Source organism: Elgaria multicarinata, chromosome 1 (assembly GCF_023053635.1).
Source record: "Elgaria multicarinata webbii isolate HBS135686 ecotype San Diego chromosome 1, rElgMul1.1.pri, whole genome shotgun sequence".
Classification (NCBI taxonomy): Eukaryota; Metazoa; Chordata; class Lepidosauria; order Squamata; family Anguidae; genus Elgaria; species Elgaria multicarinata.
In genome coordinates this window covers 212,100,107-212,216,333 of record NC_086171.1, presented here as the reverse complement: position 1 = coordinate 212,216,333, position 116,227 = coordinate 212,100,107, and the positions used below count along the sequence as shown (strand labels likewise).

General features: G+C 47.4%; 1 protein-coding gene across 1 annotated transcript; it reads right to left on the bottom strand.

Moving 5' to 3' along the window:
• Positions 1–25,284: 25,284 nt before the first annotated feature.
• Positions 25,285–86,260, bottom strand: ZNF512B (zinc finger protein 512B). Its single transcript, XM_063147324.1, has 17 exons — positions 86,195–86,260; positions 64,450–64,575; positions 63,052–63,131; positions 60,651–60,779; positions 56,680–56,858; positions 56,282–56,529; positions 54,194–54,265; positions 47,689–47,844; positions 44,271–44,395; positions 42,619–42,711; positions 41,592–41,693; positions 40,188–40,358; positions 37,644–37,835; positions 35,225–35,326; positions 32,228–32,290; positions 29,299–29,397; positions 25,285–26,820 (listed from the first exon to the last, which is right to left on the bottom strand). The coding sequence occupies exons 2-17, from the start codon at positions 64,571–64,573 to the stop codon at positions 26,527–26,529; spliced, it is 2,229 nt and encodes a 742-aa protein (XP_063003394.1). The 5' UTR covers positions 64,574–64,575; positions 86,195–86,260; the 3' UTR covers positions 25,285–26,526.
• Between the last annotated feature and the right edge of the window lie 29,967 nt (positions 86,261–116,227).

Here is a 116,227-nt window from a genome sequence, read left to right as displayed (position 1 = left end):
AGGATTATGTAAGGGTCCCCATGAGGTTATCTTGACCAATGGTTTTCAACTGTACTCGGGAATGAATGATTCCTTGGAGGTTTCATCAGGGGTTCCTCGATGAATCCAGCAATGTATGACATTGCTTGTTGGTATCCATCTTTCCCTGCAGAGGGTAGTCACAAGGAAGTGGTGCCTGCCCAACTCTTCTGTGATGTCATAGCAGCTTAGCCAATCACAGCCGGAGGCCAGCAATATGTCCCTTCCAGGGCACAGAAGGGTCGGGCTGCAGGGCTGTTCCTGGCTCCCTATCAGACGAGTGGACAGTGAGATAAAGGGCCTTTGCACCCTGCCAGAGCTACTGGAGATATTTATGTTACACAGCTGTGCCATGCGGCTCACATAGGGGCTTGAGGCCTGCAAGGGGGAGCACCATTGCAGAGATTTCTGGTTCTCGGACCCTCCCATAAATTCTCCCATAAAGTTGTCAATGGAGGCAATAGCCAGCTTCTCAAGTTTCTAAAACGCAACGGGTTAAATCCGCCTCTTTTACTGCACACACACACGCACAGCCACAGGAATGCCTTGCGTTCAGCCCAGTTCTTGAAGCATGAAAAGCCGCTCCTATAAAAAGCCTGATGCCGGAGAACAAGAGAGGCCTCGGTTTCCCTCGCCACCAAGCGCCACTGAAATAGCAAACTGTGATAGAATATCTGCCATTGCAGAAAACACAAATGCTCGAGCAGAAGGAGGCCAAGAAGCGAAGTGGACAAGAGGGCCGTCTGCTCGCTGGCATCTCGCTGGCATTCGGCAGCTGTCCGGGGAGCGAGCCATTAATAGTGTCAGGGTCGGAAGGGGTTAAAAGTTCTACGTGCAGATTAAGGGGGCGCAGGGAAGATCTATGCGAACGACAGAGATCTGCTTCTTGGTGAGAGGGACTGGTAGGGAGGAGAGCTTCCTTTTTATCCGGGTTGTTCCCGTGATCTTCCTAGCCTCTGTGTCCCTCTTATAGTTTAGAAAGAACCACAGTGCAGAGGAAGGCATTGGATCAGAAGGTTCTCTTCAACATAAGTTAGATTACTGCAATGTGTTGTACTTGGGCCTGCCCGTGAAGACGGTTTGGAAACTGCAGTTAGTTGGTACGAAAAAGCAACTGCTATCAGGCACTAAGAGAGAATTTAGCTTGCCTAAGTAGAAAGAACTCCAGCGGCTACTGGTCTGTTTCCATGTGCAATTCAGATTGTTAGCAATCACCTTTAAAGCCCCGCATGGCTTGGGACGCTGATACTTTAGGAACACCTGGTTCTACAAGGAGCTGCTTTATACAGAGTCAGACCACTGGTCCATCTCTCTCAGTATTGAGAACACTGATGGGCAGCTGCTCTCCAAGATTAGGGTGACCCTATGGAAAGGGGGGCAGGGCTCCTGTTTCTTCAACAGTGGCATAGAAAAGGGAATTTCAGCAGGTGCCCTTTGTATGCATGCAGCACCTGGTGAAATGCCCTCTTCTTCACAACTGTTAAAACTGCAGGAGCCCTACCCTCTTTTGTATCTGGTCACTGCAGCTTTAACTGTTGTGATGAAGAGGGCATTTCACCAGGTGCTGCATGTATCCAAATGACACCTGCTGAAATTCCCTTTTCTGTAGAAGTGTAAAAGATACAGGAGCCCCATCCTCCTTTTCATATGGTCACCCTATCCAAGATGTCAGACAGGGATCTCTCCCAACCCTACCTACAGATGCTGGGGATTGCATGATAAGCAGATACTTTACCACTGCGTTATGACTCTTCCACATTAACCTGGTCATGTACTGCAATAATCTTTGAAGGCCTTTCTCTGGGTATCCCCACCACCTGAGGTGAGACAGATGCCTACTGTGGAGAAGACCTTATTTGGGACACACCACTTATGGACCTTTTCACCAGGGCCTACATTAATCACCTATCTTTCCAGGTATTAGTCAAAGACCTTTTTTATTTTCCTGGGTGTTCACTATCTGAGTAGCTCACTATCTGAGTAGACTCTCCAGTATGGGGTTCCGCAAGGGTCAGTCTTGTCCCCCATGCTGTTTAACATGTACATGAAACCGTTGGGTGCAGTCATCCGGAGTTTTGGAGCGCTCTGTCATCAGTACGCTGACGACACGCAGCTCTACTGCTCCTTTTCATCCTCATCAGGTGTGGCTGTGGATATGCTGAACTGGTGCTTGGCTGCGACAATGGACTGGATGAGGGCTAATAAACTGAAACTCAATCCAGACAAGACTGAGATGCTGCTGGTGGGTGGTTCCTCTGATCGGATGGGGGGCGTTCAACCGGTTCTGGATGGGGTTGCACTCGCCCTGAAGGAGCAGGTTTGTAGCTTGGGGGTTCTCCTAGAACCATCTTTGTCACTTGAGTGCTTTCTACCAACTTCGGTTGGTGGCCCAGCTATGCCCCTATCTGGACAGGGATAACCTAGCTTCAGTTGTCCATACTTTGGTAACTTCCAAATTAGATTACTGCAATGCCCTCTACATGGGGCAGCCTTTGAAGACGGTCCGGAAGCTGCAGCTTGTGCAAAATGCGGCGGCCAGATTGATAGCTGGAGCAGGGAGTTTTGAGCATATAACACCGATTCTGGCCTGCTTGCATTGGCTGCCTATATGTTTCCAAGCCCAATTCAAGGTGCTGGTTTTAACCTATAAAGCCCTACATGGCTTGGGACCACAATACCTGATGGAACGCCTCTCCCGACATGAACCTACCCGTACACTGCGCTCAACATCTAAGGTCCTCCTCCGAGTGCCTACTCCGAGGGAAGCTCGGAGGATGGCAACAAGGGAGAGGGCCTTCTCAGTGGTGGCCCCCCGACTGTGGAATGATCTTCCTGAAGAGGCTCGCCTGGCGCCAACATTGTTATCTTTTCGGCGCCAGGTCAAGACTTATCTCTTTTCCCAGGCATTTTAACAGCATTTAACAATGTTAAGTTTGTTTTTAATGGCCCCCAGAATTGTTGTTTTTAAATGGATACTGTTGTTTTTATACTGTTTTTATGTTTTTTAAATTTTTGTATACTTTTAATGTTTACTATTTTTAATTGTTGTAAACCGCCCAGAGAGCTTCGGCTGTGGGGCGGTATATAAATGTAATAAAATCAATCAATCAATCAATCAATCATCTGCTTTTATTGTTGCTTTTATTCTGCTGGTTTATTTGTTATTTGAGAATGATATGTGTGATGGGATTGCTACTTTTATGATTTTACATTTTTACTGTAAACCGTCCTGATTATCCTTGTACAGTTGGGTGGCATAGACACAAATCAAAGTACCAAATAATCAACAGTTTCACAGAACGTAGCAGGAGGAACGGCTGGTAGATTAATTAGAATGAGGCAGGAGCCATAAGCCAAAATGAGGTGGTAGCTTGCACTAACTCCCTTAAAGTCAGCTGTCATGTGCACTGTTGCCTTCCAAGGCATGATGGGTCTCAAAGCGCGAGAGACCTTTCTCGGTGGCTGCACCTGTATGTGGAACTCCCTGCCCCAAGAGGTTAGTTCATCTTTCTCTAGAGCTGTGCTCTGCCAGCAAGTGACTATCTTAAACAAGCATTTCACTCTGCTGTAGCTGAATTTCATTTATTGACCGTTGTTTTCATGGTTGCTGCTCCTTTTAGCTTGGTAATATATTTTAATTGTTGTTATTGCTTTATTGAAGTGCATCCAGTGGTGTCACTCTGCCAGTGGATGGGAATCGCTGGCATGCAAGGGCACTGAAGGGGAGAGGAGAGAACAGAGGAGTCCCATTGCATGAGTGGACTTCCACTTGTGTGAGGTTCCTGAGCCATGTAAGGCTTTATAGATCAAAACTAGTGCCTTGAATTAGGCTCGGAAACCTATAGCCAGCTATGCAAGTGCACCAGAATCAGTATTATACATGAAAACCTCCTGGTCCCTGCTATCAATTTGGCTGCTATGTTGTACATGTGCACGATCTAAAAACAAAGAAAGTATCCCTTTTTCTGCAGAACTATTACTTTATTCATAAGCAGATTAAATGGATTAATTAGAAGTGCAATCAATCAATTTAACTGGATGACAGTCCTATACAGGGACAGTGATGGGGTTCTTTCACACAGGAAGGAGGGTGAAATTTGCATATACTGGCTCTGTCCATATGATGGTTCCTTCACTCAGCTTCTATTAAACATAAATTTCCCTAAGTAACACTTTCTCCCATTTCATGCTGCACTCTGATTGCATCTGCAGTCCTGAGTTCAAATCCTCCATGTGTACATCCTCCATGTTTTCGTCATCTGGGAACTACAGACCAGTCAGTCTGACATCCATCCCTGGGAAAATTCTGGAGCAGATTATAAAGAAGTCAGTCTGTAAACACCTTGAAATCAATGCGGTGATCACTAGAAGCCAACATGGATTTGTCAAGAACAAGTCCTGTCAGACAAATTTGATCTCATTTTTTGATAAGGTAACCTCCCTTGTGGAACGTGGGAATGCTGTGGACGTCATATATCTTGACTTCAGCAAAACTTTTGACAAAGTACCACATGGCATTCTGATTAACAAGCTAGCTAAAAGTGGGCTAGATGGAACAACTATTAGGTGGATTCACAGTTGGCTACAGAATCGGACTCAAAGAGTACTTCTCAATGGAACCTTCTAAAACTGGGGAGAGGCAACGAGTGGGGTACCGCAGGGCTCAGTCCTGGGCCCAGTGCTCTTCAACATTTTTATTAATGATTTGGATGAGGAGGTGCAGGGAACGCTTATCAAATTTGCAGATGACACAAAATTGGGTGGGATAGCTAATACCCTGGAAGACAGAAACAAACTTCAAAGTGATCTTGATAGGCTGGAGTGCTGGGCTGAAAACAACAGGATGAAATTTAATAGGGATAAATGCCAAGTTCTACATTTAGGAAATAGAAACCAAAGGCACAGTTACAAGATGGGGGATACTTGGCTCAGCAATACTACAAACGAGAAGGATCTTGGAATTGTTGTAGATTGCAAGCTGAATATGAGCCAACAGTGTGATATGGCTGCAAGAAAGGCAAATGTTATTTTGGGCTGCATTAATAGAAGTATAGCTTCCAAATCACGGGAGGTACTGGTTCCTCTCTATTCGGCCATGGTTAGGCCTCATCTAGAGTATTGCGTCCAGTTCTGGGCTCCACAATTCAAGAAAGACGCAGACAAGCTGGAGCGTGTTCAAAGGAGGGCAACCAGGATGATCAGGGGTCTGGAAACAAAGCCCTATGAAGAGAGACTGAAAGAACTGGGCCTGTTTAGCCTGGAGAAGAGAAGATTGAGGGGAGACACGATAGCACTCTTCAAATACTTAAAAGGTTGTCACACAGAGGAGGGCAAGGATCTCTTCTCGATCCTCCCAGAGTGCAGGACACGGAATAACAGGCTCAAGTTAAAGGAAGCCGGATTCCAGCTGGACATCAGGAAAAACTTCCTGACTGTTAGAGCGGTACAACAATGGAATCAGTTACCTAGGGAGGTTGTGGGCTCTCCCACACTAGAGGCCTTCAAGAGGCAGCTGGACAAGCATCTGTCAGGGATGCTTTAGGGTGGATTCCTGCATTGAGCAGGGGGTTGGACCCGATGGCCTTGTAGGCCCCTTCCAACTCTGCTATTCTATGATTCTATGATTCATCACAACAGTTAAAGCTGCAGGAGCGTTTCCCTCTTTTATATCTCCCATGTTCTGTGAGTTGCTCAGAAACGTATGTTGATGGGCAGCTGAACAAATTGTGCGTGAGTGTGTGCGCGTGCGCGTGCAAATAAATCCAGTAAATAAATATAAATAACGAAGTGGGGTGAGTGGGAGGTAGTATCTGGTCTTAGCTTTGGTCCCATTTCTGATCAGAATGACCGTAAGATCTATATTACTCTGATGTTGAACTAGATCTATCTCGTCCAGTGGTTCCCAATTAGCTAAGTACTGCGGACCCCTTGTTTTTCAAATGCCAAGCCATGGCCCCCCTACTTTTGAAAAAAAATGTTATCTCTATGGTAGTTACTTGTGCGAAGCAATTTTTTGGAGAAAATAAGGGGTAGTCCCTAATAAGCAAAGAATTTTAGGTATACTAAAAAACAGACCATAACATTTGTGCTATTATCACGCAAAAATGACAATGATTTAGTTAGGAATATAAAGACGAATTTAATTTTACTAATGTCTACTTTACAATTGAACAAATTATGACATGTCTAGCAGCTACTAAACCTAAATGTGATGGGAGAAATCATGCCTCTTTTTGTTCCGAACAATCCTTTCCACATCCGGTTAAATATTTCCTACTTTTAATCTCAAATCTGGATCAGCATCGAGCCAATTTCTATGCTTGTTCTTCATATAACAAAATGTCTAAAATGTTTGTTCACAAAGATATGTGGAACAAAAGGGAACTAGAAGTTTCAAAGCTTTTTCACCTAACTTCTTATAATCAAGAAAAACCTTCACCCAGAATTGGTCCAGTCTATATTCTTTGAAAAATGATTTCAATGAACCATCACAAGTCATGTCAACAAGTGCATCTTGCTTCTGCAGATAGAGTTGTTAGTTGTACATCGCCACATTCAAAAGGATTCCTTATCCATGAGTTTTCAGGATTAGGTGCAGGGAAGTAATCTCTGAAGCTAGTCGCAGGTGCTAAGTGATGTTATATTTTACTTCTGGGAGGAATTCGTCATCAGTGGACTCCAGAAATGAATGGTGAATATGTGAATGGTGCCACAAACCCCCTGGGTAGGTTACGTGGACTCCCTGGGGTCCGAAGACCACTGATCTAGTCCAACATCCAACTCCTTGTTGACACAGCTAATATTTGCAGAAAGCTTCTTCACTTGACATTTCTAATGATCAGTGACTATGATCGTGTAAACATTTGTGCGTAGTTAGTGTCCCTGCTAGGAAATGCTGTGTAACAATAGCTCCACCCAGTGGCTCGAAAGGAATCATATAAAAGAGATCTTGAGTGCTGTGTAATATCCCATGCAACAGACTGTTGTTTGCAAAATCTCTCCCCACAATTACAACCAGGGCTGGCACTACTGTTAGGCCCACTAGGCAGCCGCCTAGGGCGCAGACCTCAGAGGGGTACAGTACTGACCTTTAAGGCTCACAGTTTTATACAAATTAGCTGTTTTAAGAATAATAAAAGGGAAGTATAATAGTTCAGAAACTCTTCTTGAACAGCTGAATCGAAGTTGGCAATTTTGGTTGTGTGTGTGTGTGTGCAAGTAGACGCAAAATGGTCTGACACTGGCACTGATTACAACACGATCCTATACAGGGCTACTCCTAAGCGAGTCGCATTGATTTCAAAACAGACTAACTCCCAGATAAGTGGCTGTTAGGGTCGCACCCTAAATTGTGGACGACAGGAGCTTTTGTAGGAACCAAATGACCGTAGGAACCAAAGTTCTGTAGCAGCAGTGGTTTCATAGAGGGAGGAAGTGTTCAGGAAAGGCACCGGAGAGCTGAAACGAATTCTGAAATCTGTTGTTGCACAAGTTCACAGCACTAAGGAATTTTAGAGCCTGGACTTAAGGTGCAATCCTATGCATGTTTAGACAGCGAAAAAGGCCTACAGCTCCCAAGGCCTACAAATCCTGGGAGCTGTAGGCCTTTTCTCTGTCTAAACATGCATAGGATTGCATGCTTAATGGCCGTGTGTGTGTGCGTCCTTAGACGGCCAGCTGTATTACTTCAGTTGTGAAGCACACAGCTCACGTTTCTCTTCCCCCTTTCCGTTACCAGTCCATGTTTTGAAACTGCTTCTACATTCCTGATATGTGAGATAACAAAACTTTGCTCACCCTGATTTCAAAAAAAGCAACAACACCCCTCTGAGCGTTTGCAGTTCTGCATTTTAAACTCTTAAACAGCCACGGCTAGCAGTCAGGATTATTTATTTATTTTAAAAACGTCTTTCCCCCCAAAATAAAAGTATTATTTTTATTTATTGCATTTCTGTACCGCCTTTCTGAGATCACCCAAGGCGGTTTACAAAAAGATCAAGACATAAAAAAGCATAATCAAATAAAAACATAGTAAAACACCGAAAGCGACATTAAAAGTCACAACAATGATTTTTTTTTTAAAAAAAATCAAGTTAAGGGTGCAATGTTCTGCACGTTTAGACAGAAATCAGCTCCAGGGCATGCTAGGAGTGGAAGGATTTCTTTCTGTCTAAACAGTCATAAGGTTTCACCCTGAAAAAGATGTGACTCCTGACCCCTTTCCTCAGGGCAGAAGGAGTTAGGAACCAGTAATAACTCCACAGGGAATGCCTTTGCTGGTTTTGGGAACAACACAAGAGAAAGCGCTTTTCTGTGGGCATGAAAATGGGTCCCTGGTGTCTCCTATTGATCTAAATAACTGAGCACTTTCATACCAAGATAGGCAGTCCCTCGGATAACTAGGCCCAAAACAGTTTAGGGCACAAGCCTATGCATGTTTAAATAGAAGAAATGTCCTACAACTACTAGGCCCTTTCTACACCTAGAGGGACGCAGGGGAGACGATCCCGAGACGTCCGGCTTCCGGGATTGTCGCCCTGTGTTCAGACGGCCGCATGACATCCCGGAGGTGAAGAGCTTGCGCTCCAGCAAAATGTAATGAAAAAAGAAGCCCTGCCCCTGCTTCCCACCCCCATGCCCCCAATGTTCCTGGACTGTCCCCAGCCTGGCTCCTTCCCTCTGCTGACCCCCATGGTGAAGAGTGAAGAAGCCTGGACCGGGACCCGCACCACCCGCGTTTGGGACCACTGGAAGAACCGGGTTTTCCCAGGGTTTCTTTATCCCGGAGAAAATGTGTGCCTGGCCCCCAGGAGGCCCTGTTGGATGCACAGGGAGCATCCAGGGTCAACCCTGGGAAAAAAGGCTGGTGTAGAAGTGTCCCCGGCTGTTTTTTCTTCTTAAAGATGCATAGGACTGTGTCAGTTTTTATTTATTGCATTTATATCCTGCCTTCTTTCCTCCAAGAAACCCAAAGTGGCCCACGTAATCCTCTTCCTCTCTGTTTTATCCTCACAGTAACCCTGTGCGGTAGGTTGGGCTGAGAGTTTGTGACTGGCCCAAAGTCATCTGGTGAGCTTCCAACAGCCAAGTGGGGACTAGAACCTGGATCTCCTGTGTCCCAGTCCAACACTCTAACCATGACACCAAACTGGCCATCATTTTGAACTGAGCCCAGAAGACAAATCAGGAACCAGTGCAGATCTTTCAGTACTGGAGTGATATGATCGTCATGATATACTCTCCACCCAGTAAAGTGGGTCTCAGGGTGGTATACAGAACATAAAATTACACATGTTGTTGTTGTTTATTCGTTCAGTCGCTTCCGACTCCTTGTGACTTCATGGACCAGCCCACGCCAGAGCTTTCTGTCGGCCGTCCCCACCCCTAGCTCCCCCAAGGTCAAGTCTGTCACCTCCAGAATATCATCCCTCCATCTTGCCCTTGGTCGGCCCCTCTTCCTTTTGCCTTCCACTTTCCCTAGCATCAGCCTCTTCTCCAGGGTATCCTGTCTTCTCATTATGTGGCCAAAGTACTTCAGTTTTGCCTTTAATACCATTCCCTCAAGGGAGCAGTCTGGCTTTATTTCCTGGCGTATGGACTGGTTTGATCTTCTTGCAGTCCAAGGCACTCTCAGAATTTTCCTCCAACACCACAGTTCAAAAGCATCTGTCTTCCTTCGCTCAGCTTTCCTTATGGTCCAGCTCTCGCAACCATAGGTTACTACGGGGAATACCATTGCTTTAACTATGCGGACCTTTGTTGTCAGTGTGGTGTCTCTGCTCTTAACTATTTTATCGAGATTTGTCATTGCTCTCCTCCCAAGAAGTCAACGTCTTCTGATTTCCTGGCTGCAGTCAGCGTCTGCAGTAATCTTTGCGCCCAGAAATACAAAGTCTGTCACTGCCTCCACGTTTTCTCCCTCTATTTGCCAGTTACCAATCAAGCTGGTTGCCATAATCTTGGTTTTTTTGAGGTTTAACTGCAACCCAGCTTTTGCACTTTCTTCTTTCACTTTTGTCATAAGGCTCCTCAGCTCCTCCTCGCTTTCAGTCATCAGTGTGGTGATGGCTGAATTCACCACATACAATATAGCAAAACCCCAATAATCTATCAATCCTTAAAATGGTGCGGAATTAAATCCTTCTGCGTTATTCTCACATCTATATCTAAAGCGCAAGGAAATCAGTAACTAACACAACACAACCCATCCTCGTGGGAAACAAAGCAGACTACTTAAGGGGAAACCGATCACGAATTCCCTGGCCACCTCAAGCAGGAAGCAATACAAAAGGGCCAAACCTACAACCAGGAAGCTTTCAATTAATGTTGCAGGGCACCTTTGCTGAGTGGGACTTACTTATGAGTAATTATAGAAGGAATTTGGCCAAGGGGAGTATTGCTGGATCATACAGCACTATATTGACTGCTATGTGGCATTACTGCTTTAATTCTGCTTCCAGCTAATGGCGGAAAAACAATGACCCTGCAGCAGTGGCCTTAGACAAGCTGCTATTTTTAATGTGGGAGGCAATGATAATAGAAAACTTCATGTCCCAAGTAAAAATAGCAAAGGAGGTCCCGGAGACTGCATGTGAGCATGGGACTGTATCCAATATTAGTCTAACTTTAGCCTCACTCATTTCAGTGGGTCTCGTCTATGATACGATAAATAACCAGTCTATGCAGTGGTTATTTCACGGTTGGACTACTGCAACCTTCTTCTCTCTGGCCTTCCTTCTTCTCACATCAGTCCGTTGGTTTCTGTTCACCACTCTGCTGCTAAGATCATCTTCTTGGCTCGCCGCTCTGACCATGTTACTCCGCTTCTGAAATCTCTTCATTGGCTTCCAATTCACTTCAGAATCCAATATAAACTTCTCCTGTTAACCTTCAAAGCTTTTCATGGTCTAGCTCCTTCCTATCTCTCCTCTCTCATCTCACACTATTGCCCCGCTCGTGCTCTTCGCTCCTCTGATGCCATGTTTCTCGCCTGCCCAAGGGTCTCTACTTCCCTTGCTCGGCTTCGTCCATTTTCGTCTGCTGCCCCTTACGCCTGGAATGCTCTTCCAGAACATTTGAGAACTACAAGTTCAACCGCAGCTTTTAAAGCTCAACTAAAAACTTTTCTTTTTCCTAAAGCTTTTAACACTTGATGTTGTGCAGACTTCTACTGTTACTTTCTACTGTTAGTTTTACCCTACCCTGTGCCTGCTTACCCTACCCTGTACCTGTTTGCATTCTCTTCCCCTCCTTATTGTTTTACTATGATTTTATTAGATTGTAAGCCTATGCGGCAGGGTCTTGCTATTTACTGTTTTACTCTGTACAGCACCATGTACATTGATGGTGCTATATAAATAAATAATAATAATAATAATAATAATAATAATAATAATAATAATAATACAACCCAATGGGCACTGTTGATAAACATTGCAGAAATTAACACATACGTTGCAAGCAAGCCATATTAATCACCCACGTTTAGTTTTTTTAAACAGTTTTTAATGCTTTATGTGTATGTGTTCTGTGTTTTAGAATTTTAAATTTTGTATACTCGTTTTTATCTTAATTTTAGAATTTCTGTAAACCGCCCAGAGAGCCCTGGCTATGGGGGCGGTATATAAGTGTAATAACTAACTAACTAACTAACTATTAGTAGAAACCTCTTGATTTATCCCCGTGTTTAAAAAAGTTAGTTCCTTGGTAATACCAGGAACCAGAAATGTTGTTTATTGGATTGCCATTCAAGGGCGTCATTGGGGAATTCGTTTTCCTTTCCTTTGATATTTGCGTGTTAAGTCTTCTATATTCTTTCATGCAGACTTAAGGACTTGGTGTGAGTTGATAGAACCTGTGTGAGTGTTTCCCAACCTAGCGACTGCCAGATGTGTTGGACTACAACTCCCATCATGCCTAGCCAGGCATGATGACAGTTGTAGTCCAACACGTCCGGTGCGCACCAGGTTGGGGAAGTATATGTGAGTGATGATGAATACAATACATCCTTCTGTTTTTTTTTGTTTTCGACTCCTGTTTTTCTATCAGTCCTCTGGACAGACGATCTCTCAATGGGTTAAGCCATTGCGGCGCTGTTATCGGCGTTTTCTTTAGCTGCGCCTGAAGGAACCTTACAGCTTTTGCCAGGTTGGCAAACATCCCAGGGTGTATCCAGCAAACAAACAAGTTCTCACTGTTCTTGAGAACAGTGTACTGCAAGCTACAGGAACAACATCTCCCAGGAGACCCCCTTGTGTTCCTTTGAGAGCGTCCTCAGAGCTGTGTGGCATGCCAGCCTCTCTTGGCTCCCACCTGATGCTTTCACTTCATCACCGACATATCAGGTCTTGCCGTTCAAGCCCCGCCCCCCTGCAAAGCCGTTCCCCGATGCGCCATGCTCATTCAATGGAACAGCTTTGGTTTTACGACGGCAGGCTTTCAGGACAGCTGTCAGCCTTTGGCAGCGGGAAGCAGATGGAAAAGGCTTGTCAATTTGTCTCTCAAGTGCTTCTTGTCCTCCTACCAACAGTGTCAACACAGAGGGATTAAAAGAGGGAGACAGTGGAAGTCTTACACACGGAGTTTGCAGCCAGAAAGCCATGCCAGCAATTTTGTCTGCCCTCTACGTCTAGTTTTTAAAAAAATAAAAATGTGAAAAGCAGAGAACTGAAAGGACGTCAGTGGGAATTCAATTCCTTCCAACAGCAAGAATCCCGGTCACTTTAATTGTTGAATTCAAATGATAAAAGGCGCCTAGTTTAAATGACAAGATGTATGTCATTTTGAATGGTGCACACACACACGGTTTCCCCAAATATACACATCATGTGCATTCTTCCCTCTAATAGGCTCCTAGCTGATTTAACAGCTCCAGACATGCAAATTGGGAAAATTTCTCTTTCTCTTTCTGTATATTAAAAAACCTGGACTGATCAGGATGAAAGGAGCACGTCGTTATTTCTTTTTCCTTTCCCCCTGCTGTTTTATCAATAAAGACACTCATGCCGAAGTAAAAAAAAAAGGCAATAAACATTTATTTGATACAGCTGTGGATTTCTCTTTAATACATACAGTACATAGATTTGTCTCTTCAAGGGTTTCAGTGGCGCTGATAATTAATATTTATTTATTACAGTACTCAAGCTGAGGAATTATTTTGTCAATGATTACCAAAAGGACAGATCGTCACAAATCAGGAGTCTATAAGATAGTTTACAGTTAAAACATTTTAATTTTTTGTGTTTTTTCATACTTTTTTTTTGCAAATAAACACTTTTTAATATATATTTATATATATATATTTATATATGGTTACAAGTGATAGATTGAAAATCTTTTTTTTTTAAATTTTTCAAAATACACATATGCATTAATGTCTGGTATCAGGAGGAGGGGGAAATAAACCAAGAAACAACATTCGGAAATGCCCTGGAATGGATATCGCAAAGAAAGAGAAGGGAAAAAAATATTAAAATAATTTCGCATATATGTGTGCGAATCTATAGTGAGGGCTGCTGTCATTGGTTGGGCACACTGAGAAGAATGGGACCATGTCACACTAATGGACAGGTGTGGACTCTCCATCCATCACACACGGAATTGCCCCCACGCGCATGCAAGAGCCTTCCCATTCATGTCAATGGACTGGCTGGTTCCCTGTGCACAGAGACTTGATCAGGGCAGCTGACACTGATTCCGAATGCATTGTTCTGAGAAGTGAAGTTTGGTCTCCATGGAGAACTACAGTAGCAAGATGATTAAATTCCCTGTACTGAATCATACTAATGGGTAGCATCCAATGGTGTCCCAGTGCTGGAGCTAATGACGCTGCGCAAGCACAAACCAACGTTTAAGCAATGTAAGCAGCTCAACACGGAAAAGTGACGATTTCCCGGTGTAATTTGCCAGTAGGGATGTTGGAGGAATCCGTCCAGGAGGTGAAGCTTGTTGGTTTAAATCAGCTTGCCCCCCAGCACCCTGGATTCAGCTCTCCTGCAAATTGGCCCAACTCAATCTTACTTAATTAGCAAAATTTGCGCAAATTGCAGCCGAAATGTGCGCGAATTGCAGCCGAAATGTGCGCGAATTGCAGCCGAAATGTGCGCGAATTGCAGCCGAAATGTGCGCAAATTGCAGCCGAAATGTGCGCGAATTATCCTCGAAATTCACACAAATTGCTTTTCAGGGAGGAAAAAAGTCTGAAAAAAATCCTGGATTTTAGGAACGATGTGCCGAAATGTGCATGAATTGCAGCCGAAATGTGCGCGAATTGCAGCCAAAATGTGTTAAATTGCAGCCGAAATGTGCACAAATTGCAGCCAAAATGTGTTAAATTGCAGCCGAAATGTGCACGAATTGCAACCAAAATGTGCGCAAATTGCAGCCGAAATGTGCGCAAATTGCAGCCGAAATGTGCATGAATTGCAGCCGAAATGTGCACGAATTATCCTCGAAATTCACACAAATTGCTTTTCAGGGAGGAAAAAAGTCTGAAAAAATCCTGGATTTTAGGAACAAGATGTGCCAAAATGTGCACGAATTGCAGCCGAATTTTAAATTGCAGCTGAAATGTGCACGAATTGCAGCCGAAATGTGTTAAATTGCAGCTGAAATGTGCACGAATTGCAGCCGAAATGTGCGCAAATTGCAGCCGAAATGTGCACGAATTGCAGCCGAAATGTGCGCAAATTATCTTTGAAATTCGCACAAATTGCTTTTCAGGGAGGAAAAAAGTCTGAAAAAAATCCTGGATTTTAGGAACAAACCCCCCAGCTCACCTCAAAAATACTAGCTGAGTCAGAGTGTCGCCAGATTTCTTGGCGACGTACATCCTGATTTGCCACCACCACTGAATTCCGGCAACGAATTGCTGCGGTTTCCTGCTGCGCTGGTTAAATTGTGCAAGCGTTGATTTATGCTGGTGCGCGGTCAATAGCGCTCGTGTGAGTTCACCATTGGATATTTCCCAATATGCTAGGTTTGTATACAGATTTCACAGCAGCCTTGTCTTCAACTTGACCTGCTGCTAAAAGAAGGCGAGGTTAGTAGATGTTAGCTTGGCTATTTTGTTTCCAAAGAGTGCATGACTGTAGTGGGACTCATTCAAGAACATCCTGCTACATCTTCATTGATGGCCATGACCACCACTTCTGTTTCTTCCACAGTAGGCGCACCAAGCATATATACATAGCACTGCCAGATTTTTAATGCAACCGACAATCCAATCCTTTGCAGAGCTGCGTGCACCAAAATTTATTGATCTTGATGGATTTAGGCTCAGCCTAACAGCACAAGATCAGGATGTGAGGTACGCAATTAGGCACATTGTTTTTCTGTGGTACGCAAATATGATCTGGCCACATTTACCCCTTTTGTGTGGAGAAACTGATTGTCAAAATACCTGAAAACCTCCACATGGATTCAAAGAACTGTTTTCTCCATTGATTTCAAGGTGTTTCTGTGGAAATGGAACGTCCTCATGGAAATGAGTCATGGACTGTGTCAAGTTGTGTCACTTGGGTTGAGTGACACGGCTACCCTGATGGAGCTACTTGGGTTTTGACACATATGCTTGTGTTTTTTTCAAGATCCACATAGGACTTAAGCCATGGGAAGGCATCAATGCAATCAATTTTGGACAGCATTTTGGGAAAATCTATGTGAAATTGGGTTGTTCAAATGGTTCAGCAGGTATTGCACAACCCTAATTTTTTTAAAAAAGAATTTGCCCTGGAGCAGTATCACGATACGAATCGGTCAACGGGACACATCACGACTCGATTGGGAAACATCACCGCTTGGAGGGAAAACAGTGCCGTGAATGTCCTCGTCTTTAGTAAGCCAACAAATCGTAAGCTGGGACAGCTTCTCCAAACCTGGTGCCCTCCAAATGTGTGGGGCTACAGCCAACATGGCTGGCTGGGACATGCTGGGAGTTGTCATATCCTCTGGAGGGCACCCCGTTGCGGACGGTTGAATCGGGGTGTGTTCACAACTAACTTTTCGAGGGCAGGAGAGTATTCTCGCACTAACTTCAGCAATGAATCGCTCCTCTCCTTTTGATGCCTGCCATTCCTGCTAGGATTAAACCATAGCTGCCGTCTTGGCTTTGCCTCTATGCAGAGAAGAAAACACTGTGACTATTCCCTATTCCTTGGCACTGAGTCCAGGATGATAGTGTCTGGTGCCTTTGAAAAGGACACTACAAAACTCCTTACGTCCCGGAAGACTGACGTAGGTGGGCAGCTGAACTAGTCACGCCATCATTTACAAGCGTTCCAGGGGAAAACGGTAGTAAATGATCACCACGGTAGTTTACTGCAGTCATTTATTACAACAATAAAACTACTACTAATTTAACACAAATTACTGCTGGTCAAGTAGGAATCTTACGGCAGTAAGATTATGTCCAGCGGTAAATTGCCACAGCACAACAGTGTTAATCTGGGAATGCACTCTTCTCCGGAGTGGACAGTAAACTTTTAGATGCTGTATTTGTATCATGTATTTTATTTATATCCACCTTTCCTTCAGGTAGCCCTAAGGCCCTCCTGTCTCCAAGGTATCCACACAACGAACCTGCGAGGTAGGTTAGGCTGAGAGACAGTAACTGAGAGACAGTAATCTGAACCGGCAGTAACATTTTACACAAAGGGTGCAGAACCATCCTATTCTACCACGTACGTCCACGCCCTTTCCCCGGCCTCATGTCCTCTACCTATATTGGACTTCAACCCCCATCATCCCCAGCCATCACACATTTGCCGGGGTGATGGGAGTTGTAGTCTGACATAAGTGGAGGGCCCCAGTTTGAGGAAAGGCTGTTTTAGGAAGACAGATGTTATAACTTCACATTCTGAAAACCTTATCACAAGTCCCCTTACATGACATTTCCCCTGGACTGCTCAGGACTACAGCTGGAGCCCTTGGCAGGACCAAACCCAGCTTCACGACCAACAGCCGCTGGTGGCATCCAAAGCTTATCGCAACAGGGGGGTATTTCCAACAGATGCTGAAGTGTGGCCTCTCTTCAAGGCTGAAAAGAGCTTTTACAACACCTGAACATCGCAACGTACTAGGGAATGAGTCCTGAGATGTTACAACGGTCTTTTATCATTTCAGACTGCAGCTGCAGGAATCAAATTCTGAATGTTCTCCTATGTTGGGGGGAAAAAACAAAAAAGATGCCCTGCAAGGAGAAATATAGCACAACAGGGAAATGGCTGGGCTCGGGTCACTTCTAATGTGTTCTTCCTATAATTTTGGTTGTTGTAAAAAAAATTTTTTTTTTTAATTAAGGAAAGCAAGATTTATTTAGAAATTAATTTCTAAATAAATAAAAATTATTTCTTAAAAAACCCTTTCCCTTGATGTGCTGCTTTTTTTTTATTTGCAGGGAGGCTTTTTTATTTTTTTTAAACAGGGTAGGGGGGTTAGAATTGAAAGTTGGTATCTCGCCTATAGCCTGAATGCAGAAAGCTGCCTCTTCCTGTGCAGTCCAGCATTGCTTACTTTGACAGGCAGTGATTCTACCTTGACAGCATCATCGGCTACAAACTGGAGACGGCAGAGATTGGACCGGGGACTTTCTGAACATGGTGCCGTCCGTCCTGCCTCCTTGGGCTGCTGCTGCAGCATGTGGAGACCAATCCTGAATCTGGAAGCCTCCGTCCATGGGAGGAAAGAGGCCAAATGACGCTGATCTGCGTTTTGTCATCCTAAAAATGTGGGGGTATCATCTGCACCGATGCTCGTGCAGAAAGGGCTTCTCCAGTTCTAACAGCACTATCCTATGCATGCCTGAGGAAAGGAAAGGAACCTCTCGTGCAAGCACTGAGTCATTACTGACTCTTAGAGGGACGCCAGCTTTCGCTGACGTTTTCTTGGCAGACCTTATAGTGGGGTGGTTTGCCGTTGCCTTCCCCGGCCGTTATTACCTTTCCCCCAGCTAACTGGGTACTCATTTTACCGACCTCGGGAGGATGGAAGGCTGAGTCGACCCGAGCCGGCTGCCTGAAACCAGCTTCCACTGGGATCGAACTCAGGCCGTGGGGAGAGTTTCAGCTGCAGAAACTACTGCTATACCGCTCTGCACCACACGAGGCTCTATGCATGCCTACTCAGAAGTAAATTCCAGTGCATTCAATAGGATTTCTTTCCAGGGAAGTGCGCACTGGAATGCATGCTAAGAGAAACATGTTTCTGCTTAGTTCATTCTTCACCATGATGGTTATGCTGCAAAGAGCACCTTTAGGTGCAAAGAAGGAGTCATCCGTGGGCATTCAGGGGCCCACTTCTGACTCTGCCCCCTAAACCTTGGAGGGAGTGGGATGGACTACTTCCAAAAAATTGTCAAGGGAGTCGGACTTAAAAAGTGTGTATATGACAATATTCAGGATTTGATGCCCTCCCACCCCACCCCCAGGGTACGAAGGAGCAATTCTGGCATCAAAATCGCCATGAACACAATGAATGTTGCAAAGTCAATGCAATGAGTGCAAACTTCCTGGAAAAGCCGTGTGTGAACTTCTATGAGGTCCAATGTAAGAACAGTATCTCATAGGAATAGAGGATACTGGTCACAATGAATCCTGAGCGTCACTATTTTCTTTTATTTAAGTTTCTAGCCCTCATCAAGGTAGGGGAAAAAAACCCCGAAGACATGCAAAGGCTTAGAAGCTAGAGGAATCCTGGGTTGCCCTGAGTGGACATGAGGTAGGAGGTCTTTATTCAGAACTGCTCCCCAAAATGGTCCCCAGTTTCTGCATCGCCCCCCCCACTAGCCACTTCTCAATAACTCTTAGCCCTCCTTTTTAAATTCTCTGTTCTAAGGAACACTAGGGTGACCCTATGAAAAGGAAGACAGGGCTCCTGTATCTTTAACAGTAGTGCAGAAAAGGGAATTTCAGCAGGTGTCATTTGTATGCATGCAGCACCTGGTGAAATCCCCTCTTCATCACAACAGTTAAAGCTGCAGGAGCTATACTCAAGTGACCAGATACATAAGAGAGCAGGGCTCCTGCAGCTTTAACTGTTGTGATGAAGAGGGGATTTCACCAGGTGCTGCATGCATACAAATGACACTTGCTGAAATTCCCTTTTCTATACAACTGTTAAAGAGACAGGAGCCCTGTCCTCCTTTCCATAGGGTCACCCTAGCATCTCCCTGAAGGAATTCGCAAGTGGAGAGTCTGCTAACCACCGCTATGCAACTTCTTTTCTTCCCCCCCTCAGACTTCTCGGCTGCTTTCACAGACAATTCATACCAATCCATAAGCAGCATCACGCAGAACTGAAGTCCTGATTTAATATCCGAGACAATCTGAAGAAAGACGAATCCCCAAGAAAGGACCTGTAATATGTAGGTCTCTGGCACATATCTTGTACCCAGCCGGTAAAAAGATGTCGTTTGCTCCTCTAGAGACTTAACAGTTGCCATGGTATCTCTGTGCATCAGTAGAAGAGATGTACGCTAGGGAGAGTACCATGCACGCCACAGGGCAGCAACGGAGTGGATCTTGGCTTCAAGCAAATAAGCTGCAAGTCCCCAGTTCAAATCTCAACACAGCTATAATTCCCACCGGCTGGCCTTATTCTACAAGACGTTGTGTCTGAGCCTTAAGTGCCAGTGAAACTGTTGCATAAGAACAGGGTAGTGGATTTCTTGAGACAACGCAAGTGCTTAAGGAAAAGTGCTATAAAAAAGGGCAAGTGCTGATATTTAGGCCTCAGCTAGACCAGGGGGTTGTTCCGCCACGATCTCGTTGCACTGGTCTACATGTGGTGCACAACAATGCGGCCGCCTTTTTTTTTTTTTTTTTTTAGGGTTAGGGTTTTTTTTAAAGAAGAAGGAGCTCACGAACGCTTGTGCGCAAAAGGGAAGGTTTTTTTTAAATTGTAAATTAATTTCCCCACTCCCCCCCCGATGGACGCAGCGCTCCCTGCGCCCCGCGTGCAGGTCCCAGCTCCTCGCGAGTAACTGGGACAAACTGCAAAGCCCGCACACACATTCCGTGGTCTCGGGATCAGCCTGAGACTGTGGAAAAAGCGGGCTCAAAGGGTAGGGCGAGATCCCGGGGCAAGAGATCCCTGATCCTGGGATCCCCTGTGCTTCATGTGAACACAAAGGGATGATCCCGGGGATCGCCCCACCTAACTATGGCCTTAAACATTACACAGCCCTGGAGCAGTGAAAAGGGGAAACAGTTTTGCAAATGCATCCCCCAAAAGTTGTGAGCACCGAAATTTCTACTAGCTCTTGTGACAAGACCTATCCTAATCATTTGTGGAATGTGGCATGAAAGGAGAAAAGAGCCAGCTCCTCTCCCTGTTTATGAAAGGTTCCTTGCCTGGTCGCCTGGAGGCTATTGCTGCTCACCACGGGGGACTGTGGGAGACATAAATATTTCAGACCAACATTTCTCCATGCAATGAAACAGCTCTTGTAAAACAGTGCTGGAACTGCTCATCGTTGGGGGAAGCCTAGAGCCAGCAGTCTGTGAGGCGGATGGGAGGCGTGGTGTCGATTCTTTTGGGACTCAGGCAAGGGCAATTCCCCCAAACATGCAACCTTATCTTAGAACGTGAGATGCCAGGGATTGAAACCAGATTTCTGGCATGCAAAGCAAAAACTCTACCCATGAGCTATAGCTAGGTTGACCCTACGAAAAGGAGGACGGGATCCTGTATCTTTAACAGCTGTATAGAAAAAGGGAATTTCAGCAGGTGTCCTTTGTATGCATGTCACACCTGGTGAAATTCCTTCTTCATCACAACAGTGAAAAGCTGCAGGAGCCCTGTCCTTTTGACCAGATACAAAAGAGAGCAAGGCTCCTGCAGCTTTAACTGTGGTGCTATAGAGGGACTTTTGCCTGGATTTTACTGTTCCAGTGGCATTTGATGTGTGTTCCATCGAAGAAGATACCACAGAATACCATTGTACATTGTACCTGAGTTCTGCTGACGCTAAAATATTAATGTTCGGTGATATATTATAACATTTGCGTGCTTTAATGAGAAAACAAAAATCTGGGGAAAATATGACTCAGAAATGTGTCCCCTTCTCATTCTTTCTTTCCATTTTTGTCATGTGCCAACTCCATAAAGCTCTAAGACAGACGTTCTAAAACTGTGGTCCGCAGACCATGCGTGGTTCCAAGCATGCTTTCATACTGTCCCCAGGACCGTAAGGAAAATTGTCAAGATTCCCTTGGTGTTTCTACCACAGGCCAAAGAGGCAAGCCACTTTTCAGTATAAATTGCAAAATGGAAATGGGAAAAGCAGCTTGCCTCTTCGGCAGGGCAAACTCCAAATACAAACAAGACTAAAACACAACCGTGCGCTCAGTTCTCCGCCACGCCAATGTCTGACTTGTTGGGTTCCAGCTATAGAGGAGGAGTGATGATTGAATTTAGAAGCTTTACGAGTGGCGTGACTCGTGATGGCTATTAAGGGAAGAAAATGTGGTGGCCCACAAAGGACCACCAAACCAGAGTAACAGTCCTTAGTATAACAACATCTAAGGAGAATGGCTTTCAGAAACACGTACGAACTATTTGCAACTGCCCAGCGTTCAGTTTAAAACAAACAACAAAGGGGAGAATGTCCCATAGCAACCTCCCGTATGTAGCCAAGCTCTTGTGCAATGCCACATGAACAGGGCTTGTATTGCACAGATGCTGCTGGTGGTTTGTGCACAACAACAACATTATCTTTTTCATAAGAACATCAGAAGTCCCCTGATGCTGGATCAGACCAAAGGTCCATCTAGTCCAGCACTCTGTTCACACAGTGGCCAACCAGCCATCGGCCAGGGATGAACAAGCAGGACATGGTGCAACAGCACCCTCACACCCATGTTCCCAGCAACTGGTGCACACAGGCTTACTGCCTCAAATACTGGAGATAGCACACAGCTATTAGGGCTAGTAGCCACTGATAGCCTTCTTCTCCTCCTCCAGGAATTTATCCAACCCCCTTTTAAAGCCATCCAAATTGATGGCCATCGCTACATCTTGTGGTAGTGAGTTCCATAATTTATCTATGCGCTGCGTGAAGAAGGACTTCCTTTTATTTGTCCTGGTTCTCCCACCACTCAGCTTCATGGGATGACCCCTTTGGGTTCTAGTATTTTGAGAGAGGGAGAAAAATGTCTCCCTATCCACATTCTCCATACCATGCATACTTTTATCCTTATATATCAATCCCTATACCCCCAAACAAGTAAAATGTGCTTAATATTTCTAGATCAACCAGAGGGGAAAACTTTGCTTCCATGGGGCTGGGAACTCCAACCCGCCTCATATTACTTCCATTTGTACTTATCACAGAGACAGTAGGTAATTTTCTATAGTGCTGAGTAGTATTTTCTGCATGAAAAAAGCAAAACAAAACAAAAGAAACCGAAACCAGGTAACTTTCACTCTCTCCTAGAATCATAGAATAGCAGAGTAGGAAGGGGCCTACAAGGCCATCGAGTCCAACCCCCTGCTCAATGCAGGAATCCACCCTAAAGCATTCCTGACAGATGGTTGTCCAGCTGCCTCTTGAAGGACTCTAGTGTGGGAGAGCCCACAACCTCACCAGGCAACTGATTCCATTGTCGTACTGCTCTGACAGTCAGGAAGTTTTTCCTGATGTCCAGCTGGAATGTGGCTTCCTTTAACTTGAGCCTGTTATTCCGTGTCCTGTACTCTGGGAGGATTGAGAAGAGATCCTGGCTCTCCTCAGTGTGACAACCTTGTGCTTTGGCACATCATCAAAAGTCAAACTCTTCCAACTGGTATGGGTTGCTCCGATCTTGCACGTAAGTCTGCAACATTTAGTAGCCCACAAAAGATCTGTCTGCCCATGAACACAATCGCTGTTATAGTCCTCCTTTCTGACCATCGGTAACCAGGAGACTGGCTCTCCCAGACTTCCCCTACCCGGTTTCATCCAGATAGTTGTGACAGCAACCCCGAACATCCCTGACAATTGGCCATGCTGGCTGGGGCTGATGGGAATTGTAGCCCAAAATTTCTGGAGGGTACCAGGTTGGGGTAGGCTGCGGTTGAGGTTGATGGCTCCGATGTCAATAGGGCAGGGGTCTGGAAACAAAGCCCCTATGAGGAGAGACTGAAAGAACGGGGCATGTTTAGCCTGGAGAAGAGAAGATGGAGGGGAGACATGATAGTACTCTTCAAATACTTGAAAGGTTGTCACACAGAGGAGGGCCGGGATCTCTTCTCGATCCTCCCAGAGTGCAGGACACGGAATAACGGGCTCAAGTTAAAGGAAGCCAGATTCCAGCTGGACATCAGGAAAAACTTCCTGTTAGAGCAGTACGACAATGGAACCCATGACCTAGGGAGGTGGTGGGCTCTCCCACACTAGAGTTATTCAAGAGCCAGCTGGGAGCCATCTGGAAGCCATCAGTCAGGGATGCTTTAAGGTAGATTCCTGCAATGAGCAGGGGGTTGGACTCGATGGCCTTTTAGGACCCTTCCAACTCTACTATGATTTCAGTCAGAACTCTAATAGAGCTATCCAGTATTCTGATTAGTTCAGACTAAAACCCGGAGTGGATTCACTGCACCATTGAAGTCGGATCCACAAGCCTCCCCCGGAAGGCTAGGCTACATACAATCCCAGATTGCTCCCATCTATTCTGAGAATGGAATTAATATTATTAATTACCACGCCAACCATGGAGCATAAAACAATGTGAACTGTATGGTCAACTTGGATATTCTGTCTACTCAGCACCTCTCTCAATGCACTTCAGCAGAGGTCCTACCATGATCCATCAACACCACAATGAGGCATTCTGATCTCTCTAATACGATTTCATGAATATTTTAGTTACCTCAGGATGGAACCAGATGAACATGTATGTGTATGCGTGTGTGCGTGTTGAATGTGAAAATGTCTCAAGCCAAACAAACAAAAACAAAAAAACCCTGCTTGTTTCTCTCTTAGATTCTGGCCCCTCAAATTTTATTCCTTCCTTTGGAGACTCTCAGAATTAGGCCCAAAGTCTAAAACTTCAGTTTCAAGCCCTCAGACCTGACAACCCTATATCATAGTTGACTTGCCCAAAGTCCCAACAGACATATATTTTTAAGACACAGATGCCCCTAGCTGGCTTCTTGTTCCAGATGCCTAGAGGTGTGAAGGACCGGGGGGGAAACACAGAGAGAGAGAGAAAAAATGGGCGATAAACCCAGAAACATTAAGAATTCCCACCCACCCCCTAGGGATTTTTGTGTGTGGAAAATTTGAGGAAAAATCACTCACTCCCAAATCCCCACTTTCCCCCATGTCTTAGAATTTAAGGGTAGCCATAACTACACAAACATGATTCATAAAAGCTAAATGGGACTGATATCTGGGGAGTTGCTGAACTTTCCCCACTCTTCCACCCCGAAGTGGAATTCCCTCCAAGCAGCAGGGGACCTCTCACATCTCTCCCTCCTTATCGTATCATTTAACACCACAAGCGCCTTCTTGCCCTGCATAGTGGGAAACAAACCTGAACCCACAAGACCAAAGCCTCGCTAAATATCTACCCGCAAGCTGTTTGTGTGAATCTGTCTGTGTAGCTCTGCGTAGGGTGACCCTATGAAAAGGAGGACAGGGCTCCCGTAACTTTAACAGTTGCATACAAAAGGAAATTTCAGCAGGTGTCATTTGTATATATGGGGAACCTGGTGAAATTCCCTCTTCATCACAACAGTTAAAGCTGCAGGAGCTATAGAGTGACCAGATTTAAAAGAGGGCAGGGCACCTGCAGCTTTAACTGTTGTGATGAAGAGGGACTTTCACCAGGTTCTTCATATATACAAATGACACCTGCTGAAATTCCCTTTTGTATGCAACTGTTAAAGTTACGGGAGCCCTGTCCTCCTTTTCATAGGGTCAGCCTAGGCCCTCTACGAGAATCAGATTTGATCATTTGGGTTTGGTTGCCACCTTTTAAATAAAACAAATCCCAACAGCAAACTACGGTCCTGCACCTCTACTAGCTGTACGATGGTTAGAAATGGAAGAGGTGAAGCTGTTTCTCACTGCTGTGGAAATACTGTGACATCATCAGCTCAATTTATGAAATGAGGCTGTTAAAGCTTCAGAGCGTCTCCCCGTGCCAAAAAAAGGTAGCCATCCTTAATCCCAGAAACTGCCCCTAACACAGGACCAGTTCAGACAACATAGAATCATATAATAGTAGAGTTGGAAGGGGCCTATAAGGCCATCAAGTCCAACCCCCTGCTCAATGCCAGCCTTAATCCACACCACGGTTGATTATAATCATGTCATGTGGGGAAGACCCCCTTGATAATCAACCGTGGAGTTGACTATTAACCCACCATTGACTACTGTGTTGTCCGAATGCAGCCATTGAGTCGAGGTAATATACGTGCCAGGACAAACCCAACTATTCTGCACAAATGCACTTTTCACATTCTATAAGAATCAGCTAATTGACCGGTGAACTGATTAATTGATTAGGCCTGCTTAGTATTGTGTTTTTGTATGTTCTTCGAAGTGTCCCACCCGCGCAACGAATGGGTTCCTTTCAAATCTTCCTTCACATAAAAGCTTTCACAAAATTCTATTGCCATTTACATACTAAAACTACCCAGGCAATTTACTCTGGGAGAAAAGTTACCAAAACTTCCCCCACCCACCCAATTTTAGTTTTCTATGAACGTTTCATTTCCTTAAACCTTGACATCCAAATTATGATTTCCCAAATGGTTGCTGTCTTCTTGCTAATCTACTGGCACTCTGAAAGTAAACCTAAGATCCAAATTCAGGGTAAATAATCATAATAAAACCAACCAAAAGAAAGAAAGATTTTTTAAAAAAAAATTCTGAAATGTTCATTGTCAAACAATCTCATCGGGTTTTTCTTTTCTTTTTTTTAAAAAAGCATTTCCTATGAAAAGGATAAAAGAAAGCTGGTTTTCCACCACAATCACAACAATAAATTCATTCGTAGAATTCCCACCAGCTCTATTTCCTAACACATGACTGCTACCTGAAAAGCAACCCACAAATAAAGAACGGTGACCAGCTCACACCTGGGTACCTATTGCACGTTGCTCTCCTTTTGCCCAGCAACACCTGTTTGCTCTTCGCCAGTCGAGCGGAGCCGGCTTCGAAGACGGACGGAGGAGGAAAAGCTGAACGCAAGACCCCGCCAGCAACCGTGTCGTTGCATGGCCTGTCCGCGGACACGGCATACAACCCACGTAAGCGCACGAGTGTATGTACAATCCGTGGAGGTTCCCGGTGGAAGATTCGTACCGGCCATCCCGTTGGTTTTCTTCTTTCCAGCGCGAAGACAAATGTCCATGATTATGCTTTAAAGTGGCTTTTTGATTTAAAAAAAAGGGATGAGCAGAAGATGGAGGGGCCGGGCGGGGGTTCGGCAATCACGCAGTAACGCCAACGCCACCCCCCCCCACCCCGTGACCCTGGGCTGTAAACTAATCATTGAAGAGTTTTTCTTTCTTCTCAGCTGCTTATTTCTCCGGCATTTTACTAGCTCCCCCTTTCTTGTTCTGGGGGGGCTTGCTACCTCTCTCTCGCCCATCGGGGTTGGAGTCCGCGACCTGCCACAACCCTGTCATTTTCTTATGGTTAGTCTTTCCCGCCGTGCTGTCTTTGCTTTTCACGGAAGCCTCCGGCGGCCTTTCCTTGGGTTTTCGGCCTCTTTTTTTCCCGTCTGTGCTTTTCTTTTTCTCTTCGTGGCTAGGAGTGGTCTGTTCCCTGCTCTTCTTCTTCCGGATGGCGTCCGCAGAGGTTCGGAACCAGTTCTGTGTTTGAGAAGTAAAGGGGAGGGGGGCAGGGAGGGGATCTCTATTAGTGCAATTGGAGCATCCGTGTACATCAGTTGTGAGGCAAGGGGCAAAGCCCCCCCCCCCCAGCGGCCTGATCAGCATATCTGGGCTGAGAAAATCATTTAACCCCATCGGAGACTGCCTCGTAGCGTAAGAGCCATGCAGAATCAGACCATGGGCCTCTCAAATCCAGCATTTTGGTTCTACAGTGGCTGACCAGATGTTCCCATTGGAAGCCCACAAGCAGGACAAGGGCATCATATTGCATAGGGTTGCCTTATGAAAAGGAGGACAGGGCTCCTGCATCTTTTACACTTCTACAGAAAAGGGAATTTCAGCCAGTGTCATTGGTATGCATGCAGCACCTGGTGAAATTCCCTCTTCATCGCAACCGTTAAAGCTGCAGGAGCCCTACCCGCTTGACTACATACAAAAGGGGACAGGCCTCCTGAAGCTTTAACTCCTGTGATGAAGAGGGAATTTCTCCAGGTGCTGCATGCATACCAATGACACCTGCTGAAATTCCCTTTTCTCTGCAACTGTTAAAGATACAGGAGCCCTGTCCTCCTTTTCATAGGGTCACCCTAATATTTCAACTCTCGTTGTTGCTCCCTGTGACTGGTATTCGGTTTGGGACCAAGTTACTTGAAAAACCGCCTTCACCCATATCAGCCTGCCCTCACTTTTAAGATCAGAAAGAGAGGCCGTTCTCATCTGCCCACCTGTGAGAGCCATCAGGTGGGTGATCACAAGGGACAGGGCCTTCTCTGCAGTGGCCTCACACCTCTGGAACAAGCTCCCATCGGAGGTCCGCCATGCTCCATCCTTGCAGGCTTTTAAGAAGCCTTGAAATTGAAAACGTATTATTTCACCGTTCTTTTCATGATGTGAGTGCTGCTGTTGCTGCTATTGCCATTGTCGTTTCTGGTTTTATTGTTGGCTTTTATTGTTTTTAATTGCCATTTTATTGTGTTTATGTTTTTATTGCTTTTAGTATTTTAACTGTTTTTATGTATTTTATTGTTGCAGGCCGCCTTGTGAGGGCTCCTGCCCTGAAAGGCAGCCAAGAAATGTTTTAAATAATAATAAATAAATATTCAGAGATATACTGCCTCCAATATTGGAGATAACCTATAACCATCAGGTCTGGTAGCCACTGATAGCCTTATCCTCTGTGAATTTGTCCACACAGCTTTTAAAGCCATCCAAGTTGGTCTCTATCAGCAAAGTCTGAGATGTTTTTTTAAATCTTGTCATATATTCATTTATTTATTTACAATATTTATATACCACTCCCCATTCAAAATTTCGGAGCGGTGTACAAGATAAAATAACATAAAAACAGAAACACTCCAAAAAACAAAACAAAAAAACAAATAAACACTAGTAACACATCCAGTTTATAATTCATTTTCATAGATTTAAATTTTTTAAAAACTTCTAAAAAAAATTGAAATTTTTATAGCTTTAATTTTTTATATATATAAAAGAGAGAGAGAGAGAGAAAGGCATAAAGACAGATCTCTTCTGGCAGGCCTACCCAGTCGAAATTTAAAAGGTCTTAAAAGATTTTAGGATTTTAGAATCATAGAATAGCAGAGTTGGAAGGGGCCTACAAGGCCATCGAGTCCAACCCCCTGCTCAATGCAGGAATCCACCCTAAAGCTTCCCTGACAGATGGTTGTCCAGCTGCCTCTTGAAGGCCTCTAGTGTGGGAGAGCCCACAACCTCTCTAGGTAACTGATTCCATTGTCGTACTGCTCTAACAGTCAGGAAGTTTTTCCTGATGTCCAGACGGAATCTAGCTTCCTGTCACTTCAGCCCATTATTCCATGTCCTGCACTCTGGGAGGATCGAGAAGAGATCCTGGCCCTCCTCTGTGTGACAACCTTTTAAGTATTTGAAGAGTGCTCTCATGTCTCCCCTCAATCTTCTCTTCTCCAGGCTAAACATGCCCAGTTCTTTCAGTCTCTCTTCATAGAACTTTGTTTCCAGACCCCTGATCATCCTGGTTGCCCTCCTCTGAACACGCTCCAGCTTGTCTGCGTCCTTCTTGAATTGTGGAGCCCAGAACTGGACGCAATACTCTCGATGAGGCCTAACCAGGGCCGAATAGAGAGGAACCAGTACCTCACGCGATTTGGAAGCTATGCTTCTATTAATGCAGCCCAAAATAGCATTGGCCTTTCTTGCAGCCATATCGCACTGTTGGCTCATAATAATAATGCATTGGTTTTATGTTTTTAATCAGTTTTATGTATTTTATTTTTTGGTATTCAATGTTGTTCCCCGCCTCGATCCAGATATTATTATTGTTGTTGTTGTTTTATTTGTCTAGTCAGCCCCATTGCGACCACTGCCCTCTAAGCCCCAAGCGGCTTTTCAGTGGTTGCCACTTGATATTTGGAGTGGAAAGTTCCCCCCAGTCCTCCGTCAACCAGACTGGGCACTTACCTCCGAGTGCGTCTTAATGATGTGGTATTTGACTCCGCTTTCTGAGCTAAACTCCTTCTGACACAGAAGACAACGGTACTTGCCCACGGAATGGTCTCCCTGCAAAGCAAACGGCGGCCGTGTGAATCCCACCTCTTACCTCCCTCTTTGTCCGGGAAGCGGAGACCTCACCTGCATCATTCCGTTCTAGGACTGTGCCGCTTGCAGGTGGGGGGGGGGATGATCTCGTGATTTCCTGCTCTTTCGTATACACAGGGGGTAAAAAAAAACACCTCCTTGCATATAAAAAAAACCGGAAGGAGGGGTCAAAAGTTCTCGCCTAGCCTTCTCCCTGCCACACTAGTTTTCTACCTGAAGAGAGGATTCAAAGACATGTTCGCACAGGCGTGAAGCGGTTCAGTTCAGGGGAAAAAAAATCATCACTTCCCAAAAAATACAAGAGGTGAGTAGGATTGTGCCCACCTCAAGTCTGTTTTCTGTGAGTTGAGCCAGGATGCTGGAATAGCTAAGAACCTTAGGCTACAGCTAGACCTACCCGGTCTAGCGCGGCAGAGGGGGCATGACCTCACGATATGTTTATCACGAGATCTCCCCCTCTGTCTACACGCAGCGAGCGATGTCCTAGGAGGAAGAAGATGTCGCGCCTGCTATTTTGGTTTTCAATTAAATGAATTTCCCCACTCCCCCCACCCCCGATTGGCACAGAGCTCTGTGCCCCGTGCCCGGCTCCTTGCGGTTACTCGCGAGGAGCCGGGACAACCTGGGACACCCCTCCACATGTTCCGCAGTCTCAGGAAAAAGCGAGATTAAAGGGTAGGGCGATATCCCGGGGAAATGGAAAGCTCATCCCTCCCTGCTCCCGGGATGCCCTGCACGTCGTGCGGATGCACAGTGACATCCCCGGGATATCGCCCCGTCTAGCTATGCCCTTAGCTTCACCTTCTCACCTCACCCCTCTTTCAAACATTTCTGGGGCTCTGGCAAAATACCTGATTCGAGTGAGAGTCTACTGCTAGGGCTATTTTACATTCAACATTGCTAGACACGCAACTCTCACAGGACTCTGCAATTCCATTCTGCATTACAGGTCGCTCCTCTTCAATTTATGACCAAATGTGATCAATAAAGCTCTCGTAATTTCTCTTTTATGTTGCTGAGCGGCTAATTAAAACCCTGGATTACTGTTAGACCGGAGCTTGTGAAAAATGAGCTTTCCCCTTTGCTTCAATCTACTACTGGAGCATGTGTAATATGTTCTTTATTGACAAGGATGTACTGTACGAGTTCCCAACGGGAGTGCGGGGTGAAGGAGACACTGTGAAATTTATTTCCAATTGAATTACACGCATCTTCACACAGTTTGAATCACTGAAGTCAGCAGGGCCGGCCCTACCATGAGGTAGGGGTGAATTCCTTGCCTCAGGTAGAAGACTGGGGGAAGGAGTGGCAGAAGCAGCACCTCCCCACAACTCACTGTTACTACCTGCTTCCTCAGCGGTGCTGCCAGCCATTTTGCACCTGAAGAGAATACTGGGTGTCTTCCAGTAGCTGTGCAGAAGTGCTTGGCCTGGCTGGGTTTTTCTAGATTGGATGGGAATGTAGCAGGCTTCAATTCCAGAGAAGCCCAGCCGAGTTCCATCTGCCACCGCCATAGCAAGTCCACATGTGGGTGATGGGCGGGGGGCTCAGGAGAACATCAGGGGAGGGCCCAGTGGCCCAGCCCATGCCTTCCGTCTCCTTTTACAATGGGGGAGAAAGAGCATAAGGAGTACAACTGGACACTGATGGAGTAATGTGTGCTGAACGAGCTACATTCGGAACCAAACCAACTATGTTCAGAACCTCAGCCTGGTGTAAAACAGCTCAGTTTGTCGGCTGTGGATGAACAATTTACAATGTAAATATGGATGCCTTAGATTCTTAGGCAGGAGCTGGTCAGCCCAAACCAAAGCATCCCTGCCCCGTTCCTTTCATTGGTTCCGTCGTTTGTCCTGGGCAGGATCCACATTACTGCTTTTTAACAGTTTATAATAGTTTTGACAACTGTTCAGGCCCAGGACACATTCCATACACCACTTTCAAAATGTTTTCAAAGTGTTATATTTGGCTTGGTGTAGACCTGGCCCAAGGCTTGCTTCAGCACTCACACAGCCTAACTCCACTTCAATCCCTGCCTTGCCAGAGGTTTCTCTTTTTGCATTTGGGGTGGGGTTTTTAAAATGCGCATCGGGGCATTTCCCCCTTCTCCCCAATTCTTCGTAACTGACCTTCTCATACACCCTTAGGCAAAGCTTTCGAGGCGTTCCGTTCAAGCGAGGCTTGCATTTTGCAGGAAGGTCCGAAATGAAACATCCAAAATGGAAGAGGGGATATGTTTTGGGGAGGGCACGTTTACAAAGGCTCTCAGGGGAGCGTGTTAAGAACATCAGAAGAGCCCTGATGCTGGATCAGACCAAGGGTCCATCTAGTCCAGCACTCTGTTCACACAGCGGCCAACCAGCCATCGGTCAGGGATGAACAAGCAGGACATGGTGCAACAGCACCCTCAAACCCATGTTCCCCAGCAACTGGTGCACACAGGCTTACGGCCTCGAATACTGGCGATAGCACCCAACCATCAGGGCTAGTAGCCATGGATAGCCTTCTCCTCCGGGCATTTATCCAACCCCCTTTTAAAGCCATCCAAATGGGTGCCCATCACTGCATCTGGTGGGAGTGAGTTCACCCTTGCAGGCGGCTGGGCAGGAGTTCCCCTCGCTTTTCGTTTTGACAGTTTTGGCTTCCTTTCGTGGCATCCGTTCTGGCTCCCTTTATTGACTCCCGGAATGTGCCCCGGAGAGATGCTCTAACCAGGGCCATTGGAGTGGTGGTGGGCAGGAGGGAACATACCGCTAGCCGGCTGCTAGTATGACCCTTTGAAATACATTACCTTGTTGCAGTTTGCAAGGTGGGCTTTCAAACCAGACACGCTGGAGTAGATGGCTGCGCAGCACTGGAAGGAAAGACAGCGAGGCAGAGGTTGAAGAAGGCGTGCCGCTCTCCCCCCGCTCTCCCTCCAAGCTACCCTCGCCACCTTCTGGGGATCGCAGCCCCAGCGCTGCCACCAGCTCTTCCTTCTCCTCCTTTGCAAGCACCGTTCTAATCAGAGCGAGGTTTAATTGTCTAAGTGACCCACCGGGGTCTCGTCACACGCTTCTCATGGACGCTAATGGGAGTCGTGAGGTTCAGTCCCCGGCAGGCCAAATCTATTGTTAAATGGGCCTTTCGAATACAGGCATTTTCAAACCGTTCCGGGAAGCCCTGCTGGGGGACGGGAGATCTTAAGGCAGCAGGGGCAGCGGCTGAAAGGGAAATCGGGTTAATCACCTCTAGGCAGGGGCACAACCCGTTTTAATGCCGCCCGCTTCTCTAAAGGGGGAGTGCTAATTAGCCAGCACCTCTCACCCACTCCAGGAATAACGTCCTCCCACTCCCATAGTGAGATTCCCCCACACCCTGTGAATAGGCCTCTCCTGTCGATCAAGGATAGCCAACTTTGGCCTCAGCTCGACCTAGCGGTCTAGCGGGACAGAGGGGTGAAGTTCCCGCGATATTTTTATCGTGAGATCTCCCCTCTGTTCACACACAGCATGCGACGACCTCAGAGGGAGAGGCATTGTGGCCGCCATTTTTTAAAAAAGAGGCAGCAGCGCACGAGCGCTCGTGCGCAAAAGTTAAGTCCTTAAAAAAAAATTCTCTGCTCCCCCCACCCCACCCCCGATGGGTGCAGAGCAGCTGAGGAGCCCTACACCCCATGCGCGAGTCCCAGCTCCTTGTGAGGAACCACGAGGAGCCGGGACAAACCGCAACGCCCGGCCACACATTCCGCCATCTCAGGACACGTTCCACCCTCTCGGGCTCATCCCGAGATGGTGGAAACACCGGGCCTAAAGTGGAGGGCAAGATCTTGGGGCAAGGGAGGGTTCATGTGGATGCACAGGGACAATCCCAGGGATCGCCCCAGGATAAAGCCCCGTCTAGCTAAGGCTTTAGATAGCTCAGGGAACCGAATCCTTCCCAGCTAAGCTGCAGGGAGCTGGACGCCCTGGCCAGGTCATAATCACTCATCTCCACACCCTCTAATTTTGACTAGGAAGGATCCAGGTCAGAAAAAAAGGATGAATGGGTTCTCAGGGTGCAAATTATGTTTCTTCATGGAGCCCGACGCGTTTCGGCCTGTACTTTATTCAAAGACCTTCCTCAGGGTTTTGTTTTTTTACAAGATAGTGTCTGCCGAATTTCCTCTAGCAAGATAACTGTCTTCTGTGATAATCTATGGTGCCTGAATCTGCAGGCTGAAACGCGTCAGGCTTTGTGAAACTAAATTATTTGCATTCTGAGAACTCATTTCTCCTTTTTTTTCTGACCTGGATCGGATGCTCTCCTTCTTTCGTTTTTGGGAAGGATTTAACCACCTCCTCCGCCCCTGGCTCAAAACGCTTTTCAGCATGGAAGAAGAGGATGTGCCAGAGATAAAGTAGCATCCTCCTTCAGGACCAAAAGGTGCAGCTGCTTTCTCCCTTCTGGCCCAGCTCAACAGCATTGTGGGATGGGGAGAAGTCCCAGAAGCCTCTGCAACATCTCACAGACTCCCCAGAGTGCCTCTCTGCTCAAGCCCTAGGGAAACCCCAGCTCCGAAACAACACGTGGCTTTCAGATGATTTGGGACTGCGCATGGATTGCGCTGTTTCCCAGAGGTTTGCTCAGAAAGGACAGCAGAAATGAGAGTCATGTGCTGGCTCTAGGCTGGTCCATCCCACAGCTCTGGAAAGACGTTCCAGAAATCTGCGTCATCCTAGAGGCCCCCCAGGGGAGGCTGAAGGGCAGTTGGTCAGACAGCTAACAAGCTGTTCCTCGCCCACAGCCGTCAGCCCATGTGACGCTGCCTGGGCCAGCAGAAAGGACGCGGCTTGCCGGCCACCTGTTGGCTTTTCTCCCTGTAGGCAATTAAGCACCACCAAGGGACGTGGGCTGCACAAAAGCACCCAACACCGGCCAGCATGTTCCTGAAGGCATGGAAAGATCCGATGCAAGAGCCCTTGAGAGACCAGGATGCCAGATATGCAAATGGCGTGTCAGGATTGCCAGCGCACGCACAGGACGCTCGATTTGAACAGGTGCCTCCGCGGACTGCATCCCGCCCACACCTCTCTGCTGCCCCTTTGCACCAGGGCGACCTAGACATGGCAGGCAGCTTTTCTCCCTGCCCGTTATATTCTCTCGATGTGAATATACCCGGTCACTACATTCAACATCTAAGGTCCTCCTCCGGGTGCCTACTCCGAGAGAGGGACAGGGCATTTTCGGTGGTGGCCCCCAGACTACGGAATGATCTCCCTGACGAGGCTCGCCTGGCACCAACGCTGCTATCTTTCCGGCGCCAGGTTAAGACTTTCCTCTTTGCCCAGGCATATGGCGGCACATCTTAATCACCCCCATGTTTAGTTTTTTAATGGTTTTTAATGCTTTATGTGTGTATGTTCTGTATTTTAGAGTTTTAAATTTTGTATACTTGTTTTTATCTCAATTTTAGAATTTCTGTAAACCGCCCAGAGAGCCCTGGCTATGGGAGCGCTATATAAGTGCAATAAATAAATTAATTAAATGGTGGGAATTTCATCCAAATGTCCTAAAAAACGAATGGATGGGGGGGGGGCGGGCGGTGGGGGGGGCGAGCAAATCCAGATAGGAGGTGTGCCCCAAACATTTTAACCCCTACAGCAATTTGTGGGGCGCCTGGGACGCTTTTTCAAAATGTCAAATGTACCCCCAAAGGTTGCCGACCACAGGTTTAGGCTGATCAATGCATTCCTTGAATCTCCTTGTTGGAAAAAGGAATTGGGGAATTGTGCCTTTAGTTGTTCAAGAAACCCAACCAAACACTTACGTTATTAGGGCAGTTGATGTGGCCTTTTTCCTTCACTTCATTTTTCCACGTCTCCAGAAGCCTGGGATTCAACTTCGGAAGCCCGGGGCGGGTGTAATTTAGCTGCCAAACAAGCCATAGTTATTAATGGAAGTCAACGTGGTGGAGCACTGTGTCATAGAAGGTAATAATAATAATAATAATAATAATAATAATAATAATAATAATAATAATTTATATAGCGCTTTGTTACAAAGCGCTGTACATAAAATAAAGTAGATCAGCAGTTTTACACGAAATACAATAAATGTAATAATCCTAACTGAAGACCTAAACTGAATCAAAGAATATAACAATAAAAACAAAATAAAAACCCATACAAAATACGTACTGGGCACCACAAACGTACAATAGTCAACTCAATTGTACATGTTTTAATCTTTAAACTGCCTTGAATCTCAGTACTGGGGAAAAAGGTGGGATATAAATATAATAATAACAACAACAACTCACCTAAATACAAGTTTACAGCCAAAATATCACAAAAGTATTCAACAATATACTAAATACAAGTTTACAGCAGAACAGAGCAGGAAAAAAAATCACTTGGTTGGAACAGCATCTCTCCCCTTGAAGCAGGGCCTCCCAAGCCGTAGCTCCAGCCTTGCTTTAAACGCCTCCGGGGCAGGAGGAAGGGAGTGGGTGGAACAGCTGATCCTTGATGGGTCAGCAGCAAGGCTTCCAGACGCCTTATCCATCCTGATCTCTCAAACCGGTTAACAGTTTGGGAACATCGTCACTTTCTCCTTCCCCCGCCAACCCACTTCTATGTGAATTCTCCCCTTTAACCATGACGCAGACCCCGTTCAGAAGACACCTCAAACCATGGCTTTAACCACAGTGGTTAAGCCAGAAAGCTAGGCTGTGTTCAGAAGATACATTAAATCACGGCTTTAACCATGGTGAGTAAAGCAAAAAGCCTTATTCGCCGTGGTTAAAGCCATGGTTTAAGGTGTCTTCTGACCACGGCCTAGTTTTCTGGCTTAACCACCACTGTGGTTAAAGCCATGGTTTAAGGTGTCTTCTGAAAGGGCCCCAAGCTAACCAGGTTCCCCCTCCTCATTCCCAGGCTGTGGAATGAGCTCCCCAGAGAGGTCCGCCTGACGCCTACACTGTACTCCTTTCGTTGCCGGCTGAAGACCTTTTTATTCTCTCAGTATTTTAACACTTAATCTTAACTTAAATTTAAATTTTACTGTTCTAATTATGTATTTTAATCTTATATCAATTTCTGCTGCGTGGTTTTATCCTGGTTGTGCTTTTTATACTGTATTTTGTATTTGTGTTTTTAGACTGTTGGTTGTTTTATTATGGTTTTAATTTTTGTGAACCGCCCAGAGAGCTTCGGCTATTGGGCGATATAAAAATATAATAAATAAATAAGGTTTGGAACCAGGATTTCAAGCGCTCAGGAGACTGGGGCCATCAGGCCTGTACTTGGCCCCTATATTCCTCATTCTAAATGGTTGGGTTGCCTCTCCTAAGGCTCAGTTATCGGCAGTCAGAGCTTGAAGCCGAAACAGGCTTTTATTTGTCCCTCCCCTTTTGCTTCTGACTCCTCCCCTTTTGCTTTGGCCACGCCCACCGCTGGAATGCATTCCCGCCCAAAGAGGTTCTCCAAAATGGAATTTGGAGCTCTGGCAAAAAGAGTTTCAGCAAGCCTGATGGAGGGCATTAGGCACTCCAGCAATGGGTGTGTCTGGACAAGCTGAATATGAACGGAAAACCCACGATGGAATCGCTCGTGCTCCATTTTGGTTAGCCATGCAGGGTCTTCTCTTAAGCGCCGAGTTCAGGTGAAGCTCATTCTTCCCAGTTGCAGCCACAGAGACTGGGTACAGTGTTGACCGGCAGGTCCCTCTCCGGAGCCAGATTTCACGTGCGTTTGCTTCAACAACTTTAAAATGATGTTTCTTTTACTCACCCACCCACCCCAAGTTCAGGAAGGCCGACGGGATTGTATCTGCGTGTGCGTGTGTTTAAATACGCTGAAGAAATGTTCCACCAGATTTGGGAACGAGTACCTTGTGTCGTTTGAAGAGAGGAAGCTGAGCTCACCCAGCAGAAGGAAAAACAACACGGATCCCTTTGTAGGTATTTCTGTGTGCATCCAGTGGAGCCCAGTTGGCTTATTCACTGCACCAATATGGCAGCTTGCAATACACCCCTGCAGATGGTCTTGCTGCCACCAGCTCAGCAAGCGTCAGGTGCCAGGTGGGTTCCAGCTGGTTCTGTAACATAGACCAGCCTTCCCCAGCTTAGTGCCCTCCCGATGTGTTGGACTACAACTCCCAGAATCCCTCACCCAGCTACGCTGGGAACTGTAGTCCTTCCCTGCTCCCCATCTCTGAAAAATCCAGGTACGTTTACGAGCCCTCACCCGCTTCGTCTCGGGGACCAGGTCGTCCTTCATCCTCCGTTTGGTCCAGTCCTTGGCCAGCTCATCCTCGGCAATTTCCTGCAAGTGGAAGACAGCGACTTGGGCGGACGTGCGCCGGATCCTGCCACTCGGTGTCCTCTCGAAATCTTCGACCGGGTTGGCCTCAGGCTTGGCCTCAGGCTGTTCGGGAGGCTGAGAAGATAGAAAAGGGGTGGTTACCCAGAGAAAGGTAGACATGGTGGTGAATTATTATGAATTATTATTATTGCCCTATGAACAGAGACTGAAAGAAATGGGCAGGTTTAGCCTGGAGAAGAGTAGACTGAGGGGAGACATGATAGCACTCTTCAAAGACTTAAAAGGTTGTCACACAGACGAGGGCCAGGATGTCTTCTCGATCCTCCCAGAGTGCAGGGCACGGAATAACGGGATCAAGTTAAAGGAAGCCAGATTCCAGCTGGACATCAGGAAAAACTTCCTGACTGTTAGAGCATTACGACAACGGAACCAGTTACCTAGGGAGGTTGTGGGCTCTGCCACACTAGAGGCCTTCAAGAGGCAGCTGGACAACCATCTGTCAGGGATGCTTTAAGATGAATTCCTGCACTGAGCAAGGGGTTGGACTCGATGGCCTTGTAGGTCCCTTCCAACTCTGCTATTCTATGATTCTATGATTCTACTACATTTGTATCCCTCCCTATATCACTGGGATCTCATGGTGGCGTACAGATAAAATCATACAAACAATACATATACACAGCTAAAAGCAAAGTAAACCATTAATCAAGCTAAGGAAATTCAGGAAGTACAGGCCATCTTCTGCATCAGCCCAGAACAGCCTGGATATGACGTCAGGTGGTGTCAGTGGTATTCCCAAGGTATAATGTACAAGCATAGGATTTGTTATTTCATTTTGTAAATGTATTTATTATTACATTTATATCCCACCTCTTTTCCTCTTCCAAGGAATCCAAGGTGGCTTATGTGGTCCCCCTTCTCTCCATTTTATCCTCACAACAACCCTGTGAGGTAGGTGAGGCTGAGAGTCAGTGTCTGGCCCAAAATCACCGAATGAGCTTCCATAGCCAAGCAGGGACTAGATCCCAAATCTCCCACGTCCCAGTCCAACACTCTAACCATTACGCCACACTGGCTCTCACTTGGCTTTCATTTCAGTTTTAATTGGCATCTCACTGTGGGGTTGGTCTCTGACAAACTGCTGCCCCATGGGACGTGGCCGACCGGGAAAGCGTTTACCAACCCGGTCTGATATAAAGCCCCTTCCGTTCAGCAGGGAGTGGTGGCGGAAGAGAAATCACAGGCGCTCGGAAGCTGGGAAACCTGAAGCTGCAAGCTGGCATTCTGAGGAGCCTTTGCTCAGAACATGAGCGATTCATGGGACTTCCGAAAAACAACTGCCCCGTACAACGGGCTCCTACAAGTGATTCTGCTGACAGCCATATAATCATAGAATAGTAGAGCTGGAAGGGGCCTACAAGGCCATTGAGTCCAACCCCCTGCTCAATGCAGGAATCCACCCTAAAGCATCCCTGACAGGTGGTTGTCCAGCTGCCTCTTGAAGGCCTCTAGTGTGGGAGAGCCCACAACCTCACCAGGCAACTGATTCCATTGTCGTACTGCTCTGACAGTCAGGAAGTTTTTCCTGATGTCCAGCCGGAATCTGGCTTCCTGTAACTTCAACCACTGCATCCCTGGTTTAATTAGAATTATAATATAGCAGAGTTGGAAGGGGCCTACAAGGCCATCGAGTCCAACCCCCTGCTCAATGCAGGAATCCACCCTAAAGCATCCCTGACAGATGGTTGTCCAGCTGCCTCTTGAAGGCCTCTAGTGTGGGAGAGCCCACATGAAACACACGAAGGTCAGGCCGGATAATCTTGCAGCTGCTTAATATAAGGATGGCGGAGAAGGGACCAGGCTAGCTCTGTCGAAAAAGGGTGTTAACGTCCCTCGGCAAGCAATGGGACTGTGTTGTAAACCACAAATTTCTTTGTTTGGCAACGCCACCGCCCTGGCGATTCTTTTCTTTCTTCTCCATCCTCTTTCTGTTATGTGAGCTCAGCATTAGCAAACAGTAAAGAACCACAGAACAGTGCTTTGGCTGAGTAATTCTAGATGCACCCCCCCCATCACACCTTCCTAGTGTGACCTTATGAAAAGCACGACAGGGCTCCCATATCTTTAACAGTTGTCTAGAAAAGGGAATTTCGGCAGGTGTCATTTGTATGCATGCAGCACCTGGTGAAACGCCCTCTTCCTCACAACAGTTAAAGCTGAAGGAGCTATGCTAGGGTGACCAGATACAAAAGAGGGCAGGGGTTCCTATTTACGAGGGTGGGAAAATAACCCTGGAAAATCCACTAGCCGGCCCAACTCAATGTAAGGGGACAAGCTTATGAAATCTCGGCGAATTCTTCCCCCATCCCCAGAGAGATTCCTCTGACATCCCTAATTAACAATCAAGTGCAACAATAAATGATTGATGGGGTGGGGGGGGGATGAGAGGCCCAGAGTATGTCTCACTGTAGAGGGATGCTCTGACCGCATGTGGTAATCGTGCCCAGCTTTGGACTTGTACGTCTTCCCACAGTGCCGGCAGCTGAAGACTGGCTTCTCCACTTCAGACGGCTGCTTCCCACACCGCTTCTGGTGGTACTGGTAGCCCATCAGGCTGGAGAAGGTAGCGATGCAGCCCTGCAGAAGGAACAACAGCAGGAGGCTGAGACAGCACGGCAGGGACGCAAGTGGGCCCAAACAGCGACCGTGAATCCCTCCTCCTTCCCCCTCTGCACTATGGCCTTTGTCCCCTCACTTGTGGGGAGAAGAGCTGGGGTACACAGGCTTATGAATCATACAATCATAGAATAGTAGAGTTGGAAGGGGCCTACAAGGCCATCGAGTCCAACCTCCTGCTCAATGCAGGAATCCACACTAAAGCATCCCTGACAGATGATTGTCTAGCTGCCTCTTGAAGGCCTCTAGTGTGAGAGAGCCCACAATCTCCTTAGGTAGCAGGTTCCATTCTTATACTGCTCTAACAGTCAGGAAGTTTTTCCTGATGTCCAGCTGGAATCTGGCTTCCTTTCACTTGAGCCCGTTATTCCATGTCCTGCACTCTGGGAGGATCGAGAAGAGATCCTGGCCCTCCTCTGTGTGACAACCTTTCAAGTATTTGAAGAGTGCTCTCATGTCTCCCCTCTATCTTCTCTTCTCCTGGCTAAAACATGTCCAGTTCTTTCAGTCATAGGGCTTTGTTTCCAGACCCCTGATCATCCTGGTTGCCCTCCTCTGAACACGCTCCAGCTTGTCTGTGTTTCACCAAATCAGAAAGACAGGCGGAGATCGGACGACACACTAATCAACTGGTGTGTGTGTGTGTGTGTGTAATAGGAACAGAATGGGAAACAACCCTTGATTAGCGTGTCGTCCGAACTCAGCCCTAGAAAAGAGGAAGCATATGCTATAGCAGCGGAGGCTGGTGGCTCCGATATCAGTGGGGTGGTGGAGCTCTCCAAGGACCTTGGACAGCTCCTTTAGGGTTCTGACTGAAACCCGGAACGGATTCACCGCCCCACTGACATCGGAGCCACCAGCCTCCACCGCTGGCTGGGATGTGCGAATGAGCAAAAGTTGTGCCTGCCGACGGACCATGTTGCCCGGGAAGCAAGATAAACATACCACCCACCGGGTGCTTTTCACAGGTGTTGGACTCCAATTCCCATCTTGCCAGCCAACATGGTAGGTACCAGATTGGGGAAAGTTGGCACAGGCCTTTGCTTCTGCACCTGGCTTGAACGAGGGCTGGAGATTCAGGCTGGCCAAGCTGAAATGTCCTCTTTCTCTCTCTCTCTGGATTCCCTGAAAAGGTCGACTGTTTCGGCCCCTAACCCCGCTGCTGAAATATTTGCAGAGCGTGAAGACAAATACCTCATTGGGGCATTTTAGCTTCCCCATCTGCTTTAGCACTTTCCTCAGCCTTTCCCGCTCTTCGTGCTCATTCAGAGGGAGGGTGGCTTCCACAGGAACAGGCTTTGGAGAAGAAACCAAGACAGGCCGTCACGTTATCTACCCTCCAGCACCGTCCCCGTGCCGATTTCCGCGTCACAAACTCCTCCTCTCAAGAAACTTATACAACACGTGGCAAAACCCAACGGACTGTATATCTGGCCATTCGGACTACCGCTAGATGGAATACGCACTTCCCATGTGCTGGTGTAGAGTGCGGTTGCTTACACCCATATCAGCCTGCCCACACTTTAAGATCAGAAAGAGAGTCCTTTCGCATTTGCCCACCTGTGAAAGCAATAAGGTGGGTGTCCACACGGGACAAGGCCTTCTCTGCAGTGTCCCCAAATGTCTGGAACAAACGCCCATCGAAGGTTCACCATGCACCAACCTTGCAGGCTTTTAAGAAGGCCTTAAAAACATATTATTTTACCGTGGCCTTCTCATGATGAGTACTGTTATTGCTGGTTTTATTGCTCTTGCTGGTTTTATTGTTTTTAATTGCTATTTTATTGTGATTATGTTTTATTGCTTTTAATATCTTAACTGTTCTTATGTATTTTATTGTTGTAAGCTGCCTTGTAAAGACTCCTGCCCTGAAAGGCAGCCAATATTTTGTAGCCAAAAGAGCACCGCCCACGTGCAAGAGGGAGGTGCCATCAGGATTGAGTGTACCCCATGCTTTGCAGAAGTATGCAAAATCTTTAGGGGAGGAGACACCCCAAAACAGCCCAATGCTGACTCAGAATGCTCAGTGGCCACAAAATGATTGCTGACGGTTGAGGGCGGGGACACAAAACTGGGGAGGTGGGGCTAGAATGGCGTGGCTGGAATCTTGAAAAGCAACACTTACGCTGCAACATTTTTCTGCAGTGCCCGTTTGTACACTTTCTACTTGGCAAAACTTGATGATTCACGTCTCCGAAGTGGAGTCCTACAGAGGTCTTACCTTGTTGACATGTTCAGCCATGGTGTGATAATTCAATCCGGCTTTGGACTTGAATTGTTTCTTGCAGTGCTGGCATTTCAAGGCATCCTGAAGCTGTACAAAGCAGACAGAGAGTCAAGGCTCGCATTTCAAACCCAAACAGGAAAGACAAGATGAGTAGCTAGGGTGACCATATGAAAAGGACGACAGGGCTCCTGTATCTTTAACAGTTGTATTGAAAAGGGAATTTGAGCAGGTGTCATTCGTATATATGTAGAACCTGGTGACATCCCCTCTTCATCACAACAGTGAAAGCTGCAGGTGCCCTGCCCTCTTTTAAATCTGGTCACAGTATAGCTCCTGCAGCTTTAACTGTTGTAATGAAGAGGAAATTTCACCAGGTGCGACATGCATACAAATGACACCTGCTGAAATTCCCTTTTCTATGGAACTGTTAAAGATACAGGAGCCCTGTCCTCCTTTTCATATGGTCACCCTATAAAAGATACAGGAGCCCTGTCCTCCTTTTCATATGGTCACCCTAGGACTAACAGACAGACTTTATATTTTAAAAAATGCGTTATCAACCAGGGTTTGCGTCTTCATTCTAGCAGTCCTAGGGGGAAAGTCCCAGATGCTACCTGAAACATCACATCACCTCGTGGAGTCTAACTGGAAAATCTAGGGGACACCCCCCCCCCTTTCATCAACACTTTGAGGATGCAGCAGTGGAGGCTGGTGACTCTGATGTCAGCGGGGCTGTGAATCTGCTCCGGGTTTCAGTCAGAACTCCAAAGGAACTCTCTAAACACTTCCCTCAAAAGTAGCAAAAGGGGCCCTGTGACGGCACTGACCTCACACAGAAGGCCTTGCCTAGCACACCCTTCTCAAGCCAAGCGCCACCTCTTGAAAAGCCTGAGGAAATGGTTAAAAACCCACAACCTTTCCCCTACATGTGAGGGAACAAGGTAAAGGGTTTTTGGAAAATAGGTTCTCTTGTTGAGGTACTGAACTGCAGGTGTACTGATAGATGTTTTTACACCGTGTAAAATAGCAGGTAATAAATCCGAGCTGACACGTGGTTTGTGGTAACCAAACACAAAGTGAAGTTTATTGAAATTTAACAGATCTTTGGTATTTCAATTTAGATCAAACCTGCTAATTTTTATATTTAAAACAACAATCGCAAGTCCCTTAAAGTCCTATCTCTTCTCACTCCTCACACCGAACACTCTCACGAAGCACAAGCCAGACTAAAACTCCCAGACTAAAACCAAACCTCCCACCGAACAAACAAAACTAACTCAATCTCCTCAGCCAACCTATTTATACTCCTCCCTCCCTCCTCCCTCACCGCATCACTAGCCACACCCACTCTGTCCAATATTCCGCACTCACTAGACATACAAACCCCCAGACATACCTAAGGGACAGAAAGGTGGGTATCACCACAGACCCCCTTTCCCATGGATTCTGAGCGGGCTGGGGAATTTTTGATCAGCACCATTTGGAACTTGGGGACAGAGTTTCTAGGAGGAAGGGCGTAACATTCAGCCAGGTTGGAGGCTGAGAGAACACCCCTTTCTCCAAGCAATGCTGAAAGCCGGTGGGGAGAAGTTCGCTTGTTCGTTTCCCGTTTGCAATTCCTAATTTCGGAGCGGGCAGCTGCTTACTTTTTGGCAGACTTCCATGTGTTTTTTGAGACCGAGGATCGTCTTCCTGGTTATCATGCTGCAGGTGGGGCAGGCGACCTCTCCTTTCTCGTTGATCGTCCGCTGCCACTGCTCCTCCGGGCTCGCTGGAGAAGGGGAAAAACCGGCCCAGGAGGAAACCCGAGACCGACAGCAGGGAAGTTCAGCTTTGGTTTGGGCCCAGAGCTAAGCCTCCCTGTGACAGAGGCAACCCCATCTCTTTGCATGTGATAATTTGGGGAGGGGGGGATTGCAATTAAAAGCTCAAAAATGATCCCCTTCTCCCCAAAACAGGGTTTAGCAAGCTCTGGGGATCAGTGGGCCCACACTACCCTCCTCCAGAACCCCCTGGGGCACACACACCCCACCGCTGCCAAAATCGTCTCTATATCTGCTGCAAAAAGCAGCGATTTTGCAAGGAAATATGGTGAAGGAAAAGCAAAGCAGATGCTCTTACCACAGAGCTACAGACCTCCCTTAAGGTTTTTTTTTTAAAGGTACAGGCACCAGGTCCATGGGGATTCGAACTGGCAACCAGAGGAATAATGGGACATTTTTTGTAGCACAAGGTGGGTCAGCCTTTGTCAGGATTGCAACGGGCCTGGTGCAGCCCCAATTCAAACAGTGCCCTGCTACCCAAGCTTGCCAATAGTTTTTAAACTCTCACATGAAGCTGTAGATGACACGTTAATAGGGTGACCCTACGAAAAGGAGGACAGGGCTCCTATATCTTTAACAGTTATATTGAAAAGGGAATTTCAGCAGGTGTCCTTTGTAGGCATGCAGCACCTGGTGAAATTCCCTCTTCGTCACAACAGTGAAAGCTGCAGGAGCCCTGTCCTCTTTTGTATCTGGTCACTCCAGCATAGCTCCTGCTGCTTTAACTGTTGTGATGAAGAGGGGATTTCACCAGGTGCTGCATGCCTACAAAGGACACCTGCTGAAATTCCCCTTTCTATGCAACTGTTAAAAGATACAGGAACAGTGTCCTCCTTTTCATACGGCCACCCTTATTTGCCTCAAAATTTTGTTTTCCAGTTGCAAGCCATCTTGGACTTCTGGGATAGGGCAGGCTAAAAAGTGGGAGGGAAATAAAAATAATTTAAATTATTTTAACTAATAATCCCTGACCTTCCCATATGTAAAGCTTTTCATAGAATCATAGAATCATAGAATAGCAGAGTTGGAAGGGGCCTACAAGGCCATCGAGTCCAACCCCCTGCTCAATGCAGGAATCCACCCTAAAGCATCCCTGACAGAGGGTTGTCCAGCTGCCTCTTGAAGGCCTCTAGTGTGGAAGAGCCCACAACCTCCCTAGGTAACTGGTTCCATGGTCGTACTGCTCTAAAAGGAAGTTTTTAGAGCAGTAAATGATGTCCAGCTGGAATCTGGCTTCCTTTAACTTGAGCCCATTATTCCGTGTCCTGCACTCTGGGAGGATTGAGAAGAGATCCTGGCCCTCCTCTGTGTGACAACCTTTTAAGTATTTGAAGAGTGCTATCATGTCTCCCCTCAATCTTCTCTTCTCCAGGCTCTTCTTTCAAGCAAAGGGCTTGGGAGCGGCCTAGTAAAGAGTTCCATTCCGAATCACAACGTGCCACCTGAACTAACACGGGCAGTCAAGGGCTGACTGCCAGGGATGGGAGTTGCGTTTATTGAAATGGCGCCACATGAGGCGGCCGTAGCCCAAAGAGGCAGAGTTGTTGCTCTGTGATCTCACAGGCAAATGCGGGCCTGGCCTCGTTCCCGCCGCAGCGTGGACGACTAGGCCAAAGTGAGGCCTGCTGAGCTGTTTATTTGACCAGCCTCACATTGATCGGAGATCCAAAAGACTGGGAACGTGGATCAGCTGGAAGAGGCTGCAGCTGTGTTTACTTGGAACATCCTGCTTTCCTTCAGCCAGTAAAGACATCCCCAGAGAAGCATGATTTTGCTTGGCTCCCGTACCACTGTTCACATGCTCCAGATATCTTACTTGCCAGCGCTTGAAAAACCAAAGGAGGTGATTGGGACTGAGAGAGAACTCACACATCCCCTAAGATAGTCTTCCCTGACTTGGCAGCCTCCAGATGTTTGGGACTACAACTCCATCATCCTCAGCAATGGGAGTTGTCGTCCGACACATCTGCAGAGAGCTAGGTTGGGGAAGTTTACCGTGAGTTAACAGATGAACCGCGCAAAGTTGGAGACAGAAAGTAGCCAAGTTTCGGTCCCAAAACACACACGTATCGTGCCAAAAACAGCATGTAAGCTTGTTCTAATGGCCATGTTTCTCCCAGGTTTAAGGTTTTGGTACTACTGTACAAAGCCCTGTATAGCTTGGGAGCAGCCTTCTCCCTTACGGAGGCCTTCAGAGGGCAGGCTCCTGGTGGTTTTAAATGGACCTTTGGCCCAATTGGAGCCCACCAGGAGAAGAGCCTTTAGTGTGGTGGCCCCTTCTTTTTGGAACTCCTCTGGAGGTCAGGCAGGTGCCAACAGTGTGCTGCTTCTTGCACCTCCTGAAAACAACTCTTTTCCAGCAGGCATTCCTCAACTGACCAGCCAATGTTTTTATTGGTCTTTTGTTTTTAAATTGAACAATTTCAATTTACTGTTTTAATCTTTCTATCTTGTTACTGTTTTATTGCTACGTGTACCGCTCCGGAATCTATTTTAGATATGGAATAGTATATAAACATTGTAAATAAATAAAATAAAATAAAATAAAGTAAAATAAAATAAAATAAAATAAAATCCAGGCACTGGTTCCACGTGTGTTGCAGGGAAACTAGCTGTTTAAAAGAGCGTGCAATTCACAATTGGTGCCTTTAGTAGATTTTTTTGCGATTTAAATTTCAATAGTTATTGCAATACCTTATCAGAAAATATGAAGCAGCCGGGCTGGGATTTCCACTCAAGCCTCCTACAGGTAGGCCTCCTATTCCAACCACTCCACTACTTGGGGCTAGTTAGCCAAGATTTCACAGCAGTGCTGTGCCACACATTACGTGTGTGATGCCAGCCTGGATTTGCCCCCAGTGTGCTATCTCGTCGGGCTGCTGCAGCCATCTCCACGTCCTCCTAATGAGCGTACACGTGTGGGATTCACGCTCCTGCAAGCACCCGTTTGGAACATTTACATTTGTACACGTTCAGCTGCATGCGTTAAAAAACTAAGGAACAGTCATTTCTGGACAGATCCATCCAGCTGGGGCAGGGGCAGGCAGACTGGGCACCCTCCTGGTGTTTTGGACTACAATTCCCATCACTCCTAACCATTAGCCATGCTGGCTGGGGCTTATGGGAGCTGTAGTCCAAAACACCAGGAGGGCGCCAGGAAGCCACTATGGAAATGACGCAGCATTCCACAGGCCTCTTTTCAGAGGCCACGTCAAACACAGCCTTCAGCCGAACGGCCCACCTGTGGCTGAAGAAGCCGCTGCCGCTGCCGCCTCCTTTTTCGTTCCGGATCCCAGCAGCTTCTTTTTCTGCTCGTCATTGTTGCCACTGCTGTTTAGAGCTGCTTCCAGTTTCTTTGCTCGGTGCACCTTCGCCTTGTCCTCTGCTTTCGCCAGCCCTGCAGAAGAGCGGGAGTTTTGCTTTGACAGGGAAGAGAAGGCATCTTTGAAGCTACGACAGGGCCCTGCAGCTTTCCTCAACCTGGGCGCCTTCTGGATGTGCTGGACTACAAATCCCATCATCCCCAGCCCACACGGGCATGTTGGCTGGGGATGATGGGATTTGTAGTCCAGCACATTGGAGGGGGGGTCACCCAGATTGAGGAAAGGTGGTACACTGGCTAAGGGTGCAATCCTATGCGTCTTTATACAGAAAAAAGTCCTGGGGCCAGGCTATCTGAAGGAACGCCTCCTGCCATATGTACCTACCTGGACCCTAAGGTCATCTTCAGGGGCCCTTCTCCGTGAGCCCCTGCCAAAGGAAGTAAGGCAGGTGGCTACCAGGAGGAGGGCCTTCTCTGCTGTGGCACCCCGGCTGTGGAATGAGCTCCCTAAGGAGGTTCGCCTGGCACCCACACTATATTCTTTCAGACGCCAGGTGAAGACCTTTTTATTCTCTCAGCATTTTAACAGTCTATCAACTTAATTTTAACTCTGCTGTTTTAAATTTGTGTTTAAATTTGTATTTCTGCACTGCTGCTGACATTATCCTGGTTGTGCTTTTATATTGTATTTTATATCATGCTTTTATACTGTTTGTTTTATACTTCGAATGGTTTTAATTTTTGTGAACCTCCCAGACAGCTTCAGCTATTGGGTGGTATAAAAAGGCAATAAATAATAAAAAAATAAAGACAATTCTCAGCATTCCCCAGCTAGCCATACTGGCTGGAGAATGTTGGGAATTGTAGGACATTTTTTCCTGCATAAACATGCATAGGATTGTGCTCTAAGAGACAGAGCTACAAATCAGATTCTAATCGCCTCTCTGCCACGGACCTCAAGCAAGGCTGTCACTCTGCTACAACTCCAACTGCAAAATGGGGATATTAATCCTGACCTGCTGAACGAGATTTGTTAAAAAGGTTACAGTAAGACCATGCCTATCATAGAATCATAGAATAGCAGAGTTGGAAGGGGCCTACAAGGCCATCGAGTCCAACCCCCTGCTCAATGCAGGAATCCACCCTAAAGCATCCTTCAGAGATGGTAGTCCAGCTGCCTCTTGAAGGCCTCTAGTGTGGGAGAGCCCACCACCTCCCTAGGGAACTGGTTCCATTGTCGTACTGCTCTAACAGTCAGGAAGTTTTTCATGATGTCCAGCTGGAATCTGGCTTCCTGTAACTTGAGCCCGTTATTCCGTGTCCTGCACTCTGGGAGGATCGAGAAGAGATCCTGGCCCTCCTCTGTGTGACAACCTTTTAAGTTTTTGAAGAGTGCTATCATGTCTCCCCTCAATCTTCTCTTCTCCAGGCTCAACATGCCCAGTTCTTTCAGTCTCTCTTCATAGGGCTTTGTTTCCAGACCCCTGATCATCCTGGTTGCCCTCCTCTGAACCTGCTCCAGCTTGTCTGCGTCCTTCTTGAATTGTGGAGCCCAGAACTGGACGCAATACTCAAGATGAGGCCTAACCATGGCTGAATAGAGAGGAACCAGTACCTCACGTGATTTGGAAGCTCTACTTCTATTAATGCAGCCCAAAATAGCATTGGCCTTTCTTGCAGCCATATCGCACTGCTGGCTCATATTCAGCTTGCAATCTACAACAATTCCGAGATCCTTCTCGTTTGTAGTATTGCTGAGCCAAGTATCCCCCATCTTTGAACATGCCAACGTGCTATTCAAATGCTAGGCACTATTAGTATGACCCAGAGGTTGTCAAACTCTGCTCTGCTAAGGACTCGTGATCCGCGACTCGTGAGTTATATTCAAGCGGGCGGTGGAAAGGCGATGGTGCAGTGGGGAAGGCTGGCCCTTGGGCCTGTATTCGATTTATTTTGCCTGATAATGGAGCTCCGAAGCGTTCTGATCAGGGACGGATTATCGAAGAGTCTAAAAGGGCCTTGGGCCCGAAATTTTCATAATAGGTCACCGATGCAATCTACCGGTGCAGAGAGCTTTAGCTGTTGGGCGGCACAGACATGTAATGAATAGTAATAAATACTCCTATTTCCACCTTCCGCCCCAAAATGCAAGCATGCTGGACCTGGCTTGAGGTTAAAGCTGACAAACATGACCCCCAACTTCACAGATCAGGTGCACTGTCGGATTAGAAAGGCAGAACTTACAGCCATTAAAATACGACTTGTGCATAAGAGTTGATTTGTAGAACAAAAAAGACGTTTATTAAGTGGCAGGGCCCGGATCAATCCAGGTCGCCGCCTGAACAGGGAACCCACCGTCGCCTCCCTGTCTGCTCACTTGCTTACTTTTCTTGGTGCACGTGCAGACCACCCACTCACCCTCCAGCTGGGTTAGTTTCCTTTGCACGCGCCCACCTCGCCCAGCACGCTGCCTGTACAGTGTTTCCACCTTCAGGAGCCACGTGTGACCTGCACGTCAGGCCAGGTTTTTTTTTTTTAGTGTGCAGTCGGACACAAAATGTGCAGTTGGGGGGAAAAATGTGCAGTTGGAAATTTGATAATGTGCAGTTGAAAAAATGGTGAAAAAAAGACATGTGTTATGTGTATGTGTTTATTAAGAACTTAACAATAGACCAAGTCAGGGATGAAATGTAACACAAATTATATAAGGATGCAGGTGAAAGAGCCCGTGATGGTGTGACTGATGTTGTTGGGTCCTGTGACAGTGTTGCCTGAATAGATGTGGGGGCAGAGTTGGCCCTTGGGTCTATTGCATGGTCTGGTCCCTCTGTCCTGTGTACTACTGCTGGTTAGCATCCGCTTCAGGTTGGGCGGTTGTCTGTAGGCCAGGACCGGTCTGCCTCCCAAGGCTTGTGAGAGAGAAGTGTCTGTGCTGGTGATGGGTTGAAGTTCACCGATGATCCGTTGCAGTGGTTTCACTTGGGGGCTGTAGGTGACCACCAGTGGTGTCCTTCTCTTGGCCTGTCGTCCTTCCTGGGTGTCCGCCGTGCCCTGTCAATCTGTCTTTAAGTTTAAGGTGCTGCTAGTGTGGGTGAGAATCTGTCCAGTCGTGAAAGAGATATAATGTGTTTGGCTTGGGGTGGGGGGGTGTTTGACAGGGCATTTGTGCAGTTGGGAAATTTGGTTTAAAAAACCCCTTGCGTCGGGCAAAGTATCGCAAGAGATCCTGGAACTTCCGGGACTTCTCGCAAAACTCCGCCCGACCTCATGGAGGCGCCATGCAGCTCCTGAAGGTGGAAGCACCATATGTGCAGCGTACTGGGGAGGCACACGCCCACACAAGGAAAAGTAAGCTGGCCGGCTGGCAGCCAAGTAAGGGGGGGGGGGTATCAGCTGGGTTGGGAGATGCACGAGCGGAGCGGGAGGGAGCCGCAGCGTGCGAGGGAGCGTGCAAGAAGCTGCTTCTTGGTCATGCAGGCGGCTGGCAGGACCAAGAAACGGGAGACCCTTTGGAGGGGGAGAGCGCTGCTCTTCCCATGCTCCACCGCCTGCTGTGCCCACTTCCTCTCACTTCATGGTAGGGCCGGCCCTGTTAAGTAGTCCACTAAGACCCCGGAAATTTTCAACTGGGGCGTTGTGGAGCGGGGGAGGATGGACTGAGAACTGCTGGTATATGCAATTTTAAAAAGGACTTTATGGAGAGAGTGGATGCATTCCACAGGGGAATGTAGACATCAGAGCCCGGAGTGGCTCAACCCACACTGACGCACCAACGCCTGCAAGCTCCAGCTGTCTGATCGGATCAGAAACAGCTGCCAGGCTGCATGTAGACAAGAGCCTGCGAACGGCCAGCATAAAGCCCTGAACGGCTGGCGAACCGTAAAAGGCAGCCTAGCAAAGGGAGGGAGATAAACACCTAAGTGGCTGCATTTTCTCAGGTGTGCGCTCCCTGTGCAAACACAGGTGTTACCTTTGCATCGCCCGTTTTCCCCATCTCTCTGCGATTTTGCCCCTCCACCCCCCGCCTCTTCCTTTCTTCTCCTACCTCTGCTCTCCCCATCGCGGTGAGCATTTGCATTACAAATTCCTTGGGGAAAGGGGTTGCCTTTTTGGCTTACGTTAGTCCACGAAGCGGAATGGATCTTGATGCGGAAACGTGAAATCAAGTGCTCCCAGCCACGCTGCAGGGCGGCTGCTTCCTAATCATGGCTGTAGCTGTGGACGCGAGATCTTTTATCGAGGGATTAGTTGCCCCTTACTGCCATAGCTACCATATTGCACAGGCTTCCCCGACTCCACACACATCACAATGGCAGGAGGACCCAGTTGTTTGGAGGAAGATCAGGTGGTGGTGGAGGAATAGGACATCCTAAGAATATAAGAAGTGCCTTGCTGGATCAGACCAAGGGTCCGTCTAGTCCAGCACTCTGTTCGCACAGTGGCCAACCAGCTGACGACCAGGAACATACAAGCAGGACATGGTGCGATAGCACCCTCCCACCCATGTTCCCCAGCAACTGGTGTACAGAGGCATACGGCCTTGGATACTGGAGAAAGTACATAGCCATTAGGGCTAGTAGCCACTGATAGCCTTCTCCTCCAGGAATTTATCCAACCCCCTTTTAAAGCCATCCAGATTGGTGCTCATCCTACATCTTGTGGTAGTGAGTTCCATAGTTTAACTCTGCATTGTGTGAAGAAGTCCTTCCTTTTATTTGTCCTCAATCTCCCACCAGCCAGATTCATGGGATGACTCCTTTGAGTTGTAGTATTCTGAGAAAGGGAGAAAAAAATGTCCACAAGACTGCAGCCTCCAGAGGAGGAAACAACCAGCAGCAGTGGCAAAATATGTCAATGCATGGAGCCATTTTAGTCCCTGCTTTTGCGCCCCCCCGCCAAAAAAAAATTTCAAGCTGAAAAATGGACTTCTGGCTCAGCTCCAGGATGAAAAGGGAATAATTTGGCAGAATTTGCCCAATGCAGGGGACATTGAACCTCTTTCACCCAGAGGGCCGAATTCAATTTTCAAGAAGCTTTCGGGAGGCGCATTCCAGCAGTGGGCGGGCCTGAAGGTAAAACGGAGGGAGGGGCAAAGGGGGTGGTGCCAAAATACTCAAAAATACCAGCATACTTTAACTTAAAGCTCTTACGACCAGTAATTAAGTCTTAGGAAAGACATTCCAGCCTTTTAGAATGGGAAAAACTGCACAAAAGATGAAAAACCACCAAACAGCTGGTGGTTAGGGAAAAGGGGGCGGGGCCATCTGGGAACCCCGAGTAGGCTGGGTTTGGCCTGCAGGTCTGAGGGTTTGCACCAGGATGGGAGCTCGTCCTGGTGTCTTGTTAAAGGCGCCCAAAAGCCTTCTCATGACACAGCGTAGAGGGAAACTCACTGGGTTTTCAAATGGTGGTCCTGGGAAAGTTGTAGTTACCCAATCACTGAGTGCGTCCCGAATAGGGTGGCCATTTGGAAAGGAGGACAGGGCTCCTGTATTTTTAACAGTTGCACAGAAAAGGGAAGTTCAGCAGGTGTCATTTGTATGCATGCAGCACTTGGTGAAATTGTCATACCGCTCTAACAGTCAGGAAGTTTTTCCTGATGTCCAGCTGGAATCTGGCTTCCTGTAACCTGAGCCCATTATTCCGTGTCTGGCACTTCTTGATCATCCCGGAGTGCAGAAGACAGAATAATGGGTTTAAGTTACAGGAAGCCAGATTCCGGCTGGACAGCAGGAAAAACTTCCTGACTGTTAGAGCAGTATGACAATGGAATCAATGACCTAGGGAGGTGGTGGGCTCTCCCACACTAGAGGAATTCAAGAGGCAGCTGGACAACCATCTGTCAGGGATGCTTTAGGGTGGATTCCTGCACTGAGCAGGGGGTTGGACTCGATGGCCTTGTAGGCCCCTTCCAACTCTACTATTCTACGATTCTACAAAATTCCCTCTTCACAACAACAGCTAAAGCTCTGGTCACTCAGTGAAAGCTGCAGGAGTATAAATAGAGTGACTAGATACAAAAGAGAGCAGGGCTCCTGCAGCTTTACCTGTTGTGATGAAGAGGGAATTTTACGAGGTGCTGCAGGCATACAAACGACACCTGCTGAAATCCCCGTTTCTATACAACTGTTAAAGATACAGGAGCCCTGTCCTCTTTTCCATATGGTCACCCTAGTCCTGAAAGGCCTTCTGCCCATCACAGCTCATGATGTTCGGCTGCAAGGTGTTGCCATTTGGGGTGCACTCGCAGCTCATGGAAGGCCAAACAGGCCGGCTTAGGGCCCAGCTTGAACCAAACGTCCTGCCCAGAACATCTCCCACAATCCTCTGCGACACGGCAGGAAAGGTGATGCGGAAGGGGCCACCCCTGCAAGCGGAAAGTTCCAAATACCCTGCGCTCAAAGGAGGCCCGCTCTTCCTTTACCTTTCAGTCCAAACGTTCCCGAGATGGACGGCTGCTCCCCAGTAAACTTCTTAGGAGTTTTCTGTTTCCTTCCTAACTCAAAAAGGAGAAAACAGAAATAAAGATTTGGTCAAACACCTGCATGCTAAGTTCCGAAGGGCAGCGCCCCTACCTACACAGAGCTACGTTGTTCCAGTTAAGCCCGTCGGCCAGCGGTTGCCCATTTCTGCCTAATTCATTCTGCAGCTTCTTGCCTTTAGGAAAATAAGCACAGGGCTGCAGTCTGATGCCAGGCCATAGAAAGGCCTGCTTAGCCTCTCGGATTTTGCCAAGCGCCTGCACTTTCATGCTTCTCTCCACAATCATGAGAGCTAGAAACTTGCTTCAACGGCACATCGCTCCTACCGACCTGCCTCTGCTACAGCGGGGCAATTCTGCCATCGTTACAAGCGTTAAGAGGCCCTTTCAGGCACCGATGGCTGCGGGGCGGAGTGTGTGTGGGGGAAGGAAGTGTGCTTTCCAGGCCTCCGAAAACTGCGCAAATTCCCGCAGCCACGCCATTAGCAAGTCCGGGGGAATCTGCGCACTTCCGGAGGCCCAGAAAATGCGCTTTCCCACATCTCTCCCCCATCCCCATTCGAGTAGAAGGGGAAAGCCCTTCACTCCCCCTCCCCCCACCAAGGCCTAAAACGCACCGATGGGTGCGGAGTGGGGGAGAAGCCTTAGGGCTTTTAAGACCCCCATTGGAGGGGCAGGGAGGACTACCACAATTTCCCCAAGCCTGGGGAAATTGTGCATTTCCCCCCAGGCCTAAGAGTGTCGTGTTTCTCAGAAAACTCCTGCTTTCGATGGGAGGCCAATGACGAGGCTTGCTAAGTAATCCACAAAGCTTTTATTAACAAATGTCTCTTCTACCTGAAGAGAGTCTAACCTCTTGGAAACGTCCCCCTAGGCAAAACTACACAAACTAAGTAAGACCATTGTCCGCTCAAGAATAAGAAGCCACTTCCCAAACGCCCGTAACTTCAGAGAGCCTGGTGTGGAGGCTGGTTCTGGTGTAATCGGACTGACTTTCTCACACCTTCCTTCCGCCCCGTGCGTTTGCGCTTCCAGTGGACCCTAGCATCAGCTAGCTTGTGGGGATGCTCACCTCCGGAAGAAAGCTCACTTCCCATTGAGTGTGTAGGATTTGGCCTTGAGGAGATAAGCTCTGGAGAGGGCTGACTCCCAGCTGGGGAATCACCTGTGAGAGCTTCCTCCCCCACTGGTACAGGCTGGCTGGTGTCTGGCACCACCTCTTCTAGTTCTGAATCTGATTCTGATTGATTACTTGAAACATCTTCTCCCAAAACAGGGGCAGTAGTAGGATTAGACATGACAGGGAGGACCAGTGCCCCCATTGTTCAATAGCTCTGGTTATTGGGCAGTATAGAAATGTAATAAATAAATAAATAATAATAAATAAAGGAACCATCGGGCAAAAATCTGCTGGGCGTGTTCTGTGGGGTCCGAGAGGGCTGAGTGTGGGGTGTCCAGTAAGCTCACCGGCCCCGGCGGATTTTCGACCCACCCCTAGGAATGAGCCCGGCCCCAACATGGTCATCTTTTCAGCGCCAGGTTAAGACTGTCCTCTACTCCCAGGCATTTAATGGCATATGATGGGGCATTTATGCCAGCCGCCTGAACAGGTTGAGTGTTCTATTGAAACAGATTTCAGTGGTTTAAATTTTTGCATATTTATAATGTTCCCCTGTATTTTATTATCTTATGAATTGTTGTAAACCGCCCAGAGAATGGTAGTATAGAAACGAAATAAATAATAAGAATAAGAAAAACAACAATAACATCAAAGGTCAAAAAGCCTCTCCTAAGGCTTTAGTTACTGGCAGTAAGAGCGTGAATCTAAATGATATTTGTATTTTAGGTGTTTGGGCTCCTCCCCTTTCGCCTGCAGCCACAGACACCACTGGAACGCAGCTCCTGAGAGCAGTTCCTGACTCGAATTCGGCCCTCGTAAACCACTTCCCAGTCTAAGAATCGGGTTTGAAACAGGGGCGGGAATTTAGGCCTCAGCTCTCCAAAGCCTGGGAAACACCGCTGTGGTCTTACTGTGCTTCATCCGCTCAGGGTCCTCCTCCTGCACCACGGCCTGGCGACCAGACTGCTGTTTGCCACCTCTGCCGCCCGACGGCTGGGCGGCTGCCGCCCCACTGCCTCTGCCGCCCGACGGCTGGAACTGTTTGCCGCCCGGGCTGACGGCCGCGCACTCCCCGTTCTCGGTGCGCTGCAGGGCGACGGCCTTCTCCACCTTTGCCTGTTTGGGATGGATGGTGGGGGAAGCTGAACCCTCGGCAGCTCTAGGGCAAAGCACAGAGGGCTGGTTTAAACCGGAGTCAAGGCACCGAGGCCTTCCTTACGTCTGGCCGCCTCCTTCCATCCCAAAGCCACGCGGGGTGGGGTGGGGGGCTGCCCCCCTCCTCTCTGACGCCAGGGCCACGGGCCGATACCTTTTCTTGCCCCCGCCCTTGCCGGCGGCTTTCTGCACTTTGTTTCCTAGCGGGGGGGCCACGGCCGGCAGCGGCCTGTCCAGGTGGTTCCAGAGCCGGTGTTTTTCCAGCTGCGTTTTGGACGTGAAAGCAGCTTCGCAGTACCGGCAGGGGAAGGTCCGCTTCTCCACCACGGCGGCCTGCAAGAGAGGAGGGTGAGGGAGAAAGGAGTGGGACCGAGGCGGAGAGGAATGGAAAACCCTCGGTCTCCCAGCCAAAAAACAGGGCTGCGGATACGCTGCACTACGAACTCTGGCAGGCGCTCTGCAGTCTTAGGCCCTTTCTACACCTTCGATTCCCCACCCCCCGGGATCGTCCCTGTGCGTCCAAATGACGCACAGGGGATCCCGGAAGCAGGCAGGGACGATCCCTCCATTTCCCTGGGATAACCGAGACTTTGGTTAACCCGGTTTTACTCGCAGCCCCAGGACGATCCCGAGAACCGTGGGCAGTGCGGGCGCCTGTCATGGCTTCTTCCTTCCTCCCCATGAGTAGCAGAGGTCAGCAGAGGGAAGGAGCCGGGCCGGGGGCGGGGAGTCCAGAGACATCGGGGGGTGGGGCGGAGTGGGGGTGGGCCTGTTTCTGCAGCTGAAACTCTCCCCACGGCCTGAGTTCGATCCCAGCGGAAGTTGGTTTCAGGCAGCCGGCTCGGGTCGACTCAGCCTTCCATCCTCCCGAGGTCGGTAAAATGAGTACCCAGTTAGCTGGGGGAAAGGTAATAATGGCCGGGGAAGGCAACGGCAAACCACCCTGCTATAAGGCCTGCCAAGAAAACGTCAGCGAAAGCTGGCGTCCCTCTAAGAGTCAGTAATGACTCAGTGCTTGCACGAGAGGTTCCTTTCCTTTTCCTTTCCCTTTTTTACTTACTTTTTCGCTGGAGCGCAATTGCACTCCAGCTCCTGTTTTTTTTTTAAAAAAAATGGTGGGTGAAACGTCCCTCTTTCCTTCGGGAATGTTGCACTTCCATTTGGATGCCCAGGGATGATCCTGGGAGCAGGTAACTCCGGGATCGTCCCCCCTCCCTCCCCGAAGGCCCTAACGTGTAGAAAGGGCGTTAATCAACCGCGAGAGCAATCTTATGCCTGTTCAGACAGAAAAAGAGTCCTACAATTCCCAGGAGTTGTAGGATTTTTTTTTTGTCTGAACAGACATAGGATTGCTCCCTGTTAACTTCACAAAAGACTTGCTCCTAGTGGAGATGAAAACCGGTTTGTTAATACGGATCAACATCACAGCCTGCATTTCTGGACTCTCTTTGGGTGTGATAGTCTTTGGGACTATCAGCACAGCTCGACCTTCTCATGTTCAGCAGAAAGTTCTGCAGGGAAGTGCCATGACACCGGCTCTGAACAACAGACCCGGCCACGGCTACTCCCTGCTCAAGCCAAGCGCCACCGCTTGATACGCCTGAGGCGAGGGATAAAAACCACCTTCCTCCAAACTATGTGGAGAAAGGGGTTAAATGGAGAAGGATTTCAATATATAAAATAAAACAATGCGAGTTATATGTGCTGAGGTGAATTATTGTCAGATCGGGTGTTGAATGTGTAAACGTCAGAGGATGAATGCCAAACAGACACGTGGGATTTTTGTGGTCGTTAAAAACAAAATAATAGAAATTTATTTTTAAAAGTTCACAAGCTTTGTTTCAAATAACAACATTTAAAAACCTTTTTGAAACCTTTCATCCAATCCTTTCACTCATTCACATACACGCTTTCCTTTCTCGCACACATTCACTCTTGAGCTTTCTTTATTATCTGTATTGATTAATGTACATCAACTATGTGCACACCACACTCCAAAGACACCACTCTCTACCCTGACCCTCAAATTTCCCAGAACTTAAGTACTCTAAACACAGAGAGCACTAAAGACTCTAAGACAGCCTTCCTCAACCTGGGGCGCTCCAGATGTGTTGGACTGCATCTCCCAGAATGCCCCAGCCAGCTGGCTGGGGCATTCTGGGAGTTGTAGTCCAACACTTCTGGAGCGCCCCAGGTTGAGGAAGGCTGCTCTAAGAGGACCTAAAAGTCTCCCTCAATCCCCCCAGTCCTTCCCTTATATATCCCCCTCACCCCTCCCAAGACATTCTAACTCCACCCACTCAGGCCAACAGTCTAAACTCACCTCAGACTTACAAACTGCAGACGTACATTTGGGAACTGACTTGTGGGGTGTAACGCCACAGGAAGTTCTACTCACATTCAGTTGAATGTGAATAGACTCTCTGTGCACTCACGGGTCCTGATAAAGCCGTCCCTGAGCTGTCTCCACAATCTCACAAGCTGGATGCCATCACCTGAACCAAGCGCTTCCTTCATCCTTTCGAATGGAACCTTTCAATCTTATGGGCTAGAAGCTTGACTGTTTTATTTTGTTTTAACACGGCAACCCAAGATTCTGAGGACGCTGCCTTCCACATTCAAAACCAATTTCTTCACCTTTGCCATTATGACCACACCATCACAGCGCACAGAGCACCCTGCAGATTTAAACGGACCAACAGTATACGTGCGGACCCCCTATTCTTCACCTGTAATCTTTAAAAATTCTCCTCCCAATTTTCTTCCTACTTTACTTCTTGCAAACGTGTGGCATATCGGTAAAAACAAATGTACATTCCCAGTAAAAGAAACAGGACACAGAAAAGAACAACTGAGAGCTTCTAATTCAGAACTTCCACATTTGCAGAAACCTGCCTGAGCAGGAAAGCCTTCTGAAGGGGGATAATCAGACTCGGCGGGGCTCCTTTGGCAGGGTGTGCCACAACTGAGGAGCCACAACTAAGAAGGCCCTGCTCCAGTCTCTTTCTCTCTCTTCTCTCTCTCTCTCTCTGGCGCTTTCTACACCATACCGTTGTAGAGGGAGGGAGGGGGAGATCTCGCAATATTCTGATCACGAGATCCTCCCCTTAGACCATATGCAGGCGCGACATCACGGGATAAAGGAGGGTGGTGCGCTCACCATTAAAAAATGTTTTTTTTAAAAAAAGGAGATGAGCCCATGAGTGCACCAATTAAAACGTACATATTTTTTTTTTTAAAAAAAAGCCCTGATCCCGCTTCCCCCCCCCATGTTGTGCAGACTTCTACTGTTACTTTCTACTGTTAGTTTTTCCCTACCCAGTGCCTGCTTACCCTACCCTGTACCTGTTTGCATTCTCTTCCCCTCCTTATTGTTTTACTATGATTTTATTAGATTGTAAGCCTATGCGGCAGGGTCTTGCTATTTACTGTTTTACTCTGTACAGCACCATGTACATTGATGGTGCTATATAAATAAATAATAATAATAATAATAATAATAATAATAATAATAATAATTCATCCTGGCCCGGTTCCTTCCCTCTACTGATCCCCGCTACTCGCAGGGAGGAGGGAAAAACCTGGGACGGGCGGCCACACCTTCCGCGGTCACAAGACTGCGGGAAGAATCGGGTTTTCCCAGGGATGATTTATCCCTGGGAAAACCCGTTCTGCTCCCTCCTTCCTCCTGGGAGTCCCTGCAGCAGGGCCTTTCCCAAGCATATCAGAGTGTGTGCATGTGTGTGTATGGAGGGAGAGGGTTTATAGGGAAGAAGTTATGCATTAAAGTATACTGGAAGTGGGTCAGATAGGGGTTTGCATGACCAAGGATTATGGATGTGTATGTAATCATGTATATAGATTAGGGATGGGGAGCCTGGGGGGGATGGGGGGAACCCCTAATTTTTCCTCTGGGGATTTTTGGAAAAATTGGAGGGCGGGGATGGGTTTTCCCCCTATTTCCCCCAGGCCTTCGCATCTCTAATACTGGCTCCTAAAAAGGCAGCCAAGCCTTTGACAGGGTTAAACAGAAACAAGGTTAGAGGGACATATATCTGGTACTGAAAGGGAGACAGTTGTAAAGATGGGTCATCAAAACGGAACACAGACCTCTGTCTTCCTTACCCCTTGACAGCGCTGGTAGTGGTATTTCAGGCCGTAGACGCTGGGGAATTCCAGCCAGCAGCCCGAATTCGGGCATTTCACCCTGGAATGGGCCTTGAACTCGTCTTTCCACTGGTTCATCAGTGGCAGCTGAGAGAAAGGAAACGTCCACGCAGAACAGAGTAAAAAGAGAAAGTGGGGGGGGGGGGAGAAAGGAAGGAAGGTTCACTTCACTGAAAAGGGATGAGAACACAACTCCTAAAAGGGTGTGATAACAGTTATTGGGTCTAGCTCGCAGGCTACTCGAGCAGCCATTCGCCAAATCTGGAACCCACGTGCACGGGGAGCGCATGCCGGGTGGGCATCGCAAAAGCCGATGACTGCGCAATCCCCCCCACCTCGCCATCTCTGCTCGTGGAAAGCACGTGGGGGGGTCAGACTCCCTAGTGGTAGTTTGCAGGCTCTGCTGTGTGGCAGCACTGCCCCTGCTGATGGCTACAGCATCATACTGTGGCTCCCAGCTGGGATCAGGATACACAAGGAGCTAAGAGGTCCCGTCTGGCTCTGTCAAGCAGCTGACTTCGGTTCAGTTCCTTGGTCAGGACTGCACTTTGAGACTGATAAACAAATAGTCAAGGAACACCTAATTTCTTTGAACGAGTTCAAATATCTCCCGGGCCCGATGAACTGCATCCTAAAGGAACTAGCGGAAGAACTCTCCGAACCACTGTCTCATTATCTTTGCGAAATCATGGAAGACGGGTGAGGTGCCGGACGACTGGAGGAGGGCTAACGTTGTCCCTATCTTCAAAAAGGGCAAAAAGGAGGAACCTGGGAACTACAGACCAGTCAGTCTGACATCCATCCCTGGGAAAATTTTGGAGCAAATTATAAAGAAGTCAGTCTGTAAGCACCTTGAAAACAATGCAGTGATTACTAGAAGCCAGCATGGATTTTTCAAGAACAAATCCTGCCAGGCTAATCTGATCTCATTTTTTGAATGGGTAACCTCCCTTGTGGACTGTGGGAATGCTGTGGACATAATATATCTTGACTTCAGCAACGCTTTTGACAAAGTGCCCCATGATATTCTGATCAACAAACTAGCTAAAAGTGGGCTAGATGGAACAACTATTAGGTGGATCCACAGTTGGCTACAGAATTGCACTCATAGAGTGCTTATCAACAGTACCTTCGAAAACTGGGGGGAGGTAACGAGTGGGGTACTGCAGGGCTCAGTCCTGGGCCCAGTGCTCTTCAATGTTATTATTAACAATTTGGACGAGGAGGTGCAGGGAACGTTTATCAAATTTGCAGATGACAGAAAATTGGGTGGGATAGCTAATACCCTGGAAGACAGAAGCAAATTTCAAAGTGATCTTGATAGGCTGGAGTGCTGGGCTGAAAACAACAGAATGAAATTTAATAGGGATAAAGGCCAAGTTCTACATCTAGGAAAAAGAAACCAAATACACAGTTACAAGATGGGGGATACTTGGCTCAGCAATACTACAAGCGAGAAGTATCTTGGAATTGTTGCAGAGCACAAGCTGAATATGAGCCAACTGTGTGATGGGGCTGCAAAAAAAGAAAATGCTATTTTTGTCTGCATTAATAGAAGTACAGCTTCCAAATTGCGCGAGGTACTGGCTCCCCTCTATTCGGCAAGGATTAGGCCTCATCTTGAGTATTGTGTCCATTTTGGGGCACCATACTTCAAGAAGGATGCAGACAAGCTGGAGCGTGTTCAGAGGAGGGCAACGAGGATGATCAGGGGTCTGGAAACAAAGCCCTATGAAGAGAGACTGAAAGAACTGGGCATGTTTAGTCTGGATAAGAGAAAGTTGAGGGGAGACATGATAGCACTCTTCAAATCCTTGAAAGGCTGTCACACAGAGGAGGGCCAGGATCTCTTCTTGATCATCCCAGAGTGCAGGACACGGAATAATGGGCTCAAGTTACAGGAAGCCAGATTCCGGCTGGACATCAGGAAAAACTTCCTGATGGTTAGAGCGGTACGACAATGGAACCAGTTACCTAGGGAGGTTGTGGTCTCTCCCATTCTAGAGGCATTCAACAGGCAGCTGGACAGCCATCTCTCAGGGTGGCTTTAAGGTGAATTGAGCAGGGGGTTGGACTCGATGGCCTTATAGGCCCCTTCCAACTCTACTATTCTATGATTCTATGATCTGTGCTGCCCATTTTGACTGCAAAGTCATGCCGTCCCCCGCCCAGTCTCTCCTGCCACCGTCAGTGCTGTTGCCACCATGAAATCCACACATCCCAGGGATTCTGCCAGGAAAAAAGGTGCAGGAAGAGCAGAATTGGGTTCCCACTGAACAGCTGGAATGGCTTGCTTTTCTCCCCCATTTCTCCCTTCCTTCCAGTTATCAGAAAAGATGAATTAGATTGAAAATCTTACAGGGATATCTTTCAGGGCCTGGCTGTCTGCCTTTGGTCTCCCTTTCCTCTTGCCTTCTGTTTTATCATTGGTTGCATTTCCTGCAAAGAGAAGGGTGGGGTGGGGGAGAGTGAATTGACAAGGTGGCTTAAATCAACACATCTGTCAAATTGACGTCTTGCTGGATGTCCATCGATTTAAAACCTTTCCCGTCCTACTATCAAGCAGTCTCAGCACTGGCTAGGTAGATCTGCGTTCCGTTCTTGTGAAACAAACGAACCAACAAATAAAGCCACAGCAAAGGGATGCCGTTGGATCGGCGCACATTCAAACAAGAGCTGAGAGCCGCCTTTCTGCCCCTCTTGCGCTCTTTGTCCGCACGTGTGAATGCTGCCAGTGCAGCAGAGGAAGCGGAAGAGGCTTAGAGGTTCGAAACGGAAGATAACGTTCTACCAAAAGTAAGGTTTGGCGTGGAAACAGTGGAGGCTGGTAGCTTCGTTTTCAGTGGGGCTATGAATCCGATCTGGGTTTCAGTCAGAACCAGTCAGAAGTCTAGACGAGCTGTCTGAGATGCCGAACCTATTTTGGGGACAGAGGTCAGCACCTTGGAGAGCTCCTTTAGAGCTCTACATAAGAACATCAGAAGTGTCCTGATGCTGGATCAGACCAAGGGTCCATCTAGTCCAGCACTCTGTTCACACAGTGGCCAACCAGCCATCGGCCAGGGATGAACAAGCAGGACATGGTGCAACAGCACCATCCCACCCATGTTCCCCAGCAACTGGTGCACACAGGCTTCTTGCCTCGAATACTGGAGATAGCACCCAACCATCAGGGCTAGTAGCCATTGATAGCCTTCGCCTCCAGGAATTTATCCAACCCCCTTTTGAAGCCGTTCAGCTGGTTCTGAATGAAACCCGGAGCAGATCCATTGCCCCACTGACATTGGAGCCACTAGCCCCCACTGACCAGATCATTCATTTATCATGCGCCCTTCTACATGCTCTATGGTGTTTACTTCCCTTGTTGTGTGAGTACCTATGGCCAGGCTGCAAAACCCGAATCTGGACCTCCTGGGGTCTCCCAGATGTCCATGCCCCCTGCCCTCGTAACCCCCTTTCCCCCCACCCAACCACTGGTGGTTTGGCATTTCCCTGGCTTTTGTATGCTTCCCCCACGCTCTGTTCAAAAAGGTTGAAATGCCTCTCCTAAGGTTTTAGTTACTGAGCTAAAACATGCTCCGCCTCTTTTGCTTTTGGCCCCGCCCACCACTGGAACGCAGCCCCCGAGAGCTTTTCCCAAATGGAATTTGGGCCTCAAGCAGAAAGGGGTTCTGCAGCCCTGGTCCACGGCTTTTCTCTCAACTCTGAAGTTCTCTCCCTCTGCCCCACCTGGAAAATGACCTGTCCGCTCTCTTACCCAGCCTTGACTGCTCATATGCTGGGTTGATCTTCATCTCCGCCTTGTGGCTGTCTTTGTCTGCGCTGGTCTTGCTGCATCCGGCCACCTTCTTTCCAACTCGGTAAGAATATGAATCTGCCATGGCTAAAAGCAAAGTGAAGAAGATCAAATAAACCGATTGCTTGACATGAGAGCCCAGACATGAGGCTGGGCGTTTCGCCTTCCGCATCAATAAGAGAGGGCTTTTGCCGTGATGCCACATCTCCCTAGAAGCATCTAACTGGGCACCTTTGGAAACAGGACATGAGAGAAGATGGACCTTTGGTCTGGTTCAAATAAGGCTCTTCTTATGTTATTCCAGAGGACCAGGGTGTCATCCTCTGGGTGTCTAGACAGAAAAAAGTCCTTGCCGGCTGGGAAATGCTGGGAGCTCTCTAAACAGGCATGGGAATGCACCTTTAGCCATTTTATGTTCCTACTTATTGAAATGCTTCAGGAACCCTACAGCACTGGTCAATATAATATGAAAGAGAAATAATAATAATAATAATAATAATAATAATAATAATAATAATAATTTATATTGTGCTCTATACCAGAGCGCAGTCCAATTAACCAAAGCATACAAAACACAATATAAATAAAAATCAATAAATACACATCATTTTATTTATTTATTACTGCATTTATATCCCGCCTTTTTCCCTCCAAGGAATTATTATTATTATTTATTTATTTCATTTCATTTCTATACCACCCATTAGCCGAAGCTCTCTGGGCGGTTCACAAAAATTAAAACCACGAAGAGCATAATAAAACAACCAACAATTTAAAAACACAAATACATAATAGAATATAAAAAGCACGGCCAGGATAAAACCACACAGCAAAAATTGATATAGGTTAAAATATGAAATTAAAACAGCAGAGTTTAAATTTAAGTTAAATTAGGTGTTAAAATACTGAGAAAATAAAAAGGTCTTCAGCTGGCGACGAAAGGAAAACAATGTTGGCGCCAAGCGAACCTCTCTGGGGAGCTCGTTCCACAGCTGGGGTGCCACAGCAGAGAAAGCCCTGCTCCTAGTAGCCACCTGCCTCACTTCCTTCGGCAGGGGCTCACGGAGACGGACCCCTGTGGATGATCTTAAGGTCCGGGCAGGCACATATGGGAGGAGGCGTTCCTTCAGATAACCTGGCCCCAAGCCGTTTAGGGCTTTGAATGTTAATACCAGGAACCCAAGGAGGTGTACATAATCCTCCTCCTCTCCATGTTATCCTCACAACAACAACCCTGTGAGGTAGGTCTGTGATTGGCCCAAAGAGACCCAGTGGGTTTCCATGGCCGAGTGGGGACTAGAATCCAGATCTTCCGACTCCCAGTCCAACACTTTAGCCACCGCACCACACTGGCTCACATTAGATAAACTACTAACCAGAAATTAAATTCATTCCTAACCAATCAATTAAAACAAGCAAGCAATTTAAAACCCAAAACAAACCGATCGTTACCCACTCCTTGCACCAACACCTACACACCTATGGCTCCAACTTGAACAAGTAGGCTTTCAGCCCTCGTCTTGTGACTACGTATCACACATTTATTCTTTTGCACACCGCCTGCGAATGCTGAGAGCAAACATTTCCGCAAAGTTTCATCGGTCCGTGGTGGATCCCACTGGACTGCTTTGCCCGCAGAAGGTCTTCAGTTTCAATCTCAGCGACCTCAAATTTAAAAAGGATCAGGCAGAAGGTGCTACCGAAGTCCTCCCTGTATTGGAGACCCCGAAGGTGTAGCTGCCTGTCAGAACAGATCAGCTTTCCCCAACCTGGAGCCCTGCAGCGATGGGCATGCCAGCTGGGGATAATGGGAGTTCTAGTGAGACACATCCAGGGCTCCAGGTGGATGAGGGCTGCAACAGATGGAGAAATAGTTCGACCTCCGATACGGCAGCTTCCTATGTTCTAGGTGTTTCCAAATCTCCGTGGATCAACGAACTGTTTGACTAAGGGCATGACTAGATCTAGGGAGGGCAGGGGGAGGATCTTGCGATATGGTGATCGCGAGATCCTCCCCCTCAGTCTACACGTGGCGCGCAACGTCTCGGGAGGAAGAGGATGTTGCATCCGCCATTTTGGTGTGTGTTTTTTATTGAAAATGAGTGCATGAGCGTTCCATCAAGAAGGTTAGTGTCTTTTTTTTAAAAAAAAAATCCCGCTTCCCCCCCCCCCCCGCAAAGGGCACAGAGTTACTGAAGAGCTCTGCACCCCATGCCTGGTTCCTGGCTCCTTGCGTTTACTCAGGAAGAAACCGGGACGGCTGCCTGCACGTCCCACGGTCTCGGGACGATCCCGAGGCAGCGAGAAAAGTCGGGATTAAAGCCGTCCCGGCTATCATCCCTCCCTGCCCCCAGGATCCCCTGGGCATCATGTGAACGCACAGGGAGGATCCCAGGGCGATCTCTGGGATATCGCCTGGTCTAGACATGCCCTAAGAGATGGGGTGGAAGCTGCCCCCATTCATTACAGACCCATCCTCACCCCAGGTGCAAATGCAAAAGAAGTTATTAAAAACTATTGCCTGGATTCTCTGAAAGAGCTGGGGCCTCCTCTTTGCTTCTTTTCTCATTTTCACTACAAGGTATCAGGGATTGAGAAGGAGGGGCATTTTAATGAGGAGATCTCTGCGATAACTTTCCAATTTTCCTTCTTAATGGCAGGCTGCTCTAAACGGAGGAATGTGAGTCTTATCTAAATCCTCAGCATTAATAAAATGATGGGCCTCAAAAAGAGAGTCCCACTGGAAATCCCCACCCTCCCCGGTCCCAACAAATAATTTTAAAAATCACAGCAGCTTTCAGCGAAGGAACCCTTAAATCGGAGTATATTAGTCTAAGATTCTCCACAGCCCTGGAAGGGCTAGAAGCTTTGCAGACTGAGGTTTCTGGAGGAGTGTAATGAAATGAAGTGAGGCGGGTGGCTGCCAGGAGGAGGGCCTTCTCTGCTATGGCACCCTGGCTGTGGAATGAGCTCCCTAAGGAGATTCGCTTTGCACCTACGCTATAGTCTTTTCGACGCCAAGTGAAGATAGGGTGGCCATATGGAAAGGAGGACAGGGCTCCTGTATCTTTAACAGTCGCATAGGAAAGGGAATTTTAGCAGGTGTTCATTTATATGCATGCAGCACCTGGTGAAATCCCCTCTTCATCACAACAGTTAAAACTGCAGAAGCCCTGCCCTCTTTTGTAACTGATCAAGAGGGCAGGGCTCCTGCAGCTTTAACTGTTGTGAGAAGAGGGAATTTCACTTAGGTGCTGCATGCATACCAATGTCACCTGCTAAAATTCCCCTTTCTATGCAACTGTTAAAGATACAGGAGCCCTAGCTCTCTTTTCGTGAAGAACTTTTTATTTTCCCAGTACTTTTTTTACCATCTCAGTCTTTCAACTTTGCTGTTTTAAAACTGTATTTAAACCTGCATTTTAAATTTCTGTATTGCTTCCCTGGTTTTTATTCTGGTTGTACTTTTATATTGTGTTTTTAGATTGTGGTTTAAGTTTTATACTTTAAATTGTACTTTGTGGTCTTAATTTGTGGTAGAAATGCAATAAATAAATAAATAAATAAATAAAATAATAAATAATAATAAAATAAAATAAATAAATAAAAATAAAATAAATAAAAATAAATAAAACAAAATTATAAAATAAAATAATAATATATTTATTTGTTACCCGCCTCTACCCCTCTGGATCGAGGCGGGGTACAACACAAATAAAAACAACTTTTAAAACCAGTGCATCATTAAAAGCAGCACACCATTAAAAAAGGCATTTAAAGCCATTAAAAAAGGATCTCAAGTGTTGTCCTTTGAACAGAGCAATTTACAAGTCCTCATGCTGCACAAACTTTGGGGTTCTGCCTGGAGGGCACAGCTGAGCCCGGCATGGTGGCTGCTTACGTCATCCGAACCTGCTTGAATAGTTTATCTATTATATTTATTTTATTTCATTACATTTTTATATTGCCCATCAGCTGAAACTCTCTGGCCAGTGCACAATTAAAAAGATAAAACAAGTATAGATAAATTTAAAAATGTTAAAAGTTAAAAAAAAGCAATATAAAAAACAGCAAAGTTAAAAACCAGGGAAAGCCTGTGTAAAAAGGTATGTTTTCAGGAGGCGTTTAAAAGATGTTAAGTTTTCCCCCTCCCGAACCGCATGGGGGAGGTTTTTTCCAGAGGGTGGGTGCCGCTACAGAGAAGGCCCCGCCGAGGTTCTTCATGGTGGCATTCTGTGCATTTCGAAATGGCCAGTAGGTCCTCCTCTGATGATCGTAGCTGTCGTCTGGGTGTATATAAGGGAAGGCGGATCTACTGGGAGATTTCTGGATAATATCCAGTAGATCAGGAAGAATTATTGACTGACAAATGTTTAGGAGCTGTAGCTCAGCTGAAGAGCACAGTGCTTTGCATGAAGAGGGTCCCACGTTTGATCCCCAATTTCTCCAGGTAGGTCTTGAAAAACTTCTGCTTGGAACCCTGGAGAGCGATGGCTGCCAGTCAGTGCTGACAATACTGGGCTAGGTGGATCAAGGGTATAAGGCAGCTTCCTGTGTTCCCATGTTCAATAACTGTAGCGATCAAATGACTCCTCTTCCCACCCTAAATTAAGACTACAGACACGAAATAAGCGTAGGGTAAACAGGTATGCATTTTTGTGAGCTCTGTTCAGTTTTGGTACTCAAAACAAATTCCTGGACTCAGAATCCTTTAATTTGAAGTCTACATCTTTTGCATCAGATGCTGATTGGTGGACTTCTGGATTCTAATAAAAAACTAAGAAGGAAAGGAACTGTACTTCACACTGCACATAGTTAAACTGTGGAATTTGCTGCCACAAGATGGGGTGACAGCCACCCACGTAGAGGGCTCGAAAAGAGAAGTATATACCTTGCACACACCGCTTTGGTTTTCTGGTCTTTTTCTCCAACAGACATTCAATGTTCTGCAGTCACCGAACATGCTCTATCCTCACTGGATTGAGTGTGGGTTTTTTTTGGGGGGGGAGTCCCACCCCCCAACTGTTCGGGCTACAATTCTGTTGTCACTCACCAGCTGAGTTTGCAATTAGAGGGAGTGGCCAAGAGTCACTAAGAACCAAGTCTGGCCCTAATTGCATAGCTTCACCCCTTCATTGGCATAAAGGGATTCTGTTTCTTGGTTATGCCAGAGTGTAACGGAGCCCTAGGAACTGGCATATCTATGGCCTAATCTACACCAAGCAGGATATTGCATTATGAAAGCGGTATATAAAAGCCAGGATCTACACTACTGCTTTATAGTGGTACTGAAGTGCACGGACAACTGTTGGGGCCCAGGACACTTCTACACCAAGCAGGATATAACACTATGAAAGCGGTGTATGGCATGTGTCAATGGGCCCCAACAGTTGTCAGTGCACTTCAGGACCACTATAAAACAGTAGTGTAGATCTTGCAGTGCACTTCAATACCGCTATAAAGCAGTAGTGTGGCTCCTGCCTTTTATATACCGCTTTCATAGTACAATATCCTGCTTGGTGTAGATTAGGCCCATAATTATTAAGAGACGGTACAAAACCTGCTGATAAATCACCATTTGTGACCATCCCACATGCACAGATATTGCTGCATGATGATTCTACCTTTATCCTTTTTTGGGAAATCTGTAGGCTGCTTTTGATAAAAAGCTCTCCAAGCGGCGTACAGACAAACCCAAACTCTAAAATACGAAGTGACATCAATAAAAAGGTCAACCTAATTGTATAAAACCATAAGAACAATAGTTGAACAGACCAGGTGTCATATTAATGACAACAACACAGCAAAACCCAAAGAAACTAACAATTCCACGGGCAAAGGACATTAGTCTAAATTTGATTAAACCAAAGACAGCACTAATTTGTGAAAATCTATGAGGTTTGGATCGAAAAGGAACTCCAGATGGAGGATGTTACGTAGTCTAGTAGACAATTTGGTGTTTGCCAGATGTTTTGGACTATAACTCCCATAATCCCTGACCCTTGATCATGCTGGCTGGAGTTTATGGGATTTGTAGTCCAATACATCTGGAGGCCATCAGGTTGAATACCTCTATACCAGCCTTCTCCAACCTAGCGCCTGCCAGTTGTGTTGGACTACAAATCCCATTTGGCTGGGGATGATGGGAGGTGGAGTCCAATGCATCTGGCGGGGGCCAGGTTGGGGAAGGCTGCCTAGTACTGAGGAGGCCCCTTTCCACATACTTACCAGCAGCATCTCAGATAATGGTGACACATGGAGTCCCCCCCCTCTGCAGATCTTAAAGAGGAAGCTTGAGGAATTCAATTTCTGCGAATTCTGATACAAACCAACCTATTTTGCACCTCCCAAGCAAATGTACAGATGGGAACCCTATCCATTGGATTTTGCACTTCTCTGAATGTAACAGCACAATTCTTGGCTCATAAACCGGATCCATATGTGTTTGGAAATGCTTATTTTGAGATAAAATTCATGTAGAAATGTGTATTTTGCAAGGAAGTGCATTCATCTCAGTACATTTCTTTGGAGATTTAAAGAAAGGAAAATCTGCAAATTAATGTGGAAACAGGACGGAGTGGATCTATGACCATGCCCTCATGCCGAAATTGCGCACTCCCCACCCGCGTGAACGGCGGCTGCCATTGACACAAAGGAGAGGATTGCGCAATTTCCAGAGCTGCCGTAAATCGTACACACACACACACCCCGCTGTGTTAATGCTAAAGGCCCCATTTATGCAAGGATAAAGGTGGGGTGGCGAGCAGCTGCCAAGCCTCAGGCGGCCAGTGAGCAGGGGCAGGTGGGGATGGGGCAAATGCCCGCCAAAGCATGCACGGGTGAATTTGCCCACCCATACCCCAAGGAGAGTCTGAAATTGCATGCGGCCGAATAGCACCATATCAACACACCTGTTCTAGCAATGCTATCTCCACCAGGAATAGGACTTCTACAAAGTCGGTCATCATTGCCATTGCAGACCAAGCCGCCCCTCTCCCAAATACTTTGGATTACAAGAGGGAACAATATATGACTTAGTTCACACAATCACCACAGCCCATCGTCAACGGTGGAAACTGGCAATCCAATCCCCCATGGCTTCTTGCTATGTACGATTCTGGCCAGCGTAGGTTGCTGGGGTGGTTGACAAGCCACCCACAACCCATGGGCTGTGTTAGGCTTGAGGCTGGCTTGTCAACCACCCCAACAACCCACCCGTGCTGGGTTCGCACGTTAACGAGGAGCTATGGTGAATATTCAAAATGGCAGCCATTGCTGCAACAATAAATTCACCCACAGTGGCTTCTTGTTATGTGCAAACTGGGCCACCGTTGCTAGGGAAATCCATTTCCCTCCAGCTCCTGTGAGGACTGCAGCTAAGTGCAGAGGGAACAGGGAATTCGGAGGTACGGGCGGCAGATGGCATCAGCGTAGGGTGACCATATGAAAAGGAGGACCGGGCTCCTGTATCTTTAACTGTAATGTAGGAAAGGGAATTTCAGCAGGTGTCATTTGTATATATGGGGAACCTGGTGAAATTTCCTCTTCATCACAACAGTTAAAGCTGCAGGTGCCCTGCCCTCTTTTAAATCTGGTCACTCTAGTAGAGCTCCTGCAGCTTTAACTGTTGGGATGAAGAGGGAATTTCACCAGATTCTCCCTATATACAAATGACACCTGCTGAAATTCCCTTTTCAATACAGCTGTTAAAGATACAGGAGCCCTGTCCTCCTTTTCATATGGCCACCCTACCTCAGCGTCCCTGCTTGTGCTGCAGCCTCTGGCTCCACCACCCCACTGTTCAAAGCTATACAAAGGTGCTCCTAGTCAGGGCCATCACCTGCCCAACCAAAAGCAAGCCTGAGTCCAAGAACATCTGAAAGCTGCAAACCTGATTCTTTGGAGAGTGCTGCCCCATTCCAAACTGCCCGTCTGGATCAGCTCTCCTCCATGTGGCAGAAAAAAACCCCCTGCACATTGCACACAACCCCCCGTGCACATCTGCTCATCTCTTTCTCGATTCCAGGATCCAGCATTTCCTGGCTGCCTCCCCAGTTCTAAGTCCTAACTGCTGCCTTTAATAGTCCCAGGGAAATCCGAGGCAAAAATCATCCCCAGCCAAGAGGCCTTTCATGAATTCCCTCGGCCCCTCCTGTTCAGCGTTTTTGCTTCAAGTCAAGTTCCCAGGTATTGTGCCTAATGTGGTCTCAGGCAAAAAGCCAGGCAGTTTGCTAGGCATTATTAATTAATAGCCAAGTTGCAGCAAATGGCCACATCCCAGCTTTGGAGTTGGGGCCGAGAGAGAGTTAGGTGAGTCGCTGCGGAAACTCAGCCAGAATTCTGTCCTGAAGAAGCGATTAGCCTAAAGCTTTGGCTGCTATTCGATTTGCATGATAATCTGGTTGTTCTGTAAATCCAAAAAGTAAGGAGCTCAGGTTAAAAAAAAAGCAAAGCAAAAGCAAACTTGCTGCAAGAATTTGCCTGTGTATTAACTCTAGCGGTGCGTGTTTGGACAGAGCGTTTCGTGAAAGCTTAACAAGGGGCAAAAAACGCCCAGAGGGATTCCAAGGGGCTGTGAGCAGACAAGTCCAGAAAGAGGAATTTCCAAGGAATATCTGGGTAGCTAGAAACGAACCACAGAATAGTGGAGTTGGAAGGGGCCCATAAGGCCATCAAGTCCAACCCCCTGCTCAATGCAGGAATCCACCTTAAATCATCCCTGACAGATGGTTGTCCAGCTGTATCTTGAATGCCTCTAGTGTGGTCTAGGTCATGGGTTCCATTGTCTTACTGCTCTAACAGTCAGGACATTTTTCCTGAGGTCCAGCCGGAATCTGGCTTCCTGTAACTTGAGTCCGTGATTCCGTGTCTTGCACGCTGGAAAAATCGGGAAGAGATCCTGGCCCTGTGTGACAACTTTCAAATATTTGAAGAGTGCTATCATGTCTCCCCTCAGCCTTCTCTTCTCCAGGCTAAACATGCCCAGTTCTTTCTCTCTCTCCTTGTTTCCAGACCCCTGATCATCCTCATTGCCCTCCTCTGAACATGCTCCAGCTTGTCTGCATCCTTCTTGAAGTGTGGTGCCCAGAACTGGACGCAACACTCAAGATGAGGCCTAACCAGTGCTGAATAGAGGGCAACCAGTACTTTGTGCGATTTGGGAACTATACTTCTATTAATGCAGCCCAAAATAGCATTTGCTTTTTTTTGCAGCCACATCACACTGTTGGCTCATATTTAGCTTGTGATCTACAACAATTACAAGATCCTTGTAGTATTGCTGAGCCAAGTATCCCCCATCTTGCCTGGAAGTATGCCCTTTTGAACTCAATGGGATTTATTTCTGAGTAGACACCTATAGGCTCGTGCTGTTAGAAGATTAAAGCTTATTTCCGATAATATGTATTTTCTAGGTCATGATTTTTAAAAACTTATTTCAAAGTTGTATCATTATGATATTATCCCTGGCTCACTCATTTCTGCTTCAAATGCTGAACGATTTGTCATTTCCCCCCCCCCCCCCCATATAGTCATGGCTACGATGGCCATAGGAAAAGCAGGACAGGACTCCTGTATCTTTAACAGCTGCACAGAAAAGAGAATTTCATCAGGTGTCATTTGTATGCATACAGCACCTGGTGAAATTCCCTCTTCATCACAGCAGTTAAAGATGCAGGAGCCCTGCCTAGCATGAGCAGATACAAAAGAGGGCAGGGCGCCTACAGCTTTAACTGCTGTGATGAAGAGGGGATTTCACCAGGTGCTGCATGCATACAAATGACACCTGCTGAAATTCCCTTTTCAATACAACTGTCAAAGATACAGGAGCCCTGTCCTCCTTTCCATAGGGTCAACCAACGAGTCATGGCAGCTGTATGGCAATATCTACCAAAATGGATTCGAGTGCCTTTTTTGTATTTTTGGCTACGGTTAGGGTTATGAGCTCATACTAGTTTTAAAGGTCATATTTGATACTTTACTGATCTCTTATTTTTGCACCACACACCTCCATCCAGCTAAGGAGGCTTGTGCAGGACAGCAGCTTTCCACAAGTGTGCAAGGAACTGTGAATAAAGTGGGGTGCATCAGGACATGTGCATACCTTTTATCCACACTGCATGGCTTCCAAAGCGATGCACATTGAGACCTGCGTCCCCATTTACGTTCATGTGCAAGGACTCATGCATATGCACCTAAAACATGCATCTCTAGAGTTTTGATTGTGGAATCTTAAGAGCTTCATCCCACGTCCCTGCTTCCTTCAAATTATCCCCGTAGTGCTAAGCTTTCGCGTTGTTGTTGTTTTTGCTACCGGGAGGCAGCGATCCTTTGCATACCAGGAAGTGAGTTTAAGGCGGGAAGTTGCAGCTAGTGCAAAATGCAGCAGCTAGACTGCTGGCGGGTACATCATGCAGAGACCACATAACACCGGTCTTAAAGGAACTGCACTGGCTGCCTATATTTATTTTATTTTATTTTATTTTAATTTTATTTAAGGATTTTTATGCCGCCATTCAGCCAAAAAAGGCTCTCACGGCGGCTTACAAAAGTATTTCTTGACAGTCCCTGCCCACAGGCTTACAATCTAAAAGACATGACACAAAAGGAAAGGGGATTGGGAGGGAGGAGGAGGAGGGGGGAAAGGAAAGCAAATTCAGGCACTACAATCTTAGTTGCAAAGTTCAGCAGTTACAGGTGACAGCAGGAGGGAGGGGGCTCTCAGCTGGAGCTGGATCCAGGCACGGTGGAGAGGTGCCTGGCTGCTGCTTCCTCCCTCACTGGTGGCCTCTGCAGAGAATATGCTTCCGGTCGGAATTCAAGGTGTTGGTAATGACGTTTAAAGCCCTAAACGGCTTGGGACTTCGATACTTGAGAGAGCGCCTCTCCTTATAGATGCCTGCCCGAGACCTTAGATCTGTTGGAGGAGCCCTTCTCCACATCCCATCAATGCAACATATATGCTATGTTGGGACAAGGGAGAGGGCCTTCTCTGTGGTGGCACCCTGGCTGTGGAATGCCCTCCCCTTGGAGGCCCGATTGGCTCCAACATTGACTGCATTTCGACGCCAAGTAAAAACATGGCTTTTTAACAAAGCCTTTCATGGTTAAACTCACTGGCACATTGTTTTAACTGCTTTTACATTATATATTGTTTTAACTTGGATCATTGTTTAATTTGTTTTTAACTGTGCATATTTATTGTTTTATACTGTATGTTTTTATCTGTACGCCACTCTGAGATCTTAATGATATAGGGTGGGATATAAATGTTTTAAATAAATGTAAAAACATCGTTAAAAATCAACGGTTGACCCAATCCAATCCAAATTTGGTATGCTTAAAGCTCTCCCTAATATCTATTACTGTGCCAATTTTGGTGTCTATATTTTTAAAGCTTACACAGATGTAAGCATTTGTTTAAAATCCTGCTCCTGCGCCCCAGCGGCGGCTCAGAAGATACGCTCGAAAACTAGTGGCTAAATATGGCAAATCTTTTGGCTTTATAGCACTATTAAGGCCGGATGCCTGGGAGTACTTCACAATCAAAGCAGATTATAAGCTGGAAAACTTCGGAGTCCTTTGCACGCAACTCGCAGTGATTGCACAGTATAACGCTGGTGTGATAAAGCTCTAAGCGCTGCGTCTTTTTTTCACAAACTTGAACTGTTTAGTCACTCATGTGTATGAATGCACGGACAATAATATGGCAGTTTTAAAAAACAAAACAAGCCATAAAAACGGAATTACGGACGAAAGCCTAACCTAGGCAAAGAAATGCTAGAGCCTTTCCCAACTGCGGTTCCAATTCCTGAGAATGTAGAGAGATTCATTAGATTGTTCACAATTTAAGAAACAAAGAAACGCAGCAAAATAAAGCTACCGATACTCTCTAATTATAAACTCTACCGAAAGAGCAGTAATGACGAATGCAGGTTACCAACTCCCACGCTCTTCCTCCGTGCAACTACAACTTTGGTTGTATTGAAATTATTTTGTTTTTCCAAAGAGGACTTTATAATAGAGGTATGCGTGCGCACACACACACACACGCACACACACAAGCCCACCTTTTAAAAATTGTTCCCAAAATCTGTAGGTTTTGCCATCTCTTCATATATTAACTCATGGAATGACAAAACGGATGAACGACCAAAAATTGCAGGAGAGAACAAACCAGGCCTGAAAGACTTCTATCTGCCTTCGCCCCCAGATGTGGACCACAACTCCCATTAGCCATGCTGGCGGGGGATGATGGGAGTTGTGGGCACATCTGGAGGAAGACCAGGTTGGGGAAGGCCAGTCTACGTGGGCATACCTAGCTACTGAGCCTCCTCATTTGGGTGAATCCTGTTAGTGCTTGACATAGGGTGACCATATGGAAAGGAGGACAGGGCTCCTATATCTTTTAACAGTTGTATTGAAAAAGGATATTCCAGCAGGTGTCACTTGTAAGCATTTTTCACCTGGTGAAATTCCCTCTTCATCACAACAGTTAAAGCTGCAGGAGCCCTGCCCTCTTTTGTATCTGGTCACTCTAGTATAGCTCCTGCAGCTTTAACTGCTGTGATGAAGAGGGAATTTCACCAGGTGCTGCATGCATACCAATGACACCTGCTGGAATTCCCTTTTCTAGACAACCGTTAAAGATACAAGAGCCCTGTCCTCCTTTCCATAGGGTCACCCTACTTGACATCCTAAGGTCCGTTAATAGCAATCACCGTTCCAGCACCAGAAAGCACATGGAAGCCTCCCACTTGGTAGATTCATCCAAGTGATGCTAAAAATGTATACCACTTGCGTGACCGAAAACTCTGAGGTTTTCGTTTCTGTGACGGCCCCCCTGACAATGCGGCCTACACATTGCAGGCAGAAATGCCGAGGGAACCAGGAATCACTGCAGAGCAGACGGTATAAAAATCCAGGTTAGCCTGGTGTGTTTAAAAGTCTTTCGTTGTGAACAATTCTTCGGGAATAATTTGGCGGTATGTGGCCTGTGCACTTTTCATGAAGTTAAAAGGGCTGAAGACTGATCTGATCTTGTGGTGTTTTTTTTTAAATGATAGCCAGGAAATCCAGGAAAGAGCCTGGACTATCCTTGGGGTGGGTAGGAAAAGATGTGACTCCAGCCCTGCTCAAAATGTTGGTTTTGCTTATTTATTTTTTATTTATTTATTTATTACATTTTTATACCGCCCAATAGCCGAAGCTCTCTGGGCGGTTCACAAAAATTAAAACCATGATGAACATAATAAAACAACCAACAACCTAAAAACCCAAATACAAAATACAATATAAAAAGCACAACCAGGATAAAACCACACAGCAGGAATTGATATAGGATTAAAATACAGAATTAAAACACCAAATTTAAATTTAAGTTAAATTAGGTGTTAAAATACTGAGAAAATAAAAAGGTCTTCAGCTGGCAATGGAAGGAGTACACTGTAGGCACCAAGCGAACCTGTCTGGGGAGTATGTTCCACAGCTGGGGTGCTACAGCAGAGAAGGCCCTTCTCCTAGTAGCCGCTCACGGAGAAGGACCCCTGTGGATGATCTTACTGTCGGGGCAGGTACATACTGTATGGGAGGAGGCGTTCCTTCAAATAACATGGCCCAAAGCCATTTAGGGCTTTGTATGTTAGTACCAGCACTTTGAATCGGGCCCGGACCTGGACTGGCAGCCAGTGAAGTTGGAAAAGGACTGGTGAGATGTGGTCTCGCCGGCCAGTCCCTGTTAGTAAACGGGCTGTCCTGTTTTGGACCAGCTGAAGTTTCCGGACCGTTTTCAAAGGCAGCCCCAGGTATAACGCTGCCGTATTAATACTAGCCTGGAAACACGAATCACTATTTGGTGGGAGGATCCAACAGTGGCTAGCCAGATGGGCTGACGATCAGGTGGAGAAGACTTACTACATGGCAATCCTTGGAGGAAAGAAATCCAACCCTAGGAAAAAGACTTCTACCATGCAGCTAGGGAACATATGAAGGAGGCTCTTACCACTCTGATTACTGAGTAATTCAGATGTTTTTGGCACTGCACAATTTTTAAAAAAGAAGCAAAATGAAGTTGACCTCCTCGGCGACAAGTACCCCCAGCATCAAACGAGGCAAGTCACACATGGGACATAAGGTTGCCTGTGGGACTTACACACAAGTAAATCAGTGCTGGCTGTACACACATAGCAGAATCTGGTATAATGATGACAGAGCCGGTATGGTATAGTCCACCCTTCCTCAACTTGGGGCGCTCCAGATGTGTTGGACTACAACTCCCAGAATGCCTCAGCCACCTGGCTGGGGCATTCTGGGAGATGCAGTCCAACACATCTGGAGCGCCCCAGGTTGAGGAATCATAGAATCATAGAATTATAGAATAGCAGAGTTGGAAGGGGCCTACAAGGCCATCGAGTCCAACCCCCTGCTCAATGCAGGAATCCACCCTAAAGCATCCCTGACAGAGGGTTGTCCAGCTGCCTCTTGAAGGCCTCTAGTGTGGGAGAGCCCACAACCTCCCTAGGTAACTGGTTCCATTGTCGCACTGCTCTAACAGTCAGGAAGTTTTTCCTGATGTCCAGCCGGAATCTGGCTTCCTTTAACTTGAGCCCGTTATTCCGTGTCCTGCACTCTGGGAGGATCGAGAAGAGATCCTGGCCCTCCTCTGTGTGACAACCTTTTAAGTATTTGAAGAGTGCTATCATGTCTCCCCTCAATCTTCTCTTCTCCAGGCTAAACATGCCCAGTTCTTTCAGTCTCTCTTCATAGGGCTTTGTTTCTAGACCTCTGATCATCCTGGTTGCCCTCTTCTGAACCCGCTCCAGCTTGTCTGCGTCCTTCTTGAATTGTGGAGCCCAGAACTGGATGCAATACTCTAGATGAGGCCTAACCAGGGCCGAATAGAGAGGAACCAGTACCTCACGTGATTTGGAAGCTATACTTCTATTAATGCAGCCCAAAATAGCATTGGCCTTTCTTGCAGCCGTATCGCACTGTTGGCTCCTATTCAGCTTGCGATCTACAACAATTCCAAGATCTTTCTCATTTGTAGTATTGCTGAGCCAAGTGTCCCCCATCTTGTAACTGTGCATTTGGTTTCTATTCCCTAAATGTAGAACTTGGCATTTATCCCTATTAAATTTCATTCTGTTGTTTTCAGCCCAGCACTCCAGCCTATCAAGATCACTTTGAAGTTTGTTTCTGTCTTCCAGGATATTAGCTATCCCATCCAATTTTGTGTCATCTGCAAATTTGATCAGCGTTCCCTGCACCTCCTCGTCCAAATCATTAATAAAAATGTTGAAGAGCACTGGGCCCAGGACTGAGCCCTGCGGCACCCCACTCGTTGCCTCTCCCCAGTTTGAGGCTGGGGAGGCTGGGGAAGGCTGGTATAGTCTCTCTAGCCCAGCATTCTGTTCACACAGTGGCCAACCAGCTGTTGAAATGGAACCCACACGCAGGACACAAGTGTTGAACTGGAACCCAGGAGATCTGGGTTCAAGTCCCCACTTGGCCTCGAAGCTCCCTGGGTGACTCTGGGTCAGCCGCTCACTCTCAGCCTAACCTACCTCATAGAATCATAGAATAGCAGAGTTGGAAGGGGCCTACAAGGCCATCGTGAGGCAGGTGGCTAGTGAGGCAGTGGCTACTAGGAGGAGGGTTTTCTCCGCTGTGGCACCCCGGTTGTGGAATGAGCTCCCCAGAAAGGTCCGCCTGGCGCCTACACTGTACTCCTTTCGTCGCCAGCTGAAGACCTTTTTATTCACTCAGTATTTTAACACTTAATTTTAACTTAAATTTAAATTATACTGTTTTAACTCTGTATTTTAACCTTATATCAATTTTGCTGCGTGGTTTTATCCTGGTTGTGCTTTTTATATTGTATTTTGTATTTGTGTTTTTAACTTGGTGGTTGTTTTATGATGGTTTTAATTTTTGTGAACCGCCCAGAGAGCTTTGGCTATTGGGCGGTATAAAAATGTAATAAATAAATAAAATAAATAAATAAATCGAGTCCAACCCCCTGCACAATGCAGGAATCCACCCTAAAGCATCCCTGACAGATGGTTGTCCAGCTGCCTCTTGAAGGCCTCTAGTGTGGGAGAGCTCACAACCTCCCTAAGTAACTGGTTCCATTGTCATACTGCTCTAACAGTCAGGAAGTTTTTCCTGATGTCCAGACGGAATCTGGCTTCCTTTAACTTGAGCCCATTATTCCGTGTCCTGCACTCTGGGAGGATCGAGAAGAGATCCTGGCCCTCCTCTGTGTGACAACCTTGTAAGTATTTGAAGAGTGCTCTCATGTCTCCCCTCAATCTTCTCTTCTCCAGGCTAAACATGCCCAGTTCTTTCAGTCTCTCTTCATAGGGCTTTGTTTCCAGGCCCCTGATCATCCTGGTTGCCCTCCTCTGAACCCGCTCCAGCTTGTCTGCGTCCTTCTTGAATTGTGGAGCCCAGAACTGGACACAATACTCTAGATGTGGCCTAACCAGGGCCGAATAGAGAGGAACCAGGACCTCACATGATCTGGAAGCTCTACTTCTATTAATGCAGCCCAAAATAGCATTTGCCTTTCTTGCAGCCATATCGCACTGTTGGCTCCTATTCAGCTTGTGATCTACAACAATTCCAAGATCCTTTTCATTTGTAGGATCTTGGAATTGTTGTAGATCACAAGATCACAGGAGCGCTGTGAGGATAAAATGGAAAGGAGGAGGGTCATGTAAGCTGCCCTGGGTTCCTTGGAAGGAAAAGGACAGGATATAAATATAATACTAAAAAAATTAAAAGGTGATAGGAAGGCCTGCAGCACTTCAGAATTCAAGTGGATAAGGCAAAAGATTCACCATACCCTGCTGAGAGAAAACAAGTATTTCAAGTAAAAGAAGGGCCTGGCCAGCCCCTTCTAGTCAGAGTGACCAGTTGCAAAAGAAGGCAGGGCTCCTGCTGCTTTAGCTGTTGTGATGAAGAGGGAATTTCACCAGGTGCTGCATGCGTACAAATGACACTTGCTGAAATTCCCTTTTCTATACAACTGTTAAAGACACAGGAGCCCGTCCTCCTTTCCATAGGGTTGCTGTAAATGTTTCCTGCTGTGGACAAACAGCTGGGAAGCAGTTAATTGCAGGGGAGAAAACAGGCAGGGAAAGGGTTAAACACCCCTGCACTAGAATTGCTACACATTACACATAGTTCCAGCCTTAGATCAGTGTCACAAGTTTCCCCACCCCCTTCTAGCATCCTAGCCCCCGTCTATACGACAACGGGATTCATCCTCTTTGAATATAAACCCGAATTTTTGTTGATTCGAAACTAGGTAAAGAGCGTCACACTGCAGCAGCAACGGCAATTTATGCCCTGAATTGTGTTTTTTTGTTTGTAGTGCAGTTATAAATGCGCACATGTGCATTATCGCATATACGATGCTACGGAGGAGAGAGGACAGAAGCTATAAATTTTACATGTGGAGCTCCGCAAATTCATATAACAGACAAACCGGGAGCGGGGCCCCCCGGGAGGAACGAGGCAGCAGAGGAGGGTGCACATTCCACCCTGTTTGTTTTAATAACCTCTCTCTGCGGAGCTCCGCAGAATCGGAGAATTCAAACTAAAAACGGCGCGAAAGAACAAGGCAGCCGATTGGTGGGAAAGCGGGCAATCACGTTGTCCTACCCTCAAAGCTCCGCCCACATGTCAAAATGCGATTTACATCCCCCAAGGACACATAACCATAACGCGTTGCAAACTTGGACGTTGCTCCAAAAGTCGTGGTAAATCGCGAATACGAATACGAGCATTGTTGCATTAAAACCCCGGCACTATGACGAATGGACGGCTGTGTCATGTGTCTTGAAATGTGAATATGCGCATTTAGGTCAGGGTAAAGCCCCTAGTGATCCCAACAATTCCCTTCCTTTCTTTTTGTACAAGGTTTGTGCTACCGTATTTCTTCGATTCTAAGACGCCATCGATCGTAAGACGCACACTAATTTCAGTACCACCAACAGAAGAAAAGCTTTGATTCTAAGAAATAATAAACGCACCCGCGATTCTAAGACGCACCCTGTTTTTAGAGCTGTTTATATGGGGGGGGGAGTGCGTCTTAGAATTGAAGAAATATGGTATTTTTTAAGTTTCTTAGAACAAAACTTCCTGGACATGAAACCCTGAAAGCTACATTCCTACGCCAGCCATAAAAAGATTGGATTAAATTAAAATTTCCTTTTCATTTAATTTCTTTTTCTTGCTTCTGCAGGCGCTGCATTTTTAAAAAGAAAGAGAAGCAGAAGCAGACCAAGGAGAAGCTGTACTATGAATTTTGAATGGAAATGATTTCCTGCACGCCACTTTTAAAAGGATAAGGTTTACAACGGGTATAATTCCGCTCCGTCGGTGCAATGGAAAATTTGTTTGTGCATTTAATGTTTTTAAGGTGGCTTCCACCTCCCCACCCCGCCCCAGAGGATTAATGACCACCTCCTTCACCACACTGCCAGCAAGCATAAACGCAAATGTGAACGCACAATAATGATAATTTTAAAGGACACCAAATCAGTCCTTTTCTGAAAAGGACTGGAAAACCCCTTACTTGAGCTGTAGAAACAAATGTCCAGCCACTGCAAGAGTTTCTACCGTACCGATTCCCTTCCAAAGAATTTCCAAATGCCAGTGAATGCCACTGAATAGTTGACCTGGGAGTTTCGTCCCACTTTGCCACCAGTCGTCTGGGTAAGTCCCTGCCTCTTTCGGCCTCGGTTCTGTGAAATAATGCTGGTCCACCTTCCAAAGAACTTCACAAATTAAACCCTGCTGTATAAGCGGGAGACAACATCCTCCATACAGCTTCTGGCCATGTCATCGCTAGACGTGCAACATCTGATGCCACCCACCCCACGTTTACATGGTCTGGTTTTCTCCAGGTGGATATATCCTTGCAGGCTTTCGTACACCAATAAAGCAGCCCTGCCTGTTCCAGGATCCTGCTTATCTTCATTCTCCCATTTTAATTACTATTCATTTATAGAGTGTTGTCAACATGAGCAAAGAAAAAGACACACACACACACACAGAGAGAGAGAGAGTCTCTGCCTCAAGGAACTTACAAAGGGACGCAAGGATTCAAAGGGAGAAATGCAAGCAAATGCCCTTACTCGTTGAAATGCAGACTTCCTGAACCTGGTGCCACCCAAATGTTTGGACTCCAACTGCCATCATGCACAGCCAGCATGGCCAATATATCTGGAGGCCCCCAGGCTGGGACAGGCTGCATTAGAACATAAGGAGAGTCGAAATGGATCAGGCCAAGGGTCTGACTAAACCAGGATCCTGTTCCCCGCACCGGCTACAATCCGGTGCTTCCAGAAACCCACAAGCAGCACTTGAATGAATGAAAGAGCCCTCCGCGCTCTTTTGCTTCCCCAGCCTCTGAACGTTGATGCTCCCATTCGCCAACACGGCTAATCGCTGTTGATGGACCATCTTGTTCAAAATTGGTTAAACATACTCCAGGGTCCTGAATTGAAGAATTAGGGAGAGGAAGCAGCAGGCCGGTACCATGTGGCTCAGCTCTCGGTTGAATGTCAAAACATTTTCATTAGCATCACCCCCCTCCTGAATACATGGGGGTTAGAGACCAGCCCCTTCCTAAGACCAGATACCCACATCCTCTCTCCGTGTCTCGATTTCCCCTTTCCACTCCTTCCCATCCAGAGATGTCAAGGAATGGTGGCGGGGTGGGGTGGGTGGGTAGGTAGGGAAGCGTTCTGCTCATGTGGATGGCCCCTGCCAGCCCCTGCAGCTAACTGGCGGGGGGAGCACCATGTGGGTTGCACGGACGCCACACTTGGGGCCTGGAGCACGGAAGTCGCCCGGAGCAAAAGCGCGAACCAAAGACACGCGTGCCGGCAACCCCTGGTCGAGTGCAACACCAGGCACAGCCGGGCGTTCCCAAAGATGACCCCTGCCTGGAAGCAGTAAAACTTCCCGTTCCACCCAGCCGAGACCCAAAGCAGGCGCAAGGCCGCCTTGCTGTCTCAAGCAGCAGATGTGCAGCGCAACCTGAGCGGCACACGTCGCCCTCTCCTCTGCCACATGGCCGGAGACCCCGGCAAGCATCACTCAGGTCGCGCACCTCTTCGCCAGCAGCCCTGCAAACACGGGCTCCTCCGTTCTTGCTCGCTTGCGCAACGTGCCCAAGCCCGATCGCATGGCTCCAAGTCTTTGGGTCTCCTGTTCATCACAACATAGGAAGCTGCTTTAGACCGAGTCAAACCCTTGGTCCATCTAGCCCAGAATCGTCGACACTGACTGGCAGGAGTGTGGCTCTCCAGGGTTCCAGACAGGAGTTTTCTCTGCCCTACTCGGAGATGCTGGGGAGACCTTGGGATTGCAAGACACGTGCTCTGCCACTGAGCCACGGTGCCTTACTGCCCGCCCCCTGACCTCAGGGCTCCATCCATCCTGCGTTTCAAATCTCCTGCCATCTCTCCCTGTCCCTTCAAGGATCAGACACCATTGACCTTGACCTGACCAGCCGTTGACCTTGACCTCACACGCCCCCTTGCCCTCTGGTCAAGACCCGGAAGCCTTCGGCCAGCCCAAATGCCCATGGGGCTGCCGCGTGACCTCCAAGTGACCTGTGAGCATCACCCTCTGCCCTCGGCCTCACCCTCCCTTCCGCACCGCTTTTCCTGAACATGTCAGATATGGGGCAGTTCCAAGTGTGTGTGTGTGTGTGTCGGAATTGGGGGGGGGGTCACACCACCTGTCGCTGCAAGGGGAGAGGCTGCTTAGTTTGCATGGATTTGGGGGTGGGGGGGCAGCACTGATCTCGTTCCATGGGGCACAGCCCTTCTTCTAAAGCAGAAAAAGAAAGACTTGAAGGCTCTAACCTCCCCCCTGCCTGCTTCTCTCCCCTTTGCTAGATTTTCCTAACTCGTTGCTTTAAGAAAGAAAGAAAGGAAGAAAGAAAGAAAGAATATTTTGCTTCCTCTTTTATATAGATAGATAGATTGTTCCATCACTGCTAAGAAATATAATTTTTTAAAAAAGCAATCAAAGGCATGGGTGGAGAATGCAATGAGGCGCGTGTGTGTGTGTGTGTGTGTGTGTGTGTGTGTGTTTTCTCTCTTGCAGGGGAAGCGGAGGGAGGCAGGGTAAGAAAAAGAAAAACAAGCCACACACACACACACACAAAAAGAGCAAATAAAAACCCACACGCACATGCACACACACCCTGCGATGGTTTTCTTCGTGCATGCAAATTTTTGGGGGGGGGGGTTTGAAGAGCGAGGCGAGAGGAAGAACCTAGTGAGATCGAGGCAGATCTTATTTGCAAAAAAAAAAAAAAAAGCATACAAAATAAATAATTAAAAGCCCAGGAAAAGCAATGAAGCAAAATGGCGACTTTTTTATGTAGAAGGAGGAGAGAGAGAGAGAGAGAGAGAGAAAGAGAGAGGGAGAAGGAGAGGAAGAAAGAAAGAGAGAGGGATGAGAGGGAAGGGAAGGCGAAAGAGAGAGAGGGGGGGAGAGGGGGGGAAGAACCCCCCCTTTCCCCTCTGCCTCCCTGCTGCTGCTGCGCTCCGCCGAAGGAAGCGGGCAGCCCCTGGGGAGGCGAGGGGCGACCGGGCGGAGTGAGAAGCAGCCTCGGGGGGTGGGAAAGGGCCGGAGGGCGGCAGGGCGCGGCGAGGGCGGGCGAAGGGGGCTCCCTTACCTCGGCGCGGGCAGGCAGCGCGCTCTCCTCGCTCTCTCCAAGGGGGCCCCGGGCGCGCACAGCTCACAGCCGCCGCGATGCGCACGGCCAAAGCGCCGCCGCCGCCGCCACCGGCTCATGCGCGAAGGAGGAAACCCCCCCCCGTGCGCGCACCCCCCCCGCTTCGTTCCTCCCGATCCCCTCCTCCTCCTCCTCCTCCTCCTCTCCTCCTCCTCCTCCTCGCTACCTTTGACAGTTTTACAGTCGGAGAAAGAGCCAAGCAACTTGCAACTCTCGCGTTATTATTCCCACCGTGCCGCTTTGCAACCAGGGATCCGGGGACGGGAGAGACATGGTGGGGGGTCGGAGGAGGAGGAGGAGGATGGGACACCCCTGGCAGGTGCGCGATCCAGAAGCCAGCTAGGAAGGGCGAGGCAGGGGAGGGGAGGGGAGGGGAGGGGAGGGGGAGCAGGGCTGGCCAGTCTCCCCCCTCCCTTTTCTTGGGGCATCGTGATGCCTGGGCTCTCCCCCACCCTCCCATGGGTGCCACCGCGAGCTTTAGCTTCCTTTGGGTTAACTCGGCTGTTGCCATCACCACCCGCGTCCTGCTGCCCCCTAAAAATGCCAGGGGAATGGGATGCTGTCAGCGCAGGAGGAAAACCGAACTCTTTGCATGCTCTTAGGAAGATGCGTTAGAATAGTAGAGGTGGAAGGGGCCTATGAGGCCATCGAGTCCGACCCCCTGCTCCATGCAGGAATCCACCCTAAAGCATCCCTGACAGAGGGCTGTCCAGCTGCCTCTCGAAGGCCTCTAGTGTGGGAGAGCCCACCGCCTCCCTAGGCAACTGATTCCATTGTCGTACTGCTCTAACAGTCAGGAAGTTTTTCCTGATGTCCAGCTGGAAACTGGCTTCCTTTAACTTGAGCCCGTTATTCCGTGTCCTGCACTCTGGGAGGATCGAGAAGAGATCCTGGCCCTCCTCTGTGGGACAACCTTTTAAGTATTTGGAGAGTGCTATCATGTCTCCCCTCAATCTTCTCTTCTCCAGACTAAACATGCCCAGTTCTTTCAGTCTCTCTTCATAGGGCTTTGTTTCCAGACCCCTGATCATCCTGGTTGCCCTCCTCTGAACACACTCCAGCTTGTCTGCGTCCTTCTTGAATTGTGGAGCCCAGAACTGGACGCAATACTCTAGATGAGGCCTAACCAGGGCCGAATAGAGAGGAACCAGTGTGTAATACTTCAGAACCAGTACCTCATGTGATTTGGAAGCTATACTTCTATTAATGCAGCTCAAAATAGCATTTGCTTTTCTTGCAGCCATATCGCATTGTTGGCTCATAAAGCACTGTTGGCTCATAAAGCCAGTTAGGAAGGGCGAGGTAGGGGAGGGGAGGGGGGAGCAGGGCTGGCCAGTCCCCCCTTCCCTTTTCTTGGGGCATCGTGATGCCTGGGCTCCTCCCCCCCACCCAAGGGTGCCACCTGCGAGCTTTACCTTTCTTTGGGTTAACTCGGCTGTCGCCATCACCACCCGCGTCCTGCTGCCCCCTAAAAATGCCAGGGGAATGGGATGCCGTCAGCGCAGGAGGAAAACCAAACTCTTTGCATGCTCTTAGGAAGATGCGGTAGAATAGTAGAGGTGGAAGGGGCCTATAAGGCCATCGAGTCCAACCCCCTGCTCATTTCAGGAATCTACCTTAAAGCATCCCTGACCGATGGCTTCCAGCTACCTCTTGAAGGCCTCCAGGGTGGGAGAGCCCACCACCTCCCTAGGCCATGGGTTCCATTGCTGTACTGCTCTAACAGGACGTTTTTCCTGATGTTCAGCCGGAATCCGGCTTCCTGTAACTTGAGCCCCATTATTCCGTGTCCTGCATTCTGGGATGATCGAGAAGAACGCCTGGCCCTCCGTAGGTCAGGGGACACTCTTTTATCCATCCTGCACCAGAACTGTCTCTGACCTGCATGTCTCTCCAGACCGGTCTCAGGTGGGCAGAGATGGTGGGGTTTGAACCTGGGACCTTGCGCAACTCAGTGACTGCTGTTCTTGAGCAATGGTCCCCCTAGAAGTCTTCTGTCCTTTTAGTTCTGCTACGGAACTAAGGTCAAGGACCGCAATGAGTCTTGTTGCGTGTTGAAGACCAGAGTTGGCTCCTGGTTTTGGAGAACGCTTGGGCAAAGCACCCTCAATAGCCCACCTCCCTCTTGCCAGCTCCAATTGCTCCTCATGGCTCCTGCTTCCTGTAAAAGAAGTCAGGGTCCACCTGACAAGCCTGCAAGGTAGGCTCCTGGACCAAACGTCCTAAACTCCCAGGTAACCCACCTCCCTGCCTTGTCCCCAACCGGGATGAGCCAGATGTTCACGGGAATAAACCACAGACACACATTTTAGGGACCAAAGCAACTTTACTGCAATCACTCAAACTCCCACGTAGGGCCTTGGTCGTAAAACAGCCCCTTTTAAAATGGGAAGGGGGAGAATAAGGGGGGGGAGGAAGAGGGAATGTGGAAAAGGAGGAGTGAGGAAAGAAGGTGAAGGAAAGCTCTGATACTTAGCCATTACCCCAAGAAGCATTCATACGACCCCACACCCAGCCGAAATCCGGCTGGCCTTCTCCAGAATACCCACACACGTTATTTATTTATTTATTTATTTATTTTAAGGATTTTTATGCCGCCATTCAGCCAAAAAAGGCTCTCACGGCGGCTTACAAAAGTACTTCTTGACAGTCCCTGCCCACAGGCTTACAATCTAAAAGCCATGACACAAAAGGAAAGGGGATTGGGAGGGAGGAGGAGGAGGGGGAAACATTAAAAAAAAACCACACACACCTTTCTAACTCTGGGCAACCTCCGTGGTTGCCACGGACCTGACCTTCCCACTTGACATACGCACGCACCTCCAAGGAAGATGGAGGATCTTCTTCATAGAGCTTTTTATCTCTTCTTGGGACCCCCAGTCCCATGACCTAGGTAGACCAACCAGTGCCCTTCCCGGGCGATACCCCACGCCCTCCAATAGGGGCGGAGCCACCTCTTTTTCCCACAGTTGAATCCTGTTAATTTGTCCACCGCCCTGATAATCCCCAGGTGCCGGTGGGAGTTGGGCCATAGCTAGGCCTAAGGTTTATCCCTGGATCATCCAGGGGTCAAACCTGTTCATCTAGGTGACACACAGGGCCTTGCTAGACCTACCTGATAATCCGGTGGGGAGTAGGGCTGACGCCGCGCTACAGCTAGCGCGGGCCATCGCCCTTTTCTACACGTAACACGCAACGGGGAAAGGGAAAGCCCCGTCGCATCCTCCATTTTTTTTTACCTAAAGGGCCATGTGCGCAGGAGCGCACCAATGGAAAAGTAAGTGTCCTTACTTTTTAAGTAACTGCCCCTGATTCCCCCCCACACAATGCCTGATGCCCCCCTGCCCGCTCGCTCGCCCGTCCTCCCCCCGCTCGCCATGCCCATCCTCTGCTTGGCGTGCCCCGACCCCGTTCTTCTTCCCCCCGTCCGCCATGTCTGATGCCCCCCCTGCCCGCTCGCCAGCCCACTCGCCATGCCCACCCGATCACCCGCCTGCCATGTCCGATGCCCCCTCTGCGCGCCCCTGTCTGTGATCTAGCCTGGAGAAGAGAAGATTGAGGGGAGACATGATAGCACTCTTCAAATACTTAAAAGGTTGTCACACAGAGGAGGGCCAGGATCTCTTCTCGATCCTCCCAGAGTGCAGGACACAGAATAACGGGCTCAAGTTAAAGGAAGCCAGATTCCGGCTGGACATCAGGAAAAACTTCCTGACTGTTAGAGCAGTGCGACGGTGGAATCAGCTACCTAGGGAGGTTGTGGGCTCTCCCACACTAGAGGCATTCAAGAGGCAGCTGGACAACCATCTGTCAGGGATGCTTTAGGGTGGATTCCTGCATTGAGCAGGGGGTTGGACTCGATGGCCTTGTAGGCCCCTTCCAACTCTGCTATTCTATGATTCTATGATTCTATGATCTCCCCACCCTGGCTCCGCTCTCCCCCCCATCTCTCCTGCCGGGTCTGCTCTTTCCCCCGGCCCCCATCTCCCCCCCGTGATTCCCGCCCCCCCGGCCCGATGGGCACAGCGCTCCTATGGAATGCTGTGCCCAGTGTGCGGCTTCTCTCGGCTACTCATGAGTAAGCGAGCAGCCGGGAAAAGCCACGGAAGTAGCTAGACCTTCCGCAGCCCCGGCCTTAGCCCGGGGCTGCGGAAAAGCCAGGCCATAAGCGGATCCAGTTATCCCGGGTCAAGGGAGGACTTAGCCCGGCCTGACCCCGGGATCCCCTGTGCGTCGTCTGGATGCACAGCAAGGAGACTGGGCCTCACACCAGGCTAACTCCTCGTCTAGCAACGGCCACAGGAGATCCAGTGCTCAGGCAAGGGCGAACCCTGGATGATCCCAGGATAAACCTTAGGTCTAGCTGTGGCCTTGGACTGGCTCGAGGCACGGATGACCTTGGCTGGCAGCCACCAAAGCCTGGCACACAGCCAGTTTGAACAATAGACCACAGATCATACCTAGGGGCAGATCATACCTAAGGGCAACCCCATAGCAACAGCAAAGTTAAAGGTACAGATTTGCACCCCTGTCCTTCACACTTCCTGGCTTAGGCTGAGAGCCAGGGAGCAAGCAGGCGGTGGCATCTGTTCCTCCTCACCACCACCAGTGTCTGGGCCAGACCATGAGGCAGGTGAACAAGCAGGTTGCAGTGAGGATGAGGAGGAGCAACTCCAGGGGGGCTGTTGTCAGTGGGGACCCTACTGGGATGTAGGCCCTGGGGAAGTGCCCAGACATGCCAATCCTTGGCTCTGGCCTGGTTGAAGACCAACACATCTGTCATGGCGTACGCTTCCATGGAGGCGCAGAAGAACGTGGGTCGTACCTTGCAACAGAATGGAGGGTAGTCGTAGTTCCTTTGCAGGTAGAAGGCCCTGGCGTCTCCAAGGATGCTTCCAGATGGAGGGTTCCTCCTAGTGCTATCAGTCAGGGCATTGTGGAGCCGCTCCGTCTTCACCTCCCAGTTAGATTTCTTTCGGGGAAAGAAAAAAGGCAGACGAACCCAGCGGAGAAACTGGAAGGATTTGAAGTTGAAGGTGGCAGCGTCTGGAGCCCATGGAAAACTTGGTGAACAAGGGAGGGTGATTTGCATGATACAATACCTTGCCTGGAAGCTTCCTGGATAAAAAGAACCAGGTAGCAAGTCAGAGGGAACATCCTTTGCTGGCTGAGACCTGCCGTCAATAACAGTAGACAGTCCTGGGGTTGATGGACCAGCCGTCTGACCTTGTTTATGGCAGGAGCTCCCGGGGTTCCTAAGAGAAGGCAAGAGCCCGGAAGCACTGTGGGGGATTTTGGAAATCAGTTTATTGGGGGGCAATCCAGCAGAATGCCATGGCTCACGTCCCATTGTGTTGTGTTTTCGGTGAAAAGAGCTCTGTCTCATGCATGTTTCCTTGGAAGTAAACCCTATCAAGTTCAATGGGACTCTAGGCAAGTTGACACAGGATTGGACAGTAGACTTGGACAGAGGTTCTCTTGAACTCAGTTGACTTTGTTCTGAGTGAACATGCACAGATTTGTGCTATTAGTCATGAGTAGCATTTACTACAGAGCCTGCTTCATCACTATATACACTAGATGCTGGGGAACATGGGTGGGAGGCTGCTGTTGCACCTGTGTCCTGCTTGTGGGCCCCTGGTCGACAGCTGGTTGTCCACTGTGTGAACAGAGTGCTGGACTAGATGGACCCTTGGTCTGATCCAGCAGGGCTCGTCTTATTTCTTCGTAAATACGTGAGGTGGGCAAGGCAGAGGTGCTCTGCCCTGAAAGTAGGAATATAGGAAGCTGCCTTATACTGAGTGGGACCATTGGTCCATCTAACCTCATATTGTCGACACTGACTGGCAGCAAGGGCTGGCCAGGATTTCAGGCTGGATTCTTCTCCTTGCCCTACCTGGAGATGCTGGAGATTGAACTTGGGACCTTCTGCAGGCAAAGCAGGTGTTCTGTCACACTGAACGATAGCCCCTCCTATGGCTCAGTGTCCACTTAGTGCAGAGGTGCAGAACCTCAAGTCTTGGGCCCAAATCCAGCCCACCATGGAACTGATACTTAAATACTTCAAAGGTGGTCACACAGGGGAGGGCCAGGATCTCTTCTCGATCCTCCCAGAGGGCAGGACACGGAATAACGGGCTCAAGTTAAAGGAAGCCAGATTCCAGCTGGACATCAGGAAAAACCTCCTGACTGTTAGAGCAGTACGACAATGGAACCAGTGACCTAGGGAGGTGGTGGGCTCTCCCACACTAGAGGCCTTCAAGAGGCAGCTGGACAACCATCTGTCAGGGATGCTTTAGGGTGGATTCCTGCATTGAGCAGGGGGTTGGACTCGATGGCCTTGTAGGCCCCTTCCAACTCTGCAAATTCTATGATTCTATGATTCTAAGTGCTCTAGAGAGACGTTGCGCATGACACATGCAAACAGGTAACTAGGTTAAAGCTCCCGATGTGTGCGCAAAGCTTTTAGATTAGCATTTTTAATGCACAAGTGCCTGGCTGAGCTCAGGAGAGCTCTCTTACAGCATTTTCTAGAATCTCTTGTGGGTGGTGTGGGGGAGTCTCACATCCATGTCTCTGGTGCAGGATGGAGGGACTCTGTTGGAGATATGTGCACTTTCAATTAATCATGTAGCTTTTTACTTGATTCTGAGCAAATGTGAATGCAAATTCAAGAACAGAACATTCACACACAGAAATGGGCTCAAGTTACAGGAAGCCAGATTCTGGCTGGACATCAGGAAAAACTTCCTGACTGTTAGGGCAGTACGACAATGGACCCAGTGACCTAGGGAGTTTGTGGGCTCTCCCACACTAGAGGCCTTCAAGAGGCAGCTGGACAACCATCTGTCAGGGATGCTTTAGGGTGGATTCCTGCATTGAGCAGGGGGTTGGACTCGATGGCCTTGTAGGCCCCTTCCAACTCTGCTATTCTATGATTCTATGATTCTGACCCTCCGGGGTTCCCCAGAAGCACGTGCCCCTTCCCCTTGGCCCAGCCCCTTCCCCTTGGCCGTTCCCCATGCCCCACCCTCTTTTCTCCAACCACTGGTTCTTGGGTGTTTCCTGACTTTTCTCCAGTTTTCCCCTATTCTAAAAGGATGAAATGCCTCTCCTAAGATAGATAGATACAAATATAATCCCACATATACAAACCTAGAGTGTTATTTGGCTAGGTTGGAACACTCTAGTTGTGTAGGTGCAAGGGTGTATTTTTTTTATTTATTTTTTTGCGTGACGGAGCATTCAGACAATCGATCCCCCTTCAGTAATATGAAGTCCTACAGTCCACATGGGAATGGCTGATCCTATGATTCCTCTCTTAAGGTTGTGCAGATATGTTAGAAGAAAGCCCTGGCTCTACATTTGGGCTTTACAGTTATTATTAGAACTGTCAGCTCTGAATTGATTACTATTTATTTATTTCATTCTATTTATATCCCATCCTTCATAAAAATCCCAGGATGGGTAACAGCAATGTTAAAACAAGTACACAAGATAATGTCAATGGTTATTAGTCCTGATATACAATAAAATACAATAAAATATTTAATAAATCAACAAGTAGTGGCAACTAATCAGTCATGAACTAAGCAGATAAACGGATTGGATCTCAGCTTGGTGCTGAAATATCAAGAAAGTTGAGACAGGTCCCACCACACAGAAGGCTCATGTTACCACCTACTATACTTTCCCTAGTAGTTACAGTTTATCAACTAACCCTTTAATCAAAGATTTTTTTAAAAAACTGATCTCTGATTAACTTGTGGAGCAGAGAATGCAGATGAAGAAAAAAAATGGGGGGGGGGATCACAGTCTAATCTAACTTGGTGGAAAATCCCTTCATAAATCCAGCGGTGACAATCAGACATTGAGGAAAAGTTCACCAAGAGATACACAGTTGCTTTGTTTATGAGAGTCACTTTTGTGTTGATTGAAATATTCGAAGCGATATACAAACAATATGACAAATAAAATCTGCTTTTAAAAACCCCTAAAAACATATTAATAAGAATTCCAAAAAAAAAATTGCATAATAGCGGAGGGTAAAAATGGAAACAATTAAAATTTAGTGTTCTCCAGGGCTTGGGCATTATAGGACTGCTCTACTGGCAGTCCTATAATGGCTCATATTCAGCACAAGCTGAATATGAGCCAACAGTGCGATATGGCTGCAAGAAAGGCAAATGCTATTTTGGGCTGCATGAATAGAAGTACAGCTTCCAAATCACGTGAGGTACTGGTTCCTCTCTATTCGGCCCTGGTCAGGCCTCATCTAGAGTATTGCGTCCAATTCTTGGCTCCACATGTCAAGAAGGATGCAGACAAGCTGGAGCGTGTTTAGAGGAGGGCAACCAGGATGATCAGGGGTCTGGAAGCCCTATGAAGAGAGACTGAAAGAACTGGGCCTGTTTAGCCTGGAGAAGAGAAGATTGAGGGGAGACATGATAGCACTCTTCAAATACTTAAAAGGTTGTCACACAGAGGAGGGCCAGGATCTCTTCTCGATCCTCCCAGAGGGCAGGACACGGAATAACGGGCTCAAGTTAAAGGAAGCCAGATTCCAGCTGGACATCAGGAAAGACTTCCTGACTGTTAGAGCAGTACGACAATGGAATCAGTTACCTAGGGAGGTTGTGGGCTCTCCCACACTAGAGGCCTTCAAGAGGCAGCTGGACAACCCTCTGTCAGGGATGCTTTAGGGTGGATTCCTGCATTGAGCAGGGGGTTGGACTCGATGGCCTTGTAGGCCCCCTTCGAACTCTGCTATTCTATGATTCTATGATTCTATGACTTTTTTCTGTCTAAACATGCATAGGGTTGTGCCCTTAGTCCGGAGTGTAATGTTAACTAGCTGCACCACTAGCTCAAATACAGGACATGACCATGATGGCCTTCTTTTGTTATGTGTTCCCAGCACATGGCATTCTGGGATATACAGTGTCTATGCATGGAGGCTCCACTTAGTCAGGTGTTGGTAGACCTATCCTCTAGAACTTTGGTCTCATGTTGGCAGTGATCGGTGCGGTGTGGTCTCGTGGGCACCCATGCAGTCAGTACAGTTATACCAAACGTGGGTCTAGCAATCACGTGTGCTTCTACCTCATCCCTTCTCACAATCTGGGCTGCTTTTTATTTCTATTGTACAGGTGGAGCACCTGAAACTCAGAGAAAGTTGTAGCGATGGCCACCAATTTGGATGGCTTTAAAAGGGGGTTGGATAAATTCCGGGAGGAGAAGGCTATCAATGGCTACTAGCCCTGATGATTGGATGCTACCTCCAGTATTTGAGGCAGTAAGCCTGTGTGCACCAGTTGCTGGGGAACATGGGCAGGAGGGTGCTGTTGCACCATGTCCTGCTTGTTCATCCCTGGACGATGGCTGGTCGGCTACTGTGTGAACAGAAGTGCTGGACTAGATGGACCCTTGGTCTGATCCAGCAGGGCACTTCTGATGTTCTTAGGTTCTTAAAGTGGTTTGCCTAGGGGAAGAGCATGTGTGTGGCATGTCATGGATTAAAAGAGCCTTTCCCAGACAGGTGTTCTTCAGGGGTGTTGGACTATATTTGCAGCCGGCATGACCACTGGCTGGGGGTGATGGGAATTGTAGTCCAAAATATCTGGAGGGCACCCAGTTAAGTGAGGCTGGGATAAAAGGAGAAGAGGAAGGAGAGATTCAATTCACTAATGGAGGGGCTGTCTTCTCATGCTCACATCAACTCCAGCATGGCTGCAGGTCTTTCATGCTTACTTCAAGTGGATGCTTCCATAGCAAGCAGAGGAGGGGCCGTAGCTCAGTGGTTTTGCATGCAGAAGATCATAGGTTCAATTCCCGGCATCTCCAGGTAGGGCTGGCCCCCTGGAGAGCCATTGCTGCCCGTCAGTGTCGACAAAACTGGGCTAGATGAAGAGCCAATGCAGTAGAGTGGTTAGAGTGTTGGACTGGGTTTTGGGAGATCTGGGTTCTAGTCCCCACTCGGCCATGGAAGCGCCCTGGGTGACTTTGGGCCAGTCGCTGACTCTCAGCCCAGCCTACCTCACAGGGTTGTTGTTGTGAGGATAAAATGGAGAGGAGGAGGATCATGTAAGCCACCTTAGGCTCCTTCAAGAAAAAGTCTGGATGAAAAGAAACTTAACAAATAAAATAAATAGATGGACCAATGGTCTGACTTGATATAAGGCATCTTCATAGAATCATAGAATCATAGAACCATAGAATAGTACAGTTGGAAGGGGCCTCTAAGGTCATCGAATCCAACCCCTTGCTCAATGCAGGAATCCACCCTAAAGCATCCCTGACAGATGGTTGTCCAGCTGCCTCTTGAAGGCCTCTAGTGTGGGAGAGCCCACATCCTCCCTAGGTAACTGGTTCCATTCTCCTACTGCTCTAACAGTCAGGAAGTTTTTCCTGATGTCCAGCCAGAATCTGGCTTCCTGTAACTTGAGCCCATGATTCCGTGTCCTGCCCTCCTCTGTGTGACAACCTTTCAAGTATTTGAAGAGTGGGTTGCAAATAGGGTCGCAAATCGCAAATCGCCACCCGTTATTGCAACCTGATGGATTTTGATACATCAAGAAGTCACAAATGGTTGCACTTAGGTTTTGTTTATCAGATTTAATCCTCTGTCTGCTCCCCTCCCCACTTTCTGACAGACGTCTCCTCCTTAACGTACACTGGGGTTCCTGTCCCCAAAGGAACCCTCTGGTGCTGCAAGACGGTTGCTGTAGTTTTTCAAAGTCAAGTTCAAGGGGAGTTTCCAAGACAGAGGAAGGAAGATAGACCTGAATCTTCTGTTAGAGCTCTGGGTGATTTGCCAGAGATTGGAAAAGATTTCAATTCAAACAAGAGCAACAATAAAATGACGCCCCCATCCCATCCTAAATTCACAATTTAATTGTATTTTGAGTTCTAATCTTATTTATTTATGTATTACGTTTCTACATTTATTACATTTCTGGGCGGCTTACATACCATGTTTGAATGTTGTCTTTGTGAGCTGTTCTGATAGCGTCTGTTATATAGGGCGTTTCTCAAATGCACTGCTAAATAAATGCATCATGAATTATGCTGCTGAAATGAAGCAAGATTGGCGTAACCAGGAGTGGATTTTTGTGTGGAAGGACTGTGAATTTTCGATGAGGAAGGACAAATTCCTGGGCTCAGAAAGTTTCGGTTCTAGGCGCACGGCTTTTTGCACCGAGCTCTGCGTTTTTATTGAATTGATTTATTTCTGAAATGCATTTTATTTATTATTTATTTATTTTATTTATTTAGAACATTTATATACCACTCCCCATTGAAAAATTTGGGAGCGGTGTACAAGGTAAAATGAAAGTAAAAACAGAATAAAAACAGTTAAAACAAAATTTAAAAGAAGCAATAACAGTAATCCAAGGCTGCATGTTAGAAAAAGGCTTCTTGGAATAAAGATGGTTTCAGGAGGCACCGAAAGGAGTACAAGGTTGGCGCCTGCCTGACCTCCAGAGGCAGGGAATTCCACAGGAGGGGGGCCACCACGCTGAAGGCTCTTCCCCTGGTGGACTCCAATTTGAGGATGGATCTATGTGGAACCACCAGGAGCAGGCCCTCGGATGACCTCAGTGACCCGGCAGGTTGGTAAGGGAGAAGGCACTCTCTCAGGTATCCTGGTCCCAAGTTGGCATTTATAGGCATATGCTGAGCAGAGCAAAGTCCTCCATTGACCTCTTTTCTGGTGATGCATTCCCCCTGTTTTGCTAAGTGGCCACCTGAGCCTATGACAGGGCTCTGTGCATGGAGGGTGGTGGTGGTCTGCTCCTGTTCACACACAGTGGCAAGCACACCTTGGTTGCACCGTAACGGGCATGTTGGCCCTTTACGAAAGAGGCGTGAGGGACCCAGGAGGGCTGCGTCTCTAAGCTTCATCCCACGTCCCTGCTTCCCTCGGATTATCCCCGTAGCGCTAAGCTTTCACGGTTGTTGTTGTTTTTGCTACCGGGCGACAGCGATCCTTTGCATACCAGGAAGTGAGTTTAAGGGGGGAAATGTAAAAAATCATTAAAAAAAAATCAACGGATGACCCAATTCAATTCAAATTTGGTATGCTTAAAGCTCTTCCTAATATCTATTACTGTGCCAATTTTGGTGTCTTTATCTTTAAAGCTTATGCAGATGTAAGCATTTTTTTAAAATCCTGCTCCTGCGCCCCAGCGGCAGCTCGGAAAATTATTATTATTATTATTATTATTATTATTATTATTATTATTATTAGTAGTAGTAGTAGTAGTAGTATTTATATAGCACCATCAGTGTACATGGTGCTGTACAGTGTAAAACAATAAAATAGCAAAACCCTGCCAGGTAGGCTTACATTCTAATAGAATCATAATAAAACAATAAGAAGGGGAAGAGAATGCACCAAACAGGCACAGGGTAGAGTAAAACCAACAGTATAAAAGTAAGATCAAAATCAAGTTTTGAAAGCTTTAGAAAAAAGAAAAGGTTTTAGCTGAGCTTTAAAAACTGCGATTGAACTTGTAGTTCTCAAATGTTCTGGAAGAGCGTTCCAGGCGTAAGGGGCAGCGGAAGAAAATGGACGAAGCCGAGCAAGGGAAGGAGAGACCCTTGGGCAGGTGAGAAACATGGCATCAGAGGAGCGAAGAGCACGAGCCCGGCAATAGTGTGAGATGAGAGAGGAAAGGAAGGAAGGAGCTAGACTGTGAAAAGCTTTGTAGGTCAACAGGAGAAGTTTATATTGGACTCTGAGGTGAATTGGAAGCCAATGAAGAGATTTCAGAAGTGGAGTAACATGGTTAGAGCGGCGAGCCAAGAAGATGATCTTAGCAGCAGAGTGGTGAACAGAAACCAACGGACTGATGTGAGAAGAAGGAAGGCCAGTGAGAAGAAGGTTGCAGTAGTCCAACCGAGAAATAACCAATGCATGAACAAGAGTCCTGGCAGAAGAGACAGACAAAAATGATCAAATCCTGGCAATATTATACGCTCAAAATGTAGGGGCTGAATACGGCGAATCTTTTGGCTTTATAGCACAATTAAGGCCGGATGCATAGGAGTACTTCACAATCAAAGCAGATTAGAAGGTGGAAAACTTCGGAGTCCTTTGCATGCAATTTGCAGTGATTGCACAGTACAACGCTGGTGTGATAAAGCTCTATGGGCCTGTACAAATCGTCTTGGACAGCAGCCCAGTGCAGTCCTGCTGGTAGAGGGAAGCAAACTGAAATAGTATCCTATAAATTCAACCACAACGGCTATTTTCTCAGGCCGCGTTGGGGATGAGAGTGGGGCAGAGGGAGGAGGGGTGGACTTTGAAGAAGCAAAGTTTGCCAAGAACAGTCAAGTCGGAACAGCTGCCGCCGCTGAGAACTACAGAGGCAGGACCCTGGAAGGTGGGGCGGAGGGCGTGGGGGGGGGGGAGTGGGCCGGAGGGGATGAGTGAGTGAGAAGTGCTGGGAGGAGATGTGAGGAATTCTGCAAGGAGAGCGTTTTCCCTTTGGGCAGGTCTCCAGTATTTGGGAAACCAAGGGAGTACTGTTGCACTCATGGCCTGCTGATGATGCTATATAAATAAATAAATAAATAATAATAATAATAATAATAATAATAATAATAACTGGTTGGTCACTGTTTGAACAGAATGCTGGATTAGATGGACCCTTGGTCTGACCCAGCAGGGCTCTTCTGATGTCTTTATTTATTTATTTCATTTATATACCACCCCATAGCCGAAGCTCTCTGGGCGGTTTACAAAAGTTTAAAACAATGAACATTAAAAAAATATATACAAAAATTTAAAAACATAAAAACAGCAATATCCATTTAAAACAGCTATTCTGGGGTCAGTTAAAAACTCAGCGTATGTTGTGAACTGCCTGGGAGAAGAGATAAGTCTTAACCTGGTGCCAAAAAGATAGCAACGTTGGCACCAGGCGAGCCTCGAAGGGGAGATCATTCCATAATTGGGGGGGCCACCACTGAAAAGGCCCTCTCCCTGGTTGCCATCCTCTGAGCTTCCCTCAGAGTAGGTGCTTGGAGGAGGACCTTAGATGTTGAGTGTAGTGTATGGGTAGGTTCATTTATTTATTTTATTTATTTATTTATTAAATTTATATACCGCCCCATAGCTGAAGCTCTCTGGGCGGTTTACAAAAGTTAAAAACAGTGAACATTAAAAAGTATACAAAATTTAAAACCATCAAAAACATAAAAAAAAAAGTATAAAAACAACGGTATCCATTTAAAAACAACAGTTCTGGGGTCCGTTAAAAAACAAACTAACTTAGCATTGTTAAATGCTGTTAAATGCCTGGGAGAAGAGAAAAGAGGCATTGGGAGAGGTGTTCCGTCAGGTATTGTTGTCCCAAGCCATGTAAGGCTTTATAGGTTAAAAACAGCACCTTGAATTGTCCTCGGGAATGTATAGGCAGCCAATGCAAGTGGGCCAGAATTGGTCTTATAGGTTCGAACCTTCTGGTTCCGGTTATCAATCTGGCTGCTGCATTTTACACAGGCTGCAGCTTCTGAACCGTCTTCAAAGGCAGCCCCATGTAGAGGGCATTGCAGTAATCTAATTTGGAGGTTACCAGAGCATGGACAACTGAAGCCAGGTTATCCCTGTCCAGATAGGGGCGTAGCTGGGCCACCAGCCGAAGCTGGTAGAAGGCACTCCATGCCACCGAGGCCACCTGGGCCTCAAGTGACAGAGATGGTTCTAGGAGAACCCCCAGGCTACGAACCTGCTCCTTCATGGGGAGGGCAACCCCATCCAGAACAGCACCCGCTGTCCAGTCAGAGATACTTATCATGTGAGAATATGATGTGAATGCGTGCATCGCTCCCCTTCCACACTGGAGCGGTTGTGATAAAAGCCGGTTCAGTTCATTATTTCCAGTTTGCCCTTTAATCCTGCCCTTCCAAGGAGCTCAGGGGTGGTGCACACGTTTCTCTCGCATTTCCTCCTCACAATGAAACCAGGAGGGCGCTTAGGCTGAAAAATGGTGACTGGTCAAGGTCACCCAAGTGAGCTCCACAGCGATTTGAACGCAGCTATCACAGTCTTTGTCCAAAGTGCTGACCACTACGGCTCTCTGTGGAGGCTGGTGGCTCCAATGTTGGTGGGGCAGTGTATCCGCTCCAGGGTTCAGTCAGAAACAGCTAGAACTCTACAGGAGCTCTTCAAGGCAAACCGCACCACCAAGAACAGTCCCCGGTATTGGGAGGAGAGTGGGATTTGAACTCGTGACTCCATATGTACTGTCGATTGGGAAATTATTACATCTAAACTGCTGTGCTAGATGCATTGGAAATGAAGCTTCTTGTTCCACAGGCCTGGTAAAAATCAGAAATGCAGAAGAAATGGTGATGTACTAGCCTGTGTTAATTGCAGTGCAAAGGGCAATGTGGGACAGAATAAAACAGAACACTCTGATAGAGCTACCCTTTCGGCAAAGGGAAAGGCTGTTCTAAAGCAAAGGATAAATATTTGCCCAGAGCCTGTCTTTCATCCACTGGTTCCCATCTGCAGCTATTCTTTCTCTCGATGAAGTTGAGTGGATTTTGAAGGGAGAAATAAATGAAATGGAAAGACGAAAGCAGAACAAGAAGGAGGGAAACAGCAGCCATTATTATTATTATTATTATTATTATTATTATTATTATTTATATAGCACCATCAGTGTACATGGTGCTGTACAGAGTAAAACAATAAAATAGCAAAACCCTGCCGCATAGGCTTACATTCTAATAAAATCATAATAAAACAATAAGAAGGGGAAGAGAATGCACCAAAACAGGCACAGGGTAGAGTAAAACTAACAGTATAAAAGTCAGAACAAAATCAAGTTTTAAAAGCTTTAGAAAAAAGAAAAGTTTTTAGCTGAGCTTTAAAAGCTGCGATTGAACTTGTAGTTCTCAAATGTTCTGGAAGAGCGTTCCAGGCGTAAGGGGCAGCAGAAGAAAATGGACGAAGCCGAGCAAGGGAAGTAGAGACCCTTGGGCAGGCGAGAAGCATGGCATCAGAGGAGCGAAGAGCACGAGCGGGGCAATAGTGTGAGATGAGAGAGGAAAGATAGGAAGGAGCTAGACAGTGAAAAGCTTTGTAGGTCAACAGGAGAAGTTTATATTGGATTCTGAAGTGAATTGGAAGCCAATGAAGAGATTTCAGCAGTGGAGTAACATGGTCAGAGCGGCGAGCCAAGAAGATGATCTTAGCAGCAGAGTGGTGAACAGAAACCAACGGACTGATGTGAGAAGAAGGAAGGCCAGTGAGAAGAAGGTTGCAGTAGTCCAACCGAGAAATAACCAATGCATGAACAAGAGTCTTGGCAGAAGAGACAGACAAAAATGACTTGTAGGGAAGTTAAGGCTGCAATCTCATGCCTGGGAGTAAATTTCATAGAACTCCATGGAGCTTACTCTTGAGTAGACCCATATAGGATTGTGTTGCAAAGTGATGTGGAGTGACGGACTCTATCAGCAGCTCGTAACTTTGGGTTCATCAGCAATTTGGCACTTGCCTTATGAATGGCAAGTTGAGGAGGCTGGGAATGGCGCATAGTGTAGAGATAAAACAAGGTGAGGTGGGGGTATGTGCCATATGTGCTCTGGGGGCTGTGCGCCTTTACTGTGGCTCCCAAGGATGCTTTGCACCCCTCTCCGAATTCCTGCCCCACTCCTTCCCTCAAGTGAGAAAAGATTAATCTGTATTAGGATTGCTGTTCTGTGTGGGCATGCCCGCGCACATGTATATAGTGTGCGTGCATATATGAATATGTGCATGCATATGGGTGCGTATATAAGCATTTTTATCCCCCCATTCAGCCAAAAAAGGCTCTCGCGGCGGCTTACAAAAGTATTTCTTGACAGTCCCTGCCCACAGGCTTACAATCTAAAAGCCATGACACAAAAGGAAAGGGGATTGGGAGGGAGGAGGAGGAGGGGGGAAAATCACACACACATGTGCATATGTACACAAAAAAGGGAGAGAAGTCTCAGGACGCTATAGAAAGGTTTTATTATACAAAAGCCCAATGTGTTTCGGCCCCTTGGTTTTTTTTAGGCCTTCTTCAGGGGGTTGTTATAATGTTTGCATCGCAAGACAATTTGTTATAAATAATTTCTGCAGAAAATATAACAACCCCCTGAAGAAGGCCGGAAGAACAAGAGGCCGAAACGCGTCGGGCTTTTGTATAATAATTTCCCCCCTATAATATTGTGAGACTTCTTTCCCTTTTTCTCTACATCTTGTACACTCACCCACCTTGCAACCACATGTGCATATGTGAATGCAGGCCTCCCCCCTCCAGCCAGCATGAGGGCCAAAATGGATGTGTACCCCTGAAGTAAAGGGTACCAAAACCGAAATGATCTGACAAGTCAAGGACAGACCCAAGCAGATGGCTGCTCCTTCGTATCCATCTAGTTCAGCCTTCCTCAACCTGGGGCGCTCCAGATGTGTTGGACTACAACTCCCAGAATGCCCCAGCTGGCTGGGGCATTCTGGGAGTTGTAGTCCAACACATCTGGAGCGCCCCAGGTTGAGGAAGGCTGATCTAGTTGGTGCACGCAGGGAATGGTTTTGAAAGTGGGCAGAGGTACAACCGCTTGAAGCAAAACACAACTGAAAGTCGTTCTGTCCCTGTTTTATTTATTTATTTATTTATTTATTTATTTATTACATTTGTATACCGCCCAATAGCTGAAGCTCTCTGGGCGGTTCACAAAAATTAAAACCATAATAAAACAACCAACAGGTTAAAAGCACAAATACAAAATACAGTATAAAAAGCACAACCAGGATAAAACCACGCAGCAGAAATTGATATAAGATTAAAATACAGAGTTAGAACAGTAGAATTTAAATTTAAGTTAAAATTAAGTGTTAAAATACTGAGAGAACAAAAAGGTCTTCAGCTGGCGACGAAAGGAGTACAGTGTAGGCGCCAGGCGGACCTCTCTGGAGAGCTCATTCCACAGCCGGGGTGCCACAGCGGAGAAGGCCCTCCTTCTAGTAGCCACCTGCCTCACTTCCTTTGGCAGGGGCTTACGGAGAAGGGCCCCTGTAGATGATCTTAAGGTCTGGGCAGGTACATATGGGAGGAGGCACTCCTTCAAATAACCTGGCCCCAAACCATTTAGGGCTTTAAATGTCAATACCAGCACTTTGAATCAGGCCTGGACCTGGACTGGCAGCCAATGAAGTTGTAAAAGGACTGGCGTAATGTGATCTCGCTGGCCAGTCCCTGTAAGTAATCGGACTGCCCTGTTTTGTACCAGCTGAAGCTTCTGGACCGTTTTCAAAGGCAGCCCCAGGTATAACGCATTGCAGTAATCCAAACGAGAGGTTATCAGAGCATGGATAACTGTAGCTAGGCTATCTCTGTCCAGATCAACCTAAGCTGATAAAAGGTGCTCTGTTCCTCATCAAGATCTCTCAGCCTGATGGGGGCGGGGTGGGGGGTCCCTCCCAAGACACACCTCTTCCAAAAAACCTTTGATTTTGCCTCTTAGGCTGCAATCCTTTGAACACACTGGATAGGATTTTGCTTTACATCGCTGTTTCCTGCAAAAAAGCAGACTGTCCAGACATGCTAAGCCACGGTGGTTAAGCATTTTGAGCTAAACATTAGGGCTTAGCATGTTGTTGCATGAACCATGACTTATCGTATTGCGTGAACCATTCCTAACCATAGTGGCTACAGAACCATGGTTTAAACACACACACACACATTAACCATTTGTCGCAAAAAGCGTTAGTGGCCTAACTATGGCGTAGCGTGTTGTCTGAACAGGTCCATAGTGGAGACCGGAGGCTCAGGTTTCGGTGGGGCTGTGGATCCATTCCGGGTTTCAGCCAGAACCAGCCAGAACATTAAAGGGGCTATCCAAGGTGCCGGAACCTACCCCCCAAAATACACATAGCTGAAGTGCACAGTTTCTTCCCCTCCCTCTCGGTATTGACGCTGACCCCCCCCCTCTCCTCGCATAAACTCCTCAGGGAAAGCTCTTGTGGTTTTTTTGGTTATTGTTTAAACTTTAGAGAATCCAACCCCACTGCCTAGACCACTCACGTATCTCAGGAGAGCTTGGAAATGATTTTTTAAAAACCGCAATATTTATACACCCCCTCCCTCCTGCACACTCTCTCTGTTACACACAGCAACAAAGCCTTTGAGCAAATCCTATTGAACTCAGTGGGATCTAGAATCAAGTTTACCTAGAAGTGAGCCTGCACACAGGATATGGGCTGAAATGTCCTGCAATCAAACAGTACCCCAAATTAACAACCTTGGGGAGGAAATGAAGGGGAGACTATAAAATAAAATGTGCTTTGTGCTTTCGCAGAATTTGCCATATTTCAATGGGGCTTGCTTAGGGTTGTGCCTTCAGGCACCTGCTCATATCACCTTCCCCCAAACTGGACATCCTAAATCCTTGCTCTTTAATGTGCCCAAAAAGGATGAACCAAAATCCTGAGCGTTATGACTCCTGAAAAATCAGCATCACTCTCTATTCGGCCCTGGTTAGGCCTCATCTAGAGTATTGCGTCCAGTTCTGGGCTCCACAATTCAAGCTGGAGCGTGTTCAGAGGAGGGCAACCAGGATGATCAGGGGTCTGGAAACAAAGCCCTATGAGGAGAGACTGAAAGAACTGGGCAGTTTTAGCCTGGAGAAGAGAAGATTGAGGGGAGACATGAGAGCACTCTTCAAATACTTAAAAGGTTGTCACACAGAGGAGGGCCAGGATCTCTTCTCGATCCTCCCAGAGTGCAGGACACGGAATAACGGGCTCAAGTTAAAGGAAGCCAGATTCCAGCTGGACGTCAGGAAAAACCTCCTGACTGTTAGAGCAGTATGACAATGGAACCAGTTACCTAGGGAGGTTGTGGGCTCTCCCACACTAGAGGCCTTCAAGAGGCAGCTGGACAACCATCTGTCAGGGATGCTTTAGGGTGGATTCCTGCATTGAGCAGGGAGTTGGACTCGATGGCCTTGTAGGCCCCTTCCAACTCTGCTGTTCTATGATTCTATGATTCTAAGTGCTCTAGAGAGACGTTGCGCATGACACATGCAAACAGGTAACTAGGTTAAAGCTCCCGATGTGTGCGCAAAGCTTTTAGATTAGCATTTTTAATGCACAAGTGCCTGGCTGAGCTCAGGAGAGCTCTCTTACAGCATTTTCTAGAATCTCTTGTGGGTGGTGTGGGGGAGTCTCACATCCATGTCTCTGGTGCAGGATGGAGAGACTCTGTTGGAGATATGTGCATTCTCAATTAATCATGTAGCTTTTTACTTGATTCTGAGCAAATGTGAATGCAAATTCAAGAATAGAACATTCACACACAGAAATGGGCTTAAGTTACAGGAAGCCGGATTCTGGCTGGACATCAGGAAAAACTTCCTGACTGTTAGAGCAGTACGAAATTGGAACCAGTTACCTAGGGAGTTTGTGGGCTCTCCCACACTAGAGGCCTTCAAGAGGCAGCTGGACAACCATCTGTCAGGGATGCTTTAGGGTGGATTCCTGCATTGAGCAGGGGGTTGGACTCGATGGCCTTGTAGGCCCCTTTCAACTCTACTATTCTATGATTCTAACTCCAAAGCGCATGTAATGTTATATTCCTTAAGTGTTCATAGGAGCCCAAAGAGCCTGGATCTGGGATACCTTAGAGTGGGGGTGTCAAATTCAAAGGGGTTGAAGGACAAAACTCCCCATCCAAGGAATCCTTAATCCCTCATTTCTGTAATTAGGTTAGAGATTCTTCAGAGCTACAGTTTCCAGCACGCCCTGCAGAGAGGGAAAGAAGACCAAGGCCACAGCTAGACCTAAGGTTTATCCTGGGATCATCCAGGGTTCGCCCCTGCCTGAGCACTGGATCCCCTGTGTGTCACCTAGATGAACAGGTTTGACCCCTGGACGATCCAGGGATAAACCTTAGGTCTAGCTATGGCCCAAGGCTGCAATCCAATGCATGTTTAGACCAATAACAAAACGTCTTTTTTTTTTGTCTATACAGGAATAGGATTGTACTTAAACCAGTTTAAATCGTCAGTGTAAACCTGGCTCTAAAGTTAAATATATCCCAATAAAATTATGGGCTATATAACAGTCTGTGAGCCTGTTCTGCTTCCCCATTTGGTGAGAAGGTAGTTTTACAGTGAATAATTCTCAAAGGCATGTTAATACCCAACAGGCTGTGAACAGGCCCTTTCTGAACCATTAACTCTGTTAGAACAGAACAGAATTTGGATTTATAGAGGGGTTTTCATAGTCACTCTCTCTCAAGGCCCCTTTACAAAGCAGTGTTACATACATACTGTGTTGGACTGTCTATCAGCAAAATGGGGGCTGTTGAAATAGCTAAACCAGTGATGGCCTGGGCAGCCTTACAGTTTTAGGGTCGTTGTACTGTTCATAGTTAATAATAACCATAACAACAATCATAGAATCATAGAATAGCAGAGTTGGAAGGGGCCTACAAGGCCATCGAGTCCAACCCCCTGTTCAATGCAGGAATCCACCCTGAAGCATCCCTGACAGATGATTGTCCAGCTGCCTCTTGAAAGCCTCTAGTGTGGGAGAGCCCACAACCTCCCTAGGTCATTGGTTCCATTGTTGTACTGCTCTAACAGTCAGGAAGGTTTTCCTGATGTCCAGCCGGAATCTGGCTTCCTGTAACACAGGACAGTTTGCCTGCTGACGGAGACAGAATGAACACGACAGGTCTTGTAAAAAAAAAATTCTATAAGGTTTCAAATTTATAATTACTTCAAAAAGTAATTCATTTTGTTGCACAGCTCCTGATGAAGGATCTCCAGATCCGAAACGTTGAGCGTTGTACAAGTTCGGTTGAAAGTATTGTTGTTGTTGTTGTTGTTGTTGTTGTTGTTGTTGTTGTTGTTGTTATTATTATTATTTTATATATTTCAGATAAGAAAAATAAAGAAACCTCTTTTGACATTTCATAGCACCAGAGCTAGTCCCCTCTTTTTCTCATTGCTTTTTCGTAGTGCTTTTTTCTCTTTTTCCACAACATTCCTGTAACTTGAGCCCATTATTCCGTGTCTTGCATCCAGTGGAGGCTGGTGGCTCCAATGTCAGTGGGGCGGTGAATCCGCTCCTGATTTCTGTCAGAACCAGACAGAACTCTAAAGGAGCTACCGCACCTTGGATAGCTCCTTCAGAGCTCTGACTGAAACCCAGAACGGATTCACTGCCCCACTGACATCAGATCCACCAGCCTCTACTGCAACAACCATGCCTTCTAATAATAAACCCAGATGGTAAGTGCCAGTAGAATTGTAGCTCAAACAGGAGTGGCGTGGGTGGGCGGGCACTGAGAAACAAGAGGGGGGTGTCAGCATGTTTGAGGGAAAGCTCCAAAGTACAGTTTTAAAAAATGAAACAAAACCCAGGCAACAAAAGCCTCCAAACCAGTTGGGTGAGCCACGGAATGTTGAATGCCGGTTGGAAGAGAAAAAAGTGAAAGTCGGAAGAGAGAAAACCGAACGGTTTTCTGGAGAGGCACCCACGGTTTTCTGGAACTCTGAAGAGTACTGCAACATTGCAATGTTGTGATGCGTGCCTCACCAGACTCTTCAAGACCTTTTGCATACTTTGCTTTGCAGTCCTTACTTACCACAACCCTGTAAGGTAGGTCAATATTATTGACATTCCCTCTTCATCGCAACAGTTAAAACTGCAGGAGCTATACTAGCGTGACCAGATACAAAAGAGGGCAGGGCTCCTGCAGCTTTAACTGTTGCGATGAAGAGGGAATTTCACCAGGTGCTGGTGTGGCTTGTATGGCTGCACCATACAAAGGACACCTGCTGAAATCCCCTTTTCTACACTACTGTTAAAGATACAGGAGCCCTGTCCTCATTTCCATATGGTCACCTTACTCACCACTATGCTACACTACATCAGCTCTGGCTAAACAATAACGTTTTGTCTACCTTTATTTATTTATTTATTTATTTAATTACATTTATATCCCACCTTTTTTCCTCCAAGGGACCCAAGGCGGCATACATAATCCTCCTCCTCCTCTCCATTTTATCCTCACAACAACAACCCTGTGAGGTAGGTTGGGCTGAGAGTCGGTGACTGGCCCAAAGTCACCTAGTGGGTTTCCAGGGCCAAGTGGGGACTAGAACCCGGATCTCCCGACTCCCAGTACAACACTTTAGCCACTACACCACACTGGATCTGCTTGGGTTTGCCACCTCTGTGAAAACGTGTTCCGATTCACCTTTTATAGTAAAGCTGGTTTAGGAAGTCTCAGCAAAAATGAACACAGAACCTCTATCAGCAAAATGGGGAGGAGAAGCATATCAATGGCTACTAGCTCTGATGGTTATGTGCTACCTTCAGTATACGAGGCAGTAAGCCTGCGTGCACCAGTTGCTGGGGAACATGGGTGGGAGGGTGCTGTTGCCCTCATATCCTGCTTTGTTGGTCCTTGGTCAACAGCTGGTTGGCCGCTGTGTGAACAGAGTGCTGGACTAGAGGGACCCTTGGTCTGATCCAGCATCAGGGCTCTTCTGATGTTTTTATGGGATGCTGAAATAGCGAGACTGAAAACCCACTCCCATCTCCAGGGCTTAAAAAACGAACAAACAAAGCGAATCAATAGAAACATTTTCCTTTTAATCCTCTCTCTCTCTGTGTGTGTGTGTGTGTGTGTGTGTGTGTGTGTGTGTAATTTCAGGAAAAATTGTGCTATGGGTGCAGAAAGTCTAAGGCCACAGCTAGACCTAAGGTTTATCCTGGCTTATCCTGCCTGAGCACTGGATCCCCTGTGTGTCACCTTGATGAACAGGTTTGAGCCCTGGACGATCCAGGGATAAACCTTAGGTCTAGCTATGGCCTGAGACAGTAAGCCTGCATACGCTAGTTGCTGGGGAACATGGGTGGGAGGGTGCTGCTGTTGCACCGTGTCCTGCTTGTGGGTCCCTGGTCAACAGCTGCTTGGCCACTGTGTGAAGAGAGTGCTGTACTAGATGGGCCCATGGCCTGATCCAGCATGGCATTTCTTATGTTCACCTTCCAGGCCCTGGTCCTAAGACAACTCATGAGCTACCATGGCATTGTAACCAACCCAACAACACCCCATTGATTTTGTAATCCCCAGGCTAGGAGCAAAGACAATGGCCATAGCTAGACCTAAGGTTTATCCCAGGATTGTCCAGGGGTCAAACCTGTTCATCTAAGTGCCACACAGGGCATCCAGCGCTCAGGCAGGGACGAACCCGGGACGATCCAGGGATAAACCTTAGGTCTAGCTATGGCCTAAGCCTCCCTTCTTCATGTACAGCAGCCCAAATCTAAACTGGGGTGCACACTTACTCTTTTGCAGCTGAGGCTCTTTCAGTCTGAGGCCTGAATTCCATTTGAGAGAAGCTCTGCGGGGGCATATTCCAGTGCAAAGCGGGCAGGCCCAAAATACCAGGTTACTTTAGCTTCAAGCTCTTACAGCTAGGAGCTAAGTCCCAGGAGAGGCATTTCAAGCTTTTGGAACGCAGAAAAAGCTTCACAAAGGCTGGGAAACCACTAAATGCCTGGTGGTAGGGAGAAAGGGGTGGTCAGATTTGGCCCCTGGGCCTCAGGTTGCCCACCCCTACTCTCCAGTGGAAAACAACCACAACCCAACCACAATAGACTCTTAGCTACATGCTACACATCTAAAGTAAGGTGGGAACTGTCTTTGTAAAACTGTCCTGCCCTGGAACTCCACACCCCTCAAGGATCTGGGAGAGCAAAGCCACCCGTCCAGGGATGGCGAGTCCGTGAAAGCCCACGAGCATCACCTTCCAAGATGCTGATAGCAGTTTTCTAGGGTGACCCTTCCAGGAAAGAAGGACGGGGCTCCTGTATCTTTTTTTTTTTTTTAAAAAAAAACATTTTTATTTATTTTCTACAATACTTAAACATACACCATTACAATTAAAGAAAACAACATACTACATAAATGTTGAATAAATGTTGAATACATAATATCTTATCTAAATAACATAATCAAAATTAACATACAAGTGCACCCCCCACCTCGGGATCTCATTCCTGATTCCAAAATCTCATACTTTCTTCTGCTGGTGGTTTCCCACTTCCCTTAGAAAACACAAATATTAGGAACTGTTTCCAAATTCCTTCAAAATCATTTGTTTTAGCTATACCTCTTCTCAATTTAATATTACAAGTCAGTTTATCATTAATAGCTATATCCCAAACTTCTTTATACCATTCTTCAATACAATAATCCCCTTGAATCTTCCAGTTCCTAGCTACAATCAATCGTGCCGCAGCCAGCAAATTCGATATCAATTCCTTAATTCTATTTTACATTTAAAATCTTCAAATAGTGACAGTAATGCAACTTTTGGTGTTCGTTCTATCTTCATTCCCACTATTTCTTCAATCAGGGCTCCTGTATCTTTAACAGTATAGAAAAGGGAATTTCAGCAGGTGTCGTTCCTATGCAGGCAGCACCTGGTGAAATTCCCTCTTCATCTCAACAGTTAAAGCTGCAGGAGCCCTGCCCTCTTTTGTATCTGGTCAATAGGGCAGGGCTCTCATTATTATTTATTATTATTATTATTTATTTATATAGCACCATCAATGTACATGGTGCTGTACAGAGTAAAACAGTAAATAGCAAGACCCTGCCGCATAGGCTTACAATCTAATAAAATCATAGTAAAACAATAAGGAGGGGAAGAGAATGCAAACAGGTACAGGGTAGGGTAAGCAGGCACAGGGTAGGGTAAAACTAACAGTAGAAAGTAACAGTAGAAGTCTGCACAACATCAAGTGTTAAAAGCTTTAGGAAAAAGAAAAGTTTTTAGCTGAGCTTTAAAAGCTGCGATTGAACTTGTAGTTCTCAATTGTTCTGGAAGAGTGTTCCAGGCATAAGGGGCAGCAGACGAAAATGGACGAAGCCGAGCAAGGGAAGTAGAGGCCCTTGGGCAGGCGAGAAACATGGCATCAGAGGAGCGAAGAGCACGAGCGGGGCAATAGTGTGAGATGAGAGAGGAGAGATAGGAAGGAGCTAGACCGTGAAAAGCTTTGAAGGTTAACAGGAGAAGTTTATATTGGATTCTGAAGTGAATCACAGCTTTCACTGCTGTGACAAAAAGGGAGTTTCACCTGGTGCTGCTGGCATACGAACGACACCTGCCGAAATTCCCTTTTCAATACAATTGTGAAAGATCCAGGAGCGCTGAACTCCCTTTCATATGGTCACCCTACGTTTCCTCCACTGCTGAGTCATTCGCTGGCCACCCCGAGGGCTGGCACGTGGGCGCACTGCGCATAGGGAGAGGGCAGCGATGACTTATGGCAGGCGGGTGGGAAGGTTAGCCGACCCTAACTCTCTCCACGGATAATTGTTGGGAAATGAACGGCCTGCTGTTGTCCTGTGAATGAATCAACCCCGGGCTGTTAGGATAAATTGTGTTTGTGCCTCGTGCCGCCGGGTCCCCCTTCAACAGCAGCCCGGCTGCCGCCGTAAATCAGCCGCTGACTGTTCTAAAATGGAGGAGAAAAATGCCGTTGTCTAATCAAGATTTATGGGGCAGTAAACTTGGCCTGGTGCTTGTTAAATGCACAATGGGCTCTCCCTGGGTGTGAAAGGCCTCTGGCGCCGCTCCGCTTGGTTGCTGGGACTCGCAGGCTAGCTGAGAAGCACAGGAAGATCCGATCCTCTTTGTAACGTAGGGTAGGGTGACCATATGAAAAGGAGGACAGAGCTCCTGTATCTTTAACAGTTACATTGAAAAGGGAATTTCAGCAGGTTTCATTTGTATATGTGGAGAACCTGGTGAAATTCCCTCTTCATCGCAACAGTTAAAGCTGCAGGTGCCCTGCGCTCTTACAAATCTGTTCACTCTAGTATAGCTCCTGCAGCTTTAACTGTTGTGATGAAGAGGGAATATCACCAGGTTCTCCATATATACAAATGACACCTGCTGAAATTCCCTTTTCTATGCAACTGTTAAAGATACAGGAGCCCTGTCCTCCTTTTCATATGGAAAGGAGGACAGGGCTCCTGGATCTTTAAGAGTTGAATTGAAAAGGGAATTTCAGCAGGTATTTTTTTAGATGCATGCAGCACCTGGTGACATACCCTCTTCATCACAGGAGTTAAAGCTGCAGGAACCCTGCCCTCTTGACCAGATTCAAAGGAGGGCAGGGCTCCTGCAGCTTTAACTGTTGGGATGAAGAGGGAATGTCACCAGGTGCTGCATGCATATAAAGACTACCTGCTGAAATTCCCTTTTCAATTCAACTCTTAAAGATCCAGGAGCCCTGTCCTCCTTTCCATCGGGTCACCCTATGTAACACCTCTGTTTCAGCAACAGCATCATGGGAGCCAACAGCATCAACCATGCCATCAAGGAAGCATGCACGCAGTGCCCCTCTTCTTCTAACATGACCTATGCCACTTACATAGCAATGCACAGGCCAAGCAGTCTGGTTTGGATCAAGTGACTAAATGGACACAAATCAGACATTAAAAATGGTCACTCAAGACAAGCCAAAGGAGTAGACTTCAGTGTGAATCTAAGCCCAACGTTACTGAGGTCCTTGATTTTCCACCACCAAACTCTTTCCATCTCAGATCTATTATTATTATTATTATTATTATTATTATTATTATTATTATTATTATTATTATTAATTATTTGTATACCACCCCATAGCTGAAACTCTCTGGGCAGATTACATAAGGTTAGATCTATGTGAACTGTTCTGTTTTCCTGCACTGAAATGTGTATTTATTTTGGAAATGTCCTCAGATTCTTTGCACATTGTGTGCCTATTCTTCAACATGTTTTCTTTTGTTTTGCGGGAAGCACCACAAGCTTGGAAAACTGGATGCATTTCCGACTGCAAATTGTGTTTGGATCTGTGTTCAGTTCTGGGAGGTATGAGAGGCAGTAAGCCCATATGCCTGAGTTGCTGGGGAACATGGGCGGAAGGATGCTGTTGCACCGATGTCCTGCTTGTGGGCCCCTGGTCGACAGCTGGTTGGCCACTGTGTGAACATAGTGCTGAACTCGATCGACCCTTGGACTGATCTAGCCAGGGTTCTTCTTATAGAATCGTAGAATCATAGAATAGCAGAGTTGGAAGGGGCCTACAAGGCCATTGAGTCCAACCCCCTGCTCAATGCAGGAATCCACCCTAAAGCATCCCTGACAGATGCTTGTCCAGCTGCCTCTTGAATTTTCATATGAGGTGCAAATTGGATAACTACATAAGTGCTGGTTATGACCGATAAAGCCCTATATGGCTCGGGTCCAGGTTATCTGAAAGACCGTATTCTCCCTTATGAGCCTGCCCGTGCTTTGAGATCTTCTGGAGAAGGCCTTCTTTCAGTCCCACCATCTTCACAGGTGTGCTTGGTGGGAACATGGGAGAGGGCCTTCTCGGTGGCTGCTCCGGTGCTCTGGAACTCTCTTCCCGGGGAAGCTAGCCTGGCTCCCTCCTTGATGGGCTTTCGGAAGCAGGCTAAAACATATTTGTTCCAGCAGGCCTTTGGAGAGTAATCTGGCCCTCCATCTATGTTGATGACTTATAATTTTGTTGTGTATTTTAAACGTTTACGTTCCCCCCCCAATGTACATTTTAAACTTTGTAAGGCCGCCTTGAGGCCCAGCATTGGGCAAAAGGTGGGATGATAATAATAATAATAATAATAATAATAATAATAATAATAATAATAATAATAATTTAAAATCCCTAAACAGAGCAAATTTCTCACCCCCCCCTAGCTGAACTCTCTCAGATTTGGGCTCAATAGGGACTGGGGCCATTTACACCATAAACTGAATGTACTGAAGGTTTACGTGCACTCTTTGTCTTCCTTCGCTAATTCATAATCAATTGCAAGTGGGTCACATCTACTCTGATTGCAGCAGAGCCATGGCGGAAACGGATGAAAAAAAACAGATGTTATATAGGTTAGTAATTTATTGTTTGAAGAAGAAAAAAAACAACAACCCAGAAGAATGTAAAGTTTTTCATAATTATACTGAACTGATGTGCCGACTGTTAAGTTATACATAATGCATTTCATGCCCTTGAAGTGGTAGGCAATGCTTAGGTTTGGAAAGTCTGTCAGTAATGAATACATTTCAGTGTTTTTATTTCAGTTGCAGTGAGGAGGGGAAAATGTGACCGAGGCCGTTGCTAGACGAGGTCTTAGCGTGGTGTGAGGCCCGGTCTCCCTCCTGTGCATCCAGATGACGCACAGGGGATTCCGGGGTCAGGCTGGGCTAAGACCTCCCTTAACCTGGGATAAGCAGATTCGCTTATGGCCCGGCTTTTCCGCAGCCCCGGGCTTAGGCCGGGACTGCGGAAGGTCTAGCAGGGTCCGTGGCTTTTCCCGGCTGCTCGCTTACTCACGAGTAGCCAGGAGAAGCCACGGACTGGACACAATGCTCATAGGAGTGCTGTGCCCATTGGGCCGGGAGGGAATCACGGGGGGGGGGGGAGATAGGGGCCGGGGGAAAGGCTGGACCCGGCAGGAGAGGGGGGGGAGAAGGACGGGCATGGGCATGGTGGACGGGGGGCGGGGGCGGGGGAAGAAGGACGGGCACGGGCATGGCGGACAGGGGTGGGGGAAGAAGGACGTGGGACAGGGCATCAGGGACGGGGGGAAAGAAGGACGGGCAAGTGAGTGGGCAGGGGGGGCATCACACATTGTGTGGGGGGGAAATCAGGGGGAGCGGGGAACCCTTAATTTTTTTTAAAAAAGTACTTACTTTTCCAGTGGTGCGCTCCTGCGCACATGGCCCTTTAAGGGTGGAAACAGCGGAGCGCACGACGGGGCTTTCCCTTGCCGCATCGCGTGTTGACGTGTGGAAAAGGGCGACGGCATGCGCTAGCTGTAGCGCGCCGTCGCCTCGCCTCCCAGACGGATTTTCTGGTAGGTCTAGCAAGGCCCCGACTCTTCAGTGCCCTGTGCT

Excerpts from the sequence above, each read along its gene's own strand:
- ZNF512B (XM_063147324.1), bottom strand. The coding sequence starts at position 64,573 with ATGGCAGATTCATATTCTTACCGAGTTGGAAAGAAGGTGGCCGGATGC. Across the intron at positions 41,694-42,618 it reads TGGCTGAACATGTCAACAAG|CCTGTTCCTGTGGAAGCCAC; the intron begins GTAAGACCTCTG and ends TCTTCTCCAAAG. Across the intron at positions 29,398-32,227 it reads ACCTTGCAAACTGCAACAAG|GGAGACCATTCCGTGGGCAA; the intron begins GTAATGTATTTC and ends TTTGCTTTGCAG.